At 30.2% G+C, this 121,830-nt stretch overlaps 3 protein-coding genes and 1 non-coding gene across 6 annotated transcripts; 2 read left to right on the top strand and 2 right to left on the bottom strand.

Moving 5' to 3' along the window:
- Window positions 1-1,705: 1,705 nt before the first annotated feature.
- Window positions 1,706-1,777, bottom strand: TRNAE-UUC (transfer RNA glutamic acid (anticodon UUC)). The gene has a single exon. It is a non-coding gene; the product is annotated as a tRNA-Glu (tRNA).
- Window positions 1,778-10,220: 8,443 nt separating this feature from the next.
- On the top strand, window positions 10,221-70,605 carry LOC136985688 (corepressor interacting with RBPJ 1). 2 transcript variants are annotated; one of them, XM_067283018.1, is made up of 11 exons: window positions 10,221-10,361; window positions 16,372-16,466; window positions 35,686-35,762; window positions 38,389-38,396; window positions 45,871-45,935; window positions 49,103-49,151; window positions 50,915-51,017; window positions 59,251-59,354; window positions 61,779-61,861; window positions 66,439-66,560; window positions 69,604-70,605. In XM_067283018.1, the coding sequence occupies exons 1-11, from the start codon at window positions 10,290-10,292 to the stop codon at window positions 70,356-70,358; spliced, it is 1,533 nt and encodes a 510-aa protein (XP_067139119.1). In that variant the 5' UTR covers window positions 10,221-10,289; the 3' UTR covers window positions 70,359-70,605. The 2 variants fall into 2 exon arrangements, with proteins under 2 accessions (XP_067139119.1, XP_067139118.1); XM_067283017.1 differs by lacking the exon at window positions 38,389-38,396 and having other exon boundaries at window positions 10,235-10,279.
- Window positions 70,606-80,859: 10,254 nt separating this feature from the next.
- Window positions 80,860-81,366, top strand: LOC136985654 (zinc finger BED domain-containing protein 5-like). The gene has a single exon (XM_067282978.1). The coding sequence runs from the start codon at window positions 80,860-80,862 to the stop codon at window positions 81,364-81,366; it is 507 nt and encodes a 168-aa protein (XP_067139079.1).
- Window positions 81,367-86,748: 5,382 nt separating this feature from the next.
- Window positions 86,749-121,445, bottom strand: LOC136985634 (serine-enriched protein-like). 2 transcript variants are annotated; one of them, XM_067282953.1, is made up of 6 exons: window positions 121,351-121,445; window positions 103,624-103,813; window positions 101,497-101,650; window positions 93,208-93,325; window positions 88,397-88,554; window positions 86,749-87,365 (listed from the first exon to the last, which is right to left on the bottom strand). In XM_067282953.1, exons 2-6 carry the CDS (start codon window positions 103,791-103,793, stop codon window positions 86,787-86,789), a joined length of 1,179 nt encoding a protein of 392 aa, XP_067139054.1. In that variant the 5' UTR covers window positions 103,794-103,813; window positions 121,351-121,445; the 3' UTR covers window positions 86,749-86,786. The 2 variants fall into 2 exon arrangements, with proteins under 2 accessions (XP_067139054.1, XP_067139055.1); XM_067282954.1 differs by lacking the exon at window positions 121,351-121,445 and adding an exon at window positions 116,387-116,423.
- Between the last annotated feature and the right edge of the window lie 385 nt (window positions 121,446-121,830).

Below are 121,830 nucleotides of genomic sequence, written 5' to 3'. Positions count from 1 at the left end.
GTTTCGCTAGTCTTCTATGTTATAACTGAATTTAATTAAATTTTTATACCCATTCCATTAAAAATCTTTTTTTAAATTGGTTTTATCAATTTTTTTTAAAAAAACCATATGTTAATTCTTAGGAAAAAAATTAATGAAATACTACTCAAAATAAAAAGAAAAATATATTGTTGGTTTGTAAAAAAATGTTTATTACAAAATTTGACTGAAAATATTTACCGTCCGCGTCTTCTGTCTTCAACCAAGGTAGCCTTAAGTGTTGTCTTTAGTAATGTTGTATTTTTTTCCCATCTTCGGGTAGAAGAAGCAAAAAATTAAACAATTTCTGGATTATCCCAAAAAAGTGAAACTATCTCCACGATAATGCTTACTGTGTGCACTCCAATGAAATTAGGCGAATCCACGGCACAAGGAACAAATTTGGCAAAATCGTTTAATCGTGCCATATGCGCTTGCATGCCATTATATCAATATATTCCGGCCATGTTTGCTCCGTTATCGTAACCTTGTCCTCATGTTTTTAAAATCTAAACCATCATTTTTTAACTTATCCAAAACTTCAATTGCAAGTCCTTGTCCTGTTTTACATTTTGATAGTACAAAATCAACAAATCTCTCTTCGATAATTACCATTTCATTTTCAATTTTGACATATCTGATAATCTGGCATACTTGTTCTTTATCGATATATCAGGAGTACTATCAATTATTATGCTAAAATATTTTGCTCTCTTTATATTATTTATAATTTTGTTTCGAACTTTAGATGCTAGTAATGAAATAAATTCGTTTTGGATTTTTGGACTTAAATACGATACTTGGCCTTTTGGTCTTGATCATTAATAGTACAATGCGGGCAATGTAAACACCGAACCTATCGTAGCAATATAGCTAAATACGTGCGGTCGTATTTACTGCAAAGAGATTCTCGGAAGTAAACTATTGTTGATAAAATATCATATTCATATTTATATATTTAAATTTGTTATAATTGTTAACAAATTAAAATATTTTCTTTTCCTCTTTCCTTTTATTAACAATAAAATTGTTAATAAAAGAAGAAGACCGAAGATGAGTTGGAAAGACTTGAACCAGAGAGGACTGAAGAGAGAAGTCCTTGATAGGGAAAAATGGAAGAAACGCATTAGAGAAGGAAACGCCGACCCCATATAAACATGGAAAAAAGCGAGGATAAAGAAAGAAAGAATTTATATATTTCAATAACAATAAAAATGGCGGTTTATTTTTGAAACATATGTTCGTAGAAATTACAGATAATAAATACTATCAATATATAAATATAAATATAAAAGTTTTTTTGTGTTATTAATTTTGAAGCCCAATATTATTCCGAAACCTTTTCGTTGGTGCCTTTATTAAATCGGCGCCTATGGCGGGGGCCACATTGGCCATACCCTAGTTACGGCTCTGGTTCTGACAAACGTGGGCTCCCATGTGGTCTAGTGGTAAGAATACCTGGCTCTCGCCCGGGTTCGATTCCCGGCATGGGAATTTGCTTTTGTTCGTTTTTCCGCATCTTGGCCTTGCCTATTGTTATTTTTTAATCCCATTCAAACATACAAATTCGTCTGCGAAAATTTCCACGAGACTTCAGGTCTCAAACGAATATCTGTAGGATTGCTTCGAAAAAGAAAAAACAACGCCTGAAAAATGAACGACGTAGAAACACAGGAGCGAAAAAAATTTCCCACGCCAGGAATCGAACCTGGGCCTCCTGAGTGAAAGCCAGGTATCCTAGCCACTAGACCACGTGGGAAGTCGTTCCTACCAACTCCGCTATAATTACACGTTATAAATCAAGCAGGAATCGTCTCGGCTAGTTCCAATCTAACTCTTGCTCTTTTTCATTTATCTCTTCACTTTGCGCTAGTCGATCTGCTGCTGTCTGTCGAAAAATATTTGTAACCTCCGTTTTGAGTTCTCAACGAAACTCTCTGAGCTGCGTCGTTGTCCGCTTCCATTATCAATAAAGGACTCGTTGACGTGCGAACGGCTACGACGAAACAAAACTCTGGTTTACTGCGAAAGTCGTACGCATTGACCGAAACACCTGTTCTGGAGAGTGCACTGCGTTGGTGGATGTTTAACCTGTGTAAAAGTCTATAGTTAGTACCGGTACGTAGGCTGTTTTTTTTTCAAGATCCGATGGTTTATAAAAAGATAAGTGTAACATTTCATGACAAGAGGATGGAAAAGCTCGTCCACAGATATGACAAATGTTTCAATCTTCAAGGTGACTATGTCGAAAAGTAATCATACCTTAGTTTGTATCTAACTTTTGGTAATATATTCATTTTGTTACTTACACTTATCTTTTTTTTATGGACCATCGGTGTTTGGAAAAAAAAACAGTCCTCGTATATAAGTGTTTAATTTTCTACATCTAACGACTCGGGTTTTTTCATTTCTGAACGCTACTTTCTTAATTCTAAAAAGTGTCCTCCAATAGCCGAGTGCGTAAAACCACAGAACTCTGGTAGTTCGTTAGAAGTGGGTTAGGGCATGACAAAGGGCTTTCCCAAGTGGAGTTTCCTGGGTTTTCTTTATGTTAGCAACATCTAAATAGGATGCAGCTTTCCATAAAGGTCTTCCCGGGATGCATCCCCCTCGGCAGATCGCGTTACCGTAACCAAATAAGCCAAACTAATTCTAACGAGCGATTATTTATTGTGACATGGTCACAATACCGGGATGCAATTTTTTATCACAATGTTCTCAATTGTTTTAGTGGTGTCTTGCCCCTGTACATCACACTTTTCCTGTTAGCAATAGAGTCGTGTCGATTCAAACTTTTCCCTGAACTGAGTTAGTTGTTTATCTAACTTCGTTCAGGGGAAATTTTGAATCGAAGTAACGTGACTTCTGTTCAAAACCGGAAGTTCGTACATTATTAATCTGGACTTCCTGAAGCTTTCCACATATGGTCTCGACTTCTATCTATCTAATTCCTTTCTCGAGATTAAAGGACAGTTGACAGTCAAAATTTATTGGTCTACAATTTTTTCAAATTGCAACCCAATAATTTTGTTATAAACACGATATTTACGAGAACATACTTCCCACGTAATTCATACAATTTTGCAAAAATATAAACACTTTATTATCACATAAAAGCAATTATTCTAGCATTTTTACAAGATTTTTTTTTATTTAAACACGTTTTATATGAAATCTTTCGGACGTTAAGGTTAGAAAATTCGATCACGTGCGGGGCCACAACAACCTGTCTAACACTGATCACTTTTCAAAAAAATTGCCTAGGGGAAAGCATTCACACACAAACTGGAATTCCTGTCTAGCCTTCCCATCAACATCAGACAGTACCGAATCTCTCAAGCTTACTTCCCACAATTGCAAGAATTGATCGACTCCTTTATAAAGGCAGGCTTACAAGAAAGTTTGTCCGAGTGGAATTCCCCTGTGCACTTAGTGAGGAAGGAATGCGGGAACTAAGGATGACTCTGGACCTGAGGAGGATCAATGATATCACCAAACCCCAGGAATTCCCCCTGAATAGAGTGGAAGACATCTTGTCACAATTTCACAGAAATAAATTTTTTTCGGTTTTAGACCTAAAGTTCGGATACTATCAGATTCCGCTAGAAAAATCGACTAGGAAGGTTTTTCCTTCTCGACCCCCCTCGGGGAAGTTCCAGTTGTGCCGCATGCCGCAGAGAGGCAAAAATAGCTGCCGCTTCTTCCAGTATGTTATGAATAAAGTATTGGCGAAGTATATAGGTGTGAAATGCTTTGTTTTCCAAGACGATGTTGTTCTTTTCACTAAGACTATGGAAGAGCATATCAACTTGTTGAAGTTGATAGAAGGTGCGGAATTAAAATTGAACCCCAGGAAGTGTAAGATCATGGTAGACGAAATTAGGTACCTTGGTCATATCGTTAATCAAACGGGGATTCAGCCGGATTTTGGAAATATCAAGGCTATTTTAGATCTCCCGTCACCCCGTGATGTCTCCGGCATTCGTAGTTTCCTAGGAATGGTCGAGTTTTATAGAAACTTCATCCCAAATTTCTCTACAATCGCAAACCTCCTGACCATGTTGTTAAAGAAGGGTGTAAAATTTAATTGGTCTTTTAAATGCGAAGACGCTATTAAGAAGTTTAATTAAGGAGTTCCTTTCCCAGCCGCCTGTACTTAGGTACTCTGACTTTGAAAAACCCTTATTTATTCACTGTGATGCATCTGACGTCGTCGCAGGAACAGTCCTCCAACAGTCCGATAACGGATATTTGGCTCCCCATAGGCTATTCCTGCCGGAAGTTTAGGGGAGAAGAGTCATTTAATGGGGCATAATGCAAAGCACGGCCGTCTACCAACGGAGATCCGTGGCTACAAAATCTTGAACGGAAACCTGTTTTGGCAGGATGGTGACGATCGTTGTCATAGTAATCTGAGGCTTTGTGCCTGAAAGAAGCCATAAAGGAAGTAATTAGGCATTTTCACATATCAGCGTACGCTGGACATAGAAGGGTTAGTAAAACTATGAGAAATATTGCTCGTTACTACTATTTCTGTAACATGCGTAAGCTGGTTAAGGATTTCATTCAAAAGTGTGAGGTATGCCAATGTTATAACCTGCATCAAGGGAAGGACCCCTACTGCTAACACGAAAACCCCAGTACTCATACCAGATCATTTCAGTCGACTTTATTGGCTCGTTACCTATCTCATCCAGGGGAAACCATTACATTCTGCTTATCATTGACTTGTTTACTCGTTTTGTGCTGAGGCAGTGTCTTTAGCGAATAAAACAGCTCACTCTCTCATGTCCGAACTGTTTGAGAAAGTGATATGTAGGTACGGGTGTCCGGAAAAGATAATATCCGACAGGGGAGCTAATTTCACGTCCCAATTGGTAACGATGCGCTGGGACTCCTGAAAATAAAGCACAATCTAACCCCTGCTCCAATGGTACGCGTGAAAGAATGAACAAGTCACTCGTATCAATTTTAGCAAAGATTTCGAACGGGAGCAAATCGAATTGGGATACCTTCATTCCACCTGCCCTGTTTTCGTACAACACATCTCATGAGTCGACTAATGAAACGCCTTCCTTCTTATTGTACGGCCTTGACCCGAGATTTCCTGATGCTGTCGTTATTCACGAAACGGCCGATGGTGACGCGGTCCAGGATCACAGGGTCTGTCTGATGCAGCAAGTCCGCGTGATCCGGGAAACGGCTTCGTACCTGAGTCAGTTGAGAAATAAGAGTAGGGCATACTGGAAACCTAATAGGAAGACACGTTTATTTGTGGTGGGCCAGAGGGTGTGGCTGAAGTCTGCCGTAAGAAAAAAGGAAAATAATTTGCACCCAAGTACTCTGGTTCTTTCAGGATATCTAGAGTCATGGGGCCCGTAAATGTGAAAATTGAAAATTGTGAGACCCTCTTCAGGGCTATCGTGCACATTAATAGTATAAAGCCCTATTTCTCGAATGGAAATGAGGCTAAAGCCAGGGTGCCAAACCGCCCTATCCCGGTTATTGTGCAGGAAGAGGAGCCCGAGGAAGGCTGACATCCCGTTCTTTAAAAAGTCACAGGTATCCCGGGGGTGTATCCCTCGCCTAACTGATCGTGTTAGGGAGGAGAAGAGCAAGGAGAGCGACGCAGCTTATCCTCGGAATAGGATGAATCCCCGTTATTATCTCAGAAACAGGCCGGTCCCTGACTTCAGGCAACTCCACCACTGCCGTAAACACTGATATTTACATATTTTTTTTTTTTTTTTTTTTTTTTGTGGGGTCATATCTTACATCTTTTCTTGCTCCCTTTAGCCACGTGGTGGGTCCGACTCGGTGGAGAGGAGTTGTGTAAATCTGGGTGTATAACCTAGGGTGGGAGATTTATTGGAGGATGTGTCTCGGAGAGAAGTTAAAATGGAAGTGGAGAGAGAAGGAAAAATCAGTAGGGAAGAGTGTGGTGAGTGAAAAAAATAGTCGGGAAGCCGAAAAGTAAACATTGTACAACCAGGTCAGCGGGAAGATTTCGTTTTCGAACTGTTTCCTGCTCGATAAGAAGTAAAAGAAGAGATACACTTTAAACTCATTGTCGGTACGTTTTATGTCTGCGCGTTACGGGAATTCTGTAGCATATTATTGTCGGGAGAATTGTGTGTTAATTCTATTCGGTAGATTGGATTGTCGGGGTCCGTACGTTACTGTGTGTTTCCCTGGATGTATTGTATGTTCCAAGGAAAGTTAAAGGGTTATCTTGTTAATTTGGATAGTTATCTTTGTCTAGTCCCTACTGAGATAAACGGATTCCCCCTTCTAAGCATCTGCTCTATCAAGCACGCTTGTTATCAATTTGTCCCATCGAAGAAATCACTAAAGTTCTCCGAGTCGACTCGTTCGTACTTTATATAATGTCACAAAATATTTATTAGTATAACATTTTCGGTCTTATTAGAGCTTCAGGAGATATTTGAATTTACAATTTAAAAACAACAAAGCTGCCACTTATTCTGTAACGGTTTACAACATCCCGCTTTTGGAATATGATAAATTTTTAAAATGCGCGTCGAACTTTTACATGTTGAATAAATATTGTAATAAGTGACAGAAAAACAAAAAAACTGTATAAAAACAAAATGTATATATTGTGATATAAACTAGGCAGAAAATGCTCTAAATTATACTTTAAAAATTTTATTCCGGTACTTGTAATTTCCATACTGGCAAATTCATGACTACCGTGTAATCTAAATACTATCCATCCTGCAGTATCCTCTTACTTAGCTCGTCTTTATATTTTATCAAGCAATACTTTACAGCAGGGGTGTTCAACCCGCAGGCCGCATGCGGCCCAATGAACGTGTAAACAAAACTGACAGATTTTTATTATTTTATTATTTTTTATTTATTTATTTCAACGGCATAAAGATCAAAAAAAGTTTCACAAAGCCATAAATCTTTATACATATCTTATTTTTGAGTGGAAAGGAAATATTTTCAAATACTTGGAAATGTGTGAATGAGAAAGGAATACCAAATAAAGCGGGAGTTGTGACTCAAAGGATTATAGACCCAAATTGGGGAAAAGGAAAGAAAGACCAAAAGATAAAAAGTTGTGAGAAATGTTAAATAGACCTTCTGTTATGTAAATATTGACCCTTAATTTTCCAACCTTCCTCACTTCTTTATCTTTTGTCCTTTCTCTCCTTTCCCCGCATTTGGATCTATAATCATTTGAGTCCCAACTCCAGCTTTATTTAGTATTCCTTCCAGCGTTGCAAGATATGGCTATTTTGAACCAAATAATTTTGCTACCCTTTTTTAGTTTGGCGTAAAAATATCATTTGGCTCATTGGCTACTTTTTGGGCTACATATTGTTTATAAATATATTAGTTGAATAAAAATGAACTTTAAAATGGTGTTTTGTCGTTTTTTATTAATTAGAGATCCAAATAAAACAAATATTTTTATTTTTCAAATAAATTTTTGTTTGTCTCCTTTATAATAAATGAATTTATCTATTTCTAAGTAAAAATTGAAAGTGTCTGTAGAAGTAATTTTTTAAAATATTCTTTTTTGTGATAAAGTTTTGTGAGGTTGCCAAATTCGTGGTATCCAAATGTCAGGTTTTATCGAATGTGGGATAGGAAAGTGAGGCAAATAGCTGCAGTGACAAACAAACCCGTTTATTTACACTATATCTTACAGTCTAGTGCAGTGGTTCCCAACCGGTGTTCCGCGGAACACTGGTGTTCCGTAAGCATCTCCCAAGTGTTCCGCAGATTTAGTCGCAAATCGGAAAGTGTACAATCGTATTCGAGCCGCCAAATATTAAAAAATTAAAATCATAAAATTTTCATAAACTTAAATATATATGTACGACTCGTACTTATCGAGTGTACTACTGTTTCGAATAAGATAAAGGCAATGATAAAAACTGAATGAAATATGTAAAAAACATCAGGCACAAGTTTCCCATTAATGTTATTTAGGTATATTTTTTTTTTGTCTTAGAATTGGCGTTAATAATATGAGTAGACATTTTGAATTATAACTGCTCAATTCTAATAAAATAACTGATGACAAGCTTAAGTATTTCATATTAACTTAATTAAGTAAGTGTTCCGCTAAAGAAAATTGCTCACAAAAGTGTTCCGCATCCTAGAAAAGGTTGGGAACCACTGGTCTAGTGTGTCTTGTTCCGATGGCACTGCTGGACGGTGAAGCGTTGGCCCCGGGGCGGTCGGTTGGAGTTTCTAGGATGGTCGGAAGTCCTTGGACGAAATGAAAGAAGCCCGATGTCCGGAACAGGCTGGTAACAGCAGGGGAAAGTCCAGATATTAATCTTCAGTTCGAAGCTGGAAGAAGTCGAGAAGTCTGGGAGAAGTCTTCACAAAGGGGAGACAGAGAAAAGTCTGCTTTGCCCTTGAGATCCAGGTTTTTATAAGATTTCTCTTCCCTGGATCTCTAGCTCCTGATTGGTCAGTTTCCTGTATCTAGGCAGATGACCGACCATTTCGAGCTACTAAAGGTTTAAATTCGACACTGTGGTTTAATCCGATCAAGGGAAATTAATCGCACCTTGAAACTCTTGCTCGTATTTAATTGTTTCGAATTCTTATAAATCTGATACATAATATCAGCGCTGCATCTCTTTTTAAGGTTATTTAAAAACATTTTTCTCTCGATTAATAATTTCAATATTTCCCGATTTTATTTAAGGTTTTCTTCCAATTTCTACGAGCGTTAGAATCAAAGCATGATCCCTTGATTTGACATTTTTATGATATTTTTAACACATGAGCTCGAGTATCGCTCGGGCTTCACAGTTTTAATACTTATTACTATAATCTAGACTCGTTAATCCTTAAATATACTTGTATATTTAAAGATTGAGCCACAAGTATATATAATATACTTGTGGCCCAATCTTTAAAGTGGAGTTGATGAGAGTGTTTCCTGTTAGTCGTGATATAGCCACTAGAAGTGCTAAGCCTAGGCTCCCCTCACATACGGCCAAGGTAATGAAAATTATTAGGAGGGAGTTGTCTGCTCTTTTTGGGGTTGTTGTTTTTACTAGTAAGATTAGGATACTTAGTATGGCTATATCTAGTCTTAGTAATATGGATAGTAGATGTTTGAATCGAGAGGTGAGACTTATTAAACTTATTAACAGAAGAATATGCCTGTAAATAAGGAGTAGTTTGTCATAGTTTTAGTAGTTTAATAAAAATTTTAGTTTTTTAAACTAAGGATGTTTTCCTAAGGCAACAGAAAAAAATGTCTATTTTTAATATCCAAAATTAATGTTTTTGTTAAACTATTTTCTGTTATATTTGGTGTTCTTATTTTGTTGCCTTGACTTCTTCCAATATGGCTTCAGATATGGCTCCATGACTTCTTCCAATATGGCCCAGAGAACCAAACACTCTTACTTTACAAACTAATGAAATCGTAGTTTTCTCTCTAATTTACACATTCTATTTACACATTATATCAATTTATTCTGTAATCATCTCACATTCATAAGACCTTCTCCCTCTCTGTGGCCTTATAAATGCGACATGCTTCCACATATTTAATTCGTTTAACTCCAGGAATTTTAGTGAAGGGACCGGTACCTCTATTGTAGGTACAGTACAATACGTCAAGCGGCCGGATGGCCGAGCGGTCGAGGTAAGCAGCCTGCCGCCCTGGGGACCCGGGAGCGAATCCCGACGGGTCGAAAAATCCCCAGGAATTTTTCGGGGGGTGATCCGTCCGGATATGTCGGTCCCCGTCCCTTACCACCCGGCCACCCCATTGTGGGATTGGCCGAACCCATAATGGGCTTGCTATAAGAGGCCCTCTTAGTGGCCACAGGGCGGAAAGAGTTATAAAAAAAAAAGTACAATACGTCAGGCTCCGTTACTCACCAGCCAACCTACCTGTTGTGAGCTCGGCTGAATCCACAGAGTACCCTGTGAGCTGAATCTATGTTTGAGTACGATTAAAAAGGTTTTTATAGTGCTCATAAAACGGAAATAGTCAAAAATCTGCAAATACAGTATAATCAATTTATTTCAAATTGTTAACTGAATGTGGGAAACAGTTTAATATTAATAATAATAAATGTAAAAGTTTTATATATTTTGTATGTTTTTTAAAATACGAACGACTTTAATTTAAAATAATTTTTATTTTTGGTTCATCATTAAAATACTTCACCCGGAAGGGAGCGCTGTATGTTTTATTTACGATTCGATGGATTCCATCTTGGTAATTCTGATGAATAGAAACTGAGAAGTAAATCGAAATGGGTAAAGGATTTAATAATTATATGTGTAAAAAGCCGTTTCATCCAGGCTCGAAAGCTAATATAAAACGAGTAAGTTTAGTACTTATTAAGTTATTGAACGTAAATAATATATTATTTGTTTGCTTTGTAAATGTACTGTAGATATTTCAAGCATTAAAAAATGATAAAATATTCTGAATGTTGAACGTTTATATTTTTAATATGTTTGTTGTTTACGTTATATTCCCAAGGTCATAGGTCAAAAGTTTATTTTGACAATTTCCTAAGTGTTTTTTTAGAGTGGTTTTAGATTGGCTCAATTCAAGCTCTGAATGAGACAGTTTGACCTTAGTAACACTGTAGGCTGTGCCCAAAGGATTAAAATAATCAGAGGGATCAGTTGTCTATATGAAGCCTTTTGCAACATACAGCCCCTGAAATCTGCTGTTTGGCTGCAGATTTTAGGGGACAGATAACACAGGTCTACAAATAAAAACTTTTTGTTTCCGAAGGAAACAAAACAAGCTGTTTCTTAATGATTTCGATTTGCTGAATTCAAAAATGGTTATAAAAAAACAGAATTAGCTCAAGTTTACAAGGTACATCAACGTTTAATAAATTTCATAATATACATCTGAATACGTACACAAAATGTAATTTTCATTAGAGTTGGAACACAGAAACCATCAGAACACTTTTTGATACATAAAAACTAAATAAACAGTGAAAGCATAAAATACCCAGGCCATCACTTGCATGTATGACACTTATTTTACACACTTCTTGTATGAATCTGCAAGTGTTTTACACGTTACAGCATTTCCAGCAGTAGTCTGCTAACATTGACAGACTCTATTTCCCTTGGTATCATTTTTCCATACAAGCAATGTCTTTGTGAAAATGCTTCCCATGTTTGTCATTGACAGACCCACAGTTTTCAGTGAAAAAGTCAATGTGAGGATGCAAAAAGTGCATTTGTGCATTTTCAATGACATGTTGCATTCCATCTTTTCATAACACGATAGCATGTTATTTGTAATTTTTTGTTTGTAATTAGAAGCTTTATGGTTTTCAAGAAAATTATTTACCACCATCCCGAAAGCATTCCAAGCTTCTTTTTCAGCACCTATTAGTATGCTATCAAAGAGTGTATTTTTGAGAAGCTTAGAAATCTGTGGACCTACAAATATCCCCTCTAACTTTTGCCTCACTAATGTTTGGAAAATAACATTTTTTGATCCAGGTTCAAGGGATTTCCCTTGTGGTCAGTCTCTCCTTTTGAAATGTGCTACTCGGTCTCTGCTATCCCTCTCACAGAGAAAACAACAGTATTTCATATACCCCCAGCTGAAGTCCAAGTAATAATGCTATAATTTTGAAATCACAACACACCTTCCATTCATGTTCTTGATGATTTACTTTTGCAAGAAGTTGCTTCATGCTTTCGTATGATTCTTTTATGTACTTTTCATGGCAATAGAAAGCTTTTGTTACAGAACGCTAACAAAACAGCTTTAAAGCTCACCTTGGAGGAGTCAATGAAGAGTCTCCATTTACGTTGTTTGCATCTTATATTGAGAGCTGTCATAAGAATGATTGTTCTTTCTTTCCACAGACATTCTAGAAAAAGTACTTCAAGCTGTATAGGAATACATTTCAAGAACTATAAAAAAATGGCAATTTTTCCAAAAATTTGACATATTTGGTTCGAAATCTTAAAAACTAAAGCCAAGTTAACATTTTTATTGTCATATTCATATTCAGCACCCTTGAATTAGTAATAATCAGCTACTTTGGTTTTGGAAGATTTTTGGCTGTTGACCATTGTAATTGAACACCTCAAAAATGGATAAAATTTAAAAGTGAAACTCTTCTTAACAAAACAATTTTCTAGAATTAGAGAGAAAATGAACAGAAAACTTTCATGATGAGATATCCTAACAGATTTCTGTGAATTCTTTAAAGGATTATTTATATGTTTAATAGATTACATTTATTACAAAATTTATTAATTAATATAATTTGATTTTATGAGAAGAATGATGTCAAGTTTATTTGTACAGTACATATATCATTTAGGTAGAAGTTAATTTCAGATTATTTATTTAAAATTCTAGAGGGGGCTCTACCATATGAGTATGTAGACCATTGGTTCATTTGAGTCATTGCCACCTTTGGGCATGGTCTGTGATTCTGATAAGGACCTAACTGCCTCATTCAGAGCTGAATTTTACTGTTATGGTTTTAAATTTGATATTTTTTTTGTCAGATAAGATGGACAGTTCTTTGAGTTTTATCTCACATAAAATCCTTATAATAAAATATATTCCATGTCTGTTGCACATTTAGAAATCTGTAGTAAAATGAGAAAATGTTGGTCAGACTGTTGTATGATTTGTTGTTTTGTGTTACATGGTAAAATCTGAGTTTGAATTTGATCTTCCTAATTAGCACTAATTCTATTTTTATAATAAATTTAATAATTAAAATTAATTTATTATAAAATAGTACTACTACTCATTTCTAATGTCAAATTATTTAATAAATAAATTGAAGTATAGTGTAAAAATAGTCCATAATTTTTATGTATATGTTGTCATTCATAAATTGACTGTTTCATATCAAACAATTAAAATGAAAAAATCTGTATTAGAATCAGTTTTAGAATATGGAAAATTATGTTATCATGATATTTGAATTCAATCCAAGCTGTATATGTAATGAATAGAAAAATCAAACATTTGTGCATATTTGAAACATTAATATCAAAATGGACCAAAACCAGTGCAAGGTAACTTAGGGTCTGTTTGGAAATGCTTGCCAGTTCAGATATCATTCAGAAATGTTTCCTATACAACTTGTTAAATTTTGCTGTGAGAGTTCAGTATTCACTACTGAAAGTCTCTTAAAAATGCACATGGAGTAGAGATTCAGGTTCCAAAATGGTGGAGATCAGTGCAGCTGTTGGAATGTTTTGCAAATTATTTAATTTGAATCATTTTAAAAGTAATTCATTTTTGCAATGCAATGCCTTGTTTAGAGGGTTAAATTGGTAAGCAATTATTTATTGTGACATCTTTACAATGCTGGGTTTTAATTTTTAATTAATTTAATTTAAAAGATATGCTCTCCACCTCAAATTAGTAGTATCTTGCCCCTGTACATCATACTTTTTTCTTTAACAATAGAGTCATGCCAGTCATCTATCTTATTTGGGGAAAAATTTTTGAATTCAAATAACATGACTTCTAGTTTGTATTGGACATTTATATATAGTTAATTGGGGTCTCCTGCCCCTAAGGTTTCCATATCTGGTTTCATCTTTCATCTATCTAACTCCATTCTTGAGATTAAGGAAAGACAAGCGGACAGATGAGCGACAGTGGAAATTTTTAGGTCTATAATTTTTTCAAATTGCAGCCCAATTATTACAAACAAAATATTGATTCACAATGATCAAAATCTTATAACTCTACTGCCAAATTGTATAAGAATTAAATTTTGTACATTTCTACTGTGGAGGCAGCTATTTCTGTTGTAGCAAGAAAAGCAACTGAAACAAACACTGCAGGTTTAACCTCTAACCAGTGAGATCACTGCACACAGTACTTCAAGAAAATGAATTTAGCAACACTCTTGATGGCATTACTTAGAATTGCTGCAAACAGTACTTAGTTTAACAACAACTTGATAAGGTTATCAGGTTAACAAATTTTGTTTTATTATAAGTATTCCTGAAAATATCAAATCATGTTGCAAAAATATTAAAACTCAGTCTATTAGCAAATTACTTTTAGTTTTTCTTTAGTTTAATATTATACTGTATATGTTAATAAATATTTAACTAATTGTTTAATAATTTTTGGATGTTTAATTTAAAATTTATTACTTAAAATAAATTTCTCTAATCAAAAAGTAGACTCAAGTTATTATAGAATTTGCAATCTACAAGTATTCTGATTTACTATTTTAGTTGTCATTTGAAGAAAACATAATATTTTAATGATGATTATTATTTTTTTAATAATAAGTAAAATAAATTATTGTATTTTATAAGATATTTTTAAGCAAGGATAGGAAGAATTAAAGTTAACACGACGAAGAACTGATGTGGAAATTTTTCTTCTATTTTTTTAATAAACTAGACCTAATCATTTTTATTATTTGAATGTTATGAGATTTTGTTTTGATGTTTAAGTGTACAGTGCCTTCATTACAGTTGCATGAAACAAAATGACATTTGTTTGATGTTCTAATCATGCCTTGCAAGATATTGTAAACAAGTTGAAAAAATTCAACTAGAGATTTCATTGTATACTTAGGTGTGTGTCTAATCAATCATAATCTAGATTCATATTATATGACACTTTACAAAATACTTTAAAATATTGCCATCAGACAGCATTAACACATATTAGAACAGAAATTGCTTGATATAATGCATTTGTTTACAAATGTGAGATACTAGATGCAAGAATCTGAATTGAAGACTGTATTTCAAATATTATTTCTTTATTATAAAGAAATTTTGCTTGATTACATTTCTTAAAAAAAAAAAACATTTTTTTTGCTCTGATGATAACATATTTCTGAAATTTTGTATACATATTTCAGATTGGTATAGCAATATACAAGTTGCTTCACAATCTTAGCAATGATGATCTAGATTTTTAAACCACATTTGACTTGTTCAAAGTTTAGGAACATCTTCCTCATATATATTACAAATTTCTTTTTACTATTTGTCTGCCATTTTATCCTTTCTGAAACTCATAAAGCATAAAATGCCTGATATGCTTTTTATCTAATAACATAATATATAATCAAACACACCAAAAATAAAGTGAAAAAAGCACTGAAAAACATACAAGCGTAACATGAGAGCAAGCAAGGACTTGCACACAACAGATTGCATTTACACTTCAAGTGCATTCTTTTTATTGTATGTACAGTTTGAACTTTGAAGCATTGTTTGAACTTCAAAGTAAATTTTTGTGAAATTTAGCATTCAAACTTTGAAGTAATGTTTAAAGTTCAAAATACAGTCCAACTCGTTTATAACGTCATCCATGGGACCGGCAATTTTTTGACGTTATAACCGAGTGTCGTTATCTGCGAAGTCTATTATTATCATAATAAATTTATTATCATATGTATAAAAATGCAAACTACATGTTTAAATCAACTTTATTTACATTATTATGTTTAAGTTTACATCGATGTAATTAAAAATTTCAAAAATTACCTTTTATAAGAAATTTCTATTTGTCATAAATTTTAATAATGGCGGAACTTCCAGTTTTGAGAATAATCTCGAATCAAAAGGCAACAAAAGCTTAAACTAATGTATGCCAATTAAAAATAATTTAATTATTTTTTTATAAACTATTTACTGTAATATGTTATATTAAAAATAATAGAATATTTAACAATTTAGCAATAAGTAATTTGAAAATGAGTACATAATAACCGATCGTCACGTCGTTAAAAGTAGCAAACCTCACCCCACCGAAGTCAGGTGGTGAGAGTACCACCCACAGTTGTTCTAGACCCTAGGACTAAACACGTAGTATTTTCTTTGTGAAATAAATTTTCTAATCTAATTTTGTAAATTTGGGAGTGCTTCAAATATGATGTTAAAACAGGGTTTTATGTTGTTACAAGCGGGTTTTTTAACATTATCTAGTATAGTAAAGTCGTGGGACCGATAAAAATTTGACGTTACATTAGGGTTGTCGTTACATCCAATGACGTTATAACCAAGTTAGACTGTACAAGGTACTACTCAGTGGCATAGCATGTAGTGTGGGTGTCAGCCACCCGGGGCAGAGGAAAATTTCGTCGCCCCCTTATTTAGGTATTATTATTATTTATTGTGAAATTTTGCCGCCCCCACTACACTACGGCACTGGTACTACTGTACTTTGTTTAATGAATATTTAATGAAAACTCACTATATTTTGAAATCATTTACTGATTATTATTATGGAAGTTTTGGCATAGTCCTGAATTTCATCACGTAATTATTATTTTATAAAATTTGTTTCATATAATTTATATAGTATTTTTTTTATTTTTATTTTTTTTTTTTTTTATATAGGCATGGATGGCAGAACAGAGAACTGAAAATGAAAAAAAGAAACAGGATGAGTTAAGGGTGCAATATGAAAAAGAACAAGATTTATATAATAACAAGTATGTTACTCTTCATTTTTTAGAATTATTTTAATACAGTAGAGAGTCGTTAATCGGAATCAATTGGGGACTGGGGTTGTTCAGATTAGTGATTTGTTCCGATTACCGATTATGTACGAAAAAATACATTAACCTGTCCGATGTTCAAATTTTTCTCCGTTGCGTGTTGCTTCATGTTGAATTTTTCTCTGTTGTGTGTAGCTTCGTGTTGAATTTTCATCGATTTTAAGCCTAACGAAAATTTTTATAATAATAATCAAGGCTATCGTATCGTTAAAAATTATTTCTTCATTTTGTACAAACAAAATAAATATATCGAAGAATATAAAAACATGAAAATTATACTTTAGAAGTAAATTTAGTATCAAAAACGTTCGATTCAGCATGACACAGTCCGACTGAAAATTGTTCCGATTACCGGGGTTCCAATTAACGACTCTCTACTGTAATAATATTGATGTTCATAATGTTTAAATATTTGTTGTTTAGTTTTATGTCATAAAAAAATGAAAATTTCTCTCTGGCAAAGGGCAAAAGGTAAGGATTAATTGGGAGATAATGAGTTGTGTGGAATGAAATGTGCAATATATAATATTAGAATCCATGTTGTGCTTTTATCACAACAGTGTTGGTATTCTTGAGATGTACTGGAAAGCTGTAAAGTACTATAGTTTACATTGAACTTTTCATCTTGATCTTCAAAAAAAGCAAACAACCATGCATATCTTTTAGAGTTTATTTATATTAGAAAATTATTATAAATAAACATCTTTAGTTTTCTAAGTGATCATGATTAACTGGTTAGAAAATTGAATTAAGGTAAGATTTCAGACTGAGCTTTTCAAACAACTGTAAGAGGAGAAAGAATACAAAACTAAAATCCTTTATTACTATCAAAAATTTGAATATCTGGACTTTTGCATATCTTTTAATAGTTCTTTCTTCTTGGGCTCTAAACACTTGGTGCAAACTTAATTTTACTGATTGGTAAATGGACATTATGGATTTCTAAATATTTGTGAAATCTGGAAGTTAAACCCCTACATTTCTAAATTATTTCACTCCTGATATACAACTGCTTAATCAACAAAATTCCATAACCAAAAAAAATGTTGACCCTTGACTGGCAACAATCGTCCCCTATCTGTCAATAAGACATTATTCCCTCGCAGCCGGTAGATCAACTTGCACGATAATTTACAGTTAGCGTTCGAGCTCGTCATTTGTTTTGAATCCTGGGAACACCTATGGCCCTAATTGCAATCCGTTGTTGGTCACGTGACCGGTTTTCTCATCAAGAACCTATAAAAGATGCTTCCTTCCTCCCTAAAGGGCTCTCCAATCATCTCTCCAGTACAACATGCACTGCGCCATCAACTGGACCCAAAAAGTTTCTAAGTTTTTAAGTGCCAGTGTCTAGACTCTGTCTATTACAGAATTTATAAAGGTATGAACAAATATTTGTAAACTCTCTCTCTCCAGACCCCCTTTTTGTATATGAGGGTAGAAGTGTAGTTTTGTTCGTTTCGATTTTAATAAATCTTGTTTTGTTATAAAATGGTGTCTTTCTTTGACTGTCGGCTTCGCCTTATCATCAACCCCATTCTTCCTTTTCCTCCACTCGCATAACGTGTAACACGCCGTTGACGTAACAGCCATCCTTGACAAGTGAGTCGCCGGAAAGGGAGGTACGACTCCCTCTTACCTCCCCAGGATCTCACATATTGGTGTCAGGAATGGGGTTTCGACTTTTTCGAGAAATTGATAAGGCGAAAGCAGCCACAGTCAAGAGAGAGGATGAATTGAGTTGAATTAGGAATCATAGGAGTAGGGGTCGAACTAGAATCTCTTAGACCTAGTTGAAATACCTAACAAAATAAACATAATGGAGGATGATCCCCGCGATGTGGCTGGGCCAGGCCACCCAAATCCTAATCCAGCACTGAATCCCCTTACGTTGGGAGGTTTAGGCAGAATAATACCCCTATTACCCATATTCTCGGGAGAAGCGGGAGGCCCTCGGGTGACGGATTTTTTTGATTCGTTAGCCGATGTTACAAAGGTAGCAGCATGGTCCAAGGCCCAGATGTTGGCAGTGGCCAAATTAAAACTTGCGGGTATAGCTAGAGAATTTGTCCAAAAGGACCGACGAATTAAAGAAGTCAATGACTTTGACGAATTTAAGTGGTTGATGATAGTGCATTTTGAACGGGAGCCATTTTCCTTTTGATTATCTAAATTTTATGTGTGCGTGCAGAAAAGGGACGAAGATGTACAGTACAGACCTATGCCACTAGACTCCAAGTGCTGGCAATGGAGATAGAAATTAAGCGAGAGCCCGGCGCGACTGCTGCCGAAACTGCAATTATTGAACGAGTTCAAAGGAGGGAGTTAGATGAAAGGCTTAAAGCGCAATTTTTGAACGGAATAGATATCAGAATCCGGCAGCCTGTAATGAGCCGCGAGGCTGAAACAATAGATGAGGCTCTAAATAGATGAGGAAACAATCGAAAGTCTCACTGCGCATCCAAGTGGGATCATGCGAACGGTAAGGGAAAGCGATAAAACCTCATCTCAGGAGGATTTAATACAGCTAATGTCGGCGATGGAGGACTTAAAAGCTAGAATGGACGGACTAATCCGAAACCCTCCTCAATCCGTCTCTAGAGATCCTATATCTCGCCGAAATCATCGAGGAGGCTATACTACTAACTACTACAATAACAATTCCTATAATAATCCACCTCTTAGGCATAATGAAAATCGGTTGAACACCCCTAATTGTCGAGGCGACCGCCCTTTTGGTCAGTCTAAACGGAATCCCAATCAAACCCAGAACCAATGCTTGCCCACTCGCCGAAGTGGCAATCCTAGCGATCGCTCTATGCGAAACGATTTCCCCGGGCGACGTGAACCCGAAGGGGAGAGAAATAGGGTCTGATTCCGATCGCAGCCTACTGAAGAAAATCGAGGCAAATGGAAGGGCAATGTACCTTACGTAGTGTAGAAGGATGACGACCTTGATCTAACTTGGGATTTTGTACAATCCCAGCAAGAACACTAATGGGCTGTCATTAGTGGATGTATGCACAGAGGTGTTATAGGCGAATAAGGCATAAGGGATCCACTCATCCCAGTCTTGTTGGTCTTGAGAGACATAATGAGATAGTATATCAACTAGGGTTTTATTAAATCTCTCCACCACACCATTGCAGGCTGGATGGTAGGCAGTAGTAAGGAGCTGCTTTATGTGTAGCAATTCACACACTTCTGCGAACATTTTAGAAATTAGGTTCGGCGCTCTATTGGTTAATTGCGTAGGCGTAGAATGTCGCAATATGATATATGTGACGAAGGCCTTAGCAATCGTTTTACTACTTGCATCAGGTAGTGGAACTGCTTCCGCATATCGACTAAAATGGTCAACAAATACTAAGATATATTTGTTGCCATTCGTCGTAAGAGAGAGTGGACCGACGATGTCCATTGCTGCTTGTTCAAAGACGTTAGAGAGAGGGGCAAACAATTGCAATTTGGCTGCTGCCTGTCGATCTGGACGTCAGTGCATAGCACAGCTCTGACAACTTAGACAATAATTCCTGATTTCCTTTGCCATTTTGGGTCAATAAAACGAGTTTACGATTTTAGTACACAAATTTAATTCTCCTAAGTGACCGGCTAGCGGATTGTCATGGTAGGTAAACAGAATATATTCCTTTAAGGTGGTAGGTATAACAATTTGTTCCCACCAATCCAAGCGTTTTCTATTCCTTCCCTTGTGGCAGAGAGCACCCTCCTCGTTGATATAGAATTCCTCTAGGTTAAGATTATTATAGGTTCCTGTAGTTACACCATCCTTTAGGGTTTGGATAAGGGGTCTCCATCGATCATCACGTTGTTGAGCATTGGCTAATTGTGGCACGGAGAAGATGGGTTCAACCTCTGTTATTTGGCATATTGGGATACGGCTAAGTGCGTCTGCATTTCTATGTGAGATTCCAGCCTTGTAGATAATATAAAAATTGAATTCTTGAAGTAAAATGATCCATCGCGATAATCTAGAATTAGTAGTAGAGTCCTTACAATCTAATAACCATTTCAAAGGTCTATGATCTGTGACAATTGTAAACTCTTTTCCATAAAGATAGGGTTTAAAATACCTCACTGCCCACACAGTGGCTAAGCATTCTTTCTCAGTAGTGCTGTAATTAAGTTCGGGTTTCCTTAGTAATCGGCTCGCATAGGCAATCGGCTTCTCCTGGACGTTCTTCCTGAGATAATATCGCACATAGGGCGAAATTTGACGCATTGGTTGCAAGAATAAAAGGTTTTGTAAAGTCAGGGGACTTCAATAAGGGTGCCGATGTCAGGATTTTTTTAAGGTTTTTGAAGCTTTCCTGCTGCTTAAGGCCCCATTCAAACGGTACATCTTTCCATAATAAATCGGTCAAGGGCTTAGCGATAGTGGCATAGGAGTTTGTGTGTCGCCGATAATAGCCAGTGAGTTCTAGGAAGGAGCAGACTTCTCGCTCAGATTCAGGTCTCAGAAATTCTAGAACACATTTTATTTTGTCAGGATCGGGTTTTATACCCTGTTCTGAAATTTTGTGACCCAGAAATTTTATCTGGCGTTGCAGGAAATGGCATTTCTTAGGTTTTAATTTTATCCCTGCATCTCCGAGTCTCTGAAATATTTGTTCAAATCGTTTTAGGTGACTAGGGAAATCTGGACTAAACGTTAGTATGTCGTCCATGTATACAAAACATGTCTTTCCTTTGAGACCATGTAGGATGAAATCCATCGACCTTTCAAAAACCGCAGGACTGGTTTTTAGACCCATCGGAAGCCTATTCCATTGATAGTGGCCATCGGGCGTAGAGAAGGCGGTTTTTTCTTTATCACCTACTCCTAATTGCCAAAATCCTGAAATCGTATCCATCGTTGAAAAGTATTTTGCCTGTCCCATTAGGCTAAGGGACTCCTGCACTAGAGGCAGAGGATACGGATCTACCTTAGTGATTTTATTTAGTTTACGATAGTCTATCACTAGGCGTAACGATCCATCCTTTTTTTAACTGGGAGAGCTGCCGAACTCCAAGGGGACGTAGATTGTTCGATAATATTATGGGCCAAGAGGTCATCTATGATATCGTTTAATTGTTGGCATTGAGCATAGGGAATGCGATAAGGAAGAGAATAAATGGGTGCCGCATCACCAGTATTTATTGTATGCTGCACAATATTACAGTAGCCGAGGTCATAGTCATTCACAGCAAAGACATGCCTGTAGTTATATAGTAATTTTAAGAGGTCTCGTTTCTCGTTCCGGGGGATGACAGTCCAATCAAAAAGGTGGCTCAATTCTGCTTTTGATAGGTTCGCGGAGGCCCTTTCTTTTATAGTGTCTGCGGGCTCACTTTTTTCGATAGCCTCAAAGGTGCCAACCTTGCCATCTTTCTCTAACTTAATTGTCTTACAAGTATCGTTATGAAGACATACGGGAACTTGTCCCTTTTTATTTGGGGTCACCAACAAATTGACTCCGGAAACTCCTTCCTGAGCAAAGGAGACAGTTTCGATTACTCCGACTTTACTAGGTCGCTTATCTCCAACAATTCTAGCAGTAACTATGTTCTCTGTCATAGGGGGAAGTTGACAGGATTCAATTAACACTACTCCTTTTCCCTCCTCCTGATCTGCTGACCAGTAAGATCTTTTCTCTGAGCCAACATTTTCCTCTGGTGGAGGCATCTCAGATTTCTTTCGTTTTCTACTATCTCTATTTGGACCTCTTTCATTTTTTTGGTTCTGTCGAATCCTTTCCGCTCTTTTAGTATTCCCTGAGGTTTGGATAGGTATCACGGTCTGCGGAGGGATAGTTAATTCTTGGCCCTTTAAATCAAATCCATACAAAATACAAAATCTCTCCCTGTAACCCTACAATTCTACCATGTTTATTTCCCTTATGTCTTACGGTAGAGATATCTTAATCGAACCCGAATCGTCTTCTGTGTCTTATTGGTTTTATTTTTCCCTTTCAGACCTTCATGGCCGCCCATGGGCAAGATCCCACGCTAACCACACTCCTAAGCTGTCCAATATGCTACACCATGGTGCAACCACCAGTGTACCAATGTACAAACGGACACATTGTTTGCTCATCATGCCGAACAAGGATTACCAATTGCTATTGTCAGGAACCCCTCGGTCATATTAGGAGCCTGGTGGTGGAGCAGATTGCATCCACCTTACGATTACCATGTACTAACGAATCGTATGGTGTTCTGCGCTTTTAAGGGAAGCGGATAGGGCGACTCACGAAAGCACCTGTCCTTTCCGACCCATCGATTGCCCTTTTACCCTTCACAACTGTAGCTGGAAGGGAGAATTATCTAGTGTCCTTCCGCACATCCAACAGGAGCATCAGCAAGTGCCTCTGCTACGGCAATCCTTTCTAATTTTTATGGGTATCCCCCTTACCCGACAAGCTTCACAAATTTGGGCCACCATGCTGGCCTGGAATGATCACACCTTTCTACTTTCCGTTACCAAACCCTCCAACTACTCTCCTTTTTTGCATTCAAGTTTTCTTGCTCTCGAAGCCTCTTGATTCTTCTACCTTTAACTATACGATTACATTTAAACAGGACCCTAATACCATTTGCTGGAAATCCTCTTATATCCCAATATGGCATCTTGCTAACTCCAGCCCCCCTCCCCTTAGAATTATCAGCTGATCTGGTATACTCTTTCTGTGGCCACGGCAATTTAAAATTTCATTTTGAGCTTTCCACCGACTAACCTTCTCCTCTCATTCCCCTTCCAGAATGTCTGACTCCGAGGAATGGTGGAATCCCGACCCCCCTACCCCATCGACTACTCGAGGGAAGTTGATATCACTGCGCTTTGAGCCGCTTTGACCTTCGCCTGGATTCAGCAACAAAGGGGGGCTGTGCCTGCTATGTTTATTTTGCCCCTGGGACACGAATGCCCACCAATACTGGAAGAATCCTTTCGAGAGGAAAACTGGCTCAGCCAGGAGTATTACGAGCCATTACTTCTCACGCCTCCAGAACCCCTATTTTCCAACCCCAGGCCCGAGGGCGCTCCCAACCATCACGGGCCGCTGGATGTAGCCAGCGTAACCCTCATCACTAGTTAGCCATCCATATTCCTCTCCTCTAGTTGTCGGCAAGTGTACTCTTATCATATAATGTAACCTAACACTTGTAAACGAGTATGGCATATACCACCAAAATACATATATTCAATATCTTAATAAAGAGGTTTCCTTTCTTAATAAATAGTGTTTTTATGTAATGCCAGAATGCGTGTCATTATTTTTTTTAGTGACGCGACCTCTGCGTCTAGATAATCGGCCTATCGTCGTAAAACTCCTTTTAGCACCCAGTTTTTTTTCCCGTTTTGACCTAACGTAACCTCATCATTTGAATTTATCATTATTTGTTCAATTAGGAAATCTAATTCATTATAAAGGTCACGGGGCCCAATTATTACTAACACCCTTTCCCTGTTACAGGGGAAGAAATACAAAACCAGGGAAGTGGATATTAAACGCACCTCGGTGACTAATTCAACATGTTTTTCCTCCATGTTTATTTCCTTCTTCAAAGTTTCTGTCTCACAACGATGATCTTGTATTCAGAACAACAGGAATTCACCAAAGGAGTTGTCTTCCTACACCGAGGAAATTTCTTAATGACCGCCAGTCACTGGACCTTGGTCACCGAACTCTCCTTCAAACATTTAGAGCGCCAAATTCAATTCATCTCACAATCTCTAGAGTATTTAGAAACGAGGCTTCAACCACAGGAACATGTTCCTACCAAGGGCTTCGAGCTGATGCGAGCTTCATTTCTTAACTATTATAAAGAATATCAAGAGCTCACCACTTTAATCACATTACCTTTACCCCAGAAAACCAAACGAGGTTTGATAGACGGCGGAGGAAAATCCTAAAGTTCCTCTTCGGGACAGCTACCTCCGAGGATATTGCGACCGTAAATGTCGAAATCTCTAACATCAATGAGTAAAACGAGAGAATTATTCATTTACTGCGCTCACAAGCCACCTTGTTGAATGATACTTTGAACATCAGTAAAAATAACCGACACCAAATTTATGTGTTATTCAAACGTCAAGAAACATTTAAAGAGTTAATGAATCGCTATAGTTACGAACTTGCATTTGAAATAATTAGTCAGATACTCAAATTCTCTATTCAAGAATTCTATCTCCAACTGGTTGCCTTACGAGAGGCGATTGATATACTAGAAAAGGGTCAACTAAGCACCTATTTTGTATCACGAGAAATCGTGCTACGTACCCTCCGAGACATTCAACTACAGCTTCCGGAAGGTTACGCAATGGTCAAACCTATAAGACCTGACATGCTATTTAAATACTACCAGTGGATTACCGCGCTCGCTGTAGCGGTACCTGGCAAGTTAAGAATCTTTGCTAAGATTCCATTAATCACCCCTAGTGGATACTTCGATATGTATGAAATTATCAAATTTCCCACGTATATACCTGACCTAAACACATTTGTCCAATTCCAGACTAATTATCCTATAGTCGCCTTATCCATGGACAGACAGTCCTATATGTTATTACAACACTACAAACTAATAATTTGTAAAATAGATCACTTTCCTATTTGCTCCGTAGACCGGCCTATCCAACGTTTCCCTCAACAAAGTTGCGAATATGCACTATTTAGTGGCAACGAAGTCACGGTCAAAGACCTCTGCACACGTCAAATCGTTCCACAATTCCCGCCAATTTTTAAGAGGATTGACCAACTAGGATCATGGATTTATTCTATTCCAAATCCTCTCACCCTAACTATTAGATGTCCTACCTGACATCAACAATCTCCATTTTCATCTACTACTCACAAATTAAACAAAACGGGAATACTTCACCTCCCAAACGCATGCACCGGCTGTGTACCTGGATTCGTCCTTACTTCGCTGTTCCGAATGCCAGACAACCATACAATTGGAGATGGCACAACAATTAATAGTGCCACAACTGGAACAAATCGTCAACAAATCTGAGATCCTATTGCTGCAAAAACGCCTTAAGAATCCTGACCTCCCAAAACTCACGTCGGACTACAATATTCTATTAGCAGACCATTCTTTGAACAACGTCCAATATGACCTAAACCACCTGTTATGGGAGCTGACCAAATTATCTCCCACAACTTCCCCATCTTTAATAATAACCATTATTGCTGGTTGTCTTGGTGCTATCTTCACGGGACTTTGTTTACATTATAGTTATCGCAATTACTCACGATGCAAGAGAACCCATGCAACTGGTTGCTGCCTTCCACCAGAAGAGAAACATGAAGAGACCGCCTTCAACGACAACGAAAGTCCGCCCTCACCTAGCGCACAGCCGGGCACTTCCCACAAAGAAATGCCCCGAGGCAACCCGACTCCACAAAAGAAAAATCTATTGTTCATTCCTATTAACAAAACTATCCCTACACTGCCATTTTCCCTTTATTCCTCATTTTAACGTACAAACATTTTGAATTATACCTATATTCGTAGATTTTTCGTGAAGGATTCAAATATTTAGTTCGTATCCTAGAACTGTAGATTAACCCTTTTTGATAGAAATTTTGTATTATACTAACCTAGAAATATATTGAATCTTAATTTAACACGAGAGAGAGAGTAAATTAACATTTTTTGTAACCTTGCATACCTCTATCCGGAATTCAAGGATTCTTTACTCCAAATAACTTATTATTAACATTTATTTTAAATCCAAGAACGGTGTCTTCGTCACCTTACCTGAAGATGGCTGACCCACGCAACTTTACACCTGATCCACCAGTTTAAGGACTAACCACCCGAATTTAATTTATCCATGTGGACGTACAACTCTATCAACTTACCTACAATTCTTGCCCATCCAGAACAATTTATATCCAAGCATCCAAGATGGTGATATTGTACTACAAACCATCTAACTCCTTGAAAAAGAAAAAGGGAGACATTCCACTGAACAGTCTCAACTCATATGAACTTTGAACTACAGTCTCGACCCTAGGTCAACGATGATGTCATCCACCCACCAGACTACTTCCAAGAAACTCCAAACGCTCTCGCCTCTCCTAACCTCGAGTGATAAATATTGTCACGCGTCTAACACGCATCGGGATAGCTATTTTATAAACAACCTCTATATTATGTATTGACGCAACGGTATCACCTATTGATGTAATCGTTTGCGAGAAAGAGTAATTTAGCAATCTAAAAAAATTTAACATACCTCTACCCCCTGCTTATCAATCTAATCTTTTAAAATCACACTAACTAAGTGATGATTTTAAAGAAAGCATGGAGTGAATGTGAAATCTGGAAGTTAAACCCCTACATTTCTAAATTATTTCACTCCTGATATACAACTGCTTAATCAACAAAATTCCATAACCAAAAAAAATGTTGACCCTTGACTGGCAACTATCGTCCCCTATCTGTCAATAAGACATTATTCCCTCACAGCCGGTAGATCAACTTGCACGATAATTTACAGTTAGCGTTCGAGCTCGTCATTTGTTTTGAATCCTGGGAACACCTATGGCCCTAATTGCAATCCGTTGTTGGTCACGTGACCGGTTTTCTCATCAAGAACCTATAAAAGATGCTTCCTTCCTCCCTAAAGGGCTCTCCAATCATCTCTCCAGTACGACATGCACTGCGCCATCAACTGGACCCAAAAAGTTTCTAAGTTTTTAAGTGCTAGTGTCCAGACTCCGACTCCATTTACCGGACTCCGTCTATTACAGAATTTATAAAGGTATGAACAAATATTTGTAAACTCTCTCTCTCCGGACCCCCTTTTTGTATATGAGGGTAGAAGTGTAGTTTTGTTCGTTTCGATTTTAATAAATCTTGTTTTGTTATAAAATGGTGTCTTTCTTGACTGTCGGCTTTGCCTTATCGTCGACCCCATCCTTCCTCCTCCTCCACTCGCGTAACGCACTGTCGACGTAACAGCCATCCTTGACAAGTGAGTTGCCGAAAAGGGAGGTACGACTCCCTCTTACCTCCCCAGGATCTCACATATTCAATTGGCTAGATGTCAAATGAAACCAAGAAACAAATGTCTGAAGATGGGAGTCTTTTGTCAGATTTTTTGTTTTTATTTTGAGCTTCAACATTAGTTATTCTAGTTCTCTGTCTACTTAATTCCCTTTAAACCTGAATGGCATCCTTTTTCTTTCTCCATGAACAGGTGTGTACAATTTACTGACCACAAAAACTAAATTATTGTACATGTTTGAATCTATCATATGTGCTCTCTCTCCTTATAATATTGTAGAATGTTGCTACTTCTATCCTCTTATCAGCATAATTCTCACAGTTCCACATATGTGAATATGGATATTGGACATACAACTGACTGGTGTCATGTTCTGATGACTTTTTTATATTAAGACCAATTGCTAATCTTCATATGTGTAACCACTGATCTTCACATTAACAATAAATTTTATTTTGGCATGTGATCATTATTATAATAATGATATTTTAATTGCACATATAAAATGTTTGTCAGAAAGTTATCATTATAAATAGTGTCTGACATTTATGATAAATTATAAATTTTTAAAAACTCTAAACACATTACAAGAGGACTTATATCTGGTTGTTTGTGATGAATCACATCCAGTCAATGCAAAATTATATCAGTTCTGTTATTTCAAATTGTACTGTCGCTGAATAATATGATATGATTAAATTTTCCAATCAGAAAGAATCAAACCTCATATTCACAGAAGAATATTATTAAGATATTGAGAACAGCTGATTAGTTAAATTATTTAAACAGTATGTTCTTCACACTGATTTATCCATATTAACAACTTTTTTCACTTTTTCTTCATAATGTCCAATTAATTAACATGGTTGATGATGACCATTCAGAATGTCTGACAGTGTAAGTAATAATAGACAATCCTGAAAAAGTTATGTTGACATCATTTTAGCATTTGTACATATCCATTCTTGAGTATTATTTATATATAGATAGCAATATAAGATATTCTGTCACTTTGGAAGTAAATTTAAATATACTATTTACAATGAATATAGGAATTTGCTATAAAAACTTGTTCTCTAGCATTATGTTAATGCTTAACCTTATTTGAGTTTCTGAATTTGTAAATGGTTTTAGTATTTGAAGTATATAGTGAATGATTTTGAATCATTCACTATATACTTCAAATTTGGCTTTTTTTTTTTATCTCTTTATAATCTTTTAAATTCCAAAGAGTATCAGTTTTACTTTCCTGGCTTTGTTATATATTGGGTTGTTCGGAAAGTAATTTTGTTTTTTCCATAGAAAAATAAATGCAATATTCTTATAATAAATAAGTATTTTATTGAATTATATATTGACCATTTTGGTCAAATACCTGTTGTCATTGTTTCTGGTAGTAGCATGATTTCACATTCGTAAAAATTTTGATCGTTGTTTCCGAAAAACTGATCCAAGTGATTTTTGACATTGTCATTTCAAGTACAGTACATGTCTTACAGTTAAAAAAAATTTGTATAGACCGGAACAAGTAATAATCTGTGTGTGCCTTATCTGGCAAATATGGTTGGTGTGATAACACAACCCATCTAAGCTATAACAGTTTCTGACGAGTTACCAAACTTGTGTGAAATTTGGCATTATCATGGTAAAACACTACACTTTGTTCGTTGATCAATTCTGGCCTTTTCTGTTTGATGATATTACTCAATTTGTTTACTTGATGGCAGTACACTTTCGAATCAATTGTTAAATTGTCTGGTAAAAGCTCAAAAAAAAAATTTCTTTAAAATCCCACCATAGAGATCATCTCCCTTTAATAACATGTGGAACCCATATATCGAGCTTTGAAACGAAACCAATTCGTTTTAAGTAATAATAAATGGTTCAATTTAACAGATTTAATCTCTTAGTGATTTCACGTGTTGTTATACGGCAGATTGCTTCAATCAGTACCTTTATTTTGTTTTCATTGGCTTCAAATGGCCATCCAGAATGTGGTGTATCTTCGATATTAAAATTGCCAGAACACAATTTTGTAAACCAGTTTTGGCACTGTCTTTCTCTCAACACATCTTCTCCAAACATGTACCAGAAGTTTTTCTTGTTTGAACAGCATTTTGATTTTTTAGTTATAAAAAGCAAAATATGCCAAAAATGATGCTTTCGATTTTCCATATTTGATGGGTCACCGAAAGAAACAATTGTACGGAATCAAACAAAATTTTTTACAAATAAGTGTTAAAATGTCAGCTGTCGAAGTATATAATGAAAATGTGGTTTAAAATAAAATTGGCTGGTAAAAATACATCTAATTCCTTTAGTAATAAAAAAACGAAATTACTTTCCAAACAACCCAATATAACAGAGGGAAAGTATGGTAATCAGTCAAAAAATGATCCCCCAAGATTTTTACATTTTTGGACATTTTGGACATTTCAAGGACAAAAAAAGGAGTGGATCCTTGAAGCATTAAGAAATGTAAAAACATTTAGGGGTTTTTTGTATGTTAGTGTTATGTATGGATGTTAGTGTGTGTGGGGGGCATGATTTTGTTCTCTCTCTTTGAAGCTTAATAACTCCTGTGCTTAATAACTTTTGTTGAAAATTTCTGAAATTTTGCAGGGAGGTTTGTGTATTAGAGGGATTGATGCTGTTAAATTTTGGTGGTTAAAGGTTCAGGGTATGGGGTGATAAAGAGGGTTGTGTGACATATCTCTAGTAGGGTCAGACTTAATGATAATTTTCCTTGTCATTAACATTTACAGGTTTTTTTTATAAAACTCATCTCTACCTCAAAATTAAGATTTTTGCCATCTTATAATAATTAAAAATATAAAAGGTTTCTAATAATAAAATATCATAACAGATGGCACCACATACACAGTTTTAAATCCTGCTAGGAAAGTTAAGCAACTTGTTGCTGAATTTTTTTAAGTGAGGGCAAAAGATATGAAAAAAACCAGTACATAGTGGCTTAGATGTGAATAGATGTGGAAAATGTTAAATAGTAACAAGTATATTGACTTGGGAAATAATAGATTTTTGCTTATTTTCTTTTATTTTGTGTTTATTTTCATGTCACACAAATAACAGAAATTTTTCTTGATGCAATGACAGAGAAATTAAAAGTTGTCAACTTTTGTATTTGTTTCAACTTCTAAAATTGCAAGCGTTTACATAAGTAGTTTAGAAATATCAACACTGTTAAATATTGCAACATAAAATTCAGTTTTTCAAGATATATTTTTAACATCTTTATGTTATTATATATTACTATCGAGACATAATTATTGTAAATAAGGGTCAAATAATATGATTAAAAACATTGTTTTTTTATTATATATTTAAAATTTTGAAAATGAATTTAAAGTTATTTTGAATATATATGCTTATATTAATGTAATTTATATTATTCAATTCTTTTATGAACTGACATTTGATAAAAGGAAGAACGTGTAAAATTATAAATAATATGGCAAAGAATTTAAATGATTATTGTAAATTAAAGAGATATTCTGTTAATTTTGAAACTAGAAAATGGATTTAATATTAATTGATCATTGTTAAAGGATACTATAATATAGCAATGGATTGTTACCAACAAATTATTTTTTTCATAACTGTTAAAAATAACAACTGGTGTCAAGTATATCACATGTTGTGTGTTATTGTATGAGTAACAACTGGAGAACAGTCAGAACAGTGGATTGTATAAAAATACTTGATAATATTAGTCTTCTCCCTTGCCAACTTGGAAAACCTGGGTTTGTTTCAGATCAGAAACACAGTGATTTTAATGGGCCATCTGTCTTGGATGTGTTGGGTCCCACCCCTCATCACCCAGTTGAATCCATAATGGACATGATTAACAAAAAATGGTCCTCTGGTGTCCACAGGCCAGAAAAAGTCAAAAATAAAAAGAACCTAGATTATGGCAGTCAGTGGTTTTGAAACTATCACATAATACTAGTAACAATTGTTATTTTTAAACAATAATATCTTGTTACTATTGTTTACAAATAACTTCTATGCCATCACTATTGTAATACTCTATGTTGTGTTACTGAATAAACAATATATAACATATGAGTCTTTTCAAAGACATCTTTGATTTCAATCTTATTTGGTTTGCCACCACTTCATGTATGTGACATCACAGATATAGGCTGACTTCCACTTAAATAAATACAATAGAGTCCCGTACAATGCGAGGGATTTATTATGCATTATAGGAAATTGTGTTATCAAAACCTGCATTATCACATGATTTATGAAAGTTTAAACCTTGGCCTATAAGTTGAAAAAAAAAGTATACCTCTGATAGGCAAAATTTGAGGATTGTTGCTTGCTTTATTTGCACGTTGTATGGGACTCTACTAAAGCTTTTGAAGATTTGGTTAGTTTTTAATTTATACATTAGGTTTAACTTAAAATAATTTTTGTTTATTAGTGTGAAATCTGCGAATTTTCAAGAAAAAAATGTAATGCAAATTTTTTTTGAAAGATTGTAAACCTCCACCAATAGAAAAACTATCGAATAGTTTCAGATCAGAGGTCACACCAACTGTCAGCAATCTGATGGGAAAGTTGACACATAGGTGTCAGAAAATGTGTTGTCATCGTCAACATGGATAATCACATGTTCCCTTTCCCACAACAATTGAATAAAAGCTCGAGACCCGGAAGCTCAGGGCAATCCAAAGGAAGTTATACTTGTCAATGTGCGCATTCCGTCTCCCGGACCTTCATACAACGGACCTGATCTAATGAAAAGGAGAAGATTCTGGTAGAAGAGAGATCATGGCTTCAAACTTCCATACAGCTTACCATATCGTCTAGAGCTACGATTCCAACGAACTGATCGACGCATACTGTTTGTTTCCTCATAGAGGTATTTTGAACTCTCTCTCTCCAGCAACGGGAATAGGCTTAGCCTAGAGCGGCCCTTTATATATATATATACATTATATATACATATTTAGTATTTAATTGCATTTAACTGAATTAGCTTTTGTAGACCTTCTGTATGTTAACTTTAGACATTAATAAAAGCTTAGTTATTTTATTTCACCTGCCTCTTGTCACTTCTAACCACCTGTTGACTTGCTCACCTCCTTCACCACTCAATAAAAAGCCATCTGAAACAACAACGTTGGCAGTCTTTGCAGACTGTTGCCAAGTAAGTGGTCAGTAGGGATTAACCCCTGGCCCATAGTTTCTCACATTAGCATTTGAAGGAAAATAAAGAATTTTTGTATCTTAAAATGAATTGTTTATTGTTTAAGAATTTATTTTTGTTGTAATTTAAATAGATGTATACATGTGTCAGATGATAAAATCTGACACTGTCTGATAGTATATACATCTAGTATTATATCTAATTTGGCACAGGCTTTGAAATACTATTTGTCTATAATCTTCGGTATTCATTACATAAATTTATTTAAAGACTACGTATTCAAAAAATTTAGTTATATTAAGATAAAAATAATAATGGTTATTAGTAGAACATTCTGAAAACAATAATTAGGAATATTTGAAAAGGCTAAACCTGGAAGTGCTAAAAATAGACACCATTGAAAAGAGGTTGAAAATAGAGTTAAATAATGGATTTCAGAACCTCAACACAGACAGAAATTCAGAAGAAATTTGGAATGATATAAAAATTCAAGTCAAAGAAGGTGCTACAAAGTTCTGGATGATGATGGAAAGAAAAAATACCTTGGATCACTGAGGAAGTGTTGCAAAAGATGAATGTGAGAAGAAAATGGAAAAACATAAGCAACATTTACTAATGAAAATTACAAGATGATAGCTAAACAGGTGAAAATCTTGATCAAGGAAAGCCAAGGAAAATTGACTAAATTAACTTTGCAAGGAAATAGAAAGAGAAAACTTATCTAAGATTTAAGGAAGATATACAAAAACATTGATGTAATTTCTGGTAAAAAAACACAGACAAAAATTGTTTGCAGTAAAAGATGAAAAGAGAAATATGGTACTTTAAAAACACAGACAAATAAGAAGGTGGAATAGCTATGTAACACAACTATATGACAGAGAAGACAGGACTGAATGTGAATTCAGAGAAAGGGAGATCCTGGAATTTTTAGAGACGGAGATTGAAGCATCACTAAAGAGACTGAGAAATAGGAAAGCACTGGGAGTTGATAGATACAAAGATACAATGAATGGTACTGTACAAAGAGAACTGCTTAAATTAATGGAAACAAAAAACAAAAGCATTTCAATGATTCTCTTCAAAAAAATTCTAAGCAGAGACAATATCCCTTTTGACTGGGGAAGTTCTATTTTCATACTAATACCAAAGATAATAGGGACAATGGAATTTGATAAACACTAAATTATAAGCTAAATAAGTCATGTTTTCAAAGCTCTGATAGATATCTATCATACATAGAAGAGTAGAAAAAAATATAGGCTAAACATGGAGATATGCAATTTGGATTCAAAAGGAATAGTGGAACTAGAGAAGCAATAACACTACTAAGACTAACAAGTAAAAAAATAATTGAAAAGAAAAATAAAACATATCTATGCTTTGTCAACTACAAAAAGACATTCAATAATATCAACTACAAGGTGTTATTTAAAATAGTAGTCAACATAGTAATAGATAGAAAGTTAATAAATATTATTGGCTAAATATATATAATTCAAAGAGCAATAGTCAGGATAGAGAGGGAGGAATCCAATTGGATTCCAGTGACAAAAGGAGTAAGACAAGGATATTGTCTATTTCCATTATTATTTAACCTATACATGAATGGATGGTGAGAGAGGCATTTAAGGAGGAGGAAGATGGAGTAGAAATTAATGGATGTCTAATTAGGTAAAGCTCCCACAACAGTGGGAAAAATGTATCCAAAAAATGGAGGATACATGAAAAATAAAGAAAAGTCTGAAAAATAATGTGATATATTTGTTTTTCCAAAAATAAATCAATCTGATTTATAAAAAAAATGTTGCTTGTGACTTTCAATATGACCCTCATAATAACAAGATAAGTTAATGATACAGTTTTATTAAGTGAATCAAATATATAAGTATATTCTGCAGACCAAGGAAGGTCTGTAGAATATACTTAAGAGAATGAATAAAATTGAACTAGAAAAATACTATATGAAAGTAAATAGCAGGAAAACAAAAGTAATGAGGATTTCAAGAGAGACAAATGCTGAAGTTGATTTACAAATCTCTTTGGGGTCCACAGAGTTGGAAAGAATGAAGAATTTGAATATCTTGGAAACTGGATTACAGAAGATAATAGATGCAGCCTTGAAATTAAAACTTGAGTACGCAAAGCAAAATCAGCTTTCTTTTGATTTTCTCACATATTAACAAATAGAAGCCTGAGCAGATGTCTCAAACTAAAAATTCTTAAGACAAATGACATGGATTGTGATGACCTATGGATGTGAGTCTTAGCTGTTGCAAAGGAAATAGAAAACAATAAACTATGATGCCTAAGAAAGATGGACAGGATTAACTAGACAGAGATGATCACAAACAAGGAAGTACTTAAATGATTTAGGAAAACAATTAATGACCAGCGTTAAGCAAAGAAAATATGCATTTGCTGGACTTTGGTTAGAGGATCTTCAGGCCAATTAATGAAGACAGTAATAGAGGAAATGGTAGAGGGAAAAGGGCTAAGAGGAAGAAATGGAGAGATAACATCAAGGACTGGTTGGGAACTCATCTGAGGAATGCTCATAACAGGGGAAAATGGAAAGAAATGGTTTGTCAGCTTCAACTCTCTAAGAGGATTCCATAAGAATGGAATAGAGTAGAATTCTGTACATAATAATTTAAATAAAATTTAATTTTATGAAGTAAAAAATTTATATACAGAATTTTAAAAAATGAATTTACTTTATAATTTTGCATTCTATAGCAATTTACTTGTATGCTATAAATATGTATTAAATAGCTGAAAATTTGAATTCAGCAAAGTTAATTATAACATAATATATCAATCATTACATTTATAATTACTATAGACTCATATTAGCAATTTTATTAATTTAATCTTTTATGTTTTTCTTTAAAATATACTGTAATTAATAAATTTAGAAAATAATTTATAAAAATTATTTATAATTTCAGAGCTCTTCTAAGCAACGAAAGTAAAGATAAACTTGCTCTCAATTTTATGTATGAAGCTCCACCTGGTGCAAAAAGAGGTAATTCAATACAGTAGAGCATCGATTATCCGACCCCCGATTAACCGACCGCGTTCTAGTCGGCAAATTCAAATGTCCGCTAGTGATGTGGCGCTACAATATTTGGTTATGTCTTGGCTACTTTAATATTATTTTTGTTAAATTTTTGCATGTTTTAGCTGGCAGCACTGGCTCTACCATGAAAGGGAGGCTAGTATTTAAACCAGGCCTAATACACTATACTAATAATGTATTTTTTCATACTTTTCGGTTATCCGACTTTTCAGTTATCCGACCAACCCCAGTCCCCAATTGAGTCGGATAATCGATACTCTACTGTATTTCTTGTAATTTTTTGAGATCAATGAGATCTATACAGAAATTTGAGTTTGAGAGTTTCAAAGGAACATGATTGGTGAAAACAAGTTATACAACAGATTATGTACTATAAATACTATGAAAAGAATAATAAATAAACATAGAAAATAAATCAAACTGTTGTTGTTTTGAGACTCATCTTAAAAAGAGATCAGTGCTATAGCTAGTGTTCCTACAGTGTAAGTTTGTTCTCTTTTTCTTTGGTGTTGTTTTTCATGAAATTTAAATTCAATTGGAACTACAGAAGGCTTTAATAATCTCTTCATGAAATTCTGATATGTAAAATACTTTTCAAAATATCTCAAACAAATATATGTGCAGTTTTTAGGTTTGAAGTTCTCACATTTTAACTTTATCAGCCATTCGTGTATTAATTTTAGATTTGAATATGAAAATATATTCCATTTTTTAACTTGAAGCTTTCATGCTGTGATTGATATAATCAAGTAGTGCATAACATGAATTTGACATCATTTTCTTTTACAAATCCAAACTATTTGATTGTTTTCATCAGATTATGTGAGTATGTTGCCATCTGTATAGATCTCATTTATTATTATTAAATATTAGTTATTTTTATTATAATCAGATTATTTTTATTACTTGAAAATTGTTAAAAGTTTAAAGTAATGATTAATATACTTTTAGAAATTCTGCTATACTTATCAGATTCATAATCATTTTAAATAGTTAAATGACTTTCCTTGATTTAACAGTAACGATAAAGTATTTAGGATGTTGTTCAAGATTTTAAAACATTTTCTTTAATTATTTTAAAACAATTTTTTAAAATATTTATTGATTTTAGTATTTTTTAATCTTTAAATAACTTTATTACAAATATCTTGAACATTTGCTTGATTTACAGTGATTTTTTTGTCTATTTTAAAATGGTAGGAAGAAGTTTTTTAAAAACAAATTTGTTAAATAGTTGATATTGCAAGTGGCTGCATTATGAAAATATAATCAATAATAAGTATACAAAAGGAAAACAATTACAGTAGAGCATCACTTATCCGACTTAATTGGGGACTGGGGTTGGTTGGATAATTGAAAAGTCGGATAACCGAAAAGTATGAAAAAATATGTTATTAGTATAAGTGTATTAGGCCTGGTTTAAATACTAGCCTCCCTTTCATGGTCGAGCCAGTGCTGCCAGCTAAAACATGCAAAAATTTAACAAAAATAATATTAAAGTAGCCAAGACATAACCAAATATTGTAGCGCCACATCGCTAGCGGACATTTGAATTTGCCAACTAGAACATGGTCGGTTAATCGGGGGTTGGATAATTGATGCTCTACTGTATATATTTTTGTGTTTCCAGTTTTGATTTATGAGGGTTGATGGATAAATAAGGTTTCTTACTGCAACTCCCACAAAGTGCAAGGATAAGAATGTGTGACCACTACCACTATTTAGTAACCACAAATGTATAGTCTTTGTGTGTTCAATCTCAGTTTGTTGTGTGGAATTATTGTGTAACAGTCAAGTAAACATGAACTTGTTTTCCTCATTCCATACAAAATAGTGATCAGTGATTGAATTTTTAGTGTTGGAAAGTTGATGCAAAGATAAACAGTCAATTCAGGCAAATATTCTGAAATTTTAAAACCAACTCAAGAAATATATTTTCAGAGTGATGTCAGAGAGTACCATCTTTTTCTTGTAACAAGATTATATATGACCACACTGCACGTTAGGAAATGGAAAGATGCTTAAGAATCTAAAGTTACCAGTTATTCTGCACTCTCCTTACAATTCAGATCTGACACCAATAGACTTCTGATTGTTCCCAAAATTCAAATAGATCAAAGTGCCTTTTATTAAGCTAAAGGAACTTTATATCATACCCTGAAATTAAAACTCCCATAGGGAATGGAGATCAAGAAAAAACTAAAAAGTTTTTCATGCAAAAGCAAACTGAACATTTGGAAAAATGTATAATGAACATATACAATTGAAACAAATTATTTTTTTTTTGCTTTTTGAAACTGGCTGTATTGTTCTAACTAATTATAGTAAAGTGGAAACTATATTTATCAATCAACTTTTTTGAAATTGAAACATCCTCTTACAGTATTTTCATTATATAAAACTGGCTAGCATACAATATAATGTTACTAAATAATATACTAGATTCTATATTATCATTTTATGTTCAATTTTTAAAACCCTGAAATATAATTTATAGTATTTTTTCATAATGGAAATATTAATATACATTTTTTTTCCTCCCCTGTTTAATGTTGAACTTGGATATCTTCAGAACGCCAAGTAAGTTGAATTATTATATTTCACTTTTATTATATATTTATATTGTTATATTTTACTTTTTATTAGTAGGAAATGAAATATATATAGCAATAAATATTAATAATTTTTGAATTGGTTATTTAAGTATATAATAAGAAATTAAATAATTGTTTAGAATTTTCAGAACTTTTATTTAATTTTTGGGTTTATTTAAAACATTAAATTGCTTACTGAAGCAAAACTGAAAATTTTATAAATTAAACATGATAATTAATACTATGTAATGTATCAGTGTACTATGAATATATATAAATTTAAAAATAACAAGATAAAGGTAAAAAGTAGGAAAATAATATATTTCCTCATAATTAATATTATTTAATTGTGAGGAATTGATTTTTATAGAAGTATAAATAAATAGTTACACTAAATAACTTTTTATTTAGTGTAACTATTCAATGTTATATATACTCGTAGGACAAAACATTATTCTCTAGAAATACAAACAAGTCAAAGTTCATACCAAGATACAAAATTCTTGGAAGAATGAAGTTTCAAATTTCTGTAGATGATCTCTTCTGGATCTCAAATAAACACTTCTGAATATGGAATATTTTCTTTACAATGCATGGAAGAATCATTTTATTAGTAAAAGTTTTGATTGATTGATTGATGTGAAAGTTTAATATCTCAGAAATGTAAAATGACAATCTAAAATTTCTTTGTTATAAAAAGCTTGGATTAACAAGGATCTAACCACTGTTTTTAGATAGTCAAAATATTCTTTATTTAGAAATGCTTTTAGTCAATCAAATGGCCATCTTTGGCTAATACCACAAATACAAAACAATGATGTAGAATCTTGATTTGAATTCAAAATTGATTCATTAAGTTCTCTCTATTATCACATATAAAAATTCTTGTTTTATATTATATTATAAATTTTAGAAAATAATATCTGTTTAAGTATTTATTTTATTCTTTTTTAATATAAAATAATAATAATAATAATAATAATAATAATAATAATAATAATAATAATAATAATAATAATAATAATAACTCTCCCGTGGTCACCACCTGGTCGTGGTGGGAGAGCCCAGTAATTTTACTGATCCATAGGGCAATGCAGGCTGGAGCATAAGCTCCTGGTAGGGACACCCATGCCAGTAAGGTCTATGGGGAGAAATGAAGCTAAGAGTGACCACACCCACATTCTGTGGAGATATTCATCATGGTAATAACTAGATCAAAGTGTGATACCGGCTCGGACGTCGCCCGGGTTAACAAGGTCCGCGTTCGTGGGTTAGGCAGAGGCTCACGTTCGAAAAATAGGCCACAGTCTCCCTTGGTTACCGGTGGCGAAAGCAGCACCGGCCCAAGCATGGCTACTGCAATGCCCTCAACAGATGTGAGGAACCAACCCAGCCTTGGTGTTTCTGTGGCAATGCATCCACAGACCACAAAGGCTGGAAAACCACGCCAACGGATGAAATGGACAGTAGAAATGAACGAGTTTATCATCCGTACTTATTACACCATCACAAAACTCGAAACAAACATGACAGCATACAGACAACAACTACACCATAGATTCACACAACAGTATCCTCATCTCACTGTCACCGAACAAAGGGTTGTTGATCAAAAAAGAACAATTATACACAACAACCTTATTCCACAAACAACACTTGAACTTATCAAACAACAGGTTGCTGATCAAATACATCAACAGACAGAAACATCTAACATTAATGAAGATCATGTAACCTGTCAGGATAATCCAGCAACAAGCATTGATAATAACACACATACAACAATTACCACTAATGATACTACAGACACTTCCTCATCCATCACTGATAACATAGACATGGATTTAGTTAATACGCTCTCACTTATATTTCAGGAAACACTCACTAAATATACAGGCACAGATCCCACACAAAGACCACGAATACCAAAAATCAACACGTCGAAGGAAGTAGGAAAAACACTAAATTATGTAAACACTCACTTACTACCACACTACATTCATTCAATTTCTACACTCGCAGACATTCATACATTAGTTTATGCTGGGGCAGTCACAGTAGTGACACACCATGGACTGAAAATACAATCACAGACAAATACACAGAAAACACAATTCTATCACAAGCCTGCCTGGCAGAAAAGAATAGAAACACAAATAAATGACATTAGACAGCAATTAGGCAGGCTAACACAATACACTAAAAACAACATAACACCCAAATTAAGGAAACAGCTCAAAAACATTTTTAAGAAAATAAAAACGCATACAAAACATGAACATCACAACACACACATTACAGAATACATTGATACACTAAAACAAAAACTTGCTGCCAAAGCACGTAGACTCAAACGATACAAAACATGTACACTACGAAAACAACAAAATAAATTATTTACAAACAATGAAAAACTCTTTTACAGACAAATTAATAACAAAGCAAACACTGATACACAGCACAGTGGCACACCAACAGAAGAAGAACTCACAACATATTGGTCTTCTCTTTGGTCCAGTGCTGTCACGCACAATGCTGAAGCAGGCTGGATTGAGGAGGAGAACAAAAACTTACACAACATACCAACTATGCCCTGTGTTGAAATAAGCATACATGATTTCCAATACACTGTTAACAGAACACACAACTGGAAGACACCTGGTGTAGACAACATTCACAATTTCTGGTACAAAAAGTTTACATCACTGCACCAGGAGCTAGCTAAACACCTAACACACATCATCATCAATCCACAAGACATGCCAAATTTTCTTACTCAGGGCATCACCTACATGAAACCTAAAAACAACAATACCACAGACCCCACACAATACAGACCAATTACATGTCTCCCAACACTCTACAAATTATTGACATCCTGTATCGCAAACAAAATATACAAACATGTTGAAGAACACGACATTCTAACAGAACAACAAAAAGGTTGCCGTAGAAATCACAAGGGATGCAAAGAACAGTTACTCATAGATTCAGTCATTCTACGGCAAGCACACAAACAACACAGAAACATACACATGGCATATATAGACTACAGAAAAGCATTCGACAGTGTTCCACACAGTTGGCTGCTACATATTCTACACATGTACAAAATACATCCATCACTCATTACATTCTTCCAAAACACTATGCAGCACTGGAGAACAACACTACATCTCAGGGTTCATAACACTTCCATACAAACAAACCAAATCTTTATTAGGCGAGGAATTTTTCAAGGAGATTCCTTGAGTCCTCTCTGGTTCTGCCTAGCCTTGAATCCATTATCCAACATGTTAAACAACACACAATATGGCTACAATATCAGGCATGAAAAAACAACACAGTATACACTGTCACATCTCATGTACATGGATGACATAAAACTTTATGCATCCACACAAAAACAACTTCATCAACTCCTACAAATCACACATTCATACACCAAGGACATACAAATGGAATTTGGCCTAGATAAATGCAAAACAGTTCACATAGAAAAAGGAATCCTGAAGAAAGAAGATTTTGCGCTTGGAAATGGAGACATAATTGAATCCATGGAAGAGGGCGAGTTCTACAAGTATTTAGGATTCCAACAGGCCAAACTAACAGAACATACACAAATAAAGCAAAGATTAATTAAAGAATACCAAAGTAGGTTAAATGCTATTCTCAGAACACAATTAAATGCAAAACACACAGTTAAAGCAATAAACACATATGTCATCCCAGTACTCACATATTCTTTTGGAGTTATACATTGGACTCACACAGATCTCGAGCAACTCCAAAGGAAAACAAGAACAACACTTACTAAGCATAAACAACATCATCCTAAATCCGCCACAGAAAGATTAACCCTTCCACGTAAAGATGGCGGACGTGGCCTGATTGACATAGTTAACCTTCACTACAAACAAATACAGTCACTGCGAGAGTTTTTCTACAAAAAACAAGAAACATCACAATTACATAAAGCAGTAACTCTAGCAGACTCGAATAACACACCATTAAACTTACACTCTCATAATATGGACACAACACAACATATAAAAAGCATAGACACCATTAAGCAATCGTGGGCTCGAAAGGCACTCCATGGCAGGCATCCTTACGATCTGGCCCAGGATTTTGTTGACAAAACTGCGTCAAACAGCTGGTTAGCTCGGGGATGCCTCTTTGGGGAGACGGAAGGATTCATGATTGCCATACAGGATCAGGTCATAAATACTAAAAACTACAGAAAACACATACTCAAAGATGCAACACTCACAAATGACACATGCAGAAAATGTCACATCATGCCAGAAACTATACAACACATCACCTCTGGTTGCAAGCTCTTGGCACAGACAGATTATTTACACAGACATAATCAAGTAGCAAATATAATACACCAAGAGCTTGCAAAGAAACACAAATTAGTAGACATCCACGAACCATACTACAAATACATTCCACAGACAGTATTGGAAAACAACACGCACAAAATGTACTACGACAGAGCCATAATCACAGATAAAACAATTTACCACAACAGACCAGACATCACACTCATTGACAAACACAATAAAATCACATACATTATAGACATATCCATTCCAAACACTCACAATATACAAAACGCATGCACTGAAAAAATTAGCAAGTACACAGAACTCGCCCAGGAAATAAGGCATCTGTGGAGGATGGATAGGGTGCTTATTGTACCTGTTGTTCTCTCCTCTACAGGTGTCATACCACACACACTACACAAAAGCCTGGGCACATTAGAATTGAATAGAAACACATACATCACACTACAGAAGGCCACTATATTGAATACATGTCATATTGTGAGAAAATTCCTGAATACAGACACACACACTGATACACTTCTTTAATTTCTGTTTTGGTTACTATGCCTTGACTTTGGTCCGGCATAGTACACAGCCACTGGTGTTAACCGAGTATATCTCACTTAACCCAACATAATATAAATAATAATAATAAACACTGTTAACAGAACACACAACTGGAAGACACCTGGTGTAGACAACATTCACAATTTCTGGTACAAAAAGTTTACATCACTGCACCAGGAACTAGCTAAACATCTAACACACATCATCATCAATCCACAAGACATGCCAAATTTTCTTACTCAGGGCATCACCTACATGAAACCTAAAAACAACGATACCACAGACTCTACACAATACAGACCATTACATGTCTTCCAACACTCTACAAATTATTGACATCCTGTATTGCAAACAAAATATACAAACATGTTGAAGAACACGACATTCTAACAGAACAACAAAAAGGTTGTCGTAGAAACCACAGGGGATGCAAAGAACAGTTACTCATAGATTCAGTCATTCTACGGCAAGCACACAGACAACACAGAAACATACACATGGCATATATAGACTACAGAAAAGCATTCGACAGTGTTCCACACAGTTGGCTGCTACATATCCTACACATGTACAAAATACATCCATCACTCATTGCATTCTTTCAAAACACTATGCAGCACTGGAGAACAACACTACATCTCAGGGTTAGTAACACTTCCATACAAACAAACCAAATTTTTATTAGGCGAGGAATTTTTCAAGGAGATTCCTTGAGTCCTCTCTGGTTCTGCTTAGCCCTGAACCCATTATCCAACATGTTAAACAACACGCAATATGGTTACAATATTAGACACAAAAAAACAACACAGTTTACACTGTCACATCTCATGTACATGGATGACATAAAACTTTATGCATCCACACAAAAACAACTTCATCAACTCCTACAAATCACACATTCATACACCAAGGACATACAAATGGAATTTGGCCTAGATAAATGCAAAACAGTTCACATAGAAAAAGGAATCCTGAAGAAAGAAGATTTTGCACTTGGAAATGGAGACATTATTGAATCCATGGAAGAAGGCGAGTTCTACAAGTATTTAGGATTCCAACAGGCCAAAACTAACAGAACATACACAAATAAAGCAAAGATTAATTAAAGAATACCAAAGTAGGTTAAATGCTATTCTCAGAACACAATTAAATGCAAAACACACAGTTAAAGCAATAAACACATATGTCATTCCAGTACTCACATATTCTTTTGGAGTTATACATTGGACTCACACTGATCTCGAGCAACTCCAAAGGAAAACAAGAACAACACTTACTAAGCATAAACAACATCATCCTAAATCCGCCACAGAAAGATTAACCCTTCCACGTAAAGATGGCGGACGTGGCCTGATTGACATAGTTAACCTTCACTACAAACAAATACAGTCACTGCGAGAGTTTTTCTACAAAAAACAAGAAACATCACAATTACATAAAGCAGTAACTCTAGCAGACTCGAATAACACACCATTAAACTTACACTCACATCATATGGACACAACACAACATATAAAAAGCATAGACACCATTAAGCAATCGTGGGCTCGAAAGGCACTCCATGGCAGGCATCCTTACGATCTGGCCCAGGATTTTGTTGACAAAACTGCGTCAAACAGCTGGTTAGCTCGGGGATGCCTCTTTGGGGAGACGGAAGGATTCATGATTGCCATACAGGATCAGGTCATAAATACTAAAAACTACAGAAACACATACTCAAAGATGCAACACTCACAAATGACACATGCAGAAAATGTCACATCATGCCAGAAACTATACAACACATCACCTCTGGTTGCAAGCTCTTGGCACAGACAGATTATTTACACAGACATAATCAAGTAGCAAATATAATACACCAAGAGCTTGCAAAGAAACACAAATTAGCAGACATCCACGAACCATACTACAAATACATTCCACAGACAGTATTGGAAAACAACATGCACAAAATGTACTACGACAGAGCCATAATCACAGATAAAACAATTTACCACAACAGACCAGACATCACACTCATTGACAAACACAATAAAATCACATACATTATAGACATATCCATTCCAAACACTCACAATATACAAAACGCATGCACTGAAAAAATTAGCAAGTACACAGAACTCGCCCAGGAAATAAGGCATCTGTGGAGGATGGATAGGGTGCTTATTGTACCTGTTGTTCTCTCCTCTACAGGTGTCATACCACACACACTACACAAAAGCCTGGGCACATTACAATTGAATAGAAACACATACATCACACTACAGAAGGCCACTATATTGAATACATGTCATATTGTGAGAAAATTCCTGAATACAGACACACACACTGATACACTTCTTTAATTTCTGTTTTGGTTACTATGCCTTGACTTTGGTCCGGCATAGTACACAGCCACCGGTGTTAACCGAGTATATCTCACTTAACCCAACAAAATAATAATAATAATGAATAAGATGTTTAAATGTTGTTCAAACAAATTCAAATTCATAATTCTTTGATATAAATTTAAACGAATTTTAATATCACATTTATTAAATTTATCAAATATTACAGAAAGAGGATGATGAACCAGAATATAAATTTGACTGGCAAAGAAAGTATAATGCACCCAGAGAGGAGTAAGTATTTATAATTTAAAATTTTGGAATTTATTTTGAACTTAAAACAGATGATACACTAATTACTAACCAATGTGATAGGTTAGCTAGACTAATTACTGCACTTTTAACAATAGAATTTTTAGAAGAACACTGACATTTTGACTTTGTTCATGGATCATTCTCAGACATCGGAAGTCAAAAGTGGAGTGCTAGGTGTGGAAGGACAAAGGGATAGATTTAGGTAAAGTAAACAATTGGAGAAGGCTGGTTACAATGATGGTGATTGATGTGACAAAATGAGGAGATAATACCAGGCATGGGGGAAGGGAGTCCTTGTCTCTGCTGCTTATACATTCATTGATAAAGGACTGATTGTAAATTTTGCAGTGTTTGCACATGATGCTGGTGTGGGAATGGTGAGAGGTGGTTCTTATGATTTTGACCACTTGTCAATCTATCTCTATGCCAGGAAGTTGTGCATAGGAAGACAGAACTTCTTTCTATGCCACTTCTTTTAATGCCATTTTTGTGTGCAGTGAATCTCGGAGGGTGACCTATTAACCATATTGAAAATGTTAGTGGTCTAAAACTTCCCCTTAAAAGTGCAGTAATTGCTCAAACTTAAAGCATGTTTACAATGACAACTAATGAATATACAGGTATCCTGCATACAACACAGTTTTCCTCTAACATGGTTTCAAAATTGGGGATATCTCCCCCACACAACAAGACTTCCAGTTTCACTCTAACATGAAATCCTCTACACAAAATTTTACAATTTTTCAGTGTAAACTTCATTATTCAATATTTTTTTTATTCAAGTAAGCACACATGTTATCTCAAATTTACTCACAGATTTTAGAATATTGAAATTTTCAAATTATTTTGTGCTTTTCATCAAGTTTACTTTAATAAAAACTGATATGACAAGGAAGGAAAAATTGCACTAACTTTTCCTATCAACCAGGTGTTGTTGTTATTGCTTTCAGACTAGCCCTTAAGACTATCACTGTGTCTTGTTTTTATAGATTAATCTTCATGTGTAGTAAAGTTTATTTAAACATTTTAGGTAAATGTTGTTAAACTTTTTTTTAACTGTAGGTAAGCAATTGTTTGTAAAATGATGAACAAAATAAGAATAAGGCAGTATCCTGGACAATTTGGTATTCAAACACAACATGAAACTATTTGAACAATTTGGTACTTGGTAATTTCGACTTACAACTTGAACAATTTGGTATTCAAACACAAATTCTGGAAAAAAAAGTTGCTCAGTGCTTGAACTGAACAAACACGATCTGCTAGAGCAAATTTTTGATTACTAACATATTTTTATTTAGTTATCCATAAAAATAAAAAATACAAAAATATTGCTGATACTTTTGATCAAGATCAACAAAAAAGCTGAGATGATGATACTTTGTAAAAAGAAAACACCTTCATTTACCTAAAATGAAAATTAATGCATAATATGGTACTTTTTCTTGTGATTGCTAGTTAATTATTGATTGGTAATAAATTATTGAATGCTTTAATAAACATAGGTTTCTTAGTAAAAAAAAAAGAATAGTATACTTTTTCTAACTTCTGAAACGTAACCCTGTGTTTTGCATTAGTCCTTTGTTTCGTATAGCATGGATTCGCATAACATAGTACACTTTTTTGGAACATAACTACTATGTTATATGAGGGATGCCTGTATGATATTAATGTGGCTCTGTAGTATTTAAATTTTTTAAAACGTTACAAACAGATTAATTATCAAACTAATCTGTTTGTAGTGTAACCACATTACAAACAGATTAGTTTGATAATAAACAGTAAATAAATTTAATTTTTATCATTATAACTTAAGTTTGTTTTGAAATTGATTTTATAAGTGAAAATATACACAATTTCTTGAAAAATTTTTCATTATCAATATTAGTTGAAAAATATAACTGAAAAGATTTCAAGACAGTCTTAGAAACATGAGACAAAAAAGTTACTTATTGTTTCATTTACTTAGTTTAGTATAAAAAATTTGTTTTTTCTTATACATAACAGCCTTTTTGTGCTTGTTCTATATTCTTGATTTTGTTTTTATAACATTAACCTAATATAGTGTGTAATAATTACAAATTAAAGAACTTTGTATAATTGAAAGTCAATTTTATTTGTTTTAAGAACTCTTCAATATGCACTCAAATAGAATTGTTCAGTTACTGTAAAATTCTTCATACAGCTTTACCTCAGACATCTAAATAAATGGTTTCAGTTGTCTGATTGTAAGAATATTACAGCAAAGTTTTTCCAGAAATATCTCTATTGTGTTGCTTCTGTTTCTTGGCTTGTTTGGCTCTTGGTCTGTTTCATCAAGCATTTGTAAGACCAGATGGCATGCCAACCTCAGCCATTTGTGAGTATGAGGAATCTGAACTATATTTGTGTATCTGTTGCAGGATAGCATATGGTGCCTGTAAGCATATGGTCTCCATGCTTAACAATATCATTGCATATATCCAGGCAAAAGTATTAGTACCTACAAAGTACTAAAAATTTCTTTAAATTGAATTGTGATTGCACAGGAAATTGTCTCTTTGTTATGATATATAATTACTTATCACCATTGTTAGTACATCTACAACTTAATAAAGTTTTGTTTGATTGCAAAGCCTCTTTCTTGTCGCATAACTTTGTTGTTAATGAGTGTATTTATATTCAATGAATTTAATTATATATATTTTAGAAAGTCATCTCTTCTTTATTATATTTATTATTTTGATATATAAAATATTTATACAATAATTTGAATGGCCAGTAATTTTTCAAATTTGTTTCTAAAATTTAATAATCACTTCTTTCAAAGTTTACTTGGTCTATCTATGAAAGAGTTGTAGAGTAATTTGTAGAATGAAATTCATTTACCATGGCTTTGATTTTATTTTATGATTATCAAGAATGTTTATGAAATAAATGAATTGAACTAATGGTAAATTAAATAATTTAAATAAAAACTGTACAAAAATAGAAAATTCAACTGTAAATTCATATCTCATTGAAGAGTAGCCATTTTATAAACTCCTATCTTTTCAGATCTATTATACAAATAGTCAAAACTGTCTAGTCTATAATTATAATTAATTAAAAAAAAAAAAAGATTTATTTTAATGAATGTTTAAAAAGTAACTTTTAAATTATTTCAGCTTTGCTAAAGACAATAAAGATATTAAAGATCAACCTTTTGGAATTCCTGTAAGTATTAATCTATTTATTAAAATAGATTATCTGCAGAATAAAGCAATGATTCCAATTAGTTTTCATAGTAGATCATTAAATATATTAATATTTTCAATACCAATAAAATTATCATTGTGTAATTTGAATATTTTAATTAATTTATGTATAAATACTATAAAGAGTACAGATCAAAACATTCTTTACTGTTAATGATATAATAAAAATATATTAATATCGTTTTAATTTTTGTATAAATTCTCTTGTAAACTAGCAAAAGATTTTTTCCTAATCATAAATCTCTAAAGTATTAATAGTAATTATACAATTACTAGAAATTTCCCTGTCAAATATGACAGATACTTTTTATGAAAAAGTAGAGATTGAAGAATTGAGAAGAGTAGAGATTTCAAGAAATTCAAGAAGAGTTGCTAATATTTCTATTTGCTCAAGTGTAATTTGATATGATGCTGTTTCTGCAGCCCTTGATAAAGCCTTTCTTACTTGATTCTGCTCAAGATGAAGTTTGAGGCCTTCAGGGGTCTCAGTTGTTGTTATTCTTTTAGATCTAGAAAATTTACCTGACCAATTTTACTCTTTAGCTTTCCTCCTCTAGGCATTTTTTGTTTGTTTGTTTTTTTTTAGAAGCGAGATAACACTTTCTAAATAATGGACTTGTTAAATCATTACTTCCAATTGGATAATAGAAAGTCTTGTGTTCACTATGGAAAGATTTTTTTTTTTAAATTTGTTATAGAAGTGACACAATGCGGCTATCTTGTTTTAAAATTTAAATTTAATGAAGTATGTGGTTTAAAATATGCCATTTGCCAAGATATTTAAAAATGCAACTTAAGGGAAATTCCCTTGTCAAGCATGAACTAAATGAGGTCACTGATGTCACTGAAACGTAAGTGCGATCACTGATCCAAAATTGATAAAACATTTATTCTATAGCTAATATTTCAGCAAAATAAGTAGCCTGTACTTTCTGTCAGAACATAAAATGAATATAATCCAAATTTCACCTTGATTGGACAAAAATTGCAGGAGTTAAGGCATTCACAACACACACACACACACACACACACACACACACAACACAACACACACACACAGAAATTACCCCCAAATTTTTTTGCATTTCTTAACATTTCAAGGTGTCCTAGTCCAAAATTGTAAAAATCTTTGGGGTTATTTTTTGACCAATTGTCATACTTTTCCTCTGTTATATATTAACAGCCAGGAAAGTAAAAAACACAGAGTAAAAAAACAGAGTAAGAATTTATTTTTCTGAAATTCCTAGGGAATTTTGACTACAAAGTACTGGCATCTTAGACTAGTAACTATTATATAAATCCAAAAATTACTTTAAGCTTATTTTAGAAAGCAAATTAAGTTGATTTATTTATTCAGCCTAGCTTAAAATTTACAATGTGAATGTAGTATGAGTCAAAATGTTTTTACATTAAAAAATGATTAATGAAGTAACTGAAAATTCAGCTTTACGATACTTGTTAATAGAAATGTAATTACTGTTTTTTACATTCATCAAAAATCTGTTCTTTAAGAAAAGAAATGCTATTTGTATATTATGTAATAAAAAGTAATATACTTTTAGTATGATTTCATTCTTTTAATTTAATTTAAATTTCTGAATATTTTTATTACAGTGGGACATAAGTTTTATGCACTTTTGCTTTAAAAATTTTTCAATAGTATTAATATCAGTTATTTTATTTAAATAAAATTTTGAGTGATTCTTGTTTTGGATATTACAGGTAAGAAATGTACGTTGTATTAAATGTCATCAGTGGGGTCACATCAACACTGATAAGGAATGCCCACTTTTTAATCAAGCTCACAATTCATCTGCAGGAACAAGTAAGATTAAAATTTTGAATATGTTACATCTATTTTAAAAAATATTTATTTAACAATGATTAATTTATTGTCAATATTTAAGAATAAAAATATATATAAACATAAAATTTGAGCTTTAGTAATTACTTTTGTAAACATTCATGAACTACAGTTAACTTTGTTGATCTAGCACAGTGTTTTTCAACACATTGACACATTTGAACCTATAATTAAATTTCTGCAGAAAAATCACATGATTTAAAGTTGTGTTTGTAAACAATCTATTGCCATATTACTTGCCATTTAACCTAATTATTTTTGTTTATATTTTTTGTGAATTAAATAAAACAGTATTGTTGTTTCTAAACCTGGTCTTATGCACATATAATTTTGCTCATGAATATATATATATTTTACTACATTATGTTGATTTGTTATAACAATGAAAACTCGTATAATAAATTTGAAGAGGTTTTAATTTTGACATGTACACTTATTGTTCTTTGGGCTTCTTTTGGAAATCATTTATTTAGTAACCTTCAAAAAATTTCTCAGCACACCTACAATTCTCTCGCAGCATACCAGTTGAAAATCACTGACCTAGAATATTCTAAAATTGACTTGTAACATAATTCATACAAATTTTTATGTTTATGATATCATTTTGCCACTTGCACTGGCTGATCAATCTATCTGTATATTCATGGGAAGAAGTCAGTTACCATTGTATTTTTTTCCCCCTTTTCTTGTGATTTTTGTATATAGTATTAGTGAGCAATTTCATTGTGTATAATTAAGGTGAAAAGTACTGCTTTTACTGTAAGTTTACTTTGCAATTTTTATTCGATTCTGCATGTTTTACCATCATATTTTTGTCAAAAACAAAACTTGTGCAATTCAAAACTTTAACTTTTTCCAAAAAATAGCAGTTACATATGAAGTGGAAAAAGGATCAAAAAATAAATCTGAGATTGCAAAAAGACTGGATTTCTACTGAATATACTGTCCACATATCTAAAAAATAAGGACAAAATTTTGAACAGAGTGACTAAACAGAGTGGCAAAGATAAGAAGAGAGTAAGAGAACAGCAAACACAGATATTGAGGAGTGCATGTTAAAATGGTTTAAACAGGCATGAGACAAAAACATTCCAATAAGTGGACCCTTCCTTAGAGCTAAAATTGAAGAATTTGCTTGTGGGCTAAAAAGGGTGGTTTTAAAACCAGCACTGATTGGCTTTATGGTTTAAGGAAAGAAATAACTTTTTTTTTTCAAACTGTTTATGAAGAAAATTGAGCTGGAGGTGGTGATAGGTGGAAAAGTGATTTGGCAGAAATGATTCAAGTTAGAGACACCAAAGATATTTTTAATATTGATGAAACTGGACTGTTTTATAAGTGTATCTCAGACAAAACATTGACTTTCAAGGATGAATGTTGCAATGGCAGTAAAGATAGCAAGGAAAGGATAACACTTTTAATTGGGACAAACATGGATGGGTCCAAAAAAGTTGCTTTGTTAATGATTGCAGCCAACTCATGATGCTTCAAAAATGTTAAAACTAAGCCAGTAGAATATCAATTAAATGCAAAAGTATGGATGACAAGTGAAATTTTTAAAATATGGTTTTTAAAAATTGACAAAAATATTTGGAAAACAAAATCAAAAAATCCTGTTGTTTATTGACAACTGTACAGCATACAACACCATTCCTCTGATGGAAAACAGGGCTGTGGAGTCAGGAGGAATTTCTGGCCAGAGGAATTGGAATCGGGAAAAATGTGTCAACTCCGACTCCAGCATTTTGAATTTATTTTAGTTTTTTTATTTAAATGAAAGAAAATTTATTCTATATTCATTAATTTTTTAAAATGTTTTTGTATTTTGTTATAATTAATTTATTTTAAATACAAAATGCAACAATTTAATTTATTAAATATATATGAATAGTTTTCTTTGTAGTATTTATGTTTAGTAGTTAAATTATTTTGACCCAATTGAAATTGAATATTTTTGATTCATTTGGGGTGTGAGTAGGTCAGTGGAGGTGCTGGTGACTTTTTTAGTAGAGATTAATAGTGTCATTCTGGTGTTCACGAAAATTATAAGGAAACGGATTATGGTTCATTTAAGGAAATGGAAATTTATTAATAGGTTAAGTTTGATTTTAATTGTGCTTACTAATTATTGCGGGTATTGAAACAAATCCAGGTCCATTTCCTCATTCACCACAGCAAGTAAATTGAGCAGAAATGCAAAAAAGGGGACATGGAAGACCTCACAAAGAGAACTTAAAAGAAATGAAGAAGGAAAATCAGCTGGTGGATATACCGAATGAGGAATATTACCAAATTGATGACGATTCTTATAAAGCTAGATCAGAGTCAGTGAGAAATACAAACATACATGATTATTTTGAGTCGTTAAAGGAAGCAGAAGCACAGGAAGTAGAAGAATCCCAATATACACTAAAAGCAATTTATCAGTTAATACAGGAGAAATTTTTGCAATTAAACACTGAATTGCAAGCTATTAAGGCCAATGTTAACTTACTGAAAGAAGAAAATAAAGAGTTCAAAGAAGAATTAAAGTTATTCATAATATAGAAGAATTAGATGAAACATTCAGAAATAGCAAACAGCTGAAAGGTACGTTAGAATTCCAAATAGATAGTTTGGTAAATGAGAGAACAGATAATAATATAATTATAAATTATCTGTTTAAATCAACTGACTATATTGAGGAGAGTAATCATTTTATCAAGTCAGAGTTGGGAATAGAGAACAATCCTGTCAAAAGTCTGATTAGATTGACTATAGTGAAGTAAAGGCAATTGTGAAAATTACACTAAATTTTTAAATTATGTACATTAAATTTTTAAATTATTACACTAAATGTAAGAGATTTGATTCTTTGAGAATTCTGGAAAACAAAACCTAAATTTAATAGTATAGAGAGAAGGAAAATAGTTTTCACATCAGATTTATGCAAAAGATCGAAAATAAGAAGAAAAAAATTACAATCAGTAATTAATCAGGAAAAAACTAATGGGAATAAAATTACAGTAAGAGACGATTACTATATAAAGGATAAGATAATATATACATATGATGTCAATTCAGGGAAAGTAATTCAATTATATCATTTTTTAGGAATAGTTTGACAAAGTGCTTGAAAAATTCAGTAAATGGTGTGGTAGAATTAAAGTGCACTCTGAAGGTTAAAAATAAGAAAATATAAAAGAAAAAGATGATCTATGATCATGTTTGGAATACGGAAAATCTGGTTGGTAATGATAACTTAGCCGATCCATCTGCTTTTTAAAGAACAAATTGAGAAGACGATAATAACGTACTTATAAGTTTTTGGAATGTTCAGGGATTGCATGGAAAAATATATAAAGATACTTTAAAAGAATATATAAAGTCGCACTCAATAATTGGGTTCACTGATAAATAAAGTAGATAAAGAATATCTTGAAGGAAAATACATGGTGTTAAGCAGTAAAGCTCAGAGGATAAGGAGATTTGGGCATCCTTCTGGAGGCCTATTATTGTTAATTAAAAGAAATCTTGGTGAGTTATTACAATCCCATTTAACTGAAAAATATATTTTTGCTCTGATAGAATTGGAACAGAGGCTCCAAGTAATTTGGGGAGAGCTGCAAGTAGGGGTTATATTAATATACATATCTCTGTCAGCTGATAAAACAGTGAGCTGTCTTGAAGTCCAAAAAGTCATTGACCAGTGGACAAATTTTACAAATTTGTGGATTATAGGAGGGGACTTTAACACCCGTATAGGAGAGAAGTTAGACACAGTGTATAAAGGCGGGAAAGTTGGTATCAATAACAAGAGAGAATCTAAAGAAAAAATAGTCAACACTGATGGGAGAACTTTACTGGCTTTGTACAGAAAACAAATTATTTATACTAAATGGCAGGTTTATTGGGGATCTCTTGCTGAATATACGTTTATAGCTCATACTGGTAAATCCACTATAGATTACATTATTTGTTCTGAATTTATTTTAGATCAGTGTGAAAAAGTGACAGTACTCAATATAGATGAATCAGATCATTTTCCAATCCAATTGAAATTATTAGGAAATACAGAAGAAGTAAGTTCCATGCAGAATCATATACAAAATCAAAATGAATTAAGACCAGTCAATAGTAGAATATTTAATAAATTGAAATTCATAAAAGAAATATCTAATAGGACTGAGGAAATATTATGACAAGAAAAGGAATATAAACCGATTGATAATTACAACAATCTAATAACTACAATTGAATCTTATCAATTTAAGAGATGTCCAAGGAATAAGTCACTAAAATTCAAACAAAACTGGTTCAATAACAAGTGCTACCATTATAAGATAAGAAAACAAAAGAGCCTACAACAATTCAGAAAAACCAATTTAGAATCATCTTGGAAGAAGTATATGGAGAATAAGCAGATATATATAAATTTTGTGAGAGCAAAGAAGAAAAAATATTTTTCGGAAATCAGTGATAAATTAAGACAGCTAAAAGATACAAAAGCATTTTGGAGTATCGTTAATAATGTTCAAAGACCTTTGATAACTGGAGATACAAGTCGAGTGCCATATAGTATTTGGTATCATTATTTTAAGAGATTTTCAGATGATTACATAAGTAAAAACACTGCAAATATTATGGAAAGAGTTATTTCTAAGGAAAAATTGCTCGGAGAGGTGTTTTGTGTGAGAATTTACATCACTGCATTAAAAAACTAAAGGAAAAAATAGCTGCTGGTTACGATGATATTCCTAACTATACAATAAGAAATCTACCAACAGATATAGTCGGTTACCTAGCTAGACAATTCAATGACTTTTATAATATGAGTGTGATTCCAAATGGTTGGAACAGAGTGATATTTTATATGTTGTTCAAGAAAGGTGAGAGAATGTCTCCAAATAATTACTGATCAATTGTGTTATTGTCAAGCTTTTGCAAATTGTTTACATCAGTTCTACTGACAAAGTTTAAAACCTGGATTGACAAAAATAATTATAGGAACGCCACTCAGTTTGCAATGGAGACACGCAATTGGCTCTCTTTGTGTAGATGGCAATTATCCAGTTACAGCTTCATAGAAAGAGACACAAGGTGTTTGCACTATTCCTGGACATTGAGAAGGCATATGATGCCTTGAGCATTACAGATTTACAAAAGAAAATGATTCAATATCAAGCGGAGGATCAATTGGTGAGAATAATAGGTTTACTATTATAGATAATCAAACAAGACAATAAACAATGGGCATCGTTTAAGATAGATTGGGGATTGTTACAAGGAGATCCTTGGTCTCCTCATCTTTATAATTTCTATATGTTCGATATGAACAAATGCTTTGATAGAGATGATGACGGTTTCATTTTTAATGAACATATAGTTCATTCAATTTCTTATGCTGATGATGTTGTGATGATAGCCCCGACAGCGACCACTTTATGAAAGAAAATACAGGCACTGAAAGTGAATTTTGAGGAATTAAAATTAAAAATTAGCTCTAGTAAATCATTTATAATGATATTTAGAAGTGAGGCTATACTTCCCAGGAAGAATATGTCCTTTTATTTTAACAATGAAGAGCTAAAGGTGGTACGAGAAATTAAGTTTTTAGGAATTATTTTAACAAAAAAATTTATCCTTTGAAAAACAGGCTAGAATGAGCATGGTTAAAGCTAACAATTTAATTAACAACATGGTGAAACTGTTTTCAATGATTAAATTAAAGATTATTCATGTTCATTTTGAGTTGTTTAATTCTATTATAGTGAATGCTACTAGCTATGTCTCTCTGATTTGGAACCGTACTAAATATCAGAAGCTGGATATTATTCAGAACAAGTTTATATGTAAGATATTTACGTTAGAGTATAACTTACCTGGTAGCGCGCTCAGGCTGAAACTGAGTAGGTTTAAATTATGTGCAATTTTTATAAAAAGATGTATTAAATTCCTTTTTAAGATTAGAGATGGTGGAAACCTACTGGCTATATTACTGAGGCAATTATACCACAAATCAATGATGAATGGGCAGTATAGAAATTGGGTAGTCAATTATTTGAAGTTCTCAATAGTTATGGATTTTCTATACAACTGTTTATGGAATTGCCTGAGATAAGTGAAGAGTTAAGTACTAAACTGGTTCGAAACATATTGGAAATCTCATTGACTCGGGATGTCAAAGATATTTACAAGCAGAAATCCCTGGAGTGGTATGGCACAATCATCGAATATCCATATAATAACAGCTATATGTTAACAAACTTACCCTTCAATATTAAAAAGTTCTTTATTCAACTTAGACTTAATAAAGAGGTGATAATAATTAATAACAAATTTTACAAATATTCCAATAGTGTCTGTCCTAGATGTAATGACAATTTCTCAAAATTTCATTTGTTTTGTAAATGTAAAAAGGCTAGTGGATTAAGACATTGTTATGATCTTCACTCTTAGGTAACTTCATTTCAGAAAATTCGATGTATGGTTTTTTTCATTCAACAAAGATTGAAACAATTTATAAATTATATAATTACGCTAATAAATTTGTTATGACTATGAGAGTGATGAATAAGGCAAAAAGCTTATCTAATGGCAATTAAAAATTATTGTTATCAAAAAATTTGTAAATAATTATTGTTACTGAAATTGGATGTATTCTATATTAAAGTCATCGGAGATTTGCTATGGTTATGTGTTAATAATAACACCCTGTTGTAACAGGCAATAGCCTAATATGAATAAAGCTTTGATTGATTGATTGATTCATTCCTTTATTATCCCCACTCTAAATAAGTACTCTATTTTTCCGAATGAGCCAGACTAATTGATCAGAGTATACATTTTTCTTTTCTGAACAAGGGGCTGAAGTAGCTAATTTTACACTTTTTAGTTGGACTAACTTTACTGGAAAGGTGAAATTGAAGTGCAAAAGCTGTAGAATAAGGATAAATAGATATAGAATTTTATCGCTCCCCTTTTTTCTTTTTATTAAATATTAATTAAAAATTAATTTTTTTATACAAATAAATATTAATGTAAGTTAAATATTAAAAATACTAAATATAAAAGTCTTTTGGTAAATGCCCGGGGCTCCTTTCAGAGTTTAGAGTAGGGTAACTCTCTATGAGTGCCTCTGCCCCCATAATGTGACTTGGTATTTCATTTTGCTGGAGTTGGAGTCAGCCTACTAAAATTATCAGGAGTTGGAGTCGAGTGTTTTTTTTACTGACTCCACAGCCCTGATGGAAAATGTAAAGATTATGTTTCTTCACTCCGTATGACATCAGTCCTCCAACTGATGAATACAGAGTAATTAAAAATTTAAAGTACCACTATTGATGCCTTGTTGTTCAAACCACTTACACTGATAAAAACAATAAGGTCAACCTGCTACATGCTGTTTGGATGCGTAACAATGCTTGTGATAAAGTGAAACCCATGACCATAGCCAACTTCTTTCAAAATTCTGCCAGTAGAAGCTGAAAATATACTGTAAATGATGATGATGAAGAGATTGAGCCTGTTGTGGATAACTGGAAAGATGTAGGCCAACGTATAGGCATTTCTTTTGAGTGCCATGTTAACATGGACGACAATGTGGCATTTTGTGGAGAACTTAGATACCAAAATTTCGGCTGATGTGCTGAAAAACAAAAATAATAGTTCATCTTCAGATGAAGAAGGGGAACAACTAGAAGAGCTTTCTGAGAAACCAGTTCCATCAGCAGTGCAGGTCAAGGAGCACATTCAGGAATTATGATGGTTTGTTGAAGGACAACAAATGTTGTCCTTCAACAAACCATCATAACATGTGACATCATTTTTCAATCACATAATAAACATGGAGAGTACATTACAACTTAATTGAAAAACTTAAAAAACAGTTGAAAATGTCAAGCCTTTTTAAAAATGTATAAATAGGCTACATTGTAATAATGTAAGAAGTCTTTGAATAAATTGTTATTAACTATTTGTTCCAGAAATGATTTTTGAAGTTATTTTTACTACCCATACTAAAACTTATTTAATTTGAAATTTTTGTTGGTTCTTTTAGCTTTGAATTAGCAAAGTTTGACTGTGTATGTATATATATAATTTACATTTCTTAAATATTTAAATAATTTAGCATTTATAATTTGTGTATTTTATTGTTATTTCAAATAATTGATTCTTTCAATTAAGCAAAAAATTAATAATAATAAATTTACAGCCTCAATGGATCCACTTGAATTGATGAAACAAATGAATGAAGATGGATTATCTTTAAAACAACATATTTTAGGACATCAGTTAGATCCAATTCAAAATAATCAGGTTTATTATTATTGTTGCTATTATTGTAATTCTGACATTTTTAAACATAAATACAGTCGACTCCTCATAAGTTGTCACCTGGATAACTCGACACCATTGGTTAAGTAGTCAGTTTTTTGTGATCCTGGCTGACTTACATAGGCATTAATGTAAAAAAACTCTGCATAATTAATATATTTAATAATATAATTAATATATATATATATATATATATATATATACATACATACATACATATTACCGTATTTTACGGACTATAAGACGCACTTTTTTCTTTGAAAAATTGCCTCCAAAATTCAGCTGCGTCTTATAGTCTGTAGCGTCTTATAGTTCGTAAAATATGGTAATAAAAATGTCTTAACATTTTATGTATTTTTATGTATAAAAAAATAACAGATAAACAAAAAGAAAATATACAATCTACATCAACGTCACACCAGAAACCAATTTTGCATTTTCTCACGCTAGAGGCATTAAGAATCCTTAGATGTTACTTGCCAACAATTGACAATTGCGAAGATGATGTTTTCAAGGTGTTCATGATCGTTGAAAAAGAAAGTCGAGACAGTTAAGTGCTCAAAACAAACAACACTAAATGAATTTTTCAGTTTTTCATCCACAGAGTAATTGTAAATGGAAGACACAGTGTATTGTAAGCCTATACTACTGTATAACACACTACTGTATTTTCCTAACTGTAGTTTTGTGGTTTTTTTTTTTTTCAACTTCGCTTTAGTCATCACATTGGATAACTCCACACATTTTCACCTCCCCTTGGGGTGTCAACTTATGCAGAGTCAACTGTAATATGAATGTTTAAATATCTATCATAAATAAAAATTACAGGTATCCCTCATACAACAAGGCCTTTGTAGAACACAGTTTTTGGTTTAACTTTAACACAGTTTTGGAAATCCTTCTTAAAAAATTTTACAATTTTTAAGTATAAACTCCATTATACATTACTTTTTTTATTCAAGTAAGCACATGTGTTGTCTCAAATTTGCCCATGTATTTTAGAATATTGAAATTTTCAATTTGTTTTGTGTGTTTCATCTGGTTTACTTTAATGAAAACTGATAGTTCAATTTTTTTTCTCTTCCCTGTCCTAGCTTTCTTATCAACCAGACCAGGTGTCATGTTGCTATCAGATTAACCTTTAACACTGTCACTGTTTTTTTTTTATAGATTAATCTTTGTATTTGGTAAAGTTTATTTAAACATTTTTAGGTAAGTGTTGTTAAACTTTTTTTAACTGTAGGTATTCATTAATTACTTCATTCATAAAAATGACAAACGAACAGTGGTATCTTGGTATTAGAATATTTTCCAACTTGAACAACTTGGTATTCAAACACAAATTCTGGAAAAAAATCACTTGGTAGTTGACTAAACAAACACACTTTCTAGAACAAATTTTCAGTTACTAACATATTTTTATTTTGTTATCCATAAAAAATTATGATAAAAATAAAAAAGCTCAGAATATGACAATACTTTGTAAAATGTCCTTATTTAACTAAAATTAATATTAATGCATCTTACAGTACTTTTACATGTGATTGTTAGTTAATTATTGATTGCTTTAATAAACATATTTCTCTTAGTAACAAACAAGAATAGTTTATTTTTGTTAACTTTTGGAACCTAACCCCATGTTTTGCATTAATCCTTTGTTTCATGTAGCACAGATTTGCATAACACTGCACTTTTTCAGAATGTAACTACTGTGTTATACAAGGGATACCTGTATTTCCTGAAATAAGATGATATATTATAATCAAGTCAGTTACATTTTTTCTTATTTATTTTTGTTTTTAAATACATAGGGAATAGAAAATTTAATTGTTTTGTTTATATCTTTTAAGAATAATATAAAATATTTTATATTCTGGTTTTTATTGAGAAGTTCAAATTTTGCTACTTTTTTAACTCCACAAAACAAAAAGTATAAAAATTGATAATATAAACTATTTTTTAAAATTCCCTTTAAACTTTAAATTTAAATAAACATTACAGAATATATTTTTATATATCAATATATTAAAGCTATGCTTTAATATAAGGATATATAAAATTCATTACACAAAAAATTTGAAAATAATAATGATTATATTAAGGATTTACAAATGGAGTTAGTTGATTTGGCCTGTGAATGGCTCATTTATAAGTGATGTAGTATGAAAGCATAATAAATGCATGCATTAATGTGCATATAAATATATTTGATTATATTTAATTTTTATATTTTATTTATTAAATTTAGATGATAAATATATTTATTTAAATTTTAGTTCTATTTTCAATATGAAATTCAAATATTTATTTTCATAAAACATTTTATATTGTATAATAAAAATTTACATTTTTAATTAATATTTTTAGGACTATTAATTGTTATTTATTTTACATTATGATGTGTAGCAATTTTTAACAAGTGATGAAGAAGATCCTGAAATGGAATTTTTAAAGTCATTGTCTACAAAACAAAAAAAAAAGCTTCTCAGGTTAGCATTTTGTTATTAATTAGTTTAATAATAATTTCAATTAATGTCATTTTAATTAGGGTTTCTCATTTTCCGGTCTATTGCTTGTCCCGGGATTCCGGAATAAAAGTGAACTGTTTCCCAGGATCCCGGGAAATCCCAGGACAAAATTAATTATTTTTAAGTTATACAAAATATCATGAAATCAAATGATATAATTATTTTTCATTTTTTAAAGTAATTTAATACGTTCTGTAACCTCCAAAATCATATTAATAATGCTGTGTAAGATATATATTAAAAATTACTTTGAATTACATAGAAATTTTCACAAATAGAAAAAATTTATTAAAGTTTGCTGGAAACTGCATACAACAACAACAACAAAAATGCCTGTGAATTGAGTTGAAAATTTAAAAAAAGAACAGATCAAACTTCTAACTTAGAAGGTAATTTTTGTTTTTTTAAAATAAAATATTAGGTTGGGGAAAAAGAAATCCATTATTTTGTTGCTAGATGGCTGTAGTGATATATATCTCGTAAAGTATTGATCAAACAAGTTCAGACTTGTGCTCATTGGAAAAGTGACATTCCGTACTAAAAAAAATTCTGTTAGTTTTTTGATTGGTCGATTTAGTTGAGAGTTATAGGGTGTAAAAGATGGAAGTTACCAAAGAGAAAATTTGGTATGTTTTACAATTTTGCTTTGATAAAGGCGAAAATGCAAGCCAGGCAGCTGAAATTGTGAATGATGTTTATGGTCCCAATACTGTCACAGCCAATTATGCACAATTTTGGTTTCGTCGATTCCATTCTGGTAATTTCGTTGTTAAAGATCCACCTCGCATAGGTAGGCCTGTCATCAAAACTGTCGATAAAATCATGGAAATGATTGAAATGGGCCAGCATGTTAGCATCGTAGCATCGCCCAGGAGCTAAAGATTGACCACAAAACAGTTTTAAACTATCTGCTTAAAGCTGGATTCAAAAAGAAGCTTGATGTTTGGGTGCCACACGAATTGACGCAAAAAACATGATGGATTGAATTTCCATCTGCGAAGCCTTGGCCAAATGGAACGAAATTGACCCATTTCTTAAATGGATGGTGACTGGGGATGAGAAATGGGTCACATATGACAATATTGTGCGAAAACGAGCATGGTCAAAGCACAGTGAAGTGGCTCAAATGGTGGCCAAACCAGGAATAATGGCCAGGAAGGTTTTGCTGTGCATTTGGTGGGACTGTAAAGGAATCATCTACTATGAGCTGCTTCCATATGGTCAAACATTAAATTTGGACCTCTACTGTCAACAATTAAACCATTGGAAGCTAGCGATTGACCAGAAGCGGCCAGAATTGGCCAACAGGAGAAGGTGTTGTTTTTCATCAGGACAACGCCAGGCCACACAAGTCTATAGTGACTCGCCAGAAACTCCGGGAGCTTGGTTGGGAAGTTTTGATGCATCCACCTTATAGTCCGGACCTGGCACCAAGCAATTACCATCTTTTTTTATCATTGCAAAACTTCCTTAGTGATAAAAAATTGGCATCAAGAGAAGATTGTGAAAATCACTTAGTCGAGTTTTTTGCCAATAGGGACCAGGGCTTCCATGAGAGAGGCATTATGAAGTTACCTTTAAAATGGCAACAAATTATAAAACAAAACAGTGCATATTTGACCTAAATCGGACAATCCGAACCACATTAAATAAAGTCTTGAAATAAACGTAAAAATAATGGATTTCTTTTTTCCCAACCCAATATAAAAATTTACAATGTTTTGTATTATAAGATTTTAAAAATCAAAGATGGTCAATACTCCAATCACTCAATCTAATTCTTATTTTAGTAATGAAAAGTCTTTTCCGGTTCAATTGATGTGATTGGAATTGTGTTTAATGCATTTAAGAGAAGACAGATGTTGTGGTTTTTCACCTGTAGCCTGGAAGATTTCTAGTTCATTTTCGAGATTGTAGTACTTCTTTTGCTCTCTAGTATTCTTGATTTGTCTACCTCGACTGCTTTAATAGAAACATCATAGCCCAATAATTCGGCAGTTCATTTGTCTTTAATAATCAGGTTATGAAGAAAAACTTCATACTTGCAGACTTCGTACTCATTTGTATTCTTGCACAATTTGCACAACTTGGCATTACGCAGTTATTGAAGCTACTGGACATAGTTAAAAATTAAGACAGCATAAGTGCAATTATTCCAGATATTACTAGTAAAGAATTTTGAGAGTCCTGCGACAAATAAGCTACATATTGATTATTGATCATTTGTGATGTGCCATAACAAGGAAAAATTACAAAAATTTAATAAGTAGGTTTAAAATTAATAAATACAAATTTATTCTGACAGTTTATGATTTAATTATACTTCCTATTTGCAAAATTTCCTCAATCTTAACAAAAAATAAGAAAAAAGTGAATTTTTAAGAAATTTGCGAGATTTCCCGGATAAGAAAAATTTCCCAGGATATTTCCTGGGTTAAAAAAACAACCGGGAAACGGGATCCCATTTTAGAAACCCTAATTTTAATATATTAATTAGATACTTGTAAATATAAAGTCTCTTATATTACTGCTAAAATTATTATTGTGTATAAATCTACAATCAAATTTAACAGAAGCTATAAATTTACTTGAGATCTAAGGTTAGAATCTTGGATATGAAGTAAATTTTGTTGACTTCTATTAGTTTTCAATACACAGTCATTAAAAACTGTGTGTGTGTGTGTGTTTGTGTGTATACTGAAATAGTTTTAATTTTTTATAAGAAATTTATTTATGTAATCATATATTTAATTTTAGAATTTGTGTTGTAAACCTCTTAGATAGTGTAAAGACCATACTAAACTCTTAACAACCTTTATGTCACCAGTAAAATATTTAATTATAAACAAACGTTTTCGACCGTAAAACTTTTGGTCTTCATCAGGTTAAAAGTTCTGAGATTCGAATAACTGTTGTGTTCGAAGTTTTAAAAATATTTTTTAGTACGTTGTAATACTGCATATAGAAATTCATTGTGTGCATGCGTATCATGCACAAAAGAATTTGCAAACGACAGCAAATATTAATCTCTTTTTACACACAAAACTTCGAACACAACGGTTATTCGAATCTCAGAACTTTTAATCTGATGAAGACCGGAAGTTTTACGGTCGAAAACGTTTGTTTATAATTAAATATTTTACTGGTGACATAAAGGTTGTTAAGAGTCTAGTATATAGTATACCAGTACCTGTAGAGTAGTGAAGATAACCTGTTTACTAGGTAAAGACCATACTTTGTACAGTTTCCATGTTAAGATTAACAAAAAATTAAAAGTGACAACTTGTTTGTCGCTTAACTTAAATATTATTAAAAAATAATGAAATTTATTTGTATTAGGAAATTTGTTGCATTATTACTTGTATATATTTTTTTAAAATTTGTCATGTTATCAATTTTCACACTAAAAATAACAAGGCTTATGGGAAAAATAGAATAAGGGACAAAAACTTCAAAATCTAAACAGCCTCTCTTCGACATTAAAAGTTTGCATTGTTTTGTTTACTACTTGAATTCTTTATTTTATTCATGTTTGAGATCTGTAATTAAATAATTTTATTAAGGAAAGTTCCAAATCGTTAGAAAGAGAATTATGAGACATAGAGCAACACATCAGTAAACTGGGGTAAGAGAGAGATGTATGTATTTTGTATTCTCCTCTGCAGGTCATTATGTTCAGCTGGGTAGCATTTATCTAGTATTATTTGATAGTGTGAAGTGTTAGGATTGAGGAACAATCCTGTGGAAATTTTTATTAAGTTAATTTAATATTTGAATTTAAAAGTGTTTGGAGCATAGAATGTGAAACAGAAGCATGAGAGAGGAAGATATGAATCAGATGTTCAGTGGAATGAATATTTTGGTTTTGGAATGTCACAAAAGTAGAATGTTTCCAGAAGATTCAAAATCAAACATTTAGTGAGTTGTATTGTCAGGTTTTGAGAAAGAACGGAGAAAATTTTTTCTTCTGATTTAAGAAATTTTGGAAATAGATACCAAGTGGTGCTGAACAATAGATTGGGTGCAGAAACCTAATGTTCAAATCAGACATGAAATTTACTGTAGTTCGCTCGTGTGACCTGTTTGTTTCCAAAGATAAAAGAAACACTGAAAGGAACACATTTTGATGATATTGATTATATTCAGAGTAAAATGAATAAAATATTCACAAGAAAAGTTCTAAAACTGTTTTGCTGTGTGGATGAGACACTGGCATTGGTATATTGTTTCTGTATAGTATAAAAATACTAATTATTTTTTCTGTATCATAAAATATCAATTATGTGATTATTTTAAATTCCTTATATTCAGATATTGATTCCATTCAAGCTTGCATAAATTATATTCAGATGTCAATGAAAATCCATTATTTATAAATGATGTAGTATGAAAGAATAATAAATGCATGCCTTAATGCACTTATAAATATATTTGATTTTATTTAAATTTTTTGGAAATATTAATTTCTTTTTTATCTCTATGACTTACAAAAATGTAATTTAAATAAATATATAAGTTATGGTGCTTCTGTATTTCAGAAAATTAAATAAAATTTCTAAAAAAGAAAGTAAAGGTGAAAATTCAAAGAAAAAGAAGAAAAAGAAAACCAAGAAACAGAAAAAACTAAAAAGATTGCAAAATAAAAAAGAATCTGATAAAAGTAAGTTAATTTTTAAATTATTTAATCAGGAATTGTGAAATAAAAATACTATTAATAGAATTAAAAATAATAAATTAGAAATGCTAGAAATTATCTTCAATAAATTTTGATTTATATAAAAAAATAAAAACTGCTAAGTTATGGTAACCAAAATATTTATTCTTTTGGAAAATAATTGTTTTAAGAATAATTTAGTTCAGTATCAGCTCTCCAAATAGAAATTATATAAGTAATGTAAGATAAAACTACAAAATATATTAAGTTTTAATTTTAAACAAATATAATTTTTCATTTAGCATACAAATCCTTGTTATCAACAACCAAGCTAAGCTATGTACAGACTTTAAGCTTCATAAGTGATAATTATATTAGAGTATTTGGAGAAAACATTGCTGTAAAAGTCAGCTGAGAGGAAAAATCCTAATTCTGTAATAATTTAAATCCGATTATTTCACATTAATGAAAATTTTGATTCTAATGTCCATTGCAATAGCTAATAGCACTTCACTGTTTTCTCTGTGATTAAAATAGTATCTGATCAACTTTATATAGAATATATAATTCATATAAACTTAAAATTAAAATATTTGTTTTATTAGTTAAATATATGTGTATTTACTCAGAACTAACTACTTTCTTTTCTTGAACATCATTGTCCATATGCAATGCCAATTTTTGATGTACAATTGAAAATATTTCTATTAATTTATAATGTTTTTGTAGTATATATTTTTCTTTTTGCATGTATACAAAAAACTTAGAATTAATAACTAGATGTTAGATTGTCTTAATTTGAATTCTTCATTTATGGATATTATTAGTACAGTACAGTAATACCGCGACTTACGCTACCCCGACTTACGTGAACCCAAAGTTACGCGATTCTCAAATCGCGCCGATTCGTCTTTTGTTTGAGCACCACGCAACTCTTGATTACTCACTCCCACCACACTATTGTTCAGCTTACATGTTTGGACATGTCGCGCGGAATCAATGCATAGCTACAATTTATTTTGTGTTATTTATTTCTGTGTTTGTTATATCTACGGAGACTTGAGAGACTCTACTATGCCATCCAAACAAAGTACAACCGATTCTTCTGCATCAAACAAGAAAAGAAAAACTTTATCTTTGGAATGTAAAGTTAACATTATTAAAGACTTCAATACAAAAATGAAAAGGGGTTGCAAATTTTAGAAAATATAGACTCCAATGAAGAGCGCATTTCTTCTACAAAATGAGAAAAAAAATATTATTAGCATGCTACGAGGAAATTTTGCGGAAGAAAAAACAATCTTTGAGCCGTCAGACGAATTTGTTAGATTTTATGAAGCCTTCTGCATCAAAATAACTTTGGTTTACGATTTTAATAATATAATCTGTTATACATATGTATTATCTAAGATTTTATTAAACATTTTTTTCTAAATTATTGTTTTCTTTAGTCTCCGGTCTCAATTAAAAATAATTGTATGTATTTATATGTGAAATTATATCCTGACTTACGTGGTTATTGCTAGGTCCCACCTATCGCGTAAGTTTGGGGTATTACTGTATTACAAGTTTAAAATTTCTTTAAGTGACAGTGAAAACTTTATTTTGCTTGGATCTATCTTTGTTTGAAAATTGTGAATTGTAACACAATAATTTGTTTGATAGCATTTTATCTATACTTCAAGATATCCAAATCACCAATATTTGACCACAGCACAGTTCTGTTTATCTTTCTGTCTTGTAAATGTTATGTATATTACTGTTAATTGTTTCAAGTTTTTTGTCATTTCTTAAAAACAACTTAAAATCATATTTTTCATATGGAATGATGATATTTTTAAGTAAGGTAGGTGAAGACCCTTAAAAATATTTGTTGTTATTATGTTATAGATAGCTTGTCTTTTCAAAACAGTTTCATAAATCCAAAACATTTTCTTTGAGAAAATGATAAATACTAGTTGATACACTGATCAATATTATTTTCTTGTGAAATGTTTAGAAAATAAAAGTTTGTAATGTCATTATCAAGTTTTCATTAGTTACTGAATAATGCAATGTCTTGCCTGCATTGAATGAAAAATTTTAATTTCTATTTATAGAATAAAAAAATATTGTTTAATTTATTCTTAGAATTACAGTTCATATTATAAACTATATCTTTTTAATATAGGAAGCTTTCATTTTTAACTAAAGTAATAAATATGATGAATTATATTATGTAGGATTAATCATATTTTATTACACAATTTGTTTTTAAATTTTAACTTGGAGAAATCTTTATCATCTTTAGCCCGTATTTACAAAAAGAACATTTATAGGATTGCATCATAACATATATTTGGGTAACCTAAATATTCTATTGGTGTAAGTATTTAATGACGGCATGAAGAAAAATTATACCAGATATGTATTTTGGTAAATGGCACTTTCACAGTATTATTTTTAGCTTCATGTTGACATAAGAAAATTATCATATCTTAATCATTGCAAACCTGAAGAAATTAAAGAACTGTCATTAAGAACTATCGTCATTAATAATATAGCAATAGTGGAAACTATTGTGATAACTAAGGAATGCCAGTAAAAATATTCGTTACTGTTGCTGTTTTCATTGTTAATCTTTATTATAGGATGATAAAATAAAAATGTATTTACAAGGAGTAGACTTGGCAATGCCAATTAGTCTTCTTGCAAATAAAATTATTAATGAGTAGACATGCTAAGAAAAAGAGATAACATTTGGGAATTCTTGTAAGTACCAATGTTATCCCTTGATTCTGTAGTAAGTAAAAGTATTTTTTGTTACATGTAACAAAGCAAAAGCAAGCATAACTGGCTCATATCATTGTCAAGGTTGCTACTCATAAGTAAATCTTTTTGATAATCCTGGTATGAAATATACTTAACAATTTCCTGAAAATTTTTATATATATAAATATCGAATTTTTGAAATATGACTTTATTGAATTAACTAACATTCTAATTGTATTTCTTTTTATATTAGTATTATATTAAATGATATTTAATAAAAATTTTTAATTATTTACAGAAAAGAAGGTTAAGAAACTAAAGAATAAGCATAAAAAGTCTAGCAGTAGCAATAGTAGTAGTAGCAGTAATAGTAGCAGTACTTGTGATACTTGTGATAGTGGTAGTTCTTCGGATTCAGAATCAAATTCAGATAGTGATGTCTCTCCTAAGCAAAGCGAAACAAAATCATCCAGAAAAAATAAGGAAAAATGTAACAGTGACTCAGAAAATTCAGATACAAAAATATCTAACAGATATAATGAACAAAACTGTACTTACAAAGATGATATTAAATATAAAACTAATGGACTAGATTATGAAGAAGAAAGAACTATGGAATCATCTAAACACAAAAGCAACAATTTAAGTTACGAGGAAGAACAAAGAAATAGAGAAACTTCAAGACATAGAAATATAGATCAAAATTATGATGAAGGAAGAAGAAGAAAAGAGTTCAGATATAGAAGTAATGATGCAAGTTATGAAGAAGAAAGAAGTTTAGAAATGCCAGGACGAAGGAGTTCCCGTGAAGAGAATTGGAGAGAAAGCCGGAGGGAAGACTCTCGCTACGAGAGTCGTCATTCACGGTCACCCACTTACAGAGAGCGATCATCAGAGAAAAGATTTTATAGGGATGATGATAATAACATGAGAGACAATTATTACAAAAGGTCTGAAAATTATAGAAGAAATTATCATGAAGAAAGAGACCATAGACATTATAAAAATGATAACAGAAGACAAGACTTTCCAAGATACAATGAAAGATATTGATGGTTTGGGTAATATGTCTGAACACAAAAAATGTGCAGCATAATCACACATAAAGTATCATCATGTGTTTATTGGTTTTATTTTCTATAATTTCTATGTTTTAGGACTGTAACAACAAAAATATTTTTTTTATTTATCAAACTTTTTCCAAAAAAAAAAAAAAAATGTATTATTACAGTTTAGATACTTCATGGAAACTGTTGTGACAGTTAAAGAATGAAAGTAAAAGTGAAACTGTTACTATTTTTTTCTTTATTGATTGATTTATTAAGGTGAGTTAAAACTATTCATTTTATTTACTATAAATTAGGGAATAACAAAACAAATTTCTACACACAATTAGTATCTCATATAATTCCCACTATAAAAAAATTCATTAATTCTATAACTTCAAAAACATTTTTGATACCAAGAAAGATTATTTTTACTTGAATGTGGAGTATCCTAATGTTGATACAGAGTATAACAGTTGATTCATATCAACTGTTGTAGTATGAATATTTCTAAATAATGTATATGTATACCAATACATATTATAATATTATTTAGAATTATTTACTATTTTATTAATGGCATTTATTACTGAAGATGTCTGTAATTATCACTTTTGTTCTAACATCAGTATCAAATCACTTCAATTGTTCTGCAGAATACTTCAATCTATTGATACTATACTGTAGAAAAAAGCATTTTTATATTATTACCCATTTTGAATAAATTTACTCTAAAACTGTTTTCACTACAAAAATTATACTAAGTAACATCATTGTTTGTATTGTAACTATTATCAGTTGCTGTTTATACTTATATTCAAAAGAAAATCAAGGGAAGGCTACTAATACATCAGTAGTAAATGTATACCTGCTTACAGATTGACTGCACTGACCTGCTTACAGGTCAGTGCAGTCAATCCATATTAAAAAAGAAATTGGTACTTTTCAAGTGATAGTAATTCTATCATCATGAGATCATTTTTAATTGGTTATCTGTTTATTCCCATATAATTTACAATACTTCTTCAATAGAAATATATAAAAAAATTACTTAATTATCTTTCTCACATTAAAGCACACATTTTATTATATTAAAATGCAAATTTTTATTTTAATGTGTTAATCATCATTTCATTATCATATTGACCAAAAATATATATTTTTATCAAACTTGAAAAAGATGAAAAGTTTATCAAAACATTTAATTTAGTAATTGAAATATGAAACAGTTTTAAGATTATATTTTATTTTAAAATAGATTAAAATAGTTTTTGCATGTTAAGCGATATACAAAACTAGTTTAATGCCTTATGCAGATAGCTTCTAAACGAGGGCTATTGCAAATTTTAACGTAATGATGATACTCTACATTTTACAGCATTAAAGACCTGTTTTTAATAATACTGTACTGTAAGTTACAACTCAAGTTTATCTGTCCTCAATCTATTTGTCTATTAAAAATTTTCAATAGTACACATTCAAATAGGAATAACAAATGATGAAAACTGATTAAAGATAAATTTTGGGTCGATTTATTTAATTATAAAAATGCACCAGATGAATACAAATACTAAAATTTAAGAAGATACAAAGTATATTACAAATTATTTTCCATAAATTTGAGTTAATTAAAATCAAATAGTATAATCATCCAATCACTGAACTAAATGGTTCCTTGATATCTTCAAATTCTATTTATTATATGTTTTGGTACACTTTAAACTGTCAATTTTTGTTTATCTACAGTTATACTGATGATAATTTTGTCAAATTATGATTATTATATTGCTTGGAAAAAAAAGAATGATGTGAACAATTTAAATTAGTCAACTGAAAATTATAAATGTGGAAATTGAACAGATGCTTGACAATTTCCAGCATTTGTTAGCTTTAGACTTCACTTTACAACAGATCTCTCGATTTAATATTTGAAATCAGATAACTCAAAATTTTATGTTAATTGCTAGTTTGAAGATAGTGTTATATTCTTTCAATAATTTTGTGCCAAACCAATTAATTCTGTTTCTTGAAATATGAAATTAGAGATGATAAGATACTGAATCCTGCGGATACAATCAGATACCAATACAATCAGATACCAATACTCGCTTTTATCCATATTCTACAGGTGGTGTCAACAAATTCTGGCACCGAGTTGCGTAACTTTTCCGGCAAAAAAGTTAAAATTGTATGTGGCGTTATCTGTTATGAGATTTTATATTAATTAATTATAAAATGATAAAAAGCTTGAGTTATAAAATTTTGAGGTTAAAGATTAATTTTATTTTTTAAAATTTGTAATGTTAAATGCTAATAACGAGTAAAATCTTCATTAAATTAGGCCCCACTCGAGATACGACACATGACTCCCTCGATCTTTTTAACCACTAGAATTTAATAGCATCAGCTTTGTCACTAATACGCAAACTTGCAAAATTTCAGAAATTTTTAACAAAATTTGTTAAATTCTGTTTCGGAGACCATTGTATTAGTTTTTTATACTCATTTTATATTAATTTCTTAATTTTTTTTAGTATTAAACACTACGAAAACAGAGGTATCACTGTATTACATTTACAGAGTAGAAGAAGGAATAACTCAAATAGGAAAAAATAGCAGTTATTAAGCTTCAAATTAGATGAACGAAATCGTGCCCCCCACTAACATCCACACAGGAAAAACCCTCAACTTGTTTTGCATTTCTCGACGTTTCAAGGTGTCCTGAGTCCAAAAATGTAAAAATCTTGGAGGGTCATTTTTTGACCGATCGCCATCCTTTGTTATATGTAACAGCCGGGAAAGTAAAGAACGCCTGAAAGCTCATTGGTTTAGAGAATATTCACTCCGTTTATTAACCATGTAAATTCAAACATGGCAGAACTCGGATTAACAGAATCACTACTAGTTCTCGCTCCCACTGACGTCACACTGGATCCGTAATTTTCAACGAAAAGCTTATTAATTATAATTAAGCGCACGTGTTTCAGCCAAGTGGTTCAATTACGATGACCATCGCCTTGCTGGAACTCTCATTATGAAAACTAGCAATGCTGCGCCTGCACTTCGGGAATTTAATCGTCGTAAGAAATTGCGCCGAGGTCCACTCACTCTCCGCAAGCTTCCACAATCACTCGATTCGAAGAAACGACGTGTGGGAGTTCAGCCCAATCAAGGGCGAAAATCTATTACTTAAGTTGCCGAAGATTTTACCTAATTATTGTCGAACAGTCAATGAGTAAAGTTCCATGTCACAGTTGGATGCATCCTACAGTAAGTGTGGAAGGTACAGCCCACTTACAAGGGAACTGTCGGAGTGTCATCTAATAGATTTTAATAAAATTTAGTTAATGATTATGTTAAAACTATACAAACTCTATGACAAATTTGTAGTATTCACTAAAAGTGTTAATCAGAGTTATTAGCAATCAAATGTCGTACTATTTTATAGTGGTTTAACACAAATATGCAAATTTTTAGAAGCGAAAGGGTCGCGGAGGAAGACGGCGATATTACATTTAGAATAAATGCTGGAATTTTCGGAAATGGGAGAAGAATTAATAAAATTCAGTTTAATTACGTTAAAAGTATGCAAACTCTATATTAAATTTGTAATGTTTACTAAAAGTGTTGATCAGGATTAATAGCAATCAAATATTGTACTATTTTATAGTAGTTTAACACAAATATGAAAATTTTTAGTAGTGAAAGGGTCGCGGAGGAAGATAACGAAAACCGAGGTATTACTGTGACTTTGGTTTTCGTCATTTTTTGCAAAAAATTTGCCCCGGATTTCGTCGGCGTGCCACATGATCTCGTTGCTAATTTTGCGAAAACAAAGAGCGACCCACGCATTTTTCTGCTCACAAGTCATCGTGGCGGTGTTTCTTGCTGTACGAGCATTACTCCGCGCGTCTAGCCAAACAATTCCATTGCTTCCATTCTTTTTAGTTCCATCGTGGGACCAAAGAAAGTTTCCAGAGCCAATAGCCTTTCAAACAAGGCCAGGAACACGATCGAGTTGAAGGAAATCATTAAAAAATACGTGACCGGCATTAAGATTGCTGAAATCGGTCGCATGTACTGTACGGGAAGTCGGCATCCACGATAAGTTTCGTTGTGGCGAAAAAGGAAGCAAAACGGAGGCTAATGTAGCAAAAGGTGTAAATGTGCTAATGAAACGGAGACCGCAAAGAATTGAAGAGGCCGAACAGTTATTATTAATTTCGATCAATCAAAAACAGTTAGATGGCGATTCTGTTTCGGAGACCATTGTATTAGTTTTTTATACTCATTTTATATTAATTTCTTAATTTTTTTTAGTATTAAACACTACGAAAACAGAGGTATCACTGTATTACATTTACAGAGTAGAAGAAGGAATAACTCAAATAGGAAACTCAATAAGGAAACTAAAATAAATATTATAAAAGATTAGATATATATACTAGTTTAACAATGACATTTAATATAAAAGTATTGATAGAATAAATATAAAAAAAACAATCGAAACGTAATAAATAAATACATTTTAATAGATATATTTAAAAGTTATTATATTCACAAATTATTAGATGGGCAACTATTTACATGATATTTTTCAACAAAGCAAAATAAACAAAGAATCTGTTGGCATCGTGCACATTTAACAAATCGAAGATTTTCGCAATTACTCTCGACACAATTTAAACTGTCGGTGTTTAAAAAAGAAAAACAAACTTGTTTTACATTTAAGAATTGACACTTTTCATTTACGAGTCCAGAAGCGAACCGTGCATGTTTAATCAAATTATTAAATATTGGCGCAGATAATTGATGATGAAGAATCGAATGTAATTTTATAATGCCATTTCTAGTTGTCCAAAACAATTTCATCGAAGAATCATTACAGAATAATTGTATAGCATTTAAAATTTCTTTAGCTAAAAGTTTTAATTGTCTATGAAATCCGACATCTAAAGGTTGGCATATAGACGTACACTTTGGTGGAATAATTAATATTTCGCATGAATTTCGATTTGTAGATGTTTGAAATACTGTATTATAAATATTAATATTTGTTTGTCCACTCCACGAGTCAATTATTAATAAAGAGTTTTCTGTTATATTTGGAGATAATACGTCTTTTACATAGTTTGTAATAATTGCTGTAGATAATTTGCCAGATGAGCTAGCTGTAACAGTTACGTTTGGGGCATCGAACAGCGATGCTTGAACTCTAGGTCCAAAGGTTCCACGAGCCTCTTGTAAGCAAATAAATACATTACCTACAACTTGTCCGTTAGCATTAACTAAATATTGAACAGTGTAGGAATGCGTAACTTTATTACTTGGAGAATGTGCAAATCCAATAATGTTTTTTTCTCCTTTATATGAAAGTGTTCTTGGTGAAATCATTTCGTATGAAAAACCACACTGATCCGTATTGAATATGAAGTAACGCGAATAAGATGGCAAAATATTTTTTACTGTTGTTTGAAATTGCGCAGCTTTTACTAAAATATCCTTTTCGTTCGCTATTTCTGTTTTATTTACAAGTTTTGTAATCTTTCGAGATACTAATCTATATTCTTTTTTAAATTTTGCAACCCAAGAATCACTAGCTGTAAATTTAATTGAACTATTCAGTTGAAGAAATTTCTGTAATGCCCATATTTTTAATTGATTTCCTTTAACAATTTTATAGCTGCCTCGAGCTTAGTCAAACATTTGTTTAGTATGTTCTTTAATGATTTTTAACGTTTCAATTCTATGCTTTCGAGATTTAAATTGTTTTTCACATTTATATAAATCACTAAAACGTTTTAATTCTTTAGCTCCTTTCAGCTGTAATGTGTGTAATTTCCATTTTGGGTGTTTCTTATGCGAGTTAAGAATTTCTTCTTTTCGTTTTGTTGAGATTATATTCTTATCGAATTTTTCATCATCTGAATATCCCGATTCGCAGTCAGTGTCTGCGTTATCAGTTTCTTTCTCTAGAAGCAGACGTGTTATTTTATTATCTGAAATAGGCCTATCTATAATCAAATTATTATTTTCCATCTGACAAAACTCTTCGTCATCTCTACTTACATAACTACTTAAAATATCGCTAAATGCATTAAAAAGCAGTTTGGCTACCTGTTTATCAACGTCTGAAATATTAGGCCTACAAATATTTTCTGTAGGCCAAACATTATCACATAAACGTTTAAATTCTGCTATAATGTTTTGAATATTTACATTTAATGTCTCCCATTTTCGAAAACTAGAATTCATTCATAAATGTAATAGCGCCGTCTTCCTCCGCGACCGTTTCACTACTAAAAATTTGCATATTTGTGTTAACACTTTTAGTAAACATTACAAATTTAATATAGAGTTTGTATACTTTTAACGTAATTAAACTAAATTTTATTAATTCTTCTCCCATTTTCGAAAATTCCAGAATTTATTCTAAATGTAATATCGCCGTCTTCCTCCGCGACCCTTTCGCTTCTAAAAATTTGCATATTTGTGTTAAACCACTATAAAATAGTACGACATTTGATTGCTAATAACTCTGATTAACACTTTTAGTGAATACTACAAATTTGTCATAGAGTTTGTATAGTTTTAACATAATTATTAACTAAATTTTATTAAAATCTATTAGATGACACTCCGACAGTTCCCTTGTTAGATTAATCTTATACGAACAACAATGCATTAACATCCTAAGTTTGACAACTCCCAAGAGTTGATTCCGGGAGTTTTCCATATCAGAAGTTAAAAGTTTTGGGAGATTGATATTGTTGAAAGTAAAAAATTTCAAAATGCCGTCTTCTATTCTCGAGTCTGTTTCAATGTCGTTTGAAAAAATCGACCACAACTAATTTCGTGTCGTGGCACTTTCAAACAGGTACACAACGCGTTTTGGTACATTCAAGAAGACCACAAAGCGAAATCCGTGTACAGATTCTTTTAATAATCAACCAAAACGCAATTTGGCATTGTGACTCGTTAATGAAACCACCAATATGATAAAAATATGTGACAAATTTCTTTATTATTTAGAATAAATAATAATGAAATATATTTTTAAGTGATGATAAAATAATTAATAAAGTAAAATAAAATCAAATTCCAATCTATATTGAGAATTAAACCGGATAATGAAGAGCAATATTAAAGAACGTGCTAAATCTGGCAAGAAACAACGATTTCACTTTTTAAGTTTTCTAAAGTTGTTATTGAAAGTAGTATTCCAGTCAGAGTCCATGGCATTGACATTCCTGAACGTGTAGCTCCCAGAAATATCTTACCCGTTGTTGTCGGAATGAATTTATCGAGTCTTTATCGATTAGATACTCAAAAAAGGACTTGATCAATTCTTTGCTCGCAATAGATTTATTGTTGACAGCAACTTCATTGAACTGGAAGACGCGCTAACTTCGTTCGGTTTTTATGTTGTCATCTGGAAGCAAACAAAGTATTATAAATTGAAAGTGGATGTGCCGTAGCCGCGAAAGCTCCTATGGAATGACGAGCTTATTTCATTCTAGTGGAATAGTGAACATTTTCGTGATCCATTTCCACTCAGGCGAGGAAATCAATACAGAGATCAATGGGGTTTCCTCGTCGGCGGCAATCGACCGCTGGATAATGGATAATCTTGGGTTGCCGACTATTCCGGGTTCACTGGGAAACTTCCAGAATTTCCAAAACTTTTTAAATTCTTCGACTTCCGAATTGAGGCCTATCCCTCCAGTATTTATTCTACAAGACGATGTATATTAAAACACTAAAAAAATAGACGGCGTTTTGATATTGTTGAGAATAAAAATTTCAAATCTCCCTAGATTTTTTACTCCTGGTATGGAAAACTCCCGGGAGTTAGCAAGGTTAGGCTACTCCTATACGAATAATAATGCACCAACTTTCTCCGTAGACTACCATCCACATTGTGCCATAGTATGAATTCAACTTTGGCTGAATTTCCAGACGTCCTTTCCTCGAATCGAGGGATTATTCCTTTTAAAGCTTGTGTGATAAATGGACCTCGGTATAATTTCTTATCAGGAGCGCCCGTACATCGGGGTACGTGTCATCCTTTGTCGCCAGGTTGCCTTTTCTTAATTTCTAAGGGGCTCTAAGGTTATATTTTATTTTTATATTAGTTATACATTTTTATCAGAGAAAACTTTTTTACTGATGACAAAATAAAAATTTTAAAAATATATTTGTTATTAACCAAAAATTAGTCTAGCGGGTCGTGATTGTTCGGTCGAGTACCGAGGTAGAAACGTATTTGATTAACGCGATTTTGATATATGCTGTAGAACCGAGGGATCTCTTGGGGATCCCTTAATTAATTGCGTTAATCAAGGGATGCTCGTGTACAGTGGCACATTCAGAATTTAATTTTGTGGGAGTCGAGTTGAACAGATAAAAAAAATTTTAATGTGAATTCAATAAAATTCTTACCTTATGTGACTGCTAATTCATAAGTAGTATAGAAATAAAGGACACGACACAATATAAATAAAAAGTGAATTTTAATTAGGAAAAGATTTTTCGAAAATGTTCTAATGTTTTCTTTTCACTTTTACTTTGGGAAGTGCCAAGGCACTTTGGCTGAGTGCACCACTGCCTGTATATGTATAAGTTATACTTTTAAAATATTGTATTGGCCAGAACATTACGGGATGTTTTTACCAGGCCGTTTTTTATAGTTTGCGGGCGCCGCTGTTTCTTACGACAATGAAATTCCTGAAGTGCAGGCGCAGCATTGCTGTTGTTTTCATAATGCGAGTTCCAGCAAAGCGATGGCCATCGTAACTGAACCACTTGGTTTAAGCACAAGTGGTTCGGTTACGATGCCATCGTGCAGGTGCTTAAGCAAAACTTGACACTATAAGCAACGATGTTTACTGTGTCATGTGTTACAGTGAGTTTTTATGATAATTCTCTTACTGAACGTCTTTCCCATGACCCGAAATGTCACCATAACGGATTTAGTTGCACTTTGATTGCAAAATCTCTCTAGACAGCTTTGAATAGGAGCACTTTAATATCGACTCAACTGTTTTATAGTTACATTTCTCTCTCCTTCCCCTTAATGCAGCGAGTTATCATTGGCCGCGAGAGCAGTGTATGTGTATTTTTTATAGTGTTGTATGTTTTTATTTTCATACTATTTAATGCGTTTCCGTATTTACACCGAGCGAACTTTGAATTTGTGTTTGAACTGACTGATGGTTTCAGCAGGTATAAAAATATTTGTTTGATTTATTTTAAGGGTTAATATACTAACAATTGTATTTATCTTATAGTTAGCCTAATTATGTCTGAATATGAGTCAGAGAAAAATAAAAAAGGACATACAATTTTCAAGGAGATTGGGAAGAGAAATACCGTATTTACTCGCATATAAGACGAAGTATGACTTTAAAGATCAAAATAAAGAAAATTAGATTTGTTAATACAATTCTAATTTTATTCGTTTAATCACAAATAAGATATCAAATGCATGTAAATGCACACATTGTACCTCAAAAATTACTGGCATTTTAAACTTTAAGGAAAAATCTCGTAAAATCGACATAATTTGTTCACGTAAAGCTGGACAACCGGAAACCTTTTTTTTTTTTTTTTTTTTTTGCCAATTCTTAACAGTCGAATCCACTCTCCATCGATTACACTTACGGGTTTCTCCGAATTCTGATTTCCGAATAATCATCTGTTTTTACGTGGGATTGGATTAAAACTTATATCATGCTCCCGTGTGATTTTGGAATTTCAATCTGGAATTGAATTCAAAAGCTTTGCTTTTCTTATTGCTATTCATGTTTACTCCTGACAATATACAAGAACGATTGAAACGACCCAGTTAATATACTTATGTTTTTAAATACATCCGGTAAAATATGCGAATACACGGTTCACAAAAATTATTTGCAAAAACGTAAAGAATCGCTCGCGCGTATAGAACGACCTAGGAATTTGAAGCTGTGATAAATGAATAAAAATCTCGTTTTATATGCGAGTAAATACGGTATTTTTTTATTTTTTATATTAAGAACAAATGTATTTGTTTGATTTGCGGTTTAGCAGTTGCTATCGGAAAAAAGTGCAACGTAGAACGACATTTCACAACGGTTCATAAAAAATATACCGAATACCCTATTAACAGCAGTTTAAGAAAATCTAAAGAAAAAGAATTGAAAAGCACATAAGTTGCCCAACAATCTATATTTACTAAGTCCGTGACTACGTCAAGAGCTGCCACAATTGTTTCATTTAAGATTGCACATATATTATATATTTGCAATGCACAAAAAAAACCCTTTCATGACGGCAACATAAAGAAACAATGCTTGCTGCATCAGAAACATTGTTACAAGAATTTAAAAATATGAAGGAAATTATATCAGCTATTGAAGACGTTCAATTATCAAGAAATTCAATCACTCGTAGAATAGAAGAAATGTCTGAAAATATCAAATTACGAAGAAAAAAGATTTAGAAATCAAACAAATATTTTTATAAGGATGGTCTTTAACGATCGCTCAGTAAAAGAAGATATACTCTCAGTTTTGCCACTACAAGGAATTACACGTGGAAAGGACATATACCAAGTTATTAAAAACTACATTAAAGAAATTAATCTGCCCCTTCTAAAATTTGTGTCCACAACAACCGACGGAGCATTTGCCGTGATTGGTTCTGGTGTTGACTTCATCAGATTATGTAAGAATGATGATTTTCCAAATTTTTTTCATTATCACTGCATCATTCATCAACAGGCATTATGTAAGAAAGTGTTGCATTATGAACATGTCATGAAAGCTGTTCTAAAAATTGTAAATTCTATTCGAGCCAGACCACTTCAGAGCAGATTATTCAAAATACTGGCTGATGAACTTGATGCTGAGTATGGAACTTTAATGTTACATTCTGAAGTTAAATGGCCTAGTAAAAGAAAAGGTCTTACAACGATTTGTAGAGCTTCTTCCAGAAATAAAATTGTTTGTAGAATCCAGAAACGAAACATATGAAGAACTTAATGATCATGGCTGGTTGTCAGATTTATCCTCTTGCTGATATAATAATCAATATGAATAAACTAATCTTGAATTTCGGGAGAAACAAGAACTATTTTTGAATTGCAAGTATGTTGAATAAAAATGTGAGTATTTTAGAAATGGAAATGTTTGCTTTTCAATCTGACTTACAATTAAAAACAAGAATATCACGAACTGATTTTTGGACACTTGTGGATGAGAGAAAATATCCACTTGTAAAGGAAACTTTTCAAATGCTTGGATCGATTTACCTTTATAAAAGTGGCTTTTCGATAATGAAATTTTTAAAATCAAAGTTCAAATCCAGAATAACAAATGAGCATCTGAATGATTGTGACTCTTATGTAACACCTTATGTATCAGAGGTGTTACAGCAAGAGTCATACAAAAATTTTTAATTTTCTCGAGATAGACTAAAAGGTTGGGTACCGCGGGGTTAAGGTATCAGTCTATCACTCTGGTGGGCCTTGGAACGAATTCGAGGATTAAATTGATGATACATAAAAACAAATCTACTGTATTTTGGGAATGATGGAGATAGTTTGGTCGTTATCATCATCGATTAATTCATGATCATAAAATAGTGCAAAATAAATTTATCAAAATTGTAAACAAGCACATCTTGGGAAAAAGTTACATTATTCTATGCTTTTGACTGCTAAAGTAATAGTTTATGGTATAGTTAACTCAGTAATTTTCATGGATGGAGTAATATTACAAATGTATAAAGCTCGTACTTAACTAACCGACTTTCCCCTTATTGTGGATCTAGCGAATCGATAATTGGATTAGAAAAAATTCCCTTAATGCCCAAAGGCAGAAAGAACTAAAAATAACGAGCACAATTATTTATTGTAACATCGTTCAATGCCGAGCTACAATTTTCATTTATTTAATTTAAAATATATGCTTTCTACCACAAATTAGTAGTGTCTTGCCCCTGTACTGTACATCATACTTTTCCTCTTAGGAACAAAGTCATGTCGTCGTGTATCTAACTCCTTACAGGGAAAAATCTTTTAAATTGAAATAACGTGACTTTCGGTTTTCATCGGAAGTTCGTGTATAGTTAATCGGGCCTTCTGCCCCAAGGTTTCCATATCTGGTCTCACATTTTTTCTATCTAATTTCATTCTAGGGATTAAGGAAAGGCAGACGGATAACGGTGGGAATTTACAGGTCCACAATTTTTTCAAATTGCAGCTCAAAAAATAACTTTGTTCGTAACAAGTTAATAAGTTAAAATTGACAAACATTTCAACTGAAAATGAAATTTTTAGATTATATTAAAATAATAATAGACTTTACCAGCAAAAAACTAAGAAAACAACGGCATTTTATAAGGAATAAAATTATTCTATTTACGTTTAATAAATGTATATTATTTATCTGTTTGTTTGTAAATGCCAAAATATATAAATAGCATATAAAGAATTTATAATGTCTATCTTTTATTTACGATTGTTACGATGTAAACATTGACAACGTTATTTTAATGAATATTTTTGCCGGGGGACAAATAAAATATGTATAAAATATTTTTTTACGCTTTTAATTATATATTTCTCTCTAAAAATCTTACATTTTTATTTAAAAAATTGAGAAACTTACTCAAAATATTTATTAAATTTTTTAAAATTTCAAATTATTAAAAAAAAATCAAAACAAATTTAAATTACTTTCTTTCTTTATTTTTTAAAAATTGGATTTTAAATTTAAATTTATTTAACAAAAATTAAATAACTTATCAATCAACTTGGACCTTGTTTATACACAGGACTTATTAAACTGGTGAAGCTCTCATTAACAAAAAGAGGAAGTCCAAGATGACAATATAAAAACAAAAAGAATTTACTTATCAATCAATTTATTTTTGAAAATATCTTAGAAAATAATATGAAATTATTAATTTAAATAAAATTTTCCTTTATTAGATAATTTTCTTTTATTAAAACTATGAAATAAATCCTTTCCAAGTCACGTGTATATCTCAATATTCATTTACTTTGATCGGATTTTTTGGGAATAATCTTTAATTTCTTTTTCTTTTGGTCGGAAGAAAATTCGTTCAAGTTAATTTAATTTTTACACAGACTTTTTGGAAATTAAATCGAAAAATTGTTAAAATATCGATATTTTAATATTTATTTATTTTTTTTCTGTGAAATAAATGTTCAAACATGTGATTGAATTAATGTTTCTTACATTTAAAGAAAGGAAAGATGTAATTCCTTATATTTAAAGTAAGTAACCGAATGTCAGGGATTTGTTCTTAATTCTTCAAAGGAATGAGAATTTAACCGTTTATCAAAATTCTTAAATTTAATAGTTTAAAATCATAAAATTTTATATAATTTTAAATGTATATTGTTACCATCGGCAAATTTCAATCCGCAGGAAAGCTTTTATCCTTTGTTTTTTCTAAAGGAGTAAAGTTACTTTATGTAAGATTTTTCGAATAAATTTTAAACAAAATCTATTTTTGTTATTTTGTTACTTTAATTATTTAAAAAGCTAAGGTTTTGAATATCACATAATTCTAAAATATGATTTTATTCCTTTTAGTTAAGATGCTAATTATTTAAATTATCGTTATTAGGTCTTTTAAAGATCTACGTAAATGCCAGGCCCTGGCTAAACGATCTTTATCTTATGATGATCGAATATCGTATGATCTTCATCATTATATTTGTATTGAGTTTTGAATAAATCGAAAATTAATTTCGGGTTGAAAGAAATTCAGTCGTTGGAAAATGTAAATATCAATATTAAATTCTTCTTTAATAAAATGGTTTAAGGGAATGATTTTATACGGTTGAAAGGATGGAAATTTCGATTCGAGGGAATGTTTAAGCAACGTTTCCTTAGAATTATTTATACCGAATGTAAATTATATTTACAGGTGGATCTAAAAATACTTATTTGTAATTATAGATTTACTGTATATGAATAATAAATATACTTTGCATATTACTTTTAAAATACACATTTTAATTATGAAAAAATAATAAAAAATATATTTTCATTTGTAAAACGTTGATTTGATATTATAGAATTTCTGATAAGTCAAAGTTAAGTTAGTTCTTTAAAAGAATAAATTTTAATATTAATCTTATAGTCGCGTGAGACTAATGTTTGTGTATTATGCTACCGACTTAGTTGGATCTAATTATTAAAAGAAAAACGGTAGTCTTGATTTATCAGTTCTCTGATAGATCAATTAAAATTAGTCTTGTGATAGATCAGTCAAGTTCTCTGATTTTTATTAAATATGACTGTTAAAAGTGAAATTTCAATTAAAATATTAAAAGACCAATTTCAGAAGATTAATGTTTGCTAGTCCTTTAATGGATCAACCAAAGTTTTTTGAAGTTAACTTGATATATCAAGAAACAAACCGCTTGTTCTAATTATCAGGGGATAAATCTTGGCTTGATTCATCTATTAAGTTCTCTGATCGTTTATCCTCTGATAATAAGACTAAGAAGATTGATCTTTTGATTTTAGCTTGATCTCCACCTAATTACCAAAAATTATACGTTGGTTTTATCTATCAGTTTTCTAATTAATTAGATTAAGCTGCGGTTGAATTTTTGAATAAAACAAGTTTTAATCCTCTAAAACATCAATCAAGCAAAGATTGGAAGAGTTTTCTTACTCAAAAAACAAATAGACTATAAAAAAGTAAATTATATCGTAAAATTAATAAAATTATTATCTTAATGATAATAATAATAATCAACTCTTGATATTTTTAAAATATTTTTTCTAGAGCTGTCAAAGATTGGATCATCTTCAATCATATTTAGCCAATGAAGGAAATCATAGCAATACCTTGCCTTTGTTTTCTTTATGAACTAAAGATTTTCTTGCATGGGAGACAAGAAGTATGTTCACTTTTCGATTGATATCGTAGCTATTTTATTTAGTTACTTTCGCGAACATTTGTTTCCACTAAAAGTTCTCCTCCACCTCATGTCGGTTATTCTTTTGACCTCTTGATTTTGCTAAGGAGACTCACTCCTCTACATCCCATTTGTGAGTGTACAACTTTGCTCTGGCAAACTTGTTCATCTGGATATCTCCTTTTTGAGCACAAATGGTGTCTATCATCTCTCCTTCAGGAATCTGTTATCTTTATTTCGAAGACCAAACTCCTAAAGTAACTTCTTGTGACAGTATACAAATGATCTTTAGACTTTTGCTCCTACTTCAATGTAAAGTCAACTTTCTAATACTGATTACAATCTTGTATTAAAAATAATTGAAACAAAATAGACAATAACATATTCTTTATTTCTTTTAAAGAAATATATTTATACAATCGTTGTTTCAATCACAAAATGGCATAGAAAATTATAATTTAGACTTTCTAAATTTCTGATTAAACATTATAAATGTACATAAACATGTAGATAACATATTTCATAAATTGTTTATTAATCCACCAACCTTTATATACTGTAGCATCAACCAGCTTATAACATCGAATTTACATGATATTTAGAATAAATACAGTAAAATATATACAACAAATCTATTCCTAAAACAAAAAATATACATATCTATACTGTATCTTACTACTTCATGTTTTTTTTTAATGAATAATTTCAGTTAAATCCACATTTTTAAAAATTTTTAAACATTAAATTTTATAAATGTACAATTACAATTTTTTATAAAATACAAAAATACAATAATTAATGTAACTTTCATTTTAAAAAATTGATTTTACAATTTATCGTTAAATTCTAGTTTTTTAACTACTGTATTTTTTATTTTTAAAATTATATAATAATTTAATTTTAATTAAAAATCTTTTAATTTATTTTATAAATATTGGTTTATATAATATAAATTTTAAATATTATTATTTTTTATAAATAAAATTTATATTTGAATATATAAAAATTTGTAAATTATTTTATTAATGATTTACAAATAAAATTAATTGATAAAAAATTCAGATTTGTTTCAAAAATACATTTTTAAATTTTAATAAATTTTATTGATTTTTCTCTCCACTTAAAATTGATTTATTTAATATTTTAATATTATTGGATTTATAAACTAAAACACGTTTAACTTTTTATATTAATTTATTGAAAAACTTTTCAGAAAAACATTCAATAAAGTTAGTTTCCTTGGAGATTTTTCCTTAAAACAAAGTCTAAAAAATCATTCTAAACAACTGAAAATTCCAAGCATTTCAAGCACGAAATTCAACATTGATTTTCAATTAAAGTTATTTTTAAAAAAAGAAAAGAAAAATTAAAAATTTAATTAAAATAATTGAGGCACTATTAGATTTTTTTCAAACTAAACATGACTTTATAAAATTAATTTTTTTTAATAAATCATTTAAAAAAAACAAAAACGGAGATTGTTTTCAGTTAATGATTTACTGTTCCTCCTGTAACAGTTTTACTCCTTCTATACAATTTTCTTCTTACAGATTTGCTTAATCTTGTTGTCATTTTCTCTTTTTTCTCTCCAACTTCTTCTCCATTACACGGTTTATTACCTTCTTCATTATCGAGTTTGTCGTTAAGAGGAAGTGGAGTTGGTCCTTGGATTGATAACGATCTCAAAAGAGTGGGACGACGAAAACATAGAGGAGATACGATATTCTTAACATCGACACTTGCCGGATCTGCCTGATAAGCTAATGCGTTCATGATCACGTGATCGGGAACCACCCTCAGAGGATGAATCTCTTGCATCAATACACCGGCGGGTATCTTATAGAAATCTATATACTCGATAAAATCTGTCATTATCTCTCTCAAATCACTGTTTGGTTCGGTTTCACAGTAACGCCTGCCCCAATTTAATACTGCGTGAAATTTTGATAAATTATCCGCTTGTAGTTCCTCACGCGAGAGTATTAATCTGACTACGTGTTCTGGCAAAAGTGCGAAGCTTCCCAAACTTAACACATCATTACCGTGTAGATCTACGAATTCGAGAACCTATTCAAAAGAATTTATTGTTAATTTATACAGAAATATTAAATAGTCAATAAGAATTAATTTAAATAATTAGTAAGAGGGCAGCAAAATTCATGAATAATCAGTAAGAATTTAAATTTACAATTTAAAAACCCCATTAAGATTCAATACGGTCGGTTAGAAGCAATCGATCTATGTAAAGCTAGCAGAAGCAGCTACTAAGAGATAATTGGAACGATCAGTAAGAGACAATGGAAATAATCTGCAACAGACAGTGGAAATAATTAGTAAGACTATGAAAACGAAACAATAAGCAAGAGGCATTACTAACAAGATAATAGAAACACCTATTAGGAGACAATAGAAACAACTAGCAAAACACGTGCAAAAAATCAGCACAATAAATAAAATATAAATTTTACAGATGTTTGTTGTCAGTGTTGGTTTTTTTTCGCTGAGTTTTTTCCAAAATTCGAAAAGAAAACAAACACAAGAGTTTATAAGATAATTAAAAATGTATAACATAGTAAAAATCGCCATAAATATTATCTGTATATTTTTTAAATAAAAATTCCAGCTTTTTATTTCAATTTTTAATGGAAATTGAACTTAACGATAAACATATTAACAGGATTTATCTTAATTTTATTACAGAATAATCTATTTAAGTCGACAATCGCAATAGAATTGTTAGCAATTCGTGTTGCTAGCAAACGGCAAAAAGTATAACCAGGAATTACATTAATTCCATTGGCAAAAATAGATACTAAAAATAAATCAGCTGGGCTGCTGGATGCAGAAAAATGTTTCTAAGTTGATCATGGAACTCGAACTCGTTTACAAAGATTAATGTGTGGAAACAGCAAAGTGAAATGCTTAAGGCAAAAATTGTGTTACCGACACTCGATGTTTACTTCACCGTCTCCCTAGAGGCATCTACATCATTACAACTTGAAATGATTAAACAACATTACACAACAAATTTTCTTTAATAACTCGTTTAAGAGTTGGTCTTTAATAATTGATTACAATAAGAGGGGAAAAAAGGTTACCTTTTGCAATAAAGACTTTGTGCATTTGTATTGTATATATCTCTCGGCCGAAGCCATTAATGCACAGACTGTATCTACCGTGATGCAACATTGAACAAATCCCATGCAAGCTTTTCTTAATTCTTCCAAGCCATAATAATCTGCTGCATTCATTAAACCTGAAAAGAATGAATTGTTTATTAAGTATGATTAACAAATGTAAATATCATTACCTTAAAAGGTTTTTTCATTGCTATTAATTTGTTACATTAGCATATATTTTGGTTTGTTAATTAATTTAAGCTTTTAAAAGTAAATTTGTTAAATATCTTATTAATAAAATTAAAAATAGCTCAGGTTTATATTGAGTCACAAAATTTTACTTTATTTTATAATTGTTTACATACTTTTTAAGTAATTTTTTTATATTATTATTAAAGCTCTCCGTCTTGTGGATAAAATTTATATTTTTGAAATTGAGCTGTGTAACTACACAATTAAAATGCTCATAATAAAACTGTATATCCTCAATTAAAATGCTCTTGTAATAAAGTTATGAATTCATAATTACAGTCAAACCTCGGTTTTCGAACATAATTCGTTCGTAAAAGTTGTTTCGAAAACCAAAACAAATTTTTTCCATAACAAACAATATAAAACAGATTAATTCGTTCCCTACCCCAAAATAAAGCCATTTTTTTAGCATAGTTAGTTGTATTTCATGCTAAAAATACTTACAAATGCAATGTAATATTATATATAATATAATACTGTATATATACAGTATACAAGTAATAAACTTTTGTTATTTAATTTGACTTAAGGATCTTTAAAGACGAATTCTTCGATGCCATTTATGTAGCGTGAATGTCAATTAACGAGACTTTTATTCATTAATGTGATTTAAATCGGAATTAGTAACGTCCCCGCATGCGCATTAAAAATCTAATTTAAATAGCAACGTCGTCGATGATTCGTGTGACGACGTCTAATGAGGCGGGCGATCTCGGCGCCACTAACGTCTGAATCGGTAGTTCCGTCGCTGATTGGTCGATAATAAACTTTCTTTTTTTAATTATGGCGCAATTTATGTGCAATAGAATTTCTATTCCACATTTTTTAATATCTTTCCTATCTGTCAAAACATGAAGGTTGCTATTTTTATTTTCAAATTAATGTCAAATTTCCATTAAAGGTAATTGAAGTTTGGTGCATTAAATAAAAAAATTTCTTTAAAAAAATTACAAATTTCAATTAAAATATAAATATTTTAAGAATAATTATTTTATTTTTATGATAACAATCGATAATAATGGATGAAAACTTGTTATTAGTACGAACAATCTCCGTGGATTTCTTCTGATAATCACGCTAATTATAATTTAATGGGCAATCTAAGGTACTCTTTGATTAAAAATTGAAGAAGTTTGAATAATTTACTATAAACATACAACTTTTTTCCCCCCATTAATCCATTAAATAAAGCATCACAAGCAAAAAAAAAAAAAAAAATTAAAGAATATATATATATAATTTATTTTTATTTATTTATTTATTTCTAATGAATAATTAAATCTTAATTAAACTATTAGAAGATTAAAGAAAAAATATATTAAATATTCCAAGAAAATGTATTTATTTATTTAATAATTGCTGTATTTTTAAAAACATATTTCTAAGTGATTTTTTTCCTCCTTTCTTTTTTTCGAAAAAAGGAAATGTTTAAAAATAATCTAAAGCGTGACGGACAGACAGTGAAAACAATAAATGACTTTGCCGTTGCTGTTTTTATCTGTTCGTCACGTTCTTGACTATATATATATATATATATATATATATATATATATATATATATATAAAAGAAATCGTTTGATATTTTTGCTTTATCTGTCCGTCACGCTTTCTAAAATATTTTTATTTAATAATTGTAGACAAGGATGAAGTTTTAGCTTTAAAAATTACATTTTAATTATATTTAATTTTTACTACAATTTTAAAAAATAGTAATATTTTTAATATAAGAATTAAATAAAAAAACTCAACAACTTGGCCTTTGCTTAACATGCTTCTTTACTCAATTATTAAATTTTTTACGATTTTTATGAGTAATTTACCATAAAAATTAAATTTATAAAAGATACGAAACTCAAAATTATGTATATTTTACAGTAAATTGCCGTAATATCAGTATTTTTTCTGTAAGAATATTGCCAAAGCTATGAAAAAAATATATAAAAAAATTGTTTATTTAAATATAACATCAAAAATTGAAATATTAAATTTCGTAAAATATATATAGAAAATGTAAATTATTAATATATATCATTAAAAATTAGTCTTTAAATTTAAATAAATTTTAGGCAAAAATAACGCTAGATGAGATTTACCTCGTTATAACGATTATAGTCTCGAACAGAAAAATATTTCGCTATAAAACATGGATATTTACGATAAATTTTGCTGAAATATCATATTATGATTTCGTTTTCATGTTTAAAAAATATTTTAAAGGAAATTTAGGGTAAATAGGAACATCAAATTACGAATATCCCTACCGTGTGAAATAAGGCACATTCTGGAGCGATGTAACATTCGTTGTAACCACTTTTTATAGAAAATAAATTCGATATTGCATATATTTATATGCAATAAGTTTAAATTTAAATTAAATTCTAATTTCATTTTCTGCAAAAATCAGTGTAAGAATTTTTCATTTAATTTTGTACCTTTTAATATTAATATACGAATTGCATTTTTTTAATATTAAAATTAAAGTAAAATTATGGAAATTAGAAAGAAAATGTTGTTAAATTGTAAATTACATAATTAAATAATATTAAATTTTCATACATGGAACAGGAAGAAGGAAGAAAAATTACATAAAAATGCAATCCTTAATCATTCCCCCCTTCCTTTTTTATTAATTCAAAACAATTTTATAAATCGTCCAATTATAAATAAAGAAATTTAATTAAAATACGAAAGAAAATCTCCAAAATATGATGTTTTTTATTTATTCCAAATCATATTTACACGTTCACTAAATCATTCAACGATTCAATTAAATATATAATTTAATTCTTTAACTTAATTATTGTAACGAATGTGTAATTTGTATGTAATAAGATTAAATAGCGAAATATAATTAATCATTTAAATTAAATGTCAATATTATTACACTTTCGTGTTACAAAAATTATTTTTGTGAAAATTTTCGTAAGTTTTGCCGAATCCAATTACCAAAAAAGCAGTCAAGAAATTTGTTTAAATTTTTTTTTTCGGTAAATGCACGTGGATAATGGCGGGGGATGTCTCCCGGGAGATTGACCCCTACGAACGTGAAGAAAATCCGGGAAAGTTCACACGGCCAGCCTATTGGAGAGGCGCGAACCCACGATAGTGTTTGTCGTGGGTTCCACTCGTTCACTAGTAGGCTTTTTCCTATTTAACAAGTTTCAAAAAACACCTCGAAAAAGTTTGATACAAATTACAAATTTTATTACTTTTATTGGTAAATTTGTAATTTTTGTAATTATTTTTAAATATAATAAAAATGTTGTAAAAACAGCACTGTTTTCATTTAAAAGACTTTTAAATTTTTTTAGATATTTAATGATATTTTTAGATAGAATTTTGAACTTTTTACTTGTAGATTATCATAATTTTTAGTGATATTTTAATGCTATCGATTGATATAGAATAAAACTTTATTTAGTCGTATTATTGATATAATCTTCCTTTCTTTTGGTTATTTCTTACAAGCAAATGACAGGTGTGCAAGGAATTCTTAGAATTTTTATCTTAATGACGATGCATATAACAGCTCTGGTATTTAGAGTCGACTGTATTTTTATACAAGAATCTTTGTGTTTTTTTTTTTTTTTTTTTTTTTGAAAAATGCAATCACCATCCTTCCTTATAAACGCAATTAAAATTAATTCTAATCATCATATTAATTAAGTTTTACTTTTATTTTATAGACGTTCATCAGGTTTTATTGATTGAAATGTCGTTGCACCCCTTGATTCTTGTAGTGGACTCGATTGTTTATAAAGTATAATGTCGAGTGAATTGCTGTCTATTATATAAATAATCGATTGTTAGTCGAGAAAATGGTTTTTGTTTCTTTATTTATTTAATCATAAATGTAGGGAGGGAAGAAAACAAAGGTAGGAGCATTTTTCTCTATTTTTGTTTTCCTCCCAGTATAGATGATACATCGAAGACATGATTTATTCAATTTCTTCTTGTACAAAATTGAAAAACTGGGGATTATTTTCTTAATATTTTAATGTTTTCGGATAAAATTATACGAATTTAAGTGAAAGTAATCGCTATACTTTCTCTTTTTTTACGTTTAAAAAGTCACGAATTTTGTATTATGCAGTTAAATTTATCTTACTGCAATGCGATTTAATGCGATTTTAGAAGACGTGATAAGAAATATCTCTTGTGCTTTTTTGGTCTAAGATGTAAATATATATATAAAAGTAAAATTTAAAAAATAATAATAACTGATCACGTGTACATGCGTCACACGAGGATATGTACAGTACTTTAAAGACATTTGTGAATGCTCTCAATCGGCTTAAATGTCCTTATAACAAGACAAAGAATTCCCCGAGAATATTGGATATAGTAATTCATTTTGTTCTTAAGTTACAATCACTTACTTGACCATCAAGCAAACAGAAATAGAAGAAAAATACATAAAAGTAAAGTGCGTCGTTTCTAAAATCGAAAACTGAATTTATCGTTTTATTTTCGAATATTCTTGCGTATAGTAAATAAAATTTAGAGTAATTTCTTGTTTTTATATTCAATTTTCTTACCTAAAAGTGTCCTGGCTTGCAAAGTAACGCATCCTGTGTGTATGTATTCGATCATCTGACGGAAGATGTCAGGTTCAAATTCTTCTACAATTAAGGTTTGATGAGCATTTATTGGTGCCTAGGAAAGAATTTAAAAGGAATAAAATGTTTATTAGAAAATTCACATAATTCTTGTTGTAAGTTGATTAAAATGTCAGCATTCACAGCTATATTGTGTCGTTTGTAGTATAGATACACAGTGATTTTTTCGATCAACTTGTCCTGAATATAAGTATTTTTAACGGAAAATAAATAAATAAATAAATTTTATTTTTTGAAAGAAGAAAGTATATTCCAGCTTTCTCTTTGGGCGAAAGTAAACTTATTTCAACGTTTTTCTTAAATAATTGAACACATCAGGATTGTTTTTCGTGGATTTTAGCGATAAAATCTTACCAGAGTACCATAAATATAAATCTAATTGTAAAAGAATATTATACAATACCTACCATAATTATATCGATTTATATATGTTTTTATATGAATTTTAAAAATGTTTTTATGTATTTTACGTTCACATTTTTAGTTTAAAATATTTTAAAATAACTACAAATTTATTATTTTTAATGGACCTTGTTATTTATTTATTTTATATATTTTTTTTATGGGAGCGACGATTATTGTCTTCGTGACATCGCCTGTAAAAATAAATAAAATTTGACGTTTATTCTCCTTTTTTTCAATGAAAGTATTGAATTTTTTAACCGAAAATAAACTATTTAAGTTCTATAAATAAATTTCTATTTTGTTTTTTTTAATTTACCATATTATATTTGGTTTTAAAAAATTTAAACGTATTTTATAATTTTTTACCGACCAAAGTAAATATATTCGAATTTTTTCAGCAAAATATTTGACATGTCATAACTTTTTCAACGAAAATAAACTCGAAACGACCAATTGTTCTAAATAATTAAACATATTCCAGCTATTTTATAAAGAAGTTTAACATGTTACAACCATTTAAAAAAGAAATTTTAACATATTTCATAGATTTTTTTTTTCAACGAAAATAAATATATTCTAATTTTCCCAACGAAATTCTAAATACATATACATCCATACTTTTTCTGACCAAAATAAATTTACTTCAGCACTTTTTCTAAGTAGTTAAACACGTTCAAAGCTATTTTAAAAAATGAATTCGAGTATATATTTTAAATTTTTTCAACAAAAGCAAACTTAACTCCACCGCATTTTTTCATAAAACACATTCCAATAGCTTTCTTTCAACGAAGTAAACATACTCCAAAGAATTACTTCATTAATAATAACGTTTAACACGATTATAGTTGCAAATTCTCAGTCAATTAATTTGTTTCTTCTTAATAACTTAATTAAAATTTCTAATAATAATAAGCGAATTTTGAAAATATGTTAAAATAAAAATCTTGACGTAAAATTAATTAAAAGTAAAATAATTCGTGCGTTGCTTTTAATTAAAAATGACACCTTAACATAATTATAATTGAAAAATCTCGTTCTTGCGATTTATAAAAAAAAAGTACACAAAAAGTGCATTTATTCCTGACAAATTACTTAATTATCTTAAATTGATAACTTTTAAAATAAATGTATACAAAATTTTTAACGAAAGTTAACGCCGTTTACTGATATATTTAACGGGCCAAACGTAACTATATTTGATATGGTGACATTCCAGAACGTGAATCCTATATGTGGAGATATGTCCCTCCATCTTGCATCGAAGTGTATGACTAAAGTTACTGTCGCTGTTGTTGTGATATGACAAAAGTATTGAGCATCTCATTATCTCTGGGCCGTTATAGAGCATCTGTGACAGTCCAGAGATATTAGAACTAGCTTCTTTGAAGTATAATGGATAAATGTGGCTGTAAATCCACAACAGACTCTAACTTCAGGCGAATATAGCTAGTAAAACTAGAAAACATTCTGTGAGAATTTTTTATGGCCCAATCGCGACAGTTATGAATGAATGTTCATTGTTTCACTAAGGTGAAGATAAACTTCGTCATTCCTCAAGGATATTTCGTGGCCATGACACATCTATTTTCACTCTGGCGAGGGAATCAATGCAAAGATCAATGGGGTTTCTTTATCGACGACAAGCAGCCACTGGTTGTGGCTAATCTTAGTTTGTTGACTCTCCCGGATTACCGAGAAACTTCCAGAATTTGGAAAAACTTTTTAAAAATTCTTCGACTTCCGAATTGAAGCCTATTTACTCTACAAGACTCCTGTATTTACTCTACAAAACGATCAGCTCTTTGTATATATATTAAGGCAGACCAAATAATAGAAGAGAGAACTTTGATATTGTTAAGAGTAAAAATTGTCAAATATTTCGAAACTGTTTACTCCTGGTATGAAAAACTCTGGGAATCAACACTCGGGAGTTGGCAAGCTTAGATTAATCTTACACGAATAACAATGTACAAACTTTCTCAGTAGACTACCATTCACATTGTGCCATAGGATGAATTCAACTGTGGCTGAATTCCCAGACGTCGTTTCCTCAAATCGATAGATTCTTTTCCTTAAAGCTTGCGGGGTAAATAAACCACAGGATAATTTCTTACGACAATGAAATTCCCGAAGTGCAGCCACAGCATTGCTGTTGTTGGCATGAAACAGTTTCACAAGGCACTCGAGTTCCAGTAAGATGATGGTCATCATAGCTGAAGCACTTAGCTGAAACACGTGCGTTTATGAAAATCTTTAGCAAAAGTGTCATGATGAGTTATAGAAACAAGTTTTTTGCGGAAATGTCTTCAGTCTGTCCTGAAATATCACAATACCTATTTGGTAGCATTTGGACCTCTAAATATCACTCTAGATCAGCGGTTCCCAACCAGTGGTCCGCAAGAACTAAAATATGGTCCGCGAAAGATTTAAAACATTTATTCATTTTAAATTATTATCCCCACATTGATACAAACTGAATTTAATTTTTACTAAAAATGTTATGTTTTCTATTATAATAGTACAGTTAAAGCATGTTATTCTTGAGTTTAACGATTACTTATGTTAAAAGTTTTGATTAAAGTTTATTTTTAGATTGATACAGTTTTTTTTCTTAAACCTTGTGGTCCCTGCTAACAACAATGAAACCCAAGTGCTCCCGGGTCAAAAAAAGGTTGGGAACCGCTGCTCTAGATCAATGGTTCCCAAAGTGGGCGCTACCCCTTCCCCCATGTGCGGTGAGTAAATCTAGGGGCGAAAAGAAGCAAGTAGGCAGCAGGGGCGCTGGAGTCAGGGCACTGAACGGTAACCATAGGCGAAGATTGGGGGTCACTGACAACCTTTTCCTTTCTCTATTAAAACAGGTAAGAAGAAACATTGCGTTTAATGATTTTCATATACGGAAAACAATGTACCGTAAGAACACAGAATGTGAAGTTCATAGAAAAGTTTCTTCAAGAATATCTCCAAGCCTTTTTCAAACAAGGGAAAATGGATTAGGGGCGTTGGGGTACGGTTGGGGGCGTTGGATATTAGTTTATAGAACCAAAGGGGGATGGCTCAAAAAAGTTTAGGAATCACTGCTCTAGACAGTGTTGAACAGCGGTAGGCTTACTTTAGTTACGATTATCTAGTATACTCAATTTTTCACGAAAATAAACTTACTTTAAGACTTTTTAAAGCAAATAAACGTATTTTATGTAAATATATTCCATAAGAATTTAGACATATTAATTTTTTCAAGAAAAATAATGCAACCTAACTCCAACGAAATTTTAAATATATTCTTACGTTTTTCATCGACAATAAGCTTATTTTAACACATTTTTAATTAATTAAACACGTTCCATCTAACTTTTAAAGAATTTAAACAAATTTTCCAAAATTTCTACGTAAATATACAGTATACATTTTAAATTTTTTAATAAAATTTTAAATTTATTTTACTTTTTCGACGCATTTTTAAAAAGTAATTAAATATATTCTAAAGGAAAAGCATTTAAAAATATTTCATTAATTTTTTTCAACGAAAACAATTCTATTTAAAACAAAACAAAACAACAAAAAAAGAGTTAAGCGATTGTAAGGCTCTCTTTCAACGATTAATGCTATTAACTAATGAGAAAATTGTGTTTTTATGAAACAGAGAATGGGCTTTATTGATATTGATATTGATAATATATCCTTTTCAATAACAGACGTTTTTGGATATATTCAAGAAGAAAAAGTACTAGCAAAATCTAATAAAATGACAAAGAAGGAGTGAAGAAATTCATTCTAAATCCGTTGTCACGTAAGAATGACATCACCTGAGCTCGATTTGATCGAAAAGAAATAAAACAGGATTTAAATTCCCCCTAAAAAAATCCTGATTTTTTCCCTATTATTTTTCTCACGTTAACAGTGTCAATTTTCAGTAATTTAAAAAAAAAATTCCTGAAGTAGAACTGAAACAATAAAATCATCTAGAAAATTACGAAAGAAATTGAGGAATAATAAATTTAGAATTTTATTATTATTTTGTATACGAAACATTAATAGTGTAAAGAAATATAAAATTTAAAATATGAAAATAACACAGAAATTTGTAAGATATGAACATTAAATAATGAAACAATTTAGAAGATAATGATAATTCTAAAATTGTTAAGTTGAACTTAACTTTGAGAAGCAATTAGTGTAACTAAAAATAAATTTAACATAATTGGACACTTTAAAATCGATCAAAATTAATTTAGTACACAGATTATTTTCTACTTTAACGCAAATCTTATCATAAAGGAACCAACATACGGCTTGTATTACGGGTCCTATCACGCAGGCCATTTGTATGTATTAAAGAAACCTATCGCAGGGCCTGTCACATTTACGGGCCCCTCAAAAACATTTACTAGAGCTATTCATTCTATTGTTTCTTGTGTAAAAAGACTTATTTTGATAGAATTTAATTATTTAAAAAATAAGCATATAATAATTCTTTTAACATTTTTATTTTTCTTTCCTCTTATATATATTAATTATAACTTATATAAGAGAAAGAACTGTTAGAAATTTTATGTAGAACATAAAAATTCTGATTGTTTACATATACAAGTATTATCTATTAGTTATATTAAAATGTAAACATGTACTTATTTATTCAAATTTAATTGTTTAAGCTGCAATTTTCAAATTGCAGACACATAAATTCCCATTGGCGACTGTCTGACTGTCCTTTCTTAATCTCGAAAATGGAGTTAGATAGATGAAAGTCGAGACCAGATATGAAAAGCTTAGGGATCTGGAGGCCCCGATTAACTATATATAAACTTCCAGTTTGGAAAGATAGTCATATTATTTTAATTCAAAAATTTTCTCCAGAACTGAGTTAGATAGAGGATCAGAATGACTATTGTTAACAGGAAAAGTGTAGTGTACAGGGGCAAAGCACTACTCAAATCGAGAGCATATATTTTAAATTAAATAAATTAAAAATTCTAGCACCACATTATGACGATGTTACAATAAATAATTGCTCGTTATATAAATATTTTGCAGTTCGTTTTATTTTACCGCATCCTTCATCCATCTTTGTAAAAAGATTAATATCTGACACAAGTTAGTGGACCTGTGATCCTGATGTTGCCAGGCTCAAAAATTATTTATAGGAAATTTACAAGGTATTATACATTTATATCGATATACGCTGTGCTCTAAAAACCTTTTATTATGGCTTTATCTTATTTTTAGTATTTGATTTGTATGAACCGCTTTGAAATCACTCGTTGGAGCCACAGAACTAAAAAAATGCATCATATAATTATTGTACAATGTATTATGCGTCAAAAATTCGCACGGTATACGTCTGAGATGCATTTGACATACCATAAAATTTGTAAATTCCAAGTATTATTATTAATATATTATTAAATTAATGAACATTTATGCTGTAATAAATAGGATGGCCAAAAAAGCAGTTAACCATTATAAAGACTAAGTTGTAATCGTATTCAAATATTTAATTACTTATAGTTAAAACTGCTAAACAAAAAACAAACTCATTTTGAAAATACGAATTACAAAGCTTTAACAAATTAAATAATAACTTTAATATATATTTTTTTAAAGACAAAACACAGTTAACTATACTAAAATATCAATACATGGTGGCTCAATCACCATGTATTAATATTTTATTATATTAATATATTAATGCATGTTTCATTAGTTCATAAAATGTAAAAAGAAAAAGTGCATCAACAACGAAGCAGTTCATACAGTGCAACAAATGTTTTTAATAATTGTGCATATGTTAAATATAGATTTAGATTTCTGTGAAATATTTAAAATAAATCTTTTAGAAATACTGTAAGCTTTCTGAAAGTGCTTTCGTTTTGTTAGAGTAGTGCATACTACAGCAGCTCTATCTGTACAACTATGTGCATCCCTCATTTTGTGTGGAGACGATTGTCATACGATACGATTGTTTATATAATTTGCCAAGATCCACATCGTGAATAATTAAAGATGTCAGGTTGTAGTGCACAAAATTACAGTAATTCTGATAGAAAAGGATACATGATGTTTCGTTTACCAGAAGAAAAACAAAAATTGCAATTAATTGTCAGCGTGACAAGTAAATCCTAAAAAATTTCTATAGACTCTGAGGTATATATTATATTATTGACACGTGAAACAAGCTGTTTAAATTAGTGTTTAACATTTTTAAAACTCCTTCCTGCACAACATTTTTCTGGGAAAGAATTCTGTTTACACAATTCAAAACTTTTGTTGTAGTGTATACCGGTTTATCTGTATTAATGTTACTGCATTTTGTTTTTAAGGAAAACAAAGCTGTATAACAGAACTGTGCAATTTTGTGTAAGTAAAACAACAATCATAAAAATTTACACTAATTGGGCTGCAATTTGAAAAAAATTGTACACCTATAAATTCTCACTGTCGTCCGTCCGTCAGTTTGTTTGACTGTCTGTTGTCCTTCCTTAATCTCGAGAATGGAGTTAGATAAAGTCGAGACCAAATATGCTTGGGGGCTAAGCTTGGGGGTAGGAGGCCTAGATTAGCTATTTGAATTCAAAAATTTCCCTGAAGGATGTTAGATGACTGGCACGACTCTGTTGCTAACAGTAAAAGTATGATGTACAGGGGCAAGACACTACTAAAAGAATTGAGAACATTGTAACAAAAAATTGCAGCCCGGTATTGTGACGACGTCACAATAATTTGTATTTAATTGTTTTTATTTCTTATACATTTACTTAACAGTTATAATACAAAAACATTACAAATAATATTTTTATTTGAAATACTTTTTCTCTCTTTTTGGAAAAATAAGCAAAATACAGACATATAATTAAGTACCAGATAGACATTACACATATATATATATGTTTGGATCATTGAATGAGGCTATAACCATATGGTCGGTCCAATCAGATCATTTGATCAATGAAAATCAATTGATATTTGATTGATCGTTTAACTTTTTCTGTTCGTCTTTATTTACTTTATGATTTTATATTAAAAAAAATTCGGATATAAATTGCCAAAAATTCCTGTAATATTTAATTTTACATAGAATAAAAATAATGAAATTTGTAATATTTCAACCGTAACATTATTATTACCAATAATAATGTTACGGTCGGCGCGGTAACCAAGCAGTCACTTTTTAAAATTAGGCAGATTTTTATTCAATAATTTAAATTCGCAATTTATAATAACGTATGACAATCCTTAAATGTCTACTTTTTTAATGTCGTAAGAACCCTCGTAACTCTCACACATTGGGGCTAAGCACGTAACGAAAGCTGTAGCACAAAATGGCAAAGGCTCATATCCAGCCTAAATGCATACTTTTACGTCAGTTTGAAGTAATTATTACAATTTTTTGTAATAGAAAAATGTAAAATAACGTCAAATTTACGTAACTGTGCACACTCTTCTGGTAAAACGAACGAACCTTAAGGAATGTTAATTAAAGATACCCATAATTACTCAAGAAATTATAAAAATATTCGTAGATAAAATATAAAAATTATCCTAATTTTAAAACTCTTTCTAAAAGAATTTACTAATAAATTTTAGAATAAATTATATAAATTTTTAAAATATATTTTAATATTAATAATAGCAAATAGCAACTTATATTAAATATAATTCATAAAATATATTGTTAAAATTTGAAATTTTAACTTGGAAAATTTTATCATCACATTTGCAATTTGTAAAGAAACAAGAGAAAAAGTAATCTACACTTTATATCCAATCGCTAAATGTAATAATAGAAATTCGTGATGCAATTACCTGAGGGAAATGAATGTTGATGATAGGTTCGCTGCTTCTTTTCAGGAACAATTTCAATTTTGTTTCTTTAAATGACTCCCTTTTTTTAGTTGCTGATTCTTTTGGGAACGTTGGTTGCTGTTGTTGAAGCCCATAAAGGATCTTTTGGAAAACCCTGAACACACAAGTTTACTATTTTGCCATTCTTTTTAAAGATACGAATATTTTCTACATTTTATCGTTAAAAATGTTAAAATATATCTATTTTATAAATAGTTCTATAATTTAATTTAAAAAAAAATACAAAACGAAATGATTGGTTAAGGAAAACTAATTTAAAAAGTAAATATGAAAAACTAACGTAATTTCTCGAGGTAGAATAAATGTTAACTGATGATGCAGTAAAATAAATGTCAACTGTAGGGTAAAGAAAAATAAACAGCAATTATAGAAATGCAAGAAAATAATTATTAACTTTAATAGGTAGGAAAATAAATGCTAACTTTGTAAAGTGTAGAAAAAACATTAATTGTAGGATGTAAGAAAATAAGCACAAGTTGTGCAGGATGTAGGAAAATAAATATCAGCTGTAGAATGCAGGAAAATGAATATCAACTTCAAGGTGTATCAGTTGCAAAGATGAAGGAAAATAATTGTAGAGAGCAGAAAATGAGTATTAACTGTAAAGTGTAGAAAAAAGCATCAATAACAGGATGCAGAAAAGTAAACATTAATTGCAGGGTAGAAGATAATAAACATCAACTAGATACAGGTAAATAAGCGTGAACTGTAGACTACAGGCAAATAAACATTAATTATAAAGCAAAGAAAAATAATTGTAATACGAAGAGTGCTACTGTAAAAAGTTAATGAGGAAATACGTTTTTACTGAGAATTGTTTAAAATGTTTAATACTAAAAAAAGATAATTTAAGAAGCAGTATTAGTGACTGAAAAAATGAAAATAAAAAATAGAAAGTGAGAAAATTAAAAACATTTACGATTTTAATATAATTAAACAATAAAATAAATCAAAAATAAATTAATTTTTAAAATTTTAATATTAAAAAGTTAAGAATTAATTATAGAAATTTTAAATAAAATAAAAATTACTGTAATTTAAATAAACAATGTTATATAACAGAACTTAAAAAAACTTTTTTATTTAAGTTTTATTCTGTAACTTTAACAAGGATTTAACATAAAAGTTCACATAAATAACCTGTTAGAAGCAAGCGAAATAGAGGAGAAAAAAAAGAGATATTTGGAAGTACTGTATGATCATATTACACAAGGGATGCCATTCTCTGCCTGAAACCAATTTTGTGTCTAGCACATTACTGGTTTCAGACAATGTGTCCCACAGCACCAACATCAACACTTACAACTCCCTTCATGCCCATAGAAACATACAATTCCACAGAGTTCCTACTCCATTTTAATAAGGAACATCAATACCTTATACTTGTAATATATACTTATAAAGTATAAAAAATGTCAACGTCTTATTTTAAAGCGAGCAAAAAAATAATATTTAAAAACATCAATAAAAATATTTTTGTACAGAATAAAACTAGACATTTTTATTTAATTCATCTTTGTTTTTTAAAAGTATATATGAAAGTATAAAGTTTAAAATAATATTTGATTTAAGAATTTAAAAAGTAAATCAATTGGAATTTCTTTATAAAAATTGAAAGAAAAGCACGTTGGATCTATTGAAGGCAACCTATTAACAACAAGTGGAAAAGTAGTAGAAAGATAAGTACAAAATGCTCTGGGATATAAAAAAATAAATTTAAAATATTAAAAAGAATTAAATTTTCTCGAATTTTTAATAAAATTAATTTTAAAAAGTCGTAAAATTACGAGCGCATAATGATCATAAAAAATTCCAAACGTTAATTGTAATCCATCTTACGATTGAAAATAAATAAAATTTTTAGAAATGGTAGAATATATATACATATAAGGCCTTAAAATATGAGAAAGAAATTAATTTTTTACAAAATAAATTTCAAAAAATAAGAAAATGACGAGCGCAAAACGCAATCTAAAAGAATCTTCAACAGGCGAGTAGCAAACTTTGACATATTCCACTATTGAAATAAATAAAATTTTTCAAACTATTGTCTATATATTTGAATACCTGCTTCTTGCAGCTAAAACTGCTTTGACAGCACAAACAGGTTCGCGTGTTTCTCCAACCAAAAAAGTCACATCGCATAGTTCTGGCATACTTGCTAAGAATTTCATATCCTCTGCCAAACCTGGTTTATCTTCAAACACTGTGTAATCATCATCCTCTTCTTCTGCCATCTTAAACTACGAATAAGATTCTAGAAAATAGATTTATGTATATAAAATATAAGATTTTTAGATATTTTTCTGGTACAATATTTAAACAAAAAAATACAATTTTATTGCAGGTAATTCTTATTTTGGTAAGCGCATTCTCCGAGGAAATCGTTAGGATTTTTGAATTTTATTTGAATATTTTTCTTTATATATTATATTGAAGTATTTATATCAAGAATAAATTGAATTTAAAAAATTTACATTTATTTTATAATTTAAAGGAAATTATTCGTAAATTTATTATATTAAATTAATTCCTTGTTTCACTTCAAATATTTTATGTATTACATTTTGAATTTTAAATTAATATTATTAGAGAAAAAAAGTGAAGTTAATTTAATTCAAAGATCTGTGACATCACTTCCGGAATTTGATGCATGTGAATACAGTGAATTGTTACCGTCGTGCAGCATTTATAAAAAAAAATAAAATACTCAGAGGCGGGGGAAGATTACCACATAAAGCAGAAGGAAGACGTCCTTTCACGAATTATGGTGGCGGCACAAGAAATTCAACGCACACCAGGTATTTTTGAGCGGTGTACGGAACACGCTTCGCAGATACAATGTTTGCATAGATGTTGGACGTCGCCATATCCAGCAACTCTTGTAGAGGATCACGATGCAAAGCGAAACAAACGCTTAAGAAGTATCATATATTTTTTATAAAAAGAACATTGCTTTCAAGTAAATACAAATAAAGTATAAAATTTTGAGATAAATGTATTCATTTTTTTTCTTTCTTAAAGAAAACTCTAAATCTAAATAATACAATAAAGATGAATTTGTTCTCATTTGTGAGAAAACTCGGAAGTGACGTCGCTAAACTTTAAACTGTGAATAAATCCTTAATAAAGGATTTATTCGAAAATTATAAATCATTATTAAGGATTTATCCTTAATAAGGATTTTTTTTCTCTTAAGGAATCTATCCTATAAGCTTGCAACAGGAATTTTGAAACATCCTGTATATACATCATAATTATTTTATTATTATAAGTATTTTAAATAAGATTTTAAATTTTAGTTTCTATAACAATTGAATTTCATCCTTCGTTTCGCTTATTTTTTTATTTTAAGTTTTTATTATATTGTATATTTTATAATAAAATACAATCAGAAGAATTTTCTTTCCAAAAACAATTCAGTATACATACATTTTTTTCAGTGCATTTATAGAGAAAGAGTAATAACTTTTCTTTTAAAAAAAATCATTCCAATTCGCATAATAATAGTTCTAAAATCTGACTTTTATGGATTTTAGCACTTTAATGATACTTAAAATATAATTATAAATATTTTCTACTTTTTAATAGTAATTTAAGATAAGATACTTCGATAAAACTTAAAACATGGTTCTACCTCAATGCCTTTTTGGTCTGTATTTTAGTTTAATTAAATTTTTAATTAATAAACCTAACGAAGAACAGATTTATTATGCACTGGCTAATGTTTATTTAATAATTAAAACTCCAGTATGCATTTCTATAACTAAAACAATGTTGTCATCCTCACTGTCAACCGATCTATAACACATTAAAAACTTAATTTCTACTACTGCTTACAAAATTATATAAAACATAATCTGCAACCATAAACTTAATAAGATAAACTACACCTTACATAAAATTTTAAACAATTATATTAATTTATTATTATTATTATTATCAGTCCTATTATTATATATCGGTTTTAAAAAGGTTGTAAATTAAAAACAGCTGAGGTCGGCAATTGTTTTAGTTGTCGAAATGCATACTGGAGTTTTAATTGTTAAATAAACATTGGCCAATATATGATAAATCTGTTCTTGATTAAGTTTGTGAATCAAAAATTTAATTAAAATGTGCTTGTTTATTGAGAAACCACGTAAGATTAAGCATGTCTGACTTCTAAAAAATATTCTCTAGAATTTTCTTTTATTTTAATGACTGTTTAAAGCATAATTATAAACATTTTCTATCTTTTATAGTAGTTTAGAGTGAGACATTTTCAAGAAGACAAAATTAAAATATGGCGACTTATTAAAAATCTACGAAAGAAATATTTTAAGGTTAAACATGCTTGAAATGGTTTTAAAAATGGTTTTTTAAATACTCCGAATGGTTTTGTCACTTTAATAGTTACTTAAGATATAATTAATAATATTTTTTGCATTTTATAGAAGTTTAATATAACACATTTTAAGAAACACAAAGATGAAATATAGTCGTTTATTGGATGCATTTTGAACGAGGTTTTAAGTCTTTAAACAGTCTAAAAAATTGGCCTCGATAGTTTTTATCATTTTAATGATTAATTAAAGTATAAATTTCAATGTTTTTCTCTTTTATAACAATATAGGACAATACCTTTTAAGAAAACAAAGATAAAATATGGTTATTTATTGAAAAGCTACAAGATACATCTTGAGATTAATAGCATCTTAAATTGTTTCTAACTCTTACGAGCTTTATCATTTTAATGATCACTTAAGATAATTATGGCTGTTTTTTTTTTATTTTTTAAAGCAATTTAGACCAAAACATTTCAGGAAAATCTAAAATATGGTCTTTTTGGCAAGGTGTACATTTTTCAATTAAATGTGCTTTATAGGTTTTTCGGTGAAAGTGTAAGGTAAATTTTAAAACTTATTACCTTTTAATTCTGTTCATTGAAGTAGATGTAATAAGGCATTCGTAATAGGTACTTAATAAATAATCCACCAGCAACTATCAAATATACTGCAATAAGGTAAATGAGAAGGATGAAGATAAAGCGAAATCGATCCAGGATTTAGGTAATGGAAAATCAGTAGCAATTAGTTGCTGTAATAATCTTCCTAAACACTAGTTATATTAGATATGTTACTCATCTTAGTGATTTGTTATGAAGTTAATATCGATTAAAAAGTCTAAATAATAATAATAATAATTAAGTACATTTAAAAACTTAGTAAAATTGATTGGAAATTAGAGTAAAAGATGAGAATAAATAAGATTATTTTGCATTTATAAACAATAATAAATCAATACTTTAGTTTATACTTATATTTTTAATCGTTTCTATGTTTAACTTTTATTTTTATTTAATTATATTTTGGAAAAGATTGAGTATTCTACGGTAAGAGATGAATAAGCTAAATTACAGTATGCCTATATACAAAAAATAAATTAATTAAAAGACCATTAACAGGAAATTTAATTATAAAATAAAGAAAATTTAAGAAATAAATTTGACGAAACACAAAATAAAGAAATAAATTATTATTATTTAAATTATAAATTCAAATTCTGATGTAAATTGTTAGTCTAGGCAAAGAAAAAATAAGAATTAAACATGACGTGGATTTACTTTCTATCTGGCTCTATAAATGCACATGCTCGGCACCTATTTGGATGAAAATGTATACTATACAGTATATATACATATATAGATCATATATATCGGATAAAATCCAAGTCAACACCCTATAATAAGCATATAAGCGCAAAGACGTGGATTCAGTACCCACCCGGACAACTGAATCGACGTCTTCCACTTAGGTTTATAATTTCGACATAATTCTATTAATAAACTATTTATGGAATCAATAGATGTACAGAAATCGAGAAAATTTCTATTAATTTCCTTTGCAATATTTAAAAATATATAAAATATATTTAGAGAGAAAACAGCCTGAAGTCGTTTAAAAGGTAGACTATCGGAAAGTGTTGTTTTAAAATATTCATCAAGAAATAAACTGAACAAGTGAGATGCACTTGTAATAACAGCTTTTTAAATTATTAATTCGCTATAACGTTTTTTTAATAAAAAATGAAGTATACATTTCTAATAGAAAGAGATAATAAACTGTAAAAGTTGCCATTTTGTTTCATGCGATAAAAACGAAGAAATTTATGAACATGGATCGTATAGTTTGGCATGCCAAGTATATAAGTCAATTTTATTCGTATCAAGTATGTTTGTTATACACAAGCAGGTAGATATAAAAGTTCAATTACGGAAGATCAGGATGATGTATAGTATACGCGAATTTCGAGCGTAATAAAGCTAACAGGTAAGAAAAAGTGTTTTGTTCGATGCAGTGGTCCACGACACAGAGAGAGAGATTGTCAAGTGACTAAGAATAAATGTGATAAAATGAATGTTTATTCGTATGTATCGCAGCTAAGCACAGAAAGAGAAGGAAAACGGAAACAAACAAGACAACAGAGAAGAAAAACAAGAGAACAGAAAGATAATACCGAAATGGAAAGAAGAAGAAAACGTACATTTCATGGTGGAAAAAATGATTTCAGAAAAGTCAACAATTCTGAAAAGGAAAATAGTTAAAATTTCTTCACAATAAATAGAGAAAGGTAGAAATTATCAATACCAGAATTTACACGAAGCAAACTGACACTTTGCATCCATTAATGAATGCAAAGCGAGTTTTTCTGTGATAGACTCATGTTTACACATCAAGCAATTAATTTGCAAGAATTATACACCTAGCGAGCTATTTATTAATTTGCTCACTACATAATTTATACAAATCTCGAGAAAAATAATCTCGAAAAGACAAAAGTAAAACGTTCCCTTATCTGTAATAAGAACCAATTTAATTGTCAAGAGAATAGAAATTTAAAATAAAATCTGTGACTAATAATACTGGAGTAGGTACGTCAGTACGTCAAATACTTGGAACTTAAGTTGATGTTAGGAATGTTTTCATTTTCAGCTCGGTTTATATCACACTTAGCAGAAAACTTTTAAAGTCACATAAATTAGAATTAAAAGCAAAGATAGCATTTAGAAGATTAAAGCATCAAATTTTTGAAGAAGTTAAATGACGTTTTTCATTCTGTTGAAAGAAGCAATTCTTTACTTCGAAGCTGATCTAGAAAAACTAGGTCAGTTCTGGAAGAATTATCGCACAACAGGAGGTACAAAATAATTCCCATGAATCAACAACCTTCATCAGCAGAACATTGATTGAAACCAAAAAAAGTTTATCTTATTTACAAGTAGAGAAATGAGTTCTCATTGTAGTATGGAGCATAAGAAAATTCAAATTATTATCTTTTGTGAGTATAATATATTTACCTGTATAAATCATAAACTTTGCGTAAAATGCTTTGAGGCAAAGGTAGGATAGCAGATGTAAAATTTTGTGAAGATTCAGAAAGATTTACTAACTATTTTCTCAAGTTTAGTAAATTGTCCAACTAAAGAACGTACAAGACAATTTAATAGCAATTTTTCAAAGTAAAGATAATTTAATGAAAAGGAAAGAAATATTTTTTTAAAAATCACTTTTGCTTCTCACCAAAATTAATTTACAGTTGTTACAAGGTAAGGAGTAAGTAAGTTGTTAGTAAGGAGAACACTGCTTTACGACGAAAGCAAAGTGTTCTCCTTACTAACTTTATAGCTAAAGTTTTAAAGATGGTTTATAATTAGAAGAAAAATCAATAAACTTTCAATTAAATTTAAAGTAAAACCATTTAAGATTATAGAAAAGCTGTAATTACAACTTGCTCTCAAATCAGAAAAATCATAAGCTGACTAAAATAAATGCTAAAAGTCATTTAAAAAACAACAGGTAACAGACTCCTTAAAGTTGAAAATAAACGCTTCATCTTATAATTCAGGTAATTCTAATTTTTATTATGATAAAAGACAAAGTCCTAATGTTTCGAACAACGTTACTGATATAGAAAACTTGTGTGATAATATGTCTTATGAGATAAGACAGCAATCTCAGCTCAATCTTAATACAGTTATTGGACACAGAAAGCTTTCCGTCTACCGGAAAGATTATCTTTGTTAATAATTTTCTTTGTTTTGTTGTAAGGAAGAAATGCCATGGTGTTATTTTATGATTCATTTATTTTATTGTGTATCCTGTAAATAGATGAGTGGTGTTGCTTCTTATAAATGATTGGTTGGATTGACACACGGAGAAGAAAAATGAGACAAGATACTGTCGAATGACAGTTGATATAAACTAGTTCTCGATTACAATAATACTTTTTAGAGTAATATTCGATAAATATCACGAAACCATTTACTAGACATTATGTATTGATTATAATTATACCAAGTTAGTCAAATATTTCATATAATTTAGCATGTTTCGGAACTAAATGCCTTTTTCTTGAATGAAACGATATTGTTCTGCTATAAAATAGATAACTCAAATATTAAGGGACCTCTATAAATTATGTAACGCATGTATGATTGGATGAGTGTGCAGATAATCTCTACGGATGACCCTCGTAACGCATCCTAGATGAGAGTGTTTACAAAAATGCTACGTAATACAAGGAACCCTTAAGTAATTTTTGTTTCTGAAGTCTTGCATAACGACGATGCACTGTTACAGCTTCTACATTACACGTGTAATTAATAAAATAATGTAACATTCAGTATCCCGTGCTATGCATTATTCTTTAATACAATTAAAAGATACGCGTTTCGACATTCTGGGGTGGTATGTGCGAAGCATTACAGGAGTGGGATTGTAGTTTAAAAGTATAAAATAGCGTTATATAATTTATAGACGATTCTTAAAAATCACTAACAAATCATTCTTCAAATTGTCAGAGTTACAAATTTATACTCTGCATACGTAACCTATATATATTGATAACATGCATAATTTTAATTGAAAATTCCACAAATGATACCTCGAAGACAGAAATGAATCGATCTCTGAATATAAACTCGATTACTAAGTATCACAACTTACTCCGTTTTCTAATACTCTTTAAGTTTAAGAGTACTGTTAGAAAATAAGTGTACTATTCTTCAATGGAATTTAATCTTATAAGAGTATTTTTTCTGTATTCTGCCCGAGTTACAGAACCTTTTCACGAGAATGCACGTAACTTGGCATCATGTTGTGAATCGCAAAGCTTCTCATAATGTTACGTTCAAGAAATCAAAACTATTCTTTATAAAAAAAACATTTTTAGACATTTTATGGCCTTCTTCAGATTATAATCAATAGAAAGAAACGATTTATAATGCAAATTTAAAACTTAAAAATTGATTATTTAAGTTTTAAATTCCTTGTAAGTTAATTCAAGATGGATACCAGGTTTCGTGTATTTTCATAACAACACGTTATATCAAGGTTTGACTATGTATTCATACAATGACTGAATTAATATTGAGCCAAAGAAATGTACTCTTATAAAGATTAGGAGTTAACTTGTTAATGGAACTACACTCTAAGAAATATTAATTTTTAATATACAATATTTTATTGTTTATTTGATTTCTGTTATCATGGTATAAATTATATTTATTATGGTCATCTCTATGTGGTTTTATATGATTTAAACTATTTCCAGGCAGAAACCTCAATTTATAGCACCGGACTTATAGAAAATCTATTGGTTAATACAGAAGGGTTTCTATTTAATATTAATCGAGAAGATTCTCTCGAAAGTATTCATTCACACTTTATAGGGACAGCGCTATTTGAGCGTGCGCTATATCGAGGTTTGACTCACGTAATCACTGATTCAATAGGTAATATTATTCTCTTGTTTGGGTCCTTATTTTTTCTCTAATTTTAAACGCAATAATTCAAAACTTAAATGTTCAATTTAACCTTATTTTTAAAGATTATTTTTTTATTGAATTAAATAACAGCCGATGTAAAAAAGAAATTTAAATTCGTTTTTTATATTCTTTTTTCTTTTAAAGTAAATTTTTTATATATTTCTATTGATGTTTTTCTATTGAAGAATCGAAGAATTATTGATTAAATCGATTATAAAGTATGTTAAATCATTCACCCATTTCAAATTATAGATTTGTGTAAAATATCAGTAAACAAGGCTAATTATCATTCGAAAATTCATAAATTTACATATTGCACTTACTTAAATTAATTGTAAACATGCCTGAAGCTCATATTACATTATTATCCATTTTAAGATCATCGAATTTTCGAATCTTTGATCTTACTTTCATTATTAAGATTTAAATCATTAATTATAAATGATTTTGATAAATTCAATATATTAATAATTTATTATTCTTCGTATTAAATTACATTATAACTTATTTCTTCCACTAAAATTAGTGCTATTCGGTAAAGTGTTCAAGATGCTCTTTATGATTTCGAGTGAAAGAATAAAAGTTATATGTTATTATATTTGCTATTTTATTCTATATATAAAAAAATAGCATTTTTACTAACATGTCATGTGTTTTTATCATAATTTTTAAGTTGAAAGACATCTCGCTAGATGTTCTTATAGCTTAAAATTCCTTCAGAAAATACCTTGCTAAGTGATCTTACAACTTAATTTTCTTTCTAGAAAATTTTCAATTTTAAAGTTCTGTAGGAGGAAAAAAATATTGCAATATGATTTTTCAACTCAAAATTTTGCTAAAAAAAAAAAATAATAATACTTTGCTAGATATTTACTTGCGAAACTTCAAAATGCCAGATCAATTTTAGATTGGAAGATCATCTGGTGAAATTTACGGCTTATGAATTTGTTTTTACATGATTATTTTCTAGATAAAAAAAAATGGATTTAAAATAAAATCATACAAACGTGACGATTACGATGCGATAATCTTTAAATATACCGGTAAATTTATTTTCTCCAACTAGAATATATATATGTATATGTTTTTATTGTCTGTTTTAATAATGCACAGAATAAAATTAGATTTTTATATGTTAAAATTGAAACAAAAATAACCTGAATATTTTGTTGCGGTATTATTACTCAATATAAAAAATTCGGTTAAAAGTAGTATAGTTTTAATAGCATTCATCTAAGGATGCGAATATCTTCAAAGCAAACAATGGATTTGGTAGAAATACTTTACAAATGATGCAGCTGATACTGTCAGTAAAAATTAAAGTAATACATCAAAATATGAATATTTATTTTACTTCTACTTAAAATAAATTAATCTTTCATTATTATAAAACTTGTTTAACATTGTAAAATATTTGTTAAATACGTGCTAAAATCTTTAGCACTTTCTTATTATGTTTTTTTGCATATTTTAACATTTTCCTTGTGTAGTTTCCTGTTTAGCAGAAAATTTTGCACTTATTTTTGCACAAGAAAATGCCTAAACTACTTAACCATTAATCTAAAGCTGAGAATTTTTTAAATTATAATAGATAGTTAATTAAATTAAGTAATTAAACAGTAAAAAAAGAAAGACAAAGCTTTAATCTTCACTAAATTTTATACTGTGACTCTTATTTATTTTGTGTAGCAGGAAAGACGGAAAACGTAAATTACGTCAACATATAAACATGTATATATTTATTTTTAGTAAATATACATTTCTATGACATAAAACATCATTTAATATTACTGTATACCTATTTATCATAGCCACTACAGTGCTTTAAATTAGACACGTGTGTGAAGTTTCTATTGTAAGATGAGAAAGAAAACACGTGTCAAATGGCATTTTTATATATTATAGAATATTTTGATTTGAATTTATATAAATAATGACAACATTTATCATATAAAAATCATGATTTACTTCTAAAGAAATATAAATCTAATATAACGAAATAAATATACTATATTTATTTTATTATCGCAAACTAGACGGGAAAATCTTAAAATAGTTTTTAAAATTTAAATTTCGATCATTTTTACCGATAATAACGTGCCAAATTTACCGTTAGGTCAGCTATTTTAAAGAATATCCAATAACTATGATCAGGCCATTTGGCAAGGACCTCAAAAACACGTTAAAAATGGTTTATTCGATTACATTTTTTTGTATATTAGGGGGGGAAATCTTCATTTTTGTCTTTATTAATCTTTATTATTATTTTTAAAATATAATACAATTTTTAACACTGTTTTTTCCTTAATATAGTGGGATCTCAGAAAGATGCTCTCAGTATCAAATGAGGGCTGAGTCCTCTCTAGCCTTATTGTTTACTAATTAACTAAAATGATAGCATGAAAAAATAACAATTATGTTAATTTCTCATACAAAAATTTAAAAAAAACAAATGATTTAATAATATTTCAGTTAAAATTGCAGACTAAACAAAGTAAAAAAACTAATTTAAAAATGAAGAAAAGAAAATAAATTAAATTAAACCTTAAAATATTTTGGAATGAAAACATTGGAATATTTTCAAATAAAACAAATATTAAAAAATTAAATGCATTTTAGCAAATAAAGACAAAAATATTTTATTGATTGATTAATTTTTTATTATATTTTAGATGAAATTTTGATAAAGATAAATTATTTTCCGTAAAAATTAAGCTAATCCAATGATCATCATCGTGTTAAATAAATAAAAATTACTTGTTTTAAGTAACGATTTAACTTTATAAACCGAAAATATGATTGGTATTCGATTTACTAAACACGAAATCACACAATTTTGCCATTAAACTAAATAAACTTTATCCCAAAAGACCATGCAACAGTCAAACAGATAGACAACATTCAGTAATTCAGTTATCATTGCTTCACTAATTTCTAACCTCTTAAGAGAATGCAACCTTTAAATAAATAATACAGTAAAAATTAAAACAGAAAAATGTTAATATTTTAATAAATCATTAAAGAAAATATAAATAATTTCTCCTTTTTTTTATGAATATAACTGTGAAAGATGCAATCATAAAAGATTTGGTGACGTTGTTGAAATCTTTCAATCGATACATCGGCTTCTAGATACTTTCTAAAAATAGTATCCTAGGGTTTATTTTCTTCTATCTCCCAAAAGAACTTGGATTTATAGATTTTTTTCTTCCTCCCCTTCTCTCATAACTATCATCTTAATATCCTTTGAATAAAGTTGAATTATTTGAAGCAATACCTCAAGGAATCGCAACTTCATGATTATTTATTTATAAAATGTTCCTCTAAGCAACGATTTATAAATTTATCGTGTCACTTGATATGCGATATGATGTATCGATTGCATTTTATTTTTAACTTAACTCCCTCTCTTCCTCTCATTCTCTCTTCGGACAAAATTTATGATAATTTAACTAACTAATTAAATGAGATTGGAAGGAAGGATTGGTATCTCTAAAGCAAAAGAAAAAAAAAATTATATTTTTAAATTTCATTTAAAAAGAAATAAACATTCAGTTTTTATTGAAATCGTTTAAAGAGGAGGGAACGTTGCATTTTATTTATTAAAATAATTCCTAAACTTGATAACAAGTTTTAAAAATGATGCTTGAAAACTATCCACTTCTTATCCTGATATATGAAAATATATACTATATATTTACATATATACAGATGCAATTATATTTATATTTAACTGAATATATAAATTTATACAGGAGCTTTATGATATTTTACTTGTATATTATGTATTACATGAAGGTACTTATTCAGCAATATGGTTTTTCAACTCTATTTACAGTTAATATAGTGCATATATTCAGTCAAAATTATAGAAAATATACATATTTTGTTAAAATTTGAGTTTTATTTTAATTTCAAAATTTCAAATATATTTTAAAACCTAAAAATTATTCTAAAAAGTAACCCTGTAAAAGAGATTTTCTAGTATGAGATATATGGCTGAATATATGCATTTATCACTTACCTGAACTTATGTAAATAAATAAATATATATTCAGCCAATTTATAAAAGAATATATTAAATTTATGAGTGCATCTTTATCATTTTGCATATATACATCTCTATTAATTGGCTGAATATTCATCCAATTAATAGAGATATATTAATAGATGCACATATCCAGCCAGATTTTAAAAAAAGCAGTAAATATGTGACTGAATTTTTGCATAAAAATCCTGCATTTTTATATCATATTATCTTTTACCCATTAAAGCTAATTTACCTGTTAAAGCTAATTCTTATCCAGCTTGAAAAGAATAACAGAAATCTTATTAATACTGACATTTTAAGTGTTAAAATGTTTATCCTCTTGAACTCGTTTTATTACTTTTTAAAAAATATGTTTAGTTCATTTTATTATATATACAATATATATATATATTTCTTATATATCAAAATAACTTTATATATATGTATGTGTGTATAAATATATATATATATATATATTATACACACACACACAAACACACATAATATATATTTAAGTTTAATATATCTGTGCATGAACAAACATACATATATAAGCTATATATGACATTGGTAAAATAAAATCCAGTTCAACTTTACATTAAATTTCTCATTTCTAATCTTGTTTTCTTCAAAGTTTAAAAAAAGGAAACAAGATTATTGGAGTATCAAACTGTAATACTGATTTTTTTTTAAAGAAAAAATAAAATTTTCAATAAAAATTTAAAATTAAATTTTTCTTTTATATTTCCTCTCATAACTTACTTTTTTGTAAAAAAACATCAAAAAATGAATTTTTTATTCAATTTTAATGCATCATATTTACTTTTGTGCTAAAATAAAAGAATCTTTTCTAGATTTAATTATTGAACTATGTTGGCTAGAATGAAAATTAATGGAAAACTTTGTAGATGACAATAGAATTTTTATCTGATTACTTTATAAAATTGTTTATTCTTACAGAAAAAAAAAATGGATTCAAAATGTTAAATTACTTTCAAATAAAGCAATAAACATAATTATGGTTCTTTCTCTCTCTTCCTTTCCACTCTTTTTTGAAAAGAGAGGAGTGAGATGATTAAATTTAGATTGCTATATAAGTAATTTAAAATTTTTTAAAGTAATAAATATAATAAATGATTAATTTTTAAAGCTTTTGAAATTTAAATGTATTAACATTTATTTTAATAATATAATTACATAAGAGTTTGTTAATTTTACAATTACTGTTCTGGCAATTTTAACAAATATATAGGATGTATTTATACTTATCAAATATTAAATAAAAATAAAACTTCCATATTTTTATTATTAAAGTTTTTTTTAATCATAATTTTAGAAAACTTTAGGAAAATGACAAAGTTATAATATGGTTGGTTACATGTTTTCACTAAAAATTTAGTAAGTTACGTGAAGTATATCTACCTTTGTATCTTTACTTCACATTAATTTAATTCTTTCAAGCTATGCACCAATGAATTTTCATCATCAAGAAGACATTCATTCTAAATTAATTTTATAAAAGATTTAATCTACTTATTCTTATATTTAATTACTATTTGAAATATTTTGGTCTAAGCTGATTTCTTTTAAATTTTTATAAGCTTAAATTATATATTTTGTATAAATTTCTAGTACTTCATTAATAATATAATTACTATTGATTAAATAGGAAGAATTTTAAATAATTTAATACACAGAATTAATCAATGTGTGCTTTACAGAATTAAATGTCTATGTAAGCATTTGTTGCAATCTTCAAATTATTCTTTAAAATTAACGCAAGATGTTTAAAAGTTATAAAATACTTTTATATATTGGAAAATTATCTGTAAATAAAATTAAAATAATTTATGATATATTTTAATGCAAAATGTTAAAGTAAAATTAACACATGAAACTCTGTACAATCTCATGTAGATCCTCAAAACCTAAAGATATTGTGCTTTATTGATCCAATTTGATAGATATGGAATTTCATTCAAACTTATGGCACTTCATATAAAATTGTTCTAGTTTAGTTGATATAAAGCTCCATATAACCTCATATACTATTTTGTGTTGCATGATATAAAACTGAGCTTCTTATCTTTATTAAAACATAATTCAATATATAATTTTAAACCATTTTTTACCTTAAAATTTTAAAAATTTATAAAATAAATGGCTAATTCTCAAAATTAATTACATTTTTCCCCCTAAAATAGTTTAGTGAAATCAATTTTAAACTCTATTAAAATATTTTAGAATGGAAGTATATTATATAAATATTAAATTAAATTGAGAAATGATGTGATTAATTGTATTTAGAATATCTTACAAAAATAAATTAATTTCATTTACAATTTTTCATAGCTCCGCATTAATTTAAATAAATACAATTAATGAATTAATGACAATTTTATTATTAATTTAAAATAATATCAAAATAAAATAATTCTTTGAAAAATATTAGGGTTTTTTTTTCCTTTTAATTTCGTAAAATTTTAATCTTTGATTTTATAATTACTTCAAATTAAATAATCAAAGTAAAATTTATTGTAAAAACTAGCAAAAAAATAATAATAATTTTTAAATAAATACTTTTAATAAAATGATTTGCTTTTTAATTTATTAAAAGAAAATTAATCACTATGAAAATTCATTTGAACCTTTATTTATATATTTGTAATTTTTTTAAATGTACATAAGAGAATAAAAAATAAATAACAGTTAATATGAATATTTTATGAGTAAAAATTTATGTATTAAATTAATTTAGACAAAACAATTAAACAATTGTAATTAATTAAATTAAAAATAATATAACAGTTTCAAAACTTAATTACAGAATTCAAATTTTGAATTAACTGAGAAAATTGTTAATAAAATATGCAAATAAATTTAAAATCAAAATTTCTGTTTTGTAAAATATAATACTTTTTTTTCTTGTAAACAAAACCACCCAAGCAATAAAAAGAAAATAAAAAATAGTATTAAAAATAAATATTGTAAATAAATAAATATATATAAGTGGGAAGAACATAATAAAAATAAAATTATAAAATTCCAAAAAATTAACATTTTTTTAAGTTTGATGACTTTTTATCAAAGTTTTACCCCTTGAAAAATCAATAATGTTTTTAAATTTTCTATGAGATTAACAAATAAAGAAATATATGTTAAATTTTATTTTATTTGCTAAACTTAGCAATTATTTCTCTTTTTTTTTCCTATTGAAACAAGCTTTAAAATTTTTACTTTACAGTTTACTTTCTTTAAGAAATTTTTATTTAAAAAATACTGAAAGGAAATTGGATTAACCCTGTAAATTATCAAATAAATTTTGTATAAAAAAAAAACAATTTTTATAAGAAGTACATTTTTAAATAAAGCTTAGCATAAATATGCAGATATTTTATGCTTTACTTTATATATATATATTTATATACAGCTTTACATTTTATATTATTTTCACACATTTATACATGATTTTTTTTCTTATTTTGAATGCATAAGACATAAATATTTATACAAAAATTTTAAAATTATTTTTATAATAAATTTAAAGTAAGATTTTTATTACACGATGACCCTAAAAGTCAGTTACGCTAGTGAATTACAAATTGTTTTTTTTTATTTTAAAAAACTAATGGAAACATGATAAAAAATACAATTAAATTAAGTATTTTATTTTATGTAATTTAGTTAATTAATTACAAGTTAGCCTTTACAGCATTTGGGCCACCCTGCATTTAAATTTTAATTTTTTTTTCTTATGTTTTTACGATTTTAATCGATCAAACTAAATTTTTTTAAAATATTATTCAATTAAAGAAAAGAAAAAGTACAACAGTTTTTTTCTATACTTAATTTAACTTCATTGCTATTATTGTTCTTCTGTATTTTTGTTTCTTCTTCTGGATTTATCCTTCCAATTAAGCCTTTTTCCTTAATTATCCAACTTAAGATTATTTCTTTGACTGAACTAACAAGATTTTTTTTATTTATTTACCCCTATCGATTGTCAAGATACCTGAAGGAAGCTGATTTCAATGAGTGGATGTAATAATAAAAAAAATTAAATAAAAAATTGAAAAAAAATGAATAAATCTAATAATCAAAATTTATGTAACCTTATAAAATATATTTAAAAAATAATTTAATTTTTTTTAGAATATATGAATAAAAAACAATCTCTGTATATATGAATTATTTTAAATTTAATAAATAATTCAAAATTTTAATTTATTTATTATAAAAAAGCATTTAAAACAAATATTTACAATACTTTTCAATCTTTTATACTTACTCAAACTGCGATAATAATTAAAAGTAAGATTTAAAGTCTTCTTGTAGCTCGCGAACTACTAATTGAGAAATCGTGCTTTATAAGCCATTAACTTATTAATTTTTAAATAATTTAAAATATATATAATAAAAACTAAATAAATCTAATAAATAAAATTTTAAACAACTTTATAAAATATATTAAAAAATAATTTCATTTCAATTATATTTAATTTCTTAAAACTCTCTTCTATGTAAATGAATTTTTGATGTGTAATAAATAATTTAATATATATATAATAAAAATAAATGTTTTTAACATTTCTTAATCTTTTATACTTTTTTAAAACTATTACATTAATCAATAATGGGATTCACAGTCCCTTTGGGGTTCTCGAACTACTGGTTGAGAAATTACGTTATATTCGCGTTAAAAATATTAACTTTTAATAATTTATGTATAAGTATATGTATATATTTGTGTAATATAAAAGGATATTGTATTTCCTTGGGGTTATTTATTAAAGAATCTATTCAGAAAGTAATTATTTACATTTTCATATATGTCCTAACCTTTAAAAGTTCTAATATGTAATTTGTAAATATATTTATAAATAAATAAAAAGTAGCTCAAATTATATTTTATATTTAAAAAAATATATATAGAAATATTATTTTATAATTTAAAATTACAATTTTTTAGTTATGAAATTGTACTTTTTAGCATTAAAAATACAGAAATTTGCGGGTTTTTTCAGATTTCGATTAATTTATTGTAATTAGTAAATGTAAATTTACAAAAAATTAATGCTTTTATTAATAAAAACATTATTAAATATATTATTTTATCATTTAAACTGGAATAAATTTAAATGATAAAAGTTATAAATTTGTACTTTTAATGCTAAAAAATACAAATTCATAACTAAAAACTATAATTATTTTATACTTTGAAATCACAAATTTTTAGTTATGAATTGGTGTTTTTGGCATTAAAAATACAAAAAGATTATTTTTTTTAATTTCAAGAAATTTACTGCAGTTAATAAGTATAAATTAACATAAAATGAATATTTTCATTAATCAAAATGTCATTAAAATCTATATTATCTGTCTCTGTAATTAGTTACTGTAAATTTACTCATGCATAAATTTAATAAGTAACAATATGTAAATTTTTCTAAATATTGAATAATATAGCATTAAAATTTATATATTTATATAAATGTTTAAATATATAAAATACATAAAATCAATTTTTTTAATGAAGATCAAACTCTTTGTATGAAGTGCATAACTTGGTATTGATACAAGCTCGACTTTTTATACACATCTTTGTTGATTTAAAGATGTAATATTGAAATTTCACATGTTATATATATTTACATAATGTTTTATTTATTCAAGATGTGCACACAGAAAAATAAATTATAATTCTAGAAATATCATTAAATAATATTACCGATAGAAAATTAATTAATATTGTCTGGATTTTTATATTTAGTAATGGTAAGTTTGTACTGATGTTTCCTATAATTTAACAATGAGTTTCTTCGGTGCTTTAATGAAAAATTTCTATATATTTAACTATAAATGATGATTATATATTAAAGAGATGTTTATTTTAAATTTTTATACGTTAAATTTATTGGTAAAACTATTTTACGCACGTGTAAAGTATGGTACTTACCTCGTCAGTGAAGCACGACTTGTCAGCAGCTCTGCTACTCTTGTACTGAACTGAACCAGTAGATGTCAGAATATCGATCGTAAGAGACATTCGCCGTTACTAAATAATGGTTATTGGTGCTGAAAACAGCTTATGTGCAACAAGAATTTCTTTACAGATACATCCATCTTTAACATAAACGTCAGTTATTCTATCTTAAGCTTGAAAATTTGTATCAAAATTCATTCATACCTCATTTAGTTTAACGTTTCCGATTTTGGTCGAAACTCCTTAAAAATCGAGATTTTCATAACTTAAAAATGCTCTTTTTGGAAGTTTTCTTGATTAAGAACTGATTTAAATTTAATAAACCACGTAATTAATTACTTCAATGTAGTTTTTTTCGGTGTAGGGCACTTATTTGTTTTCAGAAGTAATTTGCAAAAGTGTTTTGTCGAGTTTGCAAGAACTTAAGATTTTGTAATTGCAGTAGTATTAGTA

Source organism: Centruroides vittatus, unplaced genomic scaffold (genome assembly GCF_030686945.1).
Source record: "Centruroides vittatus isolate TY-2023 unplaced genomic scaffold, ASM3068694v2 contig_975, whole genome shotgun sequence".
Taxonomy (NCBI): domain Eukaryota; kingdom Metazoa; phylum Arthropoda; class Arachnida; order Scorpiones; family Buthidae; genus Centruroides; species Centruroides vittatus.
The sequence above is the reverse complement of the archived record's forward strand: the minus strand, read 5'-3'. Positions and strand labels throughout refer to the sequence as shown.

What these genes read in the sequence shown, in the direction of transcription:
- LOC136985654 (XM_067282978.1), top strand. Translation starts at nt 80,860, where the DNA reads ATGGTCTTTAACGATCGCTCAGTAAAAGAAGATATACTCTCAGTTTTG.
- LOC136985634 (XM_067282953.1), bottom strand. Translation starts at nt 103,793, where the DNA reads ATGGCAGAAGAAGAGGATGATGATTACACAGTGTTTGAAGATAAACCA. An exon ending in TCAACATTCATTTCCCTCAG is followed by an intron (nt 93,326 to 101,496) that starts GTAATTGCATCA and finishes ATTCTTTCCTAG; the next exon opens with GCACCAATAAATGCTCATCA. An exon ending in CAAAGTCTTTATTGCAAAAG is followed by an intron (nt 87,366 to 88,396) that starts GTAACCTTTTTT and finishes TCTTTTGAATAG; the next exon opens with GTTCTCGAATTCGTAGATCT.
- LOC136985688 (XM_067283018.1), top strand. Translation starts at nt 10,290, where the DNA reads ATGGGTAAAGGATTTAATAATTATATGTGTAAAAAGCCGTTTCATCCA. An exon ending in CAAAAAAAAAAGCTTCTCAG is followed by an intron (nt 61,862 to 66,438) that starts GTTAGCATTTTG and finishes TCTGTATTTCAG; the next exon opens with AAAATTAAATAAAATTTCTA. An exon ending in TAAAAAAGAATCTGATAAAA is followed by an intron (nt 66,561 to 69,603) that starts GTAAGTTAATTT and finishes AATTATTTACAG; the next exon opens with AAAAGAAGGTTAAGAAACTA.